The following is a 121,896-nucleotide window of genomic DNA, read 5'->3' as shown; positions in this document are numbered from 1 at the left end:
GATCTCGCTAGCGATCTCGTTATGTGTGACGGGGCCTTAAGGGCTATTTGACCTAGAAGGAGAGTGATGGGGTGCTACGCCAGATGACCTGGCCTCCACAGTCATCAGACCTGAACCCAATCGAGATGGTGTGGGGTTAGCTGGACCGCAGAGTGAAGGCAAAAGGGCCAACAAGTGCTAAGCATCTCTGGGAACTCCTTCAAGATTGTTGGAAGACCATTTCCGGTGACTACCTCTTGAAGCTCATCAAGAGAATGCCAAGAGTGTGCAAAGCAGTCATCAAAGCAAAAGGTGGCTACTTTGAAGAACCTAGAATATAAGACATATTTTCAGTTGTTTCACACTTTTTTGTTAAGTATATAATTCCACATGTGTTAATTCATAGTTTTGAGGCCTTCAGTGTGAATGTACAATTTTCATAGTCATGAAAATACAGAAAAATCTTTAAATGAGAAGGTGTGTCCAAACTTTTGGTCTGTACTGCGTATACACACACATACACAAGTATTTCTATAGCATATTTAGAATACATGGACTTTGTCATATTGGACTTCAACTCCCAGAAGCCACTGCGGCTCACTTCCGGTATGGCGTGTCTTTTGCATCCAGTCAATTCCAGGCATGCATTTCCCAATGTGCTTTGCGCTGGATTCCGTTGTGCTGGCCGGTGGGGGGCGCTGTATCCGGTTTACAATCCACACTTCCCGTTGTTCGGCAGTGGACGAATCCATGGCCGCTGCGGGGGCCGCGTTTCCTCGGCTGGGCCCGGGTAACTGCCGGGTGGAGAATGTACTACATCGGGTCCGGCGGGGACAGCTGACCGGGTGCGGCCTGACCCGGGGATGCCAGGTAGGCGGCCGGCGGGGATGTCGGTGCCCCGTGCTCGCACCTGTCAGCTGGCCACGCTGCATTCTCCGAGGCTCCTACTGATCTCTCCTTTTCCTTTCAATCCCTCCGTGGTTCTGCCGTCCGGTTCCCGTTTCTGTGCCCCCAGACCGCGGCTCTGTCTGATGTTGGAGCATTTGGAGGAATTGTCCAGGATACAGAATAAAACATCACTTCTCTGTGTAATCGCCGCCTTTCCAGTGCTCCCTGCCGGTCTTCATTTTGCCATACACCCATGTGACCGCTGCAGCCAATTGCTGGACTCGATGCTCTTGTTCTGTACCTATAGACATTACAGCTGAGGCCGGTGATTGTCTGCAGTGGTCATTGTGATGTATGGCATGTCAGTAAACAAACCCTGGCAGGAGCTGTGGTGCCTGAGTGGTAGGGGTTAACAATGAATGACAGATGCCTGTGTCTGTCCGGAGCGAGTGCTCGTACCTGTATCCGGACCCCCATCTGACATAAGGGTGTTGCAGGTACTCCCCATTACTCACAGGATGGGGGCTGTAATGCACCTGTGGGTCGCAGTCTAACCCCCAACATGCGGGGTCCGTAGTAACCGGGGCATCTAAGGCGGTACATAGAGGAGGATCACCTTCTCTGCCCATTGGCTCCCTATAACACCGTCCTGTGGTGCAGACGGGTCACCCTGCCAGTCCTGGGCCTGATAGAGGCCTTTCGGTCTGCAGTACAGGCCCATTAGCTGTCAGTCTGATAGGATACTTTACAATATGGCGTATGTCATAGGATCCTGGCTCCAAGTCCTCTGGTGGGACATAAAAGGTAAGTGGTGCCATGATGGTAACCACTCAAAATAAAGATGCCATATTTATGCCACACTGCACAGCACATGGGCACAAATGATTGCGGCTTCCCACCCCTCAAAAAGCTATAACAAATGATCAATGGTATCTAATGGCACCAATAAAAAGTCCACAACGGGCCCATATACGGCTGCATAAATGAAAAAATAATAGTCATCTCAGAATGCCAGCGTTGCCTAGTGCATGGCACTGGTGTTAGCTGAGAAGACACGTCCTCTGCACATAGTCTTTGTCACCAGACGGTGTCCTGTGGGGTTGCCTGGCTGCCCCGTGCTCTGCACGTGTCCTGTGGGGTTGCCTGGCTGCCGCGTGCTCTGCACGTGTCCTGTGGGGTTGCCTGGCTGCCGCGTGCTCTGCACGTGTCCTGTGGGGTTGCCTGGCTGCCCCGTGCTCTGCACGTGTCCTGTGGGGTTGCCTGGCTGCCCCGTGCTCTGCACGTGTCCTGTGGGGTTGCCTGGCTGCCCCGTGCTCTGCACGTGTCCTGTGGGGTTGCCTGGCTGCCCCGTGCTCTGCACGTGTCCTGTGGGGTTGCCTGGCTGCCCCGTGCTCTGCACGTGTCCTGTGGGGTTGCCTGGCTGCCCCGTGCTCTGCACGTGTCCTGTGGGGTTGCCTGGCTGCCCCGTGCTCTGCACGTGTCCTGTGGGGTTGCCTGGCTGCCCCGTGCTCTGCACGTGTCCTGTGGGGTTGCCTGGCTGCCCCGTGCTCTGCACGTGTCCTGTGGGGTTGCCTGGCTGCCCCGTGCTCTGCACGTGTCCTGTGGGGTTGCCTGGCTGCCCCGTGCTCTGCACGTGTCCTGTGGGGTTGCCTGGCTGCCGCGTGCTCTGCACGTGTCCTGTGGGGTTGCCTGGCTGCCGCGTGCTCTGCACGTGTCCTGTGGGGTTGCCTGGCTGCCGCGTGCTCTGCACGTGTCCTGTGGGGCTGCCGCGCGTTGGGCACGTGTCCTGTGGGGCTGCCGCGCGTTGGGCACGTGTCCTGTGGGGCTGCCGCGCGTTGGGCACGTGTCCTGTGGGGTTGCCGCGCGTTGGGCACGTGTCCTGTGGGGTTGCCGCGCGTTGGGCACGTGTCCTGTGGGGTTGCCTGGCTGCCGCGCGTTGGGCACGTGTCCTGTGGGGTTGCCTGGCTGCCGCGCGTTGGGCACGTGTCCTGTGGGGTTGCCTGGCTGCCGCGCGTTGGGCACGTGTCCTGTGGGGTTGCCTGGCTGCCGCGCGTTGGGCACGTGTCCTGTGGGGTTGCCTGGCTGCCGCGCGTTGGGCACGTGTCCTGTGGGGTTGCCTGGCTGCCGCGTGCTCTGCACGTGTCCTGTGGGGTTGCCTGGCTGCCGCGTGCTCTGCACGTGTCCTGTGGGGTTGCCTGGCTGCCGGCTGCTCTGCACGTGTCCTGTGGGGCTGCCGCGCGTTGGGCACGTGTCCTGTGGGGCTGCCGCGCGTTGGGCACGTGTCCTGTGGGGCTGCCGCGCGTTGGGCACGTGTCCTGTGGGGCTGCCGCGCGTTGGGCACGTGTCCTGTGGGGCTGCCGCGCGTTGGGCACGTGTCCTGTGGGGCTGCCGCGCGTTGGGCACGTGTCCTGTGGGGCTGCCGCGCGTTGGGCACGTGTCCTGTGGGGCTGCCGCGCGTTGGGCACGTGTCCTGTGGGGCTGCCGCGCGTTGGGCACGTGTCCTGTGGGGTTGCCTGGCTGCCGCGCGTTGGGCACGTGTCCTGTGGGGCTGCCGCGCGTTGGGCACGTGTCCTGTGGGGCTGCCGCGCGTTGGGCACGTGTCCTGTGGGGCTGCCGCGCGTTGGGCACGTGTCCTGTGGGGCTGCCGCGCGTTGGGCACGTGTCCTGTGGGGTTGCCTGGCTGCCGCGCGTTGGGCACGTGTCCTGTGGGGTTGCCTGGCTGCCGCGCGTTGGGCACGTGTCCTGTGGAGTTGCCTGGCTGCCGCGCGCTGGGCACGTGTCCTGTGGGGCTGCCGCGCGCTGGGCACGTGTCCTGTGGGGCTGCCCGGGCTGCCGCGCGCTCTGCACGTGTCCTGTGGGGCTGCCGCGCGCTCTGCACGTGTCCTGTGGGGTTGCCTGGCTGCTGTGTGTTCTGCATTCTGTTTATTCATCTGTATAGGAAAGCGCAGCAGATTCCACTTTCCTAACAGACGATCACCCCGTGTGGGGTCCTGCAGAGCCCACTTTTCGTGTGGCTATCAGCCAATGGTCACCGATCATCCTGCACAAGCCTTCATCCCATGAATTGCATCACAAGTGTGTAAGCGGGGCCGGATAGTACTTTTACTTGTTCTGCACAATGACCTGACCAAGAATACTGGATTGTATAGGTGGTAGGTCTGTGCAGATTTATCAAGACTAGTACACGGAGAGGTAAAGCAGCTCCCATGGCAGCCAGTCAGATTAGTCATTTATTTTTGTCTTATTGGATATGAACGCAATGACCTGATTTGTTGCTATTGGGAACCTTTTGTATTAAATATCCTACTTGGTGTGATTGTATCCATCATTTAGGCCTCATTAATACGTCCGCGATTTTTCTTATACGCAAAAAAGGTCTGATTTTTCTCACTTTTGGATAAGATTTTCATCAGTGGTTCAGTTGTTAACAGCAGAGTTTCATTAGTGATCGTTCAAGTATGAAAAAAAAATTTAATTGCAAAGTCACTGATTTTTTATAGACCCATAGACTTGTATGAGTAATTTTGAGGTGTGATCAGAAACAGACATGTCTATGTGATTTTCTTGTATTGTTTTGTGGACACTCTCCCATAGGGGCATGTTTGATCTGTGAAAAAAAAAAATGGTCACGTGCTTGAGTTATTTTGAACACTTGAATTATTAATTTTTCTTAGACTATGTGATGGGTGTAAAAACGTCCTGCAATGTCCATTTGGTGGGGGTCAAGAAACCTATACTATTGTGTCTCAGGAGTCAGACCCCCAATATTCTTAAGGGCCCATCACACATGGTTTTTATTTCATTTTGTTTTTTAAAAAGAGTTTGTCAACAGGTTTTTGCTATGTAATCCGAGAGCAGCACCATGTAGGGACTGAGACGCTGATTCCTACGATGTGTCACTTACTAGGCAGTGTGTTGCTGTTTAAATAAAATCCGTGTCTTATCAGCTGGAAATGATCACTACAGGACTAAGTGTCTGGTGCCTCCTAGTCCACTGCTCGGTGTAACCCCGCCCCCCACCACTGATTGGCAGCTGTGTACACGGTGTTTAAAAAAAGCTGCCAATCAGTTGTGTGGGCGGAGTTATACACAGTTCAGTGTTCAGAGCACTGCTAGATCTGCAGCAGAGAAGACTGCGATTGTATCACAGCTGCGGCACCCAGTATACTAATTGATACCTCGTTGGAATCGGGGTCTCTGCCCCTACATCATGCTGGTGTCAAATGAGGTAGCAATAACCTGGTGACAGATTCCCTTTTAGAAGCACTGGCACTCTTTAAGCCACTGAAAAGTTTTCTGTATGTACTGCTTTCACATCTGCGTTGTGGCTTTTGTCTATAATGGAAGCCACAATGATTTGATGGAACTCATGAATGTCGGACCTCATTCGGTGCCTTTATATTACTCCTTTTAGCAGCTTTCGAGCTCTACCCCAAGTTTAATTATTTGAGCAAGTTCTAATAATAGGTAAATCTATGGTAAACAATCCACCGCACAATAGCCGATAACGACCCATGCTAGGGCACAGAAGCCGGTAGAGAACACACTACCTCCCAGTGACTTGGTTGTGTCAGGAAGTCTAGCGCTGCTTGCAGACACCCGGCCATGTCAGCGTCCTGTATTATGGAAGGCTTTAGTTGATGTGTAGATGTGCATACACAAGCCCACAACCAAAGACGTCCAGTTATAATACTTATGGCTCCTGGACAAGATTTCTGTCTGTTCCTTCAGAGTTATTAAGAAGATATACCGGTGTGTTATATATTGTGAATAGGAGAATTGAAACGGAGTGCCATACATTTTTCCTAAATGAGATTTCTAGTGGGTGTGTTTTTTTTGTTGTTGAGGAGGGGTGGGGGTGGGATTACATTTCTTATTCTCCTTTTTTTAAAATTCCAATTAAAATTCCTTATCCTGCGCTGATAGTGAGCTGAACACAAATGTCACAATCACGTGTGTCATTGTGACCTTATTAGTCATAACATGCCCCATTTCTGATACGTTATGGAGAGGTATTTTAGGGCACACTTATAATTATATGTTGGGAGTCAATTTAATTATCCAGAGACTTGTATTCCAGACCACTAGTGCAGCATGGTGGAACCTTTAGGGTTTGTAGACGCAGGTTACTCTGTTTTTTTTTTTTAATGAGTCTTTTGGAGTGGGTTGGCTGAAATGACATGTTGATTCTTCAGGCCAGTCAGAAGCTGCCTGCCATATACTGGCGCTGACACTTCAGGAAAACAGCCGCTAGCATTTTCCTGTAGCGGCTTTGGGAAAACCCGGTGGGTTCTCTGGCGTTTAAAAGACGCAGTGTGTACATGGCTTAAAACCGGTTGAAATACTCCTAAAAAACCGCCTAAGGAAGCCAAAAAACTCCCCAACAAGGAGTCCCTATAGCGATTTCCACTAGAAAACCTATCATTTTTGACTGCGTCAGAAAAAAGGTGTGTACACAATCCCCCAAGGATTTTGACACAGACAGTCAAAACACAGAGTTTTCTAGTGGAAAACACTTCAGAGAATCTCCTTCCCTGGGGAGTTTTTTGAGAGTTTTTTTATTTTATGAAGCGGTTTTGCAGTTTTGTTTCTTGAAACATTTTTTTTGCAGCCTCCTGATTGGACAGTACTGAATTTGGCTTTTTTTCCATCACAAGACGCATCAATCAGGGGACGTGCACTTTTCTTTTCTCTCACTAGGCTGGTCTCCAAACTTGAAGCCGAAGAAAAGCGCTGAAAAGACTGGAACATACAAGTAATAAAGTCTTTCAAGCATTTTTGCTTTTTTTTTCCCTCAGGAGTTTTTCAGAGCGAACCTGCTTCAAAAAAACCCTGTGTGCACATACCCTTATGGTATTTTTTGGACTAGAAGACACACCCCAAATTTAGAGGAGGAAAATAGGAAAAAAAATTTTTATGTGAAAATGGGGGGTCCGTCTTATAGTCTGAATTTAGCTTACCAAGGGGGCAGCGATGGAACGGGGTCACAGGATGCCAGTGGCGGCAGGAGTGGGGGGAATGCTGCAGGCCCTGGGTTGGGAGGTGGAGGTCTCCCGGCGGTGGGCTTCAGGAAAATGTCGGTGGTGCAAGTCTGCCGCCAGGAGATCAGTGGCTCCTGCCTCATACAGCTGGGACACCCACTTCTGTCGCCGCCAGCTTCTTGAAACCTTGACCCTGCCTCCTGTGACCTCACTCCACTGCCGACCCCCACCAGTAAGCTACATAAGATGCTCCATTTTCCTCCCAAATTTTGGGGGGGGGGTGTGGTGTGGTGGAAGGTGCGTCTTATAGTCTGAAAAATACGGTAGGTAGGGGGGCAGACAGAAAGGAGTGATCTCCAGTAGAGGCATTGCTGTCGGTTGGACAGGAAGATGAGCCTGGCTGCTGATTTCGGGTTTGATGCTTTAAAGGTTTTCGCTCCCAGGAGTTTGCCACTGATTTTTAAATCCCAGGATTGTTGGTATCAGTCAAAATACTAAATTCTACAGCCCTGTCCATCTTATGTTTTCGGTAAGGGAAATCTAGTAAGTGGTTTCAGCTTTAACTTTTTAAATGTTAGATTCTTTTTGCCATTTTATTCTGCTTTGTTTTCCCCAGGTTTAGGCGCTAGCTCAGATACATTGTTGGCCGGCACTTCCATGGCTTTAAGAGTCCTTACCTTAACGTGTCATGTGGACATTTGCTCCATGTTACAGGGAACAATATCATAGTAATTGGATGTCCGACAGCAATACAGTCTGTATGTTCCTCCTAGATACATTGATGGAACATCTGTCTTCAGTCAGTATGTGTAAGATCCCAATATTGCTCTACAGTGATGTGCCAGCCACTTGGTGTAACCTTCACGCTTCGTCTTTTACCGTCATTTCTTTGTTGTTTTGAGCCTGCTGTGATTGAATGGATGACTACATCCGAGCACCTAGATCTGTGATGCCAGGGGTTTTCTGCTTTTTGTGTTTTCAAATGGGTGAGAGCTAGAACTAGCATTAAAACAATTTTCCAGAAGGAGCAGATCATGGATCTCACCACAATTGAGATTGATGCCCATCCATTGAAATGAATAGAAGTTATGGAATACTACAGGAGAACATTGCTAGAGGTTTCCATAATTCCAGTTGATTTCACGTTGGTGTTCTAGCTCTATGATCAAATGTTTCCTCCATGTATAGGGTGTGATTCCGATTGAAAAAAAAAAGATATATATATTATGGTAACAGCGTATTAATGCACTCATCATCCGTACCCCAGTGGAAAACAAATATCCTCATGGCGTTCACTATATTATAGTTATACACACGCTTAGGCTATGTGCCCACGATGCAGAAATGCTCAGGATTTTTTCCTGAGCGTTTCTGCATCTCCCTGGCAGAAAAAAACGCATGCGGATTGTACATGCGGATTGTACATGAGTTTTTCTGCCAGGGACATGCGGAAGGCTGTGTGCCCACGATGCGTTTTTTTAAGCGTTTCCGCAGCGGCAAAAACGCTGCAGAAACGCTTAAAAAACACATGGTAGAAGGCCTGCCATGTTCCCCAATGATAATCCGCATGTGCTGTGCACATACTGCGGAAATTTCCACTGCGGATTATCATTGCGGAAAAAAACGCAGCACTACTAATTATTTTGCGGAAGTGCTGCGTTTTCACCGCCATTGACTTGCATTAGATCACATGCATTCCGCTTCACTAGATAAGCACATGCGGAATACACGCGTTCAATGTGCGGATGGTACTCAGGTCTAGAGGACAGGAGACTCTCCTCCAGACCCGAGTACCATAGGAACTGTGAAAAAAAGAATAAAAAATAAAGATTATGCTTACCTTCTGGCAGCCCGCGCTGCGCTCATCCTTTCATGCCGGCAGCTAGCGATGGACTGAAGGACCTGCACTGACGTCATAGTCATGTGATGGGTCACGCGACGCTGACGTTGGCAGGTCCTTCAGTGTACCGCGAGCTGCCGGCAACCAGGACGGAGGGAAGCAAGACTCCGGGGGCCATCAGAGGGTAAGTATATATTATTTATTTTTTATTTTTTACCATTCTTTCGGTCACAGTATATAAATCCATGCCTTTTGCATGGATTTATATAGTGTGACCAAGTTGTCAAGCACTTTTCCAAGTGATGCTAAAATCGCTTGGAAAGTGCTTGACAACCCGCATGCGGAAATGCAATTGAAGAACGCTTCACTTAAGGGGTTTTCCACTTTCTGGAAAGTGTACCCCAAATGCTCCTTTAGAGTATTCTAAGCAGCAGATTCTTTGGCTCGCCGGGTATAGTGCTGTCTATCTCAGTGATTAGCTTCAGCGGTGATGTGTGCTGTCGACGTGACTTTACCTCTGCAGCCAAAACACCGAGATCTGAGCTGCAGTGCGGGGGAGAAAGCGCTGTTCCAGCTCTGTTTATTTGACATGTTTAGGGTCTTAAAGGAAATCTATCTCCAGGTTTATGCTTCCCAATGTGAAGGCAGCTTAAAACTGGGGCGGAGACCCTGATTCCATTGGTGTGTCATGCTTCTTGCTGTAGTTATGATGCTGAAGATCTGCTCGGGCTGTGTGATAAAATAGTATAATCTCACCCCTGCCATTGTTTAGTAGCGTTCTGAATATGTACAGTGTAGACAGAAACCTGTCAATCAGTGGTGAGGGTGAGGATAGACAGAGATCTTGAATGTCAAGGTCTACATATTTTGACCTCCTCATAGAGCGGACTAAAATAGCTGCAGCTGATAATATAGTGATTTTATCACCGGCCAGTAAATGACACATTTATGGAATCCGGGTCTCTGTCCCTACTTTATACTGCTCTCAGATGCAGCGAAAACCTGGTGACAGATTATCTTGAAATGTAATGTATAGAATTTATTTTGTTTAGTGGGTTGTTTTAGTTGTAATAGTCAGTATGGTAATGTGCTGTTCAATATGGATATCTTTTCCTTGAGTATTACCTTGTAATTGTCGTGGAGGTAACCTCCCAATTTTATGTACTCTGCATTCTTTCTAGATTACTGAGGAGTTGCTAAAAGAAAGAGACAAACAGGCTAAATGGAACAGTATTCCTCTATTTCTGCACAAGTTATATGAAGGCAGCCACCCCAACAGTGACCTCTCCCAGTGCCAGGCCATACTAAAGGTACAGACTTTTCTTCTGTGAATGCTTTATGTTGAAGCCTAAAGAATAGAATTTACTATGTATCATCTCTAATAAAGAGCTATATAGTCACCATCATGAAAGCCGATGTCTAATGGATTACTGTACACTACAAAACATGATTCTTCTGTTGCTAATGATTTTATATATACGTACTTTGCAGATTACATAGATTTATCATGTACTCTGACATGACCATCATAATATGGAATCTTGTTCAATAATGATTAATTGCTGTATAGTATTTGGTCTTGGGTTTTAACCCTGTGTCATTGTAAATCTACAGAGCTGGGTTAAAGCTCCTGTAATCCAGGAGCAGGTCTGTTCCCTGGCTGTTTGACACAGCCAGGGACCCTGGGATGAAGACAGATATGGTTTATTACTGCTGCTTTTACTTTGCTGGTTACATAGTGCTCAGTAACTGCTATGCAGCGAACAGAAGCATGGTTATCATGATCCCACCTAGTCTCTGCCAGCATAGCAGAGCTTGAGGGTCCCAGCAGACCCCGATCATCTCTAGCCGGTAAGCCCGGCACAGCAGAGGGCTGCTTTTTCACGTCTTCATGCTCCAGTTATGAGCGGTAAAGAACAAGACAAATTTTGATGTGACACAGCCCTGGAGGGCGATGAAATGGGTACCGGTGGAGATGTTTCACCCTAACCTATTGTGCACTACTTCTGGTTTATTAGTGAAAGTCTTCCTTTTTTTTTCTCTTGCTCTACCGTTTTTTTATTTTTTTTATTTAGTGTATCACAGCTGTATATAAAATATGATGTCCTTTAATTATTCCAGATCTGTTTCATTATAAGTTAAATGACAGAACTCCTCAGTTAGACTCACGTTTTTTTCCAACCTGCAGGAAATTTCTCCTCTACTTTCCAAGGAAGCAATGGCCATTGTGACCGATGAAAAGGTGTCTGGCCCGGAGTTTCCCTTTCCAAACACTTACACCTTTGATTTGTTTGGTGGAGTTGATGTAAGTTCACCTTTTTTTAATTGACATAATTAGATTTTATAGCGTTGTAGGTTACATATGTGCCATGTAAAGTGCTACGTCCTATTGTGCTTATTTTGTTATAACTAGCTGATGTAGAATACAAAATGTAATTGTCATTAAAAGGATTTTCACAAAATAGGCACTAATTGCTTATTAACGGTGCCAGCACGGGAGGGGAGTATAAGCTTTTTTATTTAATCGGGGGTGACAAGGAGTTGTCCAAGTAGTGAACAACCCCTTTAACTTGAGTAGCTTGCTGCAGGCCTCAGACCACCGTTCTAGTGATCAGTTGGACTCCACGTCATAAGATATCACTTTTCTTATGGCAAATTATCATCTCCTAGTTGGGGTGTGTAGTGTGCAAATTACCCAGAGTATACTAGAGTCCGTTTTCGCAGGCTGACTGGCGCCACAATACAAAATCCAATAGGTAAACTTTTACCAATCCGAGGTCGTTTAAATACCTGTTTACACAGGCAGACCAAAGTAAACGATGCGCACGGAGCGATCTATATTAGATCCCTCCTTGCACATAGACTGCCATAGTTCTCGACAGTGGGAGTCTGCACGGTGGACAACGATGATCTTTTATGCTGGAGAAAAGATCACATCACCTGATGACCGAGCGTTTTGCTTGTTCATCAGGTGATCAGCAGCCTGTTTACACTGTAAGATAATCGTGAAACGAGCGTGTTTTAACAACGCTTATTCATGATGATGTTGCAATGTAAATGCCCCTTTTAGGCTATGCACACAGAGCTTCATTTACACGCCGATACAGCCGTCAAGTTTTCCCAGGCCATGCCGCTTTAGGAAAATGCCGGTGGTTGTTTTCCAATTGACATTGTTCTTGAGGCGGCTCCACCGCCGGTGACTTTAACTATACACTGATAAATATAGAGAGAATGAGCAGGTCACTTCTTTTAACCACTTCAGAGTTTCCAAATGCTGAAGCAACATGAGACAGAACATGTGCACAGCAAAGTTGTTTTGGCACTGCTGTGCACTGCACTTATTTTATGAAGCGTTTTTATGGTGGATTTCAGGCAGTAGCCACCTGAAAAAGACGCTGTGTGCACATACCCTTAAGAAGAATATTCTAATATAACTTCTACTCCGGCTAATATTCCAGGGATTAATACTATATAAAATTTCCTAAGTCCTGGTTGTCCCTTGGATTTCAGTGAGACCATGTGTTATGCTCTCTTCGTAAGAATGGAGAGGACTGGAGCATGATACGGTCTTATTTCCAAATTCCCCTAAGTTCCCAGTTACTGAACCAGGAATTCTGTTTTGCAATGCTTGATAAAAGCATTCATGGTATGTGCAATGGAAATAGCATTAAGATCAACATAGAGAAAACACCCTGACTTAATTTCTAAAATGCGTTACCTTTCATAGCATACACTGTGTGCACAATTAGGCAATTGGTATTTTTGATGATTAATTTTATTATTGAACAACTACAGTGCTGTCAATCAGCCAGTTTAATCAGACAGAGAGCGCTGCACTACCGGAAAGGTGCTCGAGTAGGGTCCAAACCCGAACTTGTATGAGAAAAGCCTCGGCACTCAAAAATGGTAACTTAGCAACAAAATTTTAATGCAGTCCAAGGAAACAACAAACGTTTCGGCCAATTTAGGCTTTCATCAGTGTAATCCGACTGCTGGAGAAATCAGGTGTAGTGGGGGAGGAGGGACATAGTGTCCCTAGTGGTAAGGGTCACAGATCTGTATCACTCAAGTACGGGAGCGTGGGGCTAGAACGCAGTGTCCACCACTAGTTCAGATGTCTGCCCTCTGAACTAGCACGGACATCTGAACTAGCGGTGAACACCTCTTTCTCGCCCCACGCATTTGTACTTTGAGTGATACAGATCTGTGACCCTTACCACTAGGGACACTACGTCCCTCCTCCAAAAAGTTCCAACTAGCTCATCTTTAACCGGTTTCCGACCGCCCACTGTAGATAAACGTCGGCGCTTGCTGGGCTCTGTGCAGCGCCGGCGTTTAAAAACGGTGGGTGGTCTCGCAGTGCTCAGGACCCCCAGGGTCCTGCAAGCATTGCGATTCCGGTGCAGAGCGTTAGCTCTGACAGGGTACATCATCGGGACCTGATTAGATCAGGTCCCAGTGATGTTAACCCTTTGCTGTCTTCTATATGCTAGGATCTATAGTGATTGCGGCATATAGGAGACAGCAAGAGGAGAGGGGGTCGTCTTACTTACCTCCGAAGACCTCCGTTTCGTTTGAGGACCTGGGGTTGCTATGGCAGCTGGAGGTCACATGACCGCCTCCAGCTCTGCCATATATGGTGTCCTTCCTGTCTGGCTTCAGCCTGTATGTAGCTGATTCCAGACAGGAGACTGAAACAGTCAGTGAAGATCTCATGTAATGTAATATATGTCTATTACATTACATGAGATCAGTGATCAGAAAAATAAAAATTCATGTCCCATACAGGGACTAAGTAAAAATGTAAAAAAAAGTAAAAAAAAAGTTTTTAAACTATTAAAAAAAAAAAAATCACAAAATAAATAAAAATAAATAAATAAAATAATAAATCCGCATATTATTACAAAACCAAAAAAAGTACACATATTTGGTATCGCCGCGTCCGAAACAACCCGAGCTATAAAACTGTCACACTAATTAACTCCTTCTGTGCACACCGTAATAAAAATAAATAAAAAACGGAGAAAAAAAATATGCTTTTTCATCATATCGCCAAACAAAAAGTGGAAAAAAATGCGATCAAAAAGCAGAATAGAAATAAAAATGGTACCACTGAAAACTTCATCTTGTTCCGCAAAAAAAAGCCGCCATACAGCTCCATCAGCCGAAAAATAAAAGTTATAGCGCTCAGAATAAAGCAATGCAAAAAAAATATTTTTTTTTCTATAAAATTGTTTTATTGTGTAAAAGCGCCAAAACATAAAAAAAATACAGTAAGTGTAGTATCGCTGTAAACGTACTGACCCGAAGAATAACGCTGCCTGATCACTTTTACCACATGCAGAACGGCATAAAAAAAACCTCAAAAAACAATTCCTGAAGTGTTTGTTTTTGTTAACTTTACCTCCCAAAAAACGGAATAGAAAGCGATCAAAAAATGTCACGTACCCAAAAATGGTTCCAATAAAAATGTCAACTCGTCCCGCAAAAAACAAGCCGTCACATGACTCTATCGGCCGAAATATGGAAAAATTATAGCTCTCAAAATATGGTGATGCAAAAACTAGATTTTGCAAAAAAAAGCGTATTTTAGTGTGTGACAGCTGCCAAACATAAAAACCCGATATAAATCTGGTATCTCTGTAATCGCACCGACCCGAAGAATAAAGTAATCTAATCAGTTATATCACACTAGGAACGGCATAAAAAATAAATAAAACAAATATTATTCACCTGCTACTGATTTGTTTATTATGTCTCCCAAAGATCCCAGTAAGGCTCTGCCCACATTTATCCTGCGCTCTGCGCTGAGCACTTACACCAGAGTTTCCGGGTAAATCTCTGAAATACGTGATTCAGCCAGAACCCATGATGGAAGATTCCCTATAATGAGGCAGATATAGGCCACTGTGGACGCCGTCTAGCCTGGGATCCCACGGTGTCATTTGTTTTAGGCGTGCATAAAAGTGCGGTTGGCCACAGTTTTGTGCACTTCTGAAAAAAAGGACACCACTAAACAGAGGCCAGACAGAGTCCAGAGTAACTCTGCTGCCTCATTATAGTGAATGGATCCTGGAGGGGTTTCATCTGAATTACATCACTTGGAAATTTAGATGGAAACTCCGATGTAAGTGCTCAGCCTAGAGCGCCGGATAAATGTTACGTAAAATGTTCCCAATAAAAGCTTCAACTCAGTCCTCAAAAAAAGCTAGTCCCCACTCAGGTCCGTCATCTGTTAAAAATATAAGGGACTTCCAAGTTACTGGTAGCTGAAAGGCTCTGGAAAAGCAAAATGGTCCTTGCCCCCCAAAAGAAATTCAGAAAATTTTGTGCTCCCAAATCCAAATGCCTATTCTACAATAATTTGTTCTCCAATTGTCAAATAGCACTCCGTCCCCCCCAGATCTCGCCATATGGCTGAGCGGTACGATACAGCCACATATGGGGTATTGCCACTTTTAGAAGAAATTGTGTGACACATTTCGGCACCATTTTTACCCATTGCCCTGTGTGAAAATGTAAAATCTGAGGGTAAAACATTTTTTTGTGGTAAAAATATAATTATGCTTTTTTCACTGCCCAATGGTATAAATTTAAAAATTAAAAAATGCTCACTACTTCCCTAGATGAATTCCTTGAGAGGTGTAGTTTACAAAATGGGGTCACTTGTGGGGGTTTCTGCTGTTTCGGCATGTCAGCGACTCTTCAAATGTGACATGGTGTCTGCTGCCTATCCCAGCCAACATAGCGCTTCTTTCTCTTCCGAACCCTGCCGTACACCAAAGCAGTGGTTTTCCCCCACATATGGGGTATCGGCGTACTCAGGAGAAATTGTACAACAAATTTCATGGTGCAATTTCTCCTGTTATCCTTATGATAATGCAAAATTAGGGAATGAAAAACATTTTTTATGGGAAAAATGTGAAAATTTTATTTTTACGGCTCAATATTATAAACTTCTGTGAAGCAGCTGGGGGTGCAAGGTGCTCACCACACATCTAGATAAGTTCCCTAAGGGGTATAGTTTCCAAAATGGTGGCACTTGTGGGGGTTACCACTGTTTAGGCACATTAGGGGTTCCCCAAATGTGACATGGCGTCCGCTAATTATTCAAACAAATTTTACATTCAAAAAGTCAAATGGCGCTCCTTCCCTTTCAAACCCTGCCGTGCGCCCAAACAGTGGTTTGCCTCCACATATGGGGTATCGGCGTGTTCAGGAGAAATTACACAACAAATTTCATGGTGCAATTTATCCTGTTACCCTTATGATAATGCAAAATTAAGGGATGAAAAACGGTTTTGTGGGAAAAATGTGAAAATTTTATTTTTACAGCTCAATATTATAAACTTCTGTGAAGCACCTTGGGGTTCAAGGTGCTCACCACACATCTAGATAAGTTCCCTAAGGGGTCTAGTTTCCAAAATGGTGTCACTTGTGGGGGGTTTCCACTGTTTAGGCACATTAGGAGCTCTCCAAATGCAACATAGCGTCTGCTAATTATTCAGACAAATTTTACATTCAAAAAGTCTAATGGTGCTCCTTCCCTTCCGAACCCTGCCGTGCGCCCAAACAGTGGTTTTCCCTCACATATGGGGTATCAGCACGCTCAAGAGAAATTGCACAAAAAAATTTGGGGTCCATTTTTTCATGTTACCCCTGTAAAAATAAAAAAAATTGGGTCTAAAGTAACATTTTTGTGAAAAAAAGTTAAATGTTAATTTTTTTCTTCCACATTCCAAAAATTCCTGTGAAGCACCTGAAGGGTTAATAAAGTTCTTGAATGTGGTTTTGAGCACATTGAGGGGTGCAGTTTTTAGAATGGTGTCACTTTTGGGTATTTTCTGTCATAAAGACCCCTCAAAGTGACTTCAAATATGATGTGGTCCCTAAAAAAATGTTTTTGTAAATTTTGTTGGAAAAATGAGAAATCGCTGGTCAACTTTTAACCCTTATAGCTCCCTAACAAAAAAAAATTTTGGTTCCAAAATTGTGCTGATGTAAAGTAGACATGTGGGAAATGTTATTTATTAACTCTTTTGTGTGACATATCTCTCTGATTTAAGGGCATGAAAATTCAAAGTTTGAAAATTGCAAAATTTCCCAAATTTTCGCCAAATTTCCGATTTTTTTACAAATAAACACAAGTTATATCGAAGAAATTTTACCACTTTCATGAAGTACAATATGTCACGAAAAAACAGTCTCAGAATCAGGGGAATACGTTGAAGCGTTCCAGAGTAATTACCTCATAAAGTGACAGTGGTCAGAATTGAAAAAATTGGCCCGGTCACGAAGGCAAAAACAGGCTCTGGCGCGAAGTGGTTAATAATGCCAACACATAGCAGTACCCAAACTCCAATCTACTGGCGTCTGAGTCAAAGTGGAGGTCTGTGCCCATTACTGATCCAGCCATGGGCTCCATCTGGTCCTTGAAGAGTTACACATCTCATCAGTCCATAAAGCCTTTGAAAAACCTGTCTTCACATATTTCTTGGCCCAGTCTTGATTTTTCAACTTCTGTGTCTTGTGCAGTGGTGGTCGGGTTTCAGCCTTCTTTACCTCGGCCATGTCTCTGAGCAATGAACACCTTGTACTTCTGGGCTCTGCAGGGAGGTTGCAGATCTGGAATATGACAGCATTGGGGGATAATAGGTTCCTGGTCACTTCACGTTTGATTCTTCTCAAATCTTTTGCAGTTAATGTGTCTTTTTTTCTCAACAGTTTTTGCGACCCTGTTAACTATTTGCAACAAAACTTTTGATGGTCCTGTGATCACCTCAATATCTTGGCAATTTCAAAAGTGCTGCTTCTCTATGTATGACTTTTAACAATTTTGACTATTCAGAGTCAGTTAAATCTTTTTTGGCCCCTTTCGCCTGAGGAAAACAAGCTGCCTAATAATAATTTTGCACACCTTAATAAAGGGTGTTGTATTCTTAGGCCTCATTACACAAATACACATCACCTGATCTGCTTTATCCAATCAGCATTCAAGTTTATACAGCACCAGAGGTGGAAAATCTGCATAAAAATGATGATATGGGGAATATACTCACTTGCCTAATAATTGTGTATGTATTAATATATATGTGCTAGCCTTGCTTATTCACACCCATATCTTTCTCACATTCACTATGAATAACAATATAAAATAAATGTTCTGTAATGCATGTTGTTAATAGATGAGAATTCCTCAGTACATTGGAAAGTGATTCACACCTATGGATTATGAACACCTCCCCTTAAAGGGGTTGTCCGGTCCAAACCAATATGTGTGCAGTCACTCTGTGTGACTGTAGACTTATGAATCCCCCTGGTGCAGGCACTGTGTACTGCAAGGATTCACCGCTTTCTGAGCCAGGACCGGAGGGTATATATGAGTTATACATACTCCCGGGCAAAAGCCATCTACAGGGCGTGACCTCACTCCATACAAGTGTATGCAAGCAAGCCTGCCCACTGGTCGGGAGCATGTATATCTCACACATACCCTTCTGTCCCGGGTCAGAAACCGGCCGAATCCTCGTAGAGCGCAGTGCTTGCGCTGGGGGGGATTCATAAGTCTGCAGTTACACAGAATGACTGCAGACTTATAAATTTGGACCAGACAACCCCTTTAATTCCTTCTTTTTCCTGTGGCAGTGAATTTGAGCCCTTGCATTACCTGTACCTGGTAGTAACGTCTGATCGCTTGGGCTTTTTCTCTACAGCCCATTACCAGCTCCAAACTCTGAGAAGTTGTCCAAGCTTTTCATTGAAGATGTATGTCCCCCCTATGTACCATCTACATTGGGTTCCTGGAAGCAACCCTACAGTCAGTCGTGTAGGAAGATACTACAGCTTCATATAAATAAAGGGGTCTTCTGTTTACCAGTGGTTATGAAGTGCTCATTTGTCAGGTCTTACTGAAAGATGAGAATATGGCAAATATGAACTTAATGCAATTGCCAAGAGTAGAACAGCTCAGTCCCTTTAACCCTGGGGGAATAAAAAGACGCTGGGGCGGTTTTGTGGCCAGGACGCCTCATTGGTACATGGTATGGATATAAAAGGTAAATCCTCAATGTACGGGAAGTTACCTTGTGCCTTCCACACACTCAGTAATCCTGTGTTTCCCTGCAGCTTCTAGTGGAGATACTCATGCGGCCGAGCTTGTTTCCTCAGAAGAAGAAACACAAAAGTGAGTGACTCATCGCCTACAATGTCATGACTTCACACCTCTGTTGATGTATTATGACGGTCCCATTATATTTGGTTTGTGTTATGGGGCTGCCTTGTTTTATGGCTTGTAAAAAAAAACAACTATTTTATTTTTTTTAATATGTTGATTCTAGATCTAGTCCACCCTAAAACTGTAAAAAAAAATAAAAAAATAAATATATATATAAATATAAATAAATAAACTTATGCACAGTTCAATTGGAAAAAAACAAACTATTTACTTGCCCATCCTAGCTCCAATACTTTGTATTTTTTCCTACCCCGGTGTCCTTTGTATGGCTGCAGCATTGACATCACGTCAAAATTGCTGCAATCAATCGCTGTGCGGAGCAGGTCTTGTCATCCACATCACCAGTGATTAGCTGCAGCACTGTCAACATGACATCACCGCTGCAGACACACAATGGAGACTGGGGCAGCAGCAGAGACACTGTCCTGGACCCTGGGCGGGTAAGTAAAGCAGTGCTTGTTTTTTTTTGTTTCTTTTTTTTTTTTTAAATACAATAAACTGTGCATATTGGAAAATCTTTTCTTGAGGGAGACAATCCCCATAACGAATAGAAGGGGATATTTTTTAAGGACCTACGCTCTAGGCATAAGTGTAACTTTTTTTCCCCGTAGTGTTGTTTTAAGACTTGGGTTACATGGTGACACTGGTAGAGATGTGCCACCCTGAAGGCTTAGCCTAAATGGAGAATATATGCAAACCTTGAAATGCTTCATGTAAAAATTGTAATAAAGAACTTGTATCTGTTTTCTATATAGTTGTTACTGCAGCTTTATTATGAGTTGTTTCCCCCCGATATTAGCCTCTTATATTACTTCCATCTTATTGTATCTCACTTATACTATCTTGCTTCCTTTTACAAACCTCTTAGCCATGTGTTCTTATATATATATATTAGTCTGACCAATAATCCGCAGTCTCTTAATATACATCCTTTATTCCAGTTGGCGATGAGTTGATCAAGGACTGCTTGAGCATCCTGTATAACACCTGCATATGTGTAAGAACCATTTCTGACATTTACTGGAAGTTAAGCGTATATGAAGTGCTTATTTTTAAAAGGAACCTGCCAGTAACTTCTACACCCTTGTGTATTGGTTTAAAACATAAGCGCATTGATCATCTTATGATCCTCAGAGCTATGCTCCTTTAGCAGCGAGAAATAGCCTTTAGACGTTCTGTATATACGTGTCTGGAAGAGCATTGGGGCGAGATGATGCACCTCCAGCTCCTCAGCCTCATACTGTATTTCCTGTCTACCAACACTTTCCACTGGTTGATTGAGAGATTGTTTGCTTCGATTCATGGCTGTGAACCCAGCATGAGACTGAAGGGCATTACCACGCCCCATTGCACTTCCAGACACACATATACAGGACTTAAAAATAAGATTTTTTACTGCTAGAGCGTCACTTTGGGGTCATAAAGGGATCAGCTTGCTGGAGTTGAAGATCACTAATCTTATGTGATATATACAGCAGTCTGTGTCTCTTATGCGATGTGTATACTGCAGTGCTTGTGTCGCCTATGTGATGTGTATACAGCAGTCTTGGTGTCTCCTATGTGATGTTTATACAAAACAGTAAATCCACAGGGCACATAATCAGTTAAAGAAATAGGCGATAAAATCGGAAGAATGGCATTAAAGGCCAATAAGCCACTTCAAATAAGATGATTATCATAGAAAGAAGAAAGGATTTTTTTTAAGGCTAAAAACACTTTGAATTTTGTTGAAAAATACATATATAAAATGACATGCAATAATTAAGAATATATGTAAGACGATAAAGAACCAGCACACTGGCAATTAAGCAATATGTACAAGTTGAGATGGGTATATAGAGAGGTATCAAATATCTAGTAATAGACACAGTGGTCAAAGTAAAGAATAGTTTCCTCCCCATAGAATTAGTGGCTTGTAAATGGCAATCAAATGTCTGTGACCATAGAGTATTAAACAAATTGGCCAGTCAGTAGCACCCATTTTATCAAAAGTAGAAACTCTTAAAGAATACGCAAATTCAATATAGAAGTCACCGTGATCAAGAAGATTACAATTCATATATGTATAGCTGAGAAAACACTCTTACCCATCATATAGTGCACCTAGCCAGGTTACTGGAGCTACAAAGAGCCCCAATGCACGTTTCATGTGTGATAGTTTGCTTCTTCAGGGGATATATAATATGTATACAGTAGTCTCGGTATCTCCTGGGTGGGTATATATTATAAAGATTCGTTAGTTCTTTCTGGGAAAGTTGCTCACAGGAACAAAGACTAGGATCAAAGTTAGTCAGCACTTTGCTGCGCTTTGGTCTTTACTGAGATCTGAGCAGAGCGGATTGTATCTCACATGTTAGGATTAGACACACTGTTCAGAGGACACTTTACTGTGATCTGAGCTGAGCAATCCTATCGTTGCGGCACTCGGATCACAGTAATTACCAGTAAGCACTCACCAGGTCTGGGCACCAGCGCAGCAGTAATTGTCCTCTGAGCTGTGTATCGTATGTGATTCTGACTGCTCAGCCATGTATCTAATCCTATCCTGTGAGATACTGTCTGCTGAGTTACAATATAATGGCCCCGGGCTTCATCCTCAGCTGTGAAAGGAGCATCCAAGCTCACAACTGAGGCAGCCACAGTATAGGAGATGGGTGTCGTTGGACATCGACCACTGTCTCCTGTGACCTGGGGCTGCCATATTTTCTATGTGTAGGTGTCGTGCTCTGAAATTTACACACCAGCAAATAAAAAGCAAAAGGAAATTGTGACACATTCCCTTTAAAAGATTCTGCAAATGGGCATAGTTAGGATTATTATGTGAGGAGGTCTTTGCTTATCTGTGGTGGTAGGTATCACGAAAGTTGTACACACACCCTTTTTTTTTTCACTCATCAGCTTTCGTTAGGGTTTGTGTATTTAATATGCGGCCCAAGACAACTCCTCTTCCGGTGTAATCCAGAGACTCCAAAAGGTTGGACCCCTGAGGTTTAGACCTGATTATAACATAGTACCCATTACTGAGCACCATACTGTGCGGCAGGGCACTCACCCCCAGTATACGGTTACTAGCCAGGTCAGGGCTTGGCACGTCCATCTTGCCATATGAACTTGTGCACTTTCTGCAGGCTCTTTAATTAGGCTGCTAACTAAAGCAAGAAACCAGCTCTCACCATGTATGCTGCTGCAGTGTGTGGTCCATCCCTCATCTAGAAAGGTATTCATGAATATCTTGGCGCATCGTTAGAGTAACTTGCACCTTCTCTTTTAGACATGTGACACACCTATTAATTGGTGTCAAGATTGGTGTCTTCTAATTAAGTATTAGTAAAGTGGTTCTTCCTATTGATTGTGAACTTGTCTGCGATCTCAGCTATTTGTGTTGAGGAATCTTCATGATCTGACTTGTTAATCCCTTCTGTTCACTGATAGCTTGACTAGTGAAAAAAGGGTCTCGATCTCCCAAAAAACATGTTATGTAGGAAAGTCTGAAGCATAACTCTACAAAATGACCGCCGTCAATTCCAGGATCTGTCCTCTTACCTAAAAGCTGGTAGTCACTAGTGATCTTCTGAGCTTCTCTAGGTAAATTGGGTTCTGCAGGATTACAGCAAAGCGGTTCCCACCAAGAATTAGTGCCACTGTGACCCACATATAATCATTATCATTCATATACTGTATAATCACTTGAATGCCACTGCTTTACAATACCAGGCTGATAGGAGTACGGTAGTGGATGTAACCATGACCTTTAGAATAGTATATATGCTAGTGTTTGTTTAAAGGGAACTTGACAGCTTCCTCAGACCCCAAAACCACCACCATATATTGATAGCTTTATACACTTTCTGCCTAGCCTTTTCATTTTACATATGGCATAATTTTATATTGCTGTAGTGATATTCTAATTAATGGGTGACTAGTAGTGGGGATGATGCTTACTAATCAACCCGCTAATCAAGTTATCACGCACCTGTGGGTGTGAGTTCCATAATGGTAGCAATAAATCCATGACGGTGGCTCGGAGGCCTGGGGAAGCTGTCAGGTTCATCTTTTAGATTTTTCGTGTGTGTGTTACAGATATACGATGAATATCGGATTGAAAACATATTGGCTGTAAAGTTAAAGGCTGTGTGCCGTTTCTTACACACATTTCACAGTGTGCGGCATTACACTAACTCTTATTGGTGTTGGGGCTTCTATAGACAGAAGGGGTCACCAAGCGTTTGGCAGACCGGAACGACTTTGTGCTTTTCCTGTTCACACTCATGACCAACAAGAAGACCTTCCTGCAAACCGCAACTCTCATAGAGGACATCTTGGGTGTTAAAAAGGTACCGTGGGTGAGGTTATAAGCGGTCTTGTCTCTCCTATATTTACAGCAACCCTTCAGCTCAGGGACAATATTTGATATACGAAGGGGTGTATGGCGGTTTTATTCCTAGGGCACACTTTTTGCACCTCTCTGCCATGATAGATTCCATGTCTATATGTGAGTAACCCATATGGATTCATGAGCTGTGTGAGTTTTGGAATCCAAGTTCTTAAAGGGTTTGTCCACCTTTTGTTTACTTAAAAGCATGTATTGTAGGAAAAAAAAATCATTTTTGCAATTGCATTTCCTTAAAGAAGTTGTCCACTACTTGGACAATCCCTTCTCATCCCCCACGCTTGGCCCTGATGAAATATAAAAAGCTTATACTCAACCCCCGGGCTGGCGCTGTTCCAGTGGTGTCGGCACTTGCTCTCCCCGGGCCTCATGTGCTGTTGTTGTAACATTTGACTCTGGTGCCCATTCAGCGCTGGCGTCACTGTCCCCGCCCCCTGCCAAATTGAACATTAAAGGGGTATTCACATCTCCAAGATCCTATCCCAATATGTAGTAGGTGTAATAATAGTAATATTAGCAAATATCTCCAATTAGAAATGTATATTTTTCTGATTGGCTATCTCTCTTTCCTCATGTGCAGGTATTGCAGGACCTTAGGTATCCACGGTTACGTCCACTGATTAGAGTCGCAGTTAGTTAGTTCCTAGTGGTCATAACCATGGATACCTAAGGTCCTGCAATGGCTGCACATGAGGAAAGAGAGATAGCGAATCACAAATACCATACTACATTTCTAATTATAATAATATTTGCTAATATTATTACACCTATTACATATTGGGATAGGATCTTGGAGATGGGAATACCCCTTTAAGGGGAAGTCAGATCAGCTGCAGCCCGGACTTCCTCTTCGTGTGCGATTTGTCAGAAGGCGGGGACAGTGACGCCAGCGCTGATAGGACACGTGAACTGGTGCCCAAACAAACGCACAAGAGCCCCGGGACCGCGAGTGCCGACACTGCTGGAATGGCACCGGCAGGGTGGTGAGTGTAAGCATTTTTATTTTATCGGGGCCAAGCGTGGGGTATGAGAAGGGGTTGTCCAAGTACTGGTCAACCCCTTTAAAGTTTTCTCCCTTGCTTTTAAATACTTTTTTCCCCTGCACTTTCAACTTCATTGTGGTCTGTGATCATAAATCAGCTGAGAGAAGCTCAGAAAAAGAGATGAGTTACAAACTCCTGTTAAACATCAGAACGCGCTCACTGACAGATTCTCAGTTAACTCATTATGCAGCAAGCAATCTATTGAAATACAGAGGCTATAGAAGGTAAATGGTGCAAAAAAAATTTTTATGAAACCCAATTGCAAAAAATAATTTTTAGCTCTAAATATATGCAAGGAACTAAAGAAAGAAATAAAAGAAAATTGTCCCAAGAGATTCAGAACCCCCTTAATGCATTGAGGCAGTGTGCTGTGGAAAACCATTTTATGCTCGCTGTGCTTGGCCAGTCCAAAACACTTCCCCTGTTCTCAACTTTTCCAGCACTGTTCATGTAATTGAGTCTTAAGACGCCTCTCTGCCTTTTAATGACATCACAGAGGCAACCCAAAAATGCCAGATCCACGGCTGAGGGTCACAAATGGAGGACACCAGTTATAATTTTACTCTTATTCCATCAAATGGCCTGGGCGTATATGGAGAGACCTGTCACTACCTTCTGTGTTGATGGCAGAATAAAGATAGACATCGGTAGCTTTCAGATGCCACCTACATTTGTTTCTCAGGAGATGATCCAGCTGGAAGATATACCTAATCTTGGAAGTCTAGTGTCAAGCTTCGATCAGCAGCAGCTGGCTAACTTCTGTAGGATCCTGTCTGTTACCATATCCGAGCTGGACACCGGCAACGATGATAAATACACCCTGCTCGCTAAAGACGCTCAGCAGAAGAAGACGCAGAGTCCCTCCAGAGCAGAAGTCAACCAAGGTGAGCCGAGTGCTGGGTCTGATCTGTCATTGTAGAGATAGAAACTGAGAATTTCCGTATTGACTCCTTATGCTCTAAACCTTACCTAAGAGTTTTTAGTCCATTTAGACTGAAGTGTGACTTGTTTTCACTGCCCCTTTTTATTTAAGTTCGTCATGGGCTTTTACCTTAGACTGGTTCTGTAAGCTGATATGAGTGGATACAGCATAAGACTAAAGGGAGAGTAACAGGTAGCTCCAGTAGGCAGCCATTGAAGAGGCAAACACGTGCACAGCCACTCCTTTACCAGTATGTTGGGGGAAATACTGTGGATGTGCCAGAAATGTCCAAAAGGGGAATATTTATCTAGTTGTAATTTGCATTACATTGGGATAGTTTTAGCTTTTCACAAGTATCCCCATCTCCTCCTATCTATGTGTGTATATATTTCCTAACTTCATTATACCCTTTACTTGCAGCTACGCTCCTGAACATCCCAGGGTTCATTGAAAGGCTTTGTAAGCTGGCTACACGTAAAGTCTCTGAATCTACAGGCACCACCACCTTCTTGCAGGAGCTGGAGGAATGGTACACGTGGCTGGACAATGCCTTGGTGTTAGATGCTTTGATGCGTGTGGCTCATGAGGAAACGGAGCAGAGTGGAACAGGTAATGCTGCATGTGGGTTACAAATCAGGGGCTATTCCATACTGGACTGGATGGGAGACTATTAGTGTTGAGCGAGTATGTTCTATTAACCCTTTCGCCGAGTATGGTCGGGCCGAGCACCGAGTATTTATAGCTGCTCGATGATATGGTTGAATCGCTCCGGTGTGCATGATTTGCAACTGTTTGACAGCTTTATTACATGTGAGGAATGTCTATTTCTTACACATTCCTCACATGTAATAAAGCTGCCAAACAGTCGCAAATCATGCACACGGGAGCGATTCAACCATATCACCGAACAGCTGAAAAAACTCGGAACAGAACATACTCGCTCAACCCTAGAGACGATGCTTAGTTGTCTTACTGCCTCCTAGAATCGCCTGATGAAAGCGGACTGGCTAATCCTTCCTCCAGGACGCAGCTGCCACAGTCCATGAAGATCATGCATGAGATCATGTACAAAGTGGAGGTTCTGTACGTCCTTTGTGTCCTCCTGATGGGGAGACAGAGAAATCAGGTCTGTGCTTTCTTGGTCTCTTCAGACCTTCTTTTTCTTTGGTTATGCAGCATCATCAGTACATCAGGTTCACCGCGGACTGCAGACGTATTCTTGATGTCCTTACAGAGATGGTCTGGTTTCAGAAAACAGTTTTTAAATAACTGATGTAGAAATATGAGATAATAGAATGGAGTTTCCTCAGGAACAAAGTCTTATTAGCCGGAGCAAAGAGTGTAGGACCCTGAGCTTGCACCCCCAACCAAACAAACATTGATGGCCTATCCTAATGATTGGCTGTCAATATTTAAAGGGGTTGTCCCCTTTTAAGAAAGTCGACCCCAAACGATATTGCATACCTAAATTAACAGAACAGGTACTCGCCCTCACATTTCCAGCAGCAGCTATGACTTCTCAAGTCTGTGTTTGGCTACAGCAGCATTGTCACCTTAATAGCACACAACGCCGCTGTAGCCAACTACTGATCTCACTGGCTTGTACACTGTAGCTGAACCAAGCCACCAAGCTCAGTGATTGCCTGCAGCGGTTATGCGCATGCTCACCACTACAACAAAAGCACCTGAGACCTGATCAGAGATGGGGAGCCAGCGCTGGACCTGAGGAGGGTGAGTACCTGCTTTGTTTGTTATTTTTGATATATGAGTATTTGGGTCCACTTTCCTTAAAGTTGGAAACTCCTTTATGTTCTAGAGAACCTAGTTACAAGTTTGTGGGCAAAGATGGTGACAAAGACTCAAGACGATGGTGCTATATTTAAAGATAAAATAATCTTCAAACTTGTTCAAGAAGTAGAGAGTACAACCTGTAACCATTTAGATTGCATATGATCTTTATTCCCTAGGTTCTCTTATACTGATTTGCTTATTTTACTCTTTTTTTTTTTTTTTTTGTCATTAAGGTCCATAAAATGATAGCAGAGTTTAAATTAATCCCAGGACTTAATAATCTCTTTGACAAGTTAATTTGGAGAAAACATTCGGCCTCCTCCCTTGTCCTCCATGGCCACAACCAGAACTGTGACTGCAGTCCTGTAAGTACGAATATTTCCTACATCCGATTATTATCAAAGCCTTTCCAATTACGCTTTGTATAGTATGCAGTGTACGCCAGCACGACCTGGCAATTTACAAAGGATCTTGGCTAGAAACCATCTTTTATTATGTGTTAGTAGCTGTATAGTAATTTTAATGGGAATATGATCTTACATTTTTTGGGCCCCACTAATGACATTGCTGATAGATATGTATACATTTTTATCTTTTAGGATATATCGCTTAAGATTCAGTTTTTGAGATTGCTCCAGAGTTTTAGTGACCATCACGAGTAAGTGAAAAACGTAACTTTAATTTAAATTGCCATATATGTTATTTGCAATACATCTATTATTTCTTTCACTCCCTTTTATAGCGCCATTAATTCCACAGCGCATTTATTACTGCGGGATTGTGGGGAACCCAATTTGTATGGATGCCAACAGACTTTCCCAGCTTACCTTACAAGCACCAAGGCATAAGAGTATTGCTTTTATTGCTCCTGTTGTATTTCACCAACACAAGTGGCACTAGAGGTTCTACAACCCCTGGCAAAAATTATGGAATCACCAGGCTCAGAGGATGTTCATTCAGTTGTTTAATGTTGTTGAAAAAAAGCAGATCACAGACATGGCACAAAACTAAAGTCATTTCAAATGGCAGCTTTAGGGCTTTAAGAAACACTAAAAGAAATCAAGATAAAAAATGTGGTACTCCGTAAGGGTAATTTTTTTCAGACCAAGCAGAGGGAAAAAATTATGTAATCGCTCAATTCTGAGGAAAAAAATATGGAATCACCCTGTAAATTTTCATTGCCAAAACTAACACCTGCATCAAATTAGATCTGCTCGTTAGTCTGCATCTAAAAAGGAGTGATCACACCTTGGAGAGCTGTTGCATCAAGTGGACTGACATGAATCATGGCTCCAACACGAGAGATGTCAATTGAAACAAAGGAGAGGATTATCAAACTCTTAAAAGAAGGTAAATCATCACGCAATGTTGCAAAAGATGTTGGTTGTTCACAGTCAGCTGTGCCTAAAATCTGGACCAAATACAAACAACATGGGAAGGTTGTTAAAGGCAAACATATTGGTAGACCAAGGAAGACATTAAAGCGTCAAGACCGGAAACTTAAAGCAATATGTCTCCAAAACAGCAAATACACAACAAAACAAATGAGGATTAAATGGGAGGAATCTGGAGTCAATGTCTGTGACCGAACTGTAAAAAGCCACCTAAAGGAAATGGGATTTACATACAGAAAAGCTAAACATAAGCCATCATTAACACCTAAACAGAAAAAAACAAGGTTACAATGGGCTAAGGAAAAGCAATCATGGACTGTAGATGACTGGATGAAAGTCATATTCAGTGATGAATCGCGAATCTGCATTGGGCAAGGTGATGATGCTGGAACTTTTGTTTGGTGCCGTTCCAATGAGATTTATAAAGATGACTGCATGAAGAGAACATGCAAATTTCCACAGTCATTGATGATATGGGGCTGCATGTCAGGTAAAGGCACTAGGGAGATGGCTGTCATTACATCTTCAATAAATGCCCAAGTTTACATTGATATTTTGGACAGTTTTCTTATCCCATCAATTGAAAGGATGTTTGGGGATGGTGACATAATTTTTCAAGATGATAATGCATCCTGCCATAGAGCAAAAACTGTGAAAACATTCCTTGAAAGAAGACACATAAGGTCAATGTCATGGCCTGCAAATAGTCCGGATCTCAATCCAATTGAAAATCTTTGGTGGAAGTTGAAGAAAATGGTCCATGACAAGGCGCCAACCTGCAAAGCTGATCTGGCAACAGCAATCAGAGAGAGTTGGAGCCAGATTGATGAAGAGTACTGTTTGTCACTCATTAAGTCCATGCCTCAGAGACTGCAAGCTGTTATTAAAGCCAGAGGTGGTGCAACAAAATACTAGTGATGTATTGGAGTGTTCTTTTATGTGTTTGTTTTTCATAATTCCATAATTTTTTCTTCAGAATTGAGTGATTCCATAATTTTTTCCCTATGCTTGGTCTGAAAAAAATTGCCCTTACGGAGTACCACATTTTTTTTCTTGATTTCTTTTAGTGTTTCTTAAAGCCCTAAAGTTGCCATTTGAAATGACTTTAGTTTTGTGCCATGTCTGTGATCTGCTTTTTTTCAGCAACATTAAACAACTGAAAGAACATCCTCCGAGCCCGGTGATTCCATAATTTTTGCCAGGGGTTGTAGTAGACCTTCACTCCTCATAACTGGTGCAACTATTGGCAAATGCTTATCTCAAGGCTATGGTTAACTTTAAAGGGATTGTCCATTTAAATGTTTCCTAGATGCAATTCTGTATAACATATTAATGTCCGCCTGTTACTAAAGCTGCACCATCGCCCCAGCATCTCCTCTTCTGACCATGGGCTAGCTTCTCTCTTGAAAAGAGCAGTCAGTCCACCTTATTCACGCCCAGCTCTGGTGATGTACCCGACACGGGAAACAAGACAGGGCCAGAAGTGGGACTGCTGGGACCAAGGGTAGTAAGGGCTCATTGATGAAGCTTTGGTGATAGGAATACTTAAGTAAATTACATGAAGTTATCCCATATGTCACGTGATTGCTTTGTCCAATATAGAGAGAGAGAATATTTTTTTAAACATGGATGCACCTAAAATAAAAATTAGTGGCATATTCGCCTTCCAGCGCCCCCATGGATCCAGTGAAAGCTGCTCTGGAAGCAATGCCTGCTAAATTTGGAAGTCCGGAGTACGACTGCAGCCTGTGACTGGCTGCAGAGGTCAGGTGACTAGAAGAGCGAGTCATAAGATGTTTTCACACAATCACAGGCTGCAGCGGTCCTATGACTTCTGAACGGATCAGTCATTGCTTCTGCAGCCGACGCCGACCTCTTTAGATGCCTGTGCTGGATCCATGAGGGTACTGGAAGGTGAGTGTGCCACCATTATTCTAAGTGTATCAATGCATGGGAAAAACATTTTTCTCTACATTGGACAACCTCTTTATTGTCACTGTTTAGATGGTAGTTTTAAATAGAATATTGTAATATAACCTTATGCATTATTTTTTAGCTATCCATCTAAGTTTCTGACAGTGTGAACTACCAACCTGTCTATTCGCATTCTGTTAGAACTTAATCCATACAATCTGGTTTATATTATTGATTAAAATCATTTCCAATCTTGTGTTTTACCAATTACAGGAACAAATATTTGCTTCTGAACAGCCAAGAATTAAATGAACTGAGTGCCATATCCTTAAAAGCAAATATCCCTGAGGTGGAGGCTGTGATGAATACAGATAGGTAAGAGCTGTGATCCTGGTTGTTGTGTGATGACAAACTGATACTAATTTTAATAAAAAAGAAAAGAAAAAAGGCCAATGAAAAAGTAAAGCAAGCAGTTTGGAATATGCCATCGTCAGCGAGCCATGCTGGATATTTTACGTGACACAGTTGCTACTCTGATCATTGTCCCCACATAACGTTAGATCTTCAGATTCATCAATGTGAGAATATTCAATGTTAGAAGAGAATCTGCAGTGTGAACAGCATTTTTTTCTTTTATTAGGAGCTTAGTGTGTGACGGAAAAAAAGGTTTATTAACCAGATTGCTACAGGTCATGAAGAAGGAGCCGGCAGAGTCTTCATTCAGGTATTTTAGGAATATTGATGATCAGACATCATCCGTTTGTGCAAAATGTATAATTTTTATAACCTCATTCTCCCCCCCCAACACCAGTAAATAAAAGTAAAAGTAAAAATAATTATCACCGTCTTCTGGGCATAACCTTACATTTCTCCAAGTTCTTGTATCTGTGTATGTTGAGCACACTTGTTTTACAAAAGAATTCTGACTACTCTGGTCTATGGACTGTATACTTTTGGTTTTCTTTCTCACCCGACATCTATTCCCTCTGACAAGTTCACTGTAGGGCTGGCCTCTGACAGTGACACTTCTGCCTGTGTAATTAAAAACAAAACAATTTTTCCCCCACTCAACCCCAGAAATCTGTTGTTGGGAAATGGTGGGTCACTTCCCGCCCACCCCCCCAGCGATATTAAGCTGTGGATTTGCCCATCGTGAGTCTAGAATGAATGGTCACCTTTTTTCCGAGAAGCAGTGCACTCTTTTCCATGCTCTGTGTCTAGTATTGTAGGTCAGCACAATTTACTTGGATGTCCTGTGCTTTATTACTAGACATAGTGCTTTGATGGCACTACGCCAGGACAAGAAGTGTAATGACCCATAATACAACCCCTTCCAGGTGAATTAGTTAGTAGGTTTTTGCTATGTATTCTGAAGATAGCATGACATACGGGTCAAAACACTGAATTCAACTGACATTTATCAGGCTGTGTGCTGTTATTTACTTACAGTGATAGTTTTACCACTAGGACATTATCATTGCTAGGACTAGTTGGCACACAGGCACTTGTCTGACCACACACCTTAATGTGATAAGCTGCTCACTGTTAATAGACAATGTACACATAAAGCTGTGGTGTGGTCGGGGTTAGCTTTCTGAGCTCTGCTACATCTACAAACTCTGATTGTATCACAACTGCTGCACCCAGTAAACGAAGTGACACATTGCTGGAATCAGGGTCTCTTTCCCTATATTATGCTGCTCTCAGATTAGGTAGCAAAAACCTGCTGACAGATTCCCTTTAAATAAACTATTGAATCTGTAGCTATGGAAGAACTCCCTCAGGGCATTTCACATTAGGCCAAAGTCCACTAGTGTAATAATTTATGTGTGATCTCATCACTACATGTAGATTTTGGCAAGCCCGAGCAGTTGAAAGCTTCCTTCGTGGTGTGACGTCGTATGCCGACCAGATGTTTCTTTTAAAGAGAGGCCTGTTAGAGGTGAGCGTCATCAAGACTCAGATCCTAAAACACCACTGGGCTCATTCCTGAGTCTAATGGAATGGAAAGATTACAGATGTCCTTACTTTCCAGTGTAATGTCTTAGTTTTGTTTCTTCTTTCTTAGCACATCTTGTACTGCATCGTGGACAGTGAATGCAAATCTCGAGACGTCCTTCAGAGTTACTTTGACCTTCTTGGGGAGTTAATGAAGTTCAACATAGATGCTTTCAAGAGATTTAACAAATATATTAATACTGATGAGAAGGTTTGGAAAATTAACATTTCATGTTTTTCCACCTCATTCCTTGGTTGGGCACTTTTCTGAAGCTGAATAACAGCTGTCTTAAATTAATCGTGTATACCATAATGTCGGGCCTCATGCAAATGACCAAACTATGGCTCCTTACCAAGTTATACAGAGCTCCAATACAGACTCCTATGTCCACTCTGTATTTTTTAAATATCTTTTTTTTTTTCTTAACGGATTTACTTAAAAATCACAACATGTTATTGGATGTGGCATCTTAAAGAATCTCTGCTATAAACATTTCTGCTCCATTATATGTTGTTGCACAGACGCACTGTATGGTTGTATATAAAGTGCCTGTGGCTCCATAATCCAAAACTGCAGCCTGACAGGTACGCGCAAGGTCTTTGACAAAGTAGTAATGCTGTCCATCTTTACCTATTTACCTCCACACAACTACTTATTTTTCTTCTTCAGTTCCAGGTTTTCCTTAACCAGATTAACAGCTCCTTAGTGGACTCTAACATGCTAGTGAGATGCATTGCGTTGTCTCTGGACCGGTTTGAGAGCCAGTCAGATGATGTCAAAGGTAGGGATCAGTATCCGTCTCCTCTCCACCTTGATGATATTGAGATATTAAGTGCATGTATATCTGTGTGCCTGTGTAGTTTTTTTCCCCAAAAAATCTTTGGTTGTATATTTATATTGCCCATATACAATCCTCAACATTGAACTTTCAACAACAAGAAGGAAAAATCGTGGAATTATGAATATCACAGGATCACTAAGACATGTTAGTGAATTGCAAATGATGGCAAAATGGAAGCAAAATTTTCTAAACTTCTCAATTTTTTGTAGTATTAGAAATCCCTGCACGTACCTTGTTATTAATGGTTGTCTGAAGAATGTTCTGTCACGTTGAATGCACTTGAACAAGCAAATTATAAAGATCTGCTTCTGGCATGGCAGCTCCCTTCGCAATTGTCCACCAGTCATGTCCCAGTTGGGCTTGATGAGAGACAAGTGTAGGCGCTGTAGGCCAAGGTAGCATGTTTAGGCCATGCAAGCTGCTCACAGTAGCACAAGCAACATGGGGCCTGGTGTTGTCATTAGAAACTGATCCTAGGATACATTTAGGTTCCCTCGTGAAGGCCTTTTTATGGTGTTGCCCATGTGTTCTCCAAACCAATTTTCAGCTATCATCGCGTCCAAGACAAAAGCTGGACTCATCGCTGAACGGGATAGACTTCCATTGCCGTCTTGCTCTACACCATGATGGCATTTGATCTGGCTCGTAGCCCAATGTTGTGCACACGCCTTATGATGGTTTGTGACATTCACTTTCACTTGCAGTACAGAAAGGATCTCTAAACACTATTCTTCAAATCTAGGGTAACACCATAAAAAGGAATTCACGAATAAACATCACACCGGTCCTATCCTGGGATTATGTGGTGGTGTGGCTAGATGTGCAGTAGCTGGACCCCTCTGGTCTTCATTCCAGATACACTAACAGCCTGGCATTACTTTGATTTGGTGATGGAACCAGTGGTACGGCTTTTTCTCCAAAGTGCCCAGGGATGTTTTTTTCAACAACGACAATGGCAGGCCACATGTTGCTTGTGCTATTAAGAGCAGCTTGCGTGGCCTAAGCGTGCTACCATATCATGCAGCGTCTCTGGACTTGTCTCTCATTGAGCACATCTGGGACATCATTGGTTGGCAATTGCAAAGGCAGCTGCCAGCAGCGGATCTTGACGATTCGCTTGCCAAACAGCATTCACCATACTCTGTACTGTATAACTTGATATGTTTTGAAAATTGTTTCCATTTTTTCATCATTTGCATATTATTACCATATCTATTGAAGCTGTGATTTCCGTATTTCCACAACTTTTCCTTCTTGGTTTTGCAATTTCAATGTTAATGTATTTGTATTAGGACAATAAACATGTATTTTTCAAGATGTCTTTCTTTCCACAGTTGCGGAAGTTCTGTCTGAATGTCGGCTATTGTCCTATATGACACAGGGGTCGGTTCGCATGTCTTTCCTCTTCCGGCTTATTAACATAATACATGTGCAGACATTGACACAGGTAAGTCTATAGTGGCCAGAGGTATAGGACAAACCCTAAAAACCTACTCGCATGTTGTCCCTGCTCCTCCAAACTTTACAGGTAGTAAAATGCAACCAGGCAGGTAACGTTCTCCTGGCATTTGTTAAACCCAGATTTGTCATCATACTGCCATATGGATAAATGTGTCCCGTCACTCCATTGAATACGTTTTCACTGATTCCAGTGCCAGCATGCTTTACACCCCTCTGTCCTATGCGTTGTGCTTGATGCAAGGCTTGCATACAGATGCTCGGTCTTGGAAACCCCCGCCATGAAGCTTACTGCCACAGTTTTTGGTCTGATAAAGCCAGATGAGTTTTGGACTCAGCAGAGCACTGGTGACTTTTAAGAACTATGTGTTTCAGCACTCGGTGGTGACCCTACTCTGCAACTTTACGTGGTCTCCACTTTGTGGACGAGTTGCTGTGGTTTCTATACACTTCCACTTTTCAGTAATACCACTCACAGGTGATGGTGGAATAGTTTGGAAAGAAGAAATTTTACGAACTGGCTTGTTAAAATTGTCTTGTATTACAGGAGCTCGCTACAGTTCAGTGAGCTCTATAGGACGAGCCATTATTTCACAAACATTTGTAATGGCAGACTGCATGGCTGGATTTTAAACACCTCAAACAATGGCACTGAATAAGAAACCTGAATTCATTGATTAAGATGTGTGTCCCTGTGCTTTTTGTCCATATAGTGTAGATAACTTTGCGTTAAACGACGTTATTTTTAATATATGACATTTATTTTCTTTGAGCAGGAGAATGTCAGTTGTTTGAATACAAGTCTAGTAATTTTAATGCTGGCCCGGAGGAAAGGTCGATTACCGTGCTACCTGCAGACGATCCGAGACATGGAGTGTATGGAGAAATACCCAGGGTTCATACTCAACAACTTTCACAATCTCCTGCGATTCTGGCAGCAGCATTACCTCGACAAGGATAAAGATAGCACTTGTTTAGAAAATGTGAGCACTGCCTTTTCTTTCTTCTGGGTGTCCAGAGGGACATATGTGCTATATCTCCTTTCTATTTTATGTGATATATCTAATTTCTATTTTATCTTTCAGAGTTCCTGTATCAATTTCAGCTACTGGAAAGAGACTGTATCTGTATTGTTAAATCCAGACAGGACATCTCCATGTGCCATAGTAAGCTACATAGACGAGGCATATATGGATGTGGACAAAGAATTTCTGGAGGACTAACCAAAGCTGGGAACTTACTGTATGGACAGATACTTCAGGTGGCATTTCAGGAATCCAGCAACGTTCTGCGTGCAGCAATTCTGGGTTATTGATTACACCCCAGAGACAATGTGCCCAGCGGTAATCATTGATGCCACTCTCCAGGGTATATTAAGTCTGTGCAATACATTCAGGGACATCATCAATTAATTAACCTTTTGGTTTGGTTCTATTTCTTTTGGACTAAAGGTTAAATCTTCCTATTTCCTTACTTCTTCACTTCATACATAATGATAAATTTCATCAGTTTAATTTTTCGTTTTTAAAGAGTTGTTCTTACGGAAGCCACAAACATTTGACACTGTAGCCATCAAGGACACTTTTATGTTTTACTTTCTCACTGGCGACTTGTCTTCCCATTCCCACTGCTCTATCAAGAAGCATACTGTGGGAACTCAGCAATAATTTAAATATACAGAAAACGGTAAAACCTTCCAGTCATTGCCTCCATAACCTTATTTATACTCCGATTAAATGTCTAGCTAACAGTGCTGGTTGTTAAATCCATATTTCAATCTCCATATAGCAAAAACGTAAGAAATATAGGGCGACCATGACTCAGTTTACTGCAACTTTTTTGTTAACTTATTTGGAAGTTCTTCTTGCCAGGTCTTTAATGAAATTGCAATGAACTTTACTTGTTTCCCCTAAATTTCCATCTATCATCCCCCACCACCACTTTTCTTTGCCTTTCAATTAGGGTGACACTTTGGAAAGGAGCAAGGAATGTCCTACTGCTGTGTAAACACTCGGGAGCGGTGAGATCGACACTTGGATTTTTTTTGTAACATAATTTTTTTTTGACTATAATTTTTAACTAGCTTTTTTTTTTTTTTTTATTGTAGCAAAAACCTTATGTGACACATTCTATGACTTGCTAAAAGATCTTGATTTTAACACAGAGTGGGTTTTTATCACTTGATATATTGCAGTACAAAGTGTAGAGCTGCGGATCTCTACGTTTTCCTGTTATAAGTAATTTATAACCAGTCATGACGTGATCTGATTGTACACTGTAATGTATTCCTGAGGTCTGCTAATTATCACGCAGGTTTATTTATTTTTTTTTTAATACTGTCATCAAAGGATGCTTTACACAGCCATATCTGAAGTCATTGTTACATATCTTTGCTCTTGTTCTTCCACACTGAAGGAAAGAGAACATTAATTCCTGTCCTCTTCCTCCAGTAATTTTCTCCTAGTGTTGAAATAGATTGGAATGGAGATTTATAACTTCATATGACTGTATAAAGGAATCCTTTGTTAGACATTTTTAATCTCCAGTGTGTTGAAAATCTAAAATCTCTTCAATTTTATTTTTTTCCCCCTCATTTCTGGCCACATACTTAATAAGGCTGGGTACACCTCTGCGTTTATTCCATTGTCCTGCATCTGTCATACCAACAGAATAATGAAAATTAACAGTAGAGCCAGGCACCTGAGGGTACCCATTAAATATAAGGTTATAAGGTGGGTCTACTGGATTTTCATCATGGAGAGCATAATTTTTGTTCTCCTGTTTTTTCTGGTGTGTTTGATCAAATTTACGCCGGCTCCCAACAAAGCCTCTAACACAGACGTGAACAAAGCCTAACCTCCCATAAAGTAATATGTCATTATTTACCCAGAAACAATGTTCCAGTCAGTCAATCTAATCAGTTTTACAAATTCTTAGAAATTGGCAACAAACCTGAGATCATCCCAGGTACTGTACAATGGCAATTGATATTGATGTTTTACGTTCCTACAATGGCGAGCATTGGCTGTCAGTTACTGTGTAATAATTGGTGAACCTTGCAGTTTTCTATTGAGCAGTGTGTGTGTGAGGCCCTTCAGATGACGTATATTAATGTTTTATAAACATTCTGTCTATCTGCCAAGGGTCCGCACATTTCCATTTCACCTTCTCGTCCTCAAGTTTACGTTTTATTTCCAGACCCCAGGTATATTTGTTTGATATATAAATATATATATAAAGATTAATTGTGACTTAGAACTGGTGTAAATAAAGAGATGCTTCTAATTTAAATGTTTATCTGGCTATGTCATCATTTTTGTCATTGTCATTTTATACGTTAATGCAAAGGCGATCAATGTCTTATAGATTCAAATACTATGGCACCTAGTCACAGAGACAAACCAGCACCCGAAGTTAAAATCAGTATGACCGCCCTAGGGAAAAGAAGTAAGATTTTCCTGACACCTTAATGGTAAAACTGCTTAGATATACAGGGATCCACTTCATCTATCTCGCATGTTTCGGCAGTAGTTTGGTGAGCATATTCCATACAATAACAGATGCCAGGCTTTTTTGCCTCAGTAGATTTTATTGGTTGACAAGGGGTGTGGGGTGTGATCAGAGACTTTGAGGATCAGGCACAGCTGTTGCAGCTGTTCTGGAAACCATTGTAGCGTCTGATTTGTTCATTCTTCATGCTGCCGTGGGAAGAGAAAAATGTTTCACTTAGCACAGTGGATATACAGTTTTGTCGCTCAGGTTATGCTTGGATGCCTTAAGTTACACTGTTCATTATTTTCCCAATATTAACAGAAAAAATCTTGCAAAAATAAAACTTCTAGTTACCGTTGACTTAGAGTGGAGACCATAATGTGCATTTCAACACTCTGGGCAGAACTGAGATGATGTGTTATCCTAATATTGTCCTAAGGGATTCTCTTTGTTCTTTAAGTCCCTGTGCCATGATCTGCTTCCTCAAGCTCTTCCCTAACCCAATTTACAGAGCTACTCGCACCAGAAATCTGTCAAAATTTCATACCTTGCACCACATTATGCATGTTTAGACATGTTTTTCACATAGGTGCAAGGCAGGGCTTGGAAAGGAAGGAGTGATGTTTTGGAACGCAGGCTTTAATGAAATGGTGTCATGCTTGGAGAGCCTCTGATGTTCCTAAGCAGTGGAAAACCCCGACAAGTGACCCTATATTGGACTTGATCTAGTGTTTTCCTGGCATGTGAGGTGTGTAGAGTGCATCAGGTTGGCATACGTGAGGTGTGTAGAGTGCATCAGGTTGGCATACGTGAGTTGTGTAGAGTGCATCAGGTTGGCATACGTGAGTTGTGTAGAGGTCATCAAGTCATGTAATAAATAAGAGCAAGTCATAAGTGAATTTAGTACTCCATGGATGTGTGGTACAGTTTGAAGCATTCTTTTATACACAGGCCAGGTTTGTTGGGGCAGGTGTCGCATTGATCAGTGGTGTCCTTTATTATCCCCCTTCTGTAACACACTTTGCACCTTTTTTTGTGACCTCTTTTTTTTGTAGTTTGAGGGACCTCACCTGGGAAATGTTGCCCTGGTACGATACGGGCACCTTTAGTTCCAGAAATACTGGGGCCTGCGTCTTCCTGACTTCCAAATATTAGGACCTTGATCACTACTTACTGGAACTGAACAAATGTGTCGGTCTGGCCTGCACATTGTGATGGCATGTAAGCATTATACAATGCCATCTGTACGATGTGCACGGCCAGTTTTTTGTACCACCCCTTAGCTTTCCGCATGGCACAGTAGGGCTGGAGGAATTGATCAGAGATCAATGCCACCCTGCCCCCCACATGTTCTTAATGTACCCCAGGACAAAGTCTCATTTGTGGACCTGTGTAGAGGTACCTCGTACAGTGGTGGGGGTGCTGCCACCACCATGTATTGTAGTCAAGAAAAAAACATCCCTCTTGACCGCCAGCAGGTTGTCGCTACATTGGGTTCTGCTCTTCTCACCCTTTCTGAGCAGCTGCCCAATTAATGATCTAGGGAATCCTCTCTGATTTTTGCACACAGTATTACATTCTGTGGTAGCTCTGGCAGATAGGGACTTGAAGAGTGGGATGCTGGTATAAAAATTATCTACGTAGAGGTGACAACCCTGATCCAGCAGTAGGTGCACCAAATCCCACAAAATTTCCCCCCTCACGCCCAGGACGGTTGAATCTGGGTGCCCTTCCCTTCATAAACTCTAAACTTGCGAGTGTACCCTGAGGTACTCTTACACAGTTTGTAAAGTTTTATTCCGTACGTGGCCCTTTACTGGGCCTGTATTGCTGGAATGTAAGCCTCCCCTTGAAGTGTATTAGGGACTCATCTACGCAGATGTCCCTTTGGGGATTGTACACCTCAGCTAACTTGTTGCTGAACTGATCAATGAACGGCTGAATTTTGAAAAGTTGGTCAAAATTGGGGTAATCTCGGGGAGGACACTGCATTATCGTTGTAATGCAAAAATTTGTGCATGGGCTCAAAGTATTTACTGGTCATAGCCATGCGGAACACTGGAGTGTTATATAAAACGTCAACACTCCAATATTGTCGAAGTTCTGGCTTCTTCACTAACCCCATGTGAAGGGCAAGGCCCCAAAACGTCATCATTTCTATTGCATCTATGGGAGTCCAGTTAGAAAATGATGAAGTGGGGTTTTGGGCCAAAAATTGTTGGGCATACAAATTTGTCTCAAAGGGGGGGTGAGGTGGGGAAAGAAAAAATGGACAGGAAAAAAAGTCTTGGTCAAAAGCGAGCACAGACAATGATCAGTGATGTGTGTCACTGATGAGTGCTCAGTAGCTGCTGGACGCACGCACAGAGATGGTGCAAAAGAAAAAACTGCCAAAAAACGAGCGCTCAAGTAATGACAAGCGCTCGGTGGCAGAAGGGGGGGTGCGGGCAAGTGGGATTGGGGTGGACTGGAAAAAGCAGGGGACAGGAACAGGTCTAACTTCTTCTGATCTTTCTTCAATCAGCAGCAGAAGTGGAGGCACAGGCTAAAATAGCGTGTGGCACCACAAGTCCCAGCAAAACTGCACGGCTAGAATGAGGCGGTCAATGTGAGGTCAGACCGCGTCTCTGCTCACTGATTGGTGCGATTGGACGTCATCGTCTGATCGCTCCAATCAGTGCCTGGGCTGCTGACATTGCCATTGCCTACCACCAGTCTATGATCGGATCGGTGCTGTTATAGCACCTTGCTTCATACACTTGTACACAATACAAATGTATGGAGCGAGGCTATGCCCACTAGTCGGGTTCTGGCCTGGAGTATGCATAACGCATACATCACCACCTTTCCCAGCTCAGAAACCTGCTAATCCTTGCAGCACACAGTGCCTGCACTGGAGGATTCATAAGTCTACAGTCACACAGAGTGACTGCAGTCTTATAATTTTAGACCAAACAACCCCTTTGAGTTCCTAATCACAGCTAGCAGCAACGTCCAAAAGCCATCCAGAGGCAACAAAGGTGTAATTATTTTTCCCTCTAGTGGACATCTCAAACATCAATTGCAATTTCTGGAAGTGCAGTAAGTATTATAGAAGTGGGATTCACTACATCTATAAGACAAAATGCATAAGAAAAAATTACCTTGGAAGAAGCAGCTTCTCTTGTTCGAGCACGCAGCTTGTTGACTTGTGCCTCGGCTACATCTACACGTTCTTCAGCATCATCCAGTTCATGTTGGACCTTCCTGTACTTTTGTAGGTTGGAGTTGGCCTGGGTCTCCTGTAGCAAGTCGAGAGTAAGATTGTACCTTACTAAGAATGATGGGAACTGATCATTTATTACACAACTTGAATATACTGGTGTTGTTTTGTGCCATTTGCTTAATACGTCTATACCAGAGATGTCAAACTCAAAACACACAGAGGGCCAAAATGAAAAACTTGGACAAAGTAGCGGGCCATCTAGTATACAGTATAATGGGCCCTACAAAGTCCTCCATACAGAATAATGTGCACCACATAGTCCTCCATACAGAATAATGGGCCCCACAGAGTCATGCAAACAGAATAATGGGCCCACATAATCCTCCATACAGTATAATGGGCCCAACATAGTCCTCCATACAGTATAATGGGCCCCACAGAGTCCTCCATACAGTATAATGGGCCCCACAGAGTCCTCCATACAGTATAATGGGCCCCACAGAGTCCTCCATACAGTATAATGGGCCCCACAGAGTCCTCCATACAGAATAATGACCCCACATAGTCCTCCATACAGAATAATGGGCCCTACATAGTCCTCCATACAGCATAATGGGCCCACATAGTCCTCCATACAGAATAATGGGCCCTACATAGTCCTCCATACAGCATAATGGGCCCACATAGTCCTCCATACAGAATAATGGGTCCTACATAGTCCTCCATACAGTCTAATGTGCACCACATAGTCCTCCATACAGAATAATGGGCCCCACATAGTGCTCCATACAGAATAATGAGCTCCACATAGTGCTCCATACAGAATAATGTGCACCACATAGTCCTCCATACAGAATAATGGGCCCCACATAGTGCTCCATACAGAATAATGAGCTCCACATAGTGCTCCATACAGAATAATGGGCCCCACATAGTCCTCCATACAGAATAATGGGCCCCACATAGTCCTCCATACAGTATAATGGGCCCCACATAGTCCTCCATACAGAATAATGGGCCCCACATAGTCCTCCATACAGAATAATGGGCCCCACATAGTCCTCCATACAGAATAATGGGTCCTACATAGTCCTCCATACAGAATAATGGGCCCCACATAGTCCTCCATACAGAATAATGGGTCCTACATAGTCCTCCATACAGAATAATGGGCCCCACATAGTCCTCCATACAGAATAATGGGTCCCACATAGTCCTCCATACAGAATAATGGGTCCTACATAGTCCTCCATGCAGAATAATGGGCCCCACATAGTCCTCCATGCAGTATAATGGGCCCACAGAGTCATGCATACAGAATAATGGGCCCACACATACAGAATAATGGCCCTGCATAGGGGTGGTGGTTCTGGTGTCGTGGGCCAAATAAAACCACCCTCTGGGCCAGACCTCGCCCACGGGCCGGAGTATACACATTCTAGTTACTTACAGCCTCCTCAGATTGCCGCTTATAGCTCTTGACTTTCATTTGCAGTTTATCTATCAGGTCCTGCATTCGGGCCAGGTTTTTCCGATCCTCTTCAGTCTGTAAGAAATAAAACACAATCTCAATGAGTAAATATATAAATGTGTATTCTGCTATTGCATTTATTATATTGTACATTGTATCTGGGCACTTACTGTGGGGGTGATGATTGTGTTTTTTCATGCGCTCAAGCAGTCTTGTTAATTCACATATACGTAGCATAGTATTTAAATAAATTATTCAGGACAACATATTTTACAGATGCTGTAATGTGGAGGAATTACCTGGTAGGTGAGTTCTTTAATTCTCCTCTCATATTTCCTTATTCCTTTTTGAGTTTCAGCATTCTTCTTTTGCTCAATCTCAAGTTCTCCTTCCAACTCTCTCACCTGTTGTCACCAACACATTTAACAGACATATTGTTAGTTTATGTCCGGGTTATCTTCTGTGAATGTGAACTTTGCATATTGTAGAAAAGTGAAAAAACAAAAAACACAATTTGTAGGTGTAGAGTTGCATACAATGGGGTATTCAAGCCACAAGAATTAGTGGATATGACCTAAATCAGTCTTTGTGGACCACTCCTCAAGTACGGGGAAAGGGGAGGTGTCTTCCTTGGTAGGAAAACCCTTCTTGGGACCCCTTTATAAGCAAGAAGGATCCCTAAGTCATCTTTTTAAGATCCTCGTATATAGCACGTGTCAATTGTAGGGAATTGCAAATCTCACAAGACTTGTATTTCCTTCACATAAGGTTCCATATTTAAACTTTGTCTGTTATGTGTAATATAGCTCTGTAACAGAAAATTAGACGCAGAACACCAACAAGCCAGTTTTCCATTTATTGTGTTTTTGTTTTTTTTTACGAAGGGTCTAGTGATCTTAAATGGGTTGTGTGGAATTTAACAATTGATGACCTATCCATAGGATATGAGATCTGTTGGGGTCTGAAACCCCCAGAGATTAGCTGAAATCTGTTCTGACAGCGGCCACATAAAAGCAATGTATGAGGCAGAATACAGCAGCCCGGACATTAAGTGGCTGCTGCTGATGAATTCTGCAGTTTCTCTCATCTAAGACACTGTTTTGTAATTAAAAACAAACAGCAAAAATTATTTCAACCCAAAATTGCTGCCAATGTAAATGTTGATTTCCTGAAACAGGAAGCTAGAGTCTAAGATAGCCCCAGTGTGCAATTTGCAACATTTCTAATATCTAATTTTTAATTGTAATCAGATTGTGATATGTTGAAAAAAAAATTGCTTTTTTTTAAAAAGATATTTAAAACAAAAATTTTGACAGTTGCAACATGTGAACCCTAAGTCCACATGCACACATTCAGTATTTGGTCAGTATTTTACCTCCGTATTTGTAAGCCAAAATTAGGAGTGTAACAATCAGAGGAAAAGTATAATAGAAACACGTCACCACTTCTGCCTTTTTTTACACACTCCTGGTTTTGGCTTACAAATACTGATGTACAAAACTCAGTAAATATTCAAAGTATGCACATGGCCTAAAACAGCTATGTAAAAATTGTCACAACATGTCCATCAACAAGACACGCACCCTTGCTTCAAGTTTTTGAACCTGTTTCTTCCCTCCTTTCAAAGCGATTTGTTCAGCTTCATCAAGACGCATCTGAAGATCTTTGATGGTTTGCTCCATATTCTTCTTCATCCTCTCAAGGTGTGCACTGGTGTCTTGCTCTTTCTTCAGCTCTTCTGCCATCATAGCTGCCTGAGTGGGTGGCATATAGACTGTTAGAACATTCATGTTTGCGTACAGCCCCCAATTGCTATCCCTTTCAGAACCAAATGTCAAGAAAAACTGTGGGCCTAAGCTTTAACAATCTGAGACAAGACAGACTGGTCATTGCTTATCCAAAATATGTTAGTAATATTATCTTATAGTATGCAAAGAGAGGGATGATTCTTACATCAGTGATGGCTTTCTTGGCTTTCTCTTCAGCATTCCGACATTCCTGGACAGCTTCTTCAACTTCAGTGGTCAACTGTGAGATATCTGCATCCAACTTCTTCTTCTGATTAATTAGGCCAGTGTTCTAGTAGGAAATTAGACATATATTACTTTCATAATTTTTGTTTTTATCATAAAAGTTGGATTTATGACACAATCCTTGTGGGTTTCTAAATAATAACATTTATTTTGATTTATATTTACTAACACAAGCATAACATTGACAATTAAATTTTATTCTGAACAATACTACAAAAGCCCTTAAATTTTATCAAACTGTTTTCCATTACAATTTTCACAGCTTTGAAGTCTGCATCTTACGCTTCGACAAACTTTTTTGCACAAGTCTCTTTGGGTATTAATTTCTTGAAATGCATCTCTTATGTAATTTTTCAAATTACTGATGCTTTTTGGTTTTCGACTATAAACTTTGTCCTTGAGTACTCCCCAAAAGAAAAAATCCATTGGGGTCAAGTCTGGTGAACGTGCCGGACAATCAAGTGGGCTTCTTCGGCCAATCCATATATTAGGAAATGTTTCATCAAGATACTCGCGGACTACTCTTGAATAATGTGGAGGGGCCCCATCTTGTTGGAAATAAAGGTCATTTGAATTAGGCTGTTGCTGTAACTGGAGAACAACTTGATTCATTAGAATTTCGAGATACTTATCTCCTGTGACTCTTCCATCAAAAAATATTGGTCCTAAAACACCAAAACTTGAAATACCACCCCAAACATTGACACCAGGCTCATTTAGTTGTTGCTCTAATGTTAAATGCATGTTCTCATTATACCAGTAAATACAATTATGTCTGTTAATATGGCCGGATATTCTGAAAGAAGCTTCATCACTCCACATAACGTTATCTAAAATTACTGGATTTTCTTCAATTTCGTTAAGCATAATCTCACTAAATTGCAGCCGCCTGTCTGGATCATCCTCCAATAAACCATGAATTAGACGTGGACGATAAGCTTTCCACCCAATAGATTTCAGGATTCGCATGATAGAAGCTCGTGAAATTCCCAATTCCAACGAGTCTGTGAGGAATGAAAAGTGGAATCTGATTGGTTGCTAAGGGCAACTGAGCCAGTTTCACTTTACACCATGTTTGATAAATCTCCCCCTTCATAACCTTATTACACTTTCTGTCCACCTACTTTTGGACCACCCTGTATATATTTTTAAATGGATGTCCTTCACCATGCAACACAAATACAGCATTATCTTATAGAATGAAGGTAATAGCAGCACTAAAGTTCTGGATTTTGTGATTGTTTTAAAAATCTTATAATTTTTGTGATGGATTTTGTCATCTGTAAATACAGGATTTGAACATTAAAGGAAAAAGTATAATGAAAATACAATTGAAAAACTCTTGTGTGCTTTGAAACCACTTCTTGTCTTGTTTTACAAATACTGATACAAGTACTGCCATGTCAAAATGTAAAAATTAAGTCACACATTGGGTAAAAAGAACCACTGTTGTAACAGTAACTTTTAGGTTTACAAATGTTGGCCGCACGTTACCTCCTCTCCATTATTTAGCACACCTGTGAATGCAGAAGGTTGACCCTCTCGGTAGCCTCCAGTAGCTCTTGCTCTGCCAGTTTCCTTCCCCTTTCAGCCTGCTCCAGTGCAGCCCGCAATTCCTCTACTTCAGCCATCAGAAGATTATTACGTCTCTCAAGCGCTGCAGATTGTTCTTTTAAGTCATCGTTATGCCGTAGGGTGTCATCCAGCTCAATTTGCAGATCCTGGGAAGAAAATACAAATATTAGACATTTTTCTATATTCTATTGTTTTTCAGACTCCTGATATGTAAATAGCAGCATGCAAGGCTGTCATCAATAATTGAAAGGCAATTTATGAATATAATAAATTATAAATGACTGACCTTCATCTGTGACTGCAAGTGTCGGACCATTTTCAGGGACTCTGCAGCCTGGCGATTGGCATGATTTAGCTGTATCTCCATTTCATTCAGATCCCCTTCCATTTTCTTTTTCAATCGAATGGCCTCATTCCTGGCTTTAGCCTCTGCATCCAGACTTGCCTGCATGGATTCCATAGCACGCTGGTGATTACGTCTACATAAAACCAAGCAAATAATTTAAGCGCATTTCAATGTTTTCTAAACTTGTAATTGCGTAATAAAGAAAGTAAATTATGACTTTTAAGCAGAGATTGTCTAAAGTTAGAAAGTGGGGTATGCCTTTTCCAAGAAACTGGTGTTTCTTCCATTGCACTGTGCCTTGTATTTCACTTGTCCTACATTCAATAAAGGAGTTCACTACTAGGACAACCCTTTCTCACTCTGAATGTTTGCCCCCGATAAAATGAAAACACTTATACTCGCCTTCCATGGCGGCGCTGTTCCAGTAGTGTCAGCACTCGTGTTCCCGTGGCTCACATGAGATTGTTACGTCACACGAGCCCTGCGACCAATCAGCACTGACTTCACTGTCCCACCTTCAGACGTATAAGTAATCAAGAGGAAGTGAGCAGCCAGCCGCAATTCTCGCTTCCTCTTGATTACTTATATGTCCAAAGGAGGAGACAGTGGCGCTAGTGCTGACTGGGCAAAGGGCTCACGTGTCATAACAACCTCACCCGAGCCCCGGGATGGCGACTGACAACTGTTTTTATTTTATCAGGGGCAAACATTCAGTGTGAGAAGGGGTTGTCCTAGTAGTGGACAACCCCTTTTAGAATGGTTTTGCCACAATACCAGACAGGAGTGGTGATGTTTCTAAGAAAAGAAAGCAACTTGTCCTTCAAGAACTATAAAACCTACCTGTTACAGATGTAATGGAAAAGTCTATAAACCCATCTCTTAAGAAGGGACGTGTCACTTTCATATGGAGGATTGAAGCATAGCTTAATTATAGCCTGGGAAAGGAACAAGAGCTAGCACTTCATCTGCTTTATGAACTCCTGCTGTGAACATGTAATTAAAGTGGGTTATCTGATGCAGAGTAGACAAGAAGTCTATATCAGAGGCTGGAAGGTGATAAATCTGTCACCTCAAAATAAAACTGCTCTGGTCTTCAAAGGAATTAGAGCAGACTTTGAGAAGTCGGATTCCATTTATGAATATTGTTTTTTTGTGAGCAGGGTAGGTCCTACAGTTATGGGACACATATTTTAGACGTTGCAACACATTTATTTACATCACTGGGCGGTCACCACATCAGCTACAAATTAATATCGGACAGATCGATAACGATATACTGTATATGCTTTGCTTCCAATCTATGGAAAACTAAAATCATGATAGGAAATATGGCATTAATATCTCCCGCCTGGGACCTTCAGATGGGGAGATCCTGAAAATCAGGTATCCCATAATTTTTTGGAACCTTGCCGCATCCCATTGGTCAACCCCAATCTGAGGTCATCCAGGGGAGGTAATTCAAAATACATATTTTGAATTATAATCATTCTCAGTCACGGAAGACACAGTTCGCTATGGCTTTGTACAATTTTCCTAAAAGGGATGCTTCCCTCCGCTAAGCTCTGTGCCATTTCAGTGACACAGGTTTAGTACTTTTCTTTTGTTATCCCTTTTTATTTTATGTAATTGTATATACTGTATTGTTTTGTCCCCTTTTGTAATATCATTCATATATTTTTTATAAACACTGCCTACTTTTTCGGAAAATACATAAAATTTAATAGCTTCATCCCTGAAGTCATACGCTACCTGTAATGGGTGTCCAATTGGCCTGTATAAATGATTGGTGGTGGCAGCTAGTTTTTTGGGGTTATTGCGGAGCTTAGCAGTGACTGTAGTGACCGTATTGGAGTATGTGTGTGTGTGTGTGTATATATATATATATATATATATATATATATATATATATATATATATTTATATTTATTCCATGCATTGGAATCGGAGGTGTATAAACTATACATTCACTGTGCGTTCCCCAATAACCAGCCTAGTAGCAAAAGCAGCCGTGGCCTCGTCCATCAATCTCCAGTCAATTCTGTAAATGTCCTGACGATTGGAGGCAAGAGTTCTGTTTGTGTAACTCTTATCAATAATATCTCAACCTTAAAAATGGCCTACTTTTACTTTCCCAGACACAAGGGTTACTAAAGCATTGTAAAGGTTATCAGAAATAAAGAAACTTTATAATCTATTTGATGTTCCTTAGCTGTCACACTTGGTGATTCAACAGTCCTTTCAAAGCACAGAGTAGAAAGATTTCCTATCTGTGTTTTCAGCGGTTCAGCCAGCTGCTCTGCAGTGTGCTCTGAATGGTGATTTCATGTCATGATGGGCATGTCCAGTGAATTTCTTCCATTTGCAGAGGGAAGGAAAGCATATTACAGGCTCCTCACAGAACAAGTAATCTTATCAGCTTGTGTGACTTTAGCCAGATGGGATGGTGCTGGGAGTGCCAGATAACATTAGAATAAATTGCTACATTATATGACTAATTGGTCCCCTATAGCAGGGTTCCCCAACTCCAGTCCTCAAGGCCCACCAACAGGTCATGTTTTCAGGATTTCCTTAGTATTGCACAGGTGATAATTCCATCATCAGCACAGGCAATAGTTACATCACCTGTGCAATACTAAGGAAATCCTGAAAACATGACCTGTTGGTGGGCCTTGAGGACTGGAGTTGGGGAACCCTGCCCTATAGTACACCCAACCTGTGTGGTGTCAAAGTGTCTGCATCTGTAACATTACTGAGTGCAGGAGAGTGTCCAGATAGCACATACTAGGAAGTGGGAGGAATGTTAGGAAGGAGAAACTGTCTGCAGTGATTTATCCATCTTGAGATTGTATAAGAGTCTCTAGATGATAGGTGGGCATTGAGCATGGAAGCGTATGAGGTATGAGAAACATACAGCTCTGCCTATTGAGAAATGTAGTCTTTAAGCACAAAGTAAATTCATTATGTAGACAATAAGAAACCACAAGGGTGGCTGAAGTGGAGCTAAAAAAACAAAAAAAAAAAGGTAAGGGGGCTTGGGGACTCATTTCAGATAAAGAGAGATTGTGTGTTTTTTGGTTCTCTTTAAATATTGTTGCTGTCCCCATTAGAAAAATTGAATAACGTATTGTTTTCAATAGGTGAAGTAATGGCCTTATTTCATAGTGAAATCAGTTGTACAAGCCACCTACAGTAGTGAGTCTCACCTGAGATTTTCAATTTCTTCATCTTTTTCTGCCAGTTTCCTGTCCACATCAGCTTTAATCTGAGACAACTCAAGTTGAATGCGCAAAGTCTTACTCTCTTCATGTTCCAGAGCTCCCTGTGGAGTTATATTATCAGGAACCAAAATAAAAACATATTCTAATACATATAATAACTAAAGTAATCGGGCCAACCAAGATTGGCGTTTATTCTTGCATTCACACTCACCTCAGCCTCTTCAAGAGCTGCTTGAATATCGCCTTTCTCACTTTCTAAAGCCTTCTTCACCTTTTCAAGTTCATGAATTGTTTTGCTACTGGAACTGATTTGATCGGTGAGATCAGCAATTTCCTCTGGAGCAGAGAAAGAAATGATTATTACAAGAGTATAATATCAGTGAATATGATAAATTATAAACATCAAAACATTTTTAGCAAACTACAAAGGGGCAGGTCTGTTTAAAGCAGTTGTCTCTTGCCCTAATGTTTTTTTTTGTGCGCCCTGTCTTTCCCTACTAAAGAAGGCATAGACAGATTAGTTTAGGGCCTCTATGAGCCAGAGTACAGAGCTGACTTGAATGGCAGTACTACATTTCCAAGGTTGTGGCCACTCTAAGAAAGATAAGTAACTGCTTGTAACTTTTCTCAGTTGTGAGCCATTGGTCTCTCGGCTCTCTCTGTGATTAGTTGATCTCTTTAAACATGTCCTCGGTGATGAGCGAAAATGCTCGTTACTCGAGTTTGCAATGAGTGCTTAGATATGCACCGAGAATCGCGGGTGCTCAAGTAACATGCTCAAGTCCCTGCCCTGCATGTTTCGCGTCACGGATTGCCCATGTATGGCAGGCAATCCCTGCATGTTTTTTTTGGCTGTCTAATAGCCACAAAACATGTGGGACGGGGACCCGAGCATGTCGCTCAATCACACGAGATACTCGGTGAGTACCCAAGCACACGATGCAAACTCGAGTAGCGTGCACTTTCGCTCATCATTAGTCCTTAACTTTTTGTTTACTTGCCTTGCAGATTTTTGTTCTCTCGTTTCATTGTCTCAAGATTGTCTAGAGATTCTTCATAAGCGTTCTTCAGCTTGAACAGTTCAGTGCTTAGGCTGCGTGACTCCTTCTGTGATGCCTCCAGCTCAGCTTGGGTCTCCTCATATTTCTGCTTCCATTCCGTCAGGATCCGGTCAAAGTTTCTTTGCTTCTTGTCTAATGCTGCAGCAGCAGAGTTTGCTCGTTCCAAGTCAATAACTAAGTCTTCAATTTCAGTCTGGAGACGATGCTTTGTTTTTTCCAATGATGAACACTTGGCATTTGCCGTTTCTATGGCTTCCTCAGCATCCTGAAGCCGTGCTGCCAGTTTCTTCCTGAAGTAGAGTCATTAACATATTTATGTACATGAAGTTTTTAATAAAATTAATTCAAATGAGAATGGATTAAAACATACTTGGCATCTTCCAGCTCTTCTGTCCTCTGAATGGCATCAGTTTCATACTTGTTTCTCCACTGAGCTACCTCCGCATTTGCCTTTGATAGAGACCTTTGCAACTCTGCTTTTGCCTCCTGTTCCTCTTCATATTGCTCGCGCATAAGATCACAGTCATGGCGGGATGCTTGCAGTGCATGTGCTAACGCATTTTTTGACTGAAAAAGGAAGCAAGCTTTTCTTATAGAAATGAAAACTAGCAATGTATGTTTCATTAGTATGGACCAGTAAGGCCCACATTATATCCTTACCTTTGTCTCCTCTTCCAGTTGCCTTTTCAGCTCTTCAATGCTCTGGGTGAAGGAAGCCTTGCCTCTGCTCAGCTGGTTGACAAGAGACTCCTTTTCCTCCAGAAGACGTGTTAATTCTCCTAACAAGCCAGATGGACAGGAGAACTATTAGCTTTCAGATATGTGTGAAATAATTTTTGCGTTCTCATAAGATCATGATGCTTTTCCAGGATTAAAACAAAAAAGGGTTTATTTTTTTTCAAGAAATGGCATCTTCAACTCCATAGTCAAATCTCATACAATTCTTTTGAAATATGTTAAAACGGCATCAGTTTTTTTTTTTTTTTTTAAACATTATATTTTATCCTATTTTTTCAATATTTTTGTATTATTTTACTTGTCAATCATAAGTGAATACTGATTTTTCTTTCTTACAAACAAAATAACACCTTTTTGGGTGGAAAGGAATAATTCTGTAGATTATTAAAATGTATCATCCCATATATATCTATATTATACATATATAGATACTATAAAGTACCATCATTGGTTATACAGTAATACAATAGATTATTACTTTAGTAATTATTTTCCTACCATTCTCTGTCTGTAGCCTCGCCCTGTGCAAGGACATATCGGCTAATTGTCTTTGTAATTCATCTACTTTGCTTTTTGCTTCACTTAGTTGGTCCTCGTATGTCCGGCACAACTTTTCTGCATTCCCCTATAATTCAAAACAATGTTATAAAATGTGTAAATGTCTTCATCAAATTTGGAAAATGATTTCTAAGTTTTAGATCCGATCGGCATAAACTCAAAGAGATCTCTAACCTTGTTTTTCAAAAGTTGTTCAATGTTGGAAGACAAGTCATCCAGTTCCATCTTCATCTCACTCTTCTCCTTCTCCAGTTTCTGCTTAACCCTTTGCAGGCTGTCAATCTGTTCCCCAAGTTCAGCCACAGTATCTGCATGCTTCTTCCGCAGACCAGCAGCAGTGGCTTCATGGTGAAGCGTAGCTTCTTCCAGATCCCTACGTATCTTTAAAAATTCAGCTTCCCTCTTCTTGTTCATCTCAATTTGAACAGAGGTGGCTCCACCAGCTTCTTCAAGACGCTCACTTAATTCCTCGAGCTCCTTGGCTACCTCAGAGCGCTGTTTCTCCACCTTTGCTCGGGTAGCTCTCTCTGCTTCCAATTCTTCTTCAAGTTCTTCAATTCGTGCCTATGTTTTTTTTTAAAAAAATTTTTTGATGTGATTGCATGCATATAAAAAGAGAGTGATATCACATGTGGCGCCACTTTCTGTTGATAATGCCCTGTAGCAAAATCTCAGTATAAATGGCAAACGCACCTTTAACAATAGATAAAATCAGAAAAGTAAAAAAAAAATTACCTGAAGCTCTTTGATTTTCTTCTGTAACTGAGCAGACATCATTTGCTCATCTTCAATCCTGGAATTTAGCTGACTTATCTCAAAATCTTTCCTATAGAACAAGACCAGTAAGTCAACTACAGATTTACTGCCACCAAAGCCTCAAAGTATTCAATAGATCAATTAATTAACAAAAGTAAGATACATTTTAGATTGATATGCCAGTGTTTAACAGTGGATCATATGGGAAGATCAGTGATGGTATAGTTCCTTAAAGGGGTTGGCCGGGACTTTTACATTAACGACACATCCATATGATAGATCATTAATATCTGATTGGTAGGGGTGTGACACCCGGCAACTCCCCTGATCATCTGTTCCCATGCTGGTGGTGGCTAGAAATGCTCAGAAATGCTAATGATTCGAAAAAGGGAAAGATCTGCAGTACCCGGCAGTGGCCGCTATACAATTGACAGAGCTGTGCTCAGCAGCTCCGCAACTGAGCACTTTCAGCCGGTCCCTGGAACAGCTGATCGGTGAGGGCACCAGGTGTCGCACCCCCACTGATGAGATATTTATCACCTATCCTAAGGATAGGCCATCAGTGTAAACGTCTCAGATAACCCTTTAACATGTAATCTCCTATTATGACCATGGATTTTTTACTGACCTTCTGTATTTGAAATTCTAGTTGACAACACTTTTTAATACCCCAGTAAATGTATATTGATGCATACCACCAATAGGGCCCATTTTAAGCTGTAGATATCTTAGGAATATCTACTGGAAACAATTTAAGGTCTGGGGAGTGAACATGGTGTAAACATAGCCTTATTTTCACCATTTACAGTACATAATAGTTAATGTTTACTGGGTATTCTCAACCAATAAAAGATTTAGTCAGCTAAACTGTAATTCTTGTTACACTGGTTACACCATTTGTGATGTCCCTGAACATTTAATGTACAGCTCACTTTTTCAGTTTCTCTTCCAACTGTTGTTTGTCATTCTCTAGATCCATCACGGACTCCTGAGTAAGTTTCAGATCTCCCTCCAGCTTTCGCTTTGCACGCTCTAGATCCATTCGCAGTTTTTTCTCTTGTTCCAAAGACCCTTCAAGCTACAAATGGGTAAAAAAAAATGGATGTTTTATTATTACACATGCCACTTCTGAGCAACGGTGTTGTGTCACGTGATCTATTACTTAAAGCCACTGACATCATCCACTTGTTGTTCTAGCTTAGCCTTGGCCTTGGTGAGTGTGTTGACTTTGTCTTCTTCTCCTTGCAAGTCATCTAGAGCTTGCTGATGAGCTTCCTGGAGAGCCTTCTTCTCTTTGGTAAGCTTCGCGATTATTTCATCCAGAGCCACCATCTCCTCAACAAGGTTCTTCACCTGATCACACGTGGATAGAAATCAGTTACCTAATGAAGTTGTTTTTTCATGTATGTCATAAGAGGTTCATCATAATCTTGCCTTGTTTTCTGTTGCATGTTTTTCCTTCTCTACTTTGGCCAGTGTAATTTCTAGGTCATCAATGTCCTTTTTGAGTTCGGCACACTCGTCTTCAAGCTTTCTTTTCTTGGAAGTCATATCAGAATTCATTTCCTCCTCATCCTCTAGTCTCTCATTTAACTCTTTCACTTTTGCCTCTAACTGAATCTTGGTTTTGATGAGAAGGTCACAACGCTCTTCTGCATCTGCTAGATTGTCTTGCTCCTGTAATAAAACAGGTAGAGGCAATTTAACCCATAAATATATTCCTAACATTAAAATCACATATATTTATTTGTCGGAATGTGGAAATCCTTGCAACTTACTGACATGGACCATAAGTTTCCATAGTTAAAGGGTTCTCCAGACTAAACAAAATTTCTACAGTGCCTGTATCGCACTGCAGATTGCCAAATCATAACAGTGTGCAATATGCACACTGTCATGATTTCTCTCTGTTGCCTACTCAAATGGTTGTCACATGAACGCAAATATGCCATTTGCATATGGACAGTCATGTGCCTACTAACAAATTTTTTTGCTTCTCTCAATGTTCTATTGAGAGATGCAGATGAGAACAAAGTGGAATCCTGACAGTGGGTATATTGCACACTGTCAGAATCTGGCAATCTGCAGTGTGATAGAGGCAAAGAAAAAATGTAGACTTATCCTGGAAACCTGGTTTATGTGTTTTTGCACACACAGTGTTATCAACTTACTGCTTGGAGCTGAAGACCCAGGTCATTCTTCTCTTGGATCAGAGTAACCTGTCTCTCTTCCAACTCTTTCCTTTTGGCTTCAGATTTCTCCAAAGCTTCTTTCAACTTCAGGAATTCTTCCTTCATGTTGGCCATCTCTTTTTCAGTTTGAGCTGATTTCAGCAGAGGCTTAATCTTAAAGAATAACTTCATCCATGACCAGTGCTTAACGGCATTGAAGGCTCTTATGTTCCATTGGATTACTAACAATGCATCCCTGCAGTAACATTAGTTAAAACAATTATAAACATATTCTTTCACGACTTTAAATTACCATCAATGGAACTAGAATCTAAATAATTTTAACAAATTTGCTTGGTTACAAAATAATTTTCAGATCAAGACTTGACATGTACCTTCTTGCAATGATTTTCTGGTACTCAATCCTCATGAGTCTACCCCGGCTTCTTGCCTGCAGCATGGTGATAATCTTAGCCAAACGTTCATCTCGCATCTCTTCTAGTTGACCAAGCAAACCCGCCTTAAAGAAAACCTAAAGAAAAAAAAAATGTGTCTCTCTGTAAGTTATTTATTTGCTGGGGATAGGAATGGTGCCTAACTCCTTGGTGAATGAACAAAATATAAAAAAAAATATTGGAAAAATTGTGAAATTATTATACCACTTAATATAATGCAAAATGTGCATTAATATCACAAACTACAATAGAGAGAACAGGTTTAGCTCCAACCTTATTCAATTAGTAAGGAAATGTTTGCATTCTTATATCCTGAGCAGGAAGAAATTATGTTAATAATTAAGTAAAATATCTGCATGGTCAGTTGTTTTAAAGATTTTCAATATTACATTTTATTAAATATATTTACTAGAAAGGCAGCTAACATAGCTAATTATTTATACAATTATTAAATCAGCCAAAAGCTGAAGTATGACAATAATGAGAGCTATAATATGAAGATTTGAGGTTATGTTGCGCATCGATACATTTGAATATTGCCCAAAATTCTGACATTCTTATGTAATTTACTTTTAACTATTACTAGTTTATCAACTATGTTTGTATGAAGAATTTAGACATTTGTCAGAAATGTGTATTGTTTGCGATCATTCACTAGTGTCACGTTGGGTTGGCTGGTACCTTAGTGTGCCCGAACTTGTACTGTGTGTGGTCAATGTCCAATGAACCCAATAGTTTTTCTGTGGCTTTTCTGCTGTCAACAAATTTGTCATCTGGGATAGCATTAGGATTGAGGATCCGATACCTGTGGATTTACAATGACAAATATTTGTATACCGATGTCAATAATTTATTTAATTATTTCTTGATAACCATTATTTTTTATATTATGTTTCTAGATCTTTAACTCCACACCTCAGGATGGATGTGTTTATCTGAACAAAGTATAAACTCACTGTTATATTCATGACACCGTATTTACAGTCCGGGTGACAGTTTAAAGTGTATGGGGGCATCCTGTCATGATGAGGGGAGGATCCATCCTGCTGAATTTCAGCAGCTGATCCTTGAGTTCTGTCTGGAGATAAGCTGCTAACATAGTAGTCTAGCAATTACTCTCTCATAGAGAACTCAGGAACGCTCAGCAGAACCTTCCACCACATTATTTCTTCCACCACATTAGCTGCAAGTTTTTGCGACAAGTCGACTCCTCAGTCAATTGATTAATACTAATATTATTGAAAGCCCTATCTGAGAGTATTTTGTATACCCTAATTTGAGGTTGTCTTCCCCTCCTCCCAAATACAGTGTCTATGTTCATGTCTCAACACCATGTTCAGCCTATTTGCTGCTGGCACTACGTATAAATAACTTACTAACCTCTGCTTAAATTCAGCATATAGAAGTCTGTTTGGGTAGCCTTTTCTGCAAATTCTAATACCTTCCAAGACTCCATTGCACCTCAGTTGATGAAGGACCATAAATGGATCCATTGCACCTATAGGATAAAAGAGATTTCTAAGGCACATCACAGACAACTGTATTATCTGTAGCATCGGCATCTCTGCCTCCTGCCGGGCAGAGACGCCGTTCCCCTCACCGCCGCAGTCCTGTTCCGGCGTCTTCCTGCTCCCCTGCTGCTGTGGCGCGTACCGCGCGCAGCTTCCCGGGCACTGTGCTTAGGGCGCGTGCAGCTTCCCGGGCACTGTGCTTAGGGCGCGCGCGAGCTCCCTCCCTCTTAAAGGGGCCGCACACGACATCCTAAAAAGTCCCCGGCCAATGGCCGGAGGACTTATCCTACATAAGGCACCTCCTCCAAAATGGAGGTGCCTGTGCAAGGTTGTTGTTCCGTGTGCTAACACTTGCTCCAGCCCTCGGGTCCCGCTGCCTGTCAGTCCTGCCCGCCAGCCTGTCTGTCAGTCCAGCCCGCCAGCCTGTCTAACAGTTCTGTCCTCCAGTCTGTCTACAGTCGTGCCCGCAAGCCTGCTTACCTGGAGCATCAGCCAGTTACCTGCCGTGCCCGCCAGCCAGCCTAGCTGGAGCACCTGCCTGTAACCTGTCGTGCTTGCCAGCCTGTCTTCCCGGAGAATCTGCCAGTTATCTGCCGTGCCCGCCCGCTTGCCTACCCGGAGCACCTGTCTGGCTATCTGCCGTACCAGCCTGCTTATCTACCCAGACCACCCGTCAGCCTTCCTGCCGTGCTCATCCTCTGTACCGGTCAGCTCCTGTCATCTGACCCGTGGGAGTCACCTGCTCTCACACAAGGTCAGTCCCAGAGTGGCACCTGGTCCACCTGCCCGGTCCCTCCCTGGTTCACGGAGCGAGTGACTTGGGTCAGTCCGAGTAGGCACTTAGTTACGCCCCTCTGGTCCCTCCTTGCACCGCAGCACAGAGGTTCCACCACCCGGACCAGTAACATTATCAAGGTAAAGCCTTGTTCACACACTGTGCATTTTTATGTCAAAACCAGGAATGGATCTTTAATAGACAGGTCTGTTCATTTAAAGGCTTTTATGCCAGAAAACTTGCACAGTTGTACAAAAATGTTGCAAATTTTTGACGTGTTCCAATGGTCCATGATCTAAAATGTGGGAGGAACGTGGCCAAAAGCAGACTGTCAGATTCACTCTAATTTACACCAGAAAGTCTCTAAGCTGGTGTAGATTTCCGATTCTACCAAACGACCAGCCCAAAGGTGGGCCAATTCTTTAAGGGGTGTGAGACTCCTAACAAATTTGGTGCATCTTACACTAGTGCAATTTTCTTCAAGATTGGTATAGGAAATGCTATTCTTAATGAATGTACAAAGGCTTATACATCTTCTTTTAAACATTTATGTTTTATAAGGAACCCTATACCTCATATACTAAAAGCTCCATGTGTTTATTTATGTAACTTACATCCTTTTCTGCCACACTTTTTCATAAGTATGGTCAGATCCTGAGTTGCCTGATAGTTTGTATCTTTTGACAACTGGTAGAAAACTCTATTTTTTTTCTGCAGCTCAGATTTTTAGTAGCTTTTGTAATAACTACATGCAATCCGTATGACATGGTGGTGTCTATAGGGTTCACCAGAATTATATAAAGGGGTCAGGTCTTTCCACATTCCAAATCATCCACATTCACGTGAAAACAGGCACAGCCCATATATAAGACAGGCAAAAAAAGTTTGATATACCGTAAGTTGCTTATAAAAATTAGCATATGAACTGGATGTCGCTTTTAACTTCTAGTAATTCACTAACCCATTTGTGCACAACTTGTGTAAGTGTACCAATTTTCTTACCTGGGGTTTTAGTCTCATTAGGGATAATACATCTAACAAAGTGAGGCTGTGTTGATCGGAGATTAGTCATCAGTTTATTCAGATTTTCCTGAATGAAAAGTTACAAAGCTCAGTGAGGACCTATTTAATTACATATTTTTTTCATTTTCTATTTCATCATTTCCATATATACACTCACATGGGAGTACATCGGATTACAGAACTGTATGTAGTTAAACAATGATAATAAAGGAACAATTAGCTTCTAGCCATAAAAATGTATTTAACATAATAAAAAAAATATATATATATATATATATACATATACACACACACAGAACCTTGGCTTGAGAAAGGTTCGGTGAACCGAAACGTCGCCTTTGGGCTCATTAAAGTCCATTTTTTTTCAAAAATTTCTTGGAGTGCTGCCTCTTTATATTTTTTCTATATACACACACACACATATATATATATAAATTTTGAACTATTAAAAAAGAAATGTAATTCATTTGTACTTTATCTTGATTTCAGGTGCACACCACTCTCCTGCCTGGAGGCTTCCTGCTTGCCAGGAGGTGAAGTGCTCCTGATTGATTGACAGTGTGAACCAGAGGCAATGTCAAACCACTGGCCTGAACTGTGTCCTCTCCGATGCTGCAAGCAGATCCAGCCAGCTTCAGAGCAGCATGTACGAGCTCTTTTGAAAGTTTGTAAGTGCTTTACTCCTTGCCTTGGAGGACCAAACAACCTGCTGCTGTAAACAATAAAATTAAAAATCCCACCATTGTTGAGAATGAAGAGAATTTTTAAGTGTATTGCAAAGTTGAACCAACGGAATAAAAAATGATTTTCTGGAACTTCCATCCATAGAATTAATCTTTTTATTGGAAATTACTAAGGGCACAGGGTACGCCAGAAACGTGTAAGGTTTTATCCTCGAAATTAATCCTCCTGTTTTTAAATTAATTTCCAATAGGCAGATTAATTTTATGGATGGAAGTGCCGGAAAATTCTTTTTTTTCTTTGGTTCTACAATAGCTGAGCTTCACCAGCAGGAATTGGCACCCATTCATCAACTTTATGGTACATTCCGATTAGTATTAACATGGTGAGCTTCTTTATTTCTTTTTTGATATTGCAAAGTTGTCTGTTTGTACAAGCACTTTGCAGTTTTAACCATTTTTGGATAATGATAACAACCCTTTAAGGCTTCCCAAAGTGTATTCATTCCAGATTTTAAGTTTCCTACCTTATTTTCCCGTTGGTTTCTCTGTGCTCTGGAGTGGGAGGCAGTACAGACTTAAAGTGATGTTCAAGATATGGATTTAACTAAACATCACTGCAAGTCTTAACTTCCTCACTCTCATAATGATGATTTTCCTAACGTAATCATCACATATCTAAATGCAGTTTTAATTTTTACATAGAAGAATTGCATGTGTGCCATATTAAATCTCTCAATAGACACATATTACATTGAATATGACAAAGTTGGTTGTTTTAGGCTACGATGTGTGTCAATATCTGGTAAATGGGTCCATTAAAGTAAAGAGAACAATAGCTTACATTTCATTTTAATAGTATATAATGTTCATGGACATTGCGACAGATACAGCAGAAATTACCTTGTGAAGTTGGGATACTGTCTGGAATGAAGCTGCTTTCTTGCGTTTTTCTTTTACGCCTGACTTTTGAGGTTCATCTGTGGAATCAACATATATCTGTGACCTCTATATATGTATAGTCACAGTAATTGCCAAGCCTCATTCCAAATACAAGTAAGACCAGCTTATGGAGCATTGGAGAATGGTCTCATAACATAGTTAGCTTAAGTTCACATAATAATAAACATAATAATAATAATAAAAAGATTATTTGTGCAAACCAATGGATATATTCACACATAGTAAACTTGTACATATTACTGCAACTGTTTTATATGTCTGAATGAGTTTTGTATAAACTCATGGACATGCTGCAGAAACAATCCTATTCAGATATATGAAATAGCGCCATTAACCCAATTCAGTATGAACATATACCAATACAATTACTCTGCACTTAAACAAGGGAGCTCCATTTTATTCAGCACAAGATGTTACTCATTCTGTCCATGTATCCATCTTTCCAACAAGTCCCCCTCTTATGTACTGGACTTTTACCTGCATAGGAGCTGACGTATTTTTCGTAAAGACTGGCCAGTAGTTTGTTGGAGGACTTCTGAAATACCCCTACTACAGTTTCGTTCAGAGGATCCTTATTTTTGTCCAACCATCCCATAATGTTGTATGGTACCTGTCCAAGAAACAACTTATCGTCAGTTTGCAAATATTACTGTATAATGATGAGTATTCCTAAGTTAATTCACAAGCATATAATATTGAAAAGGACCAGGAAATATCTCAGCAATCTATACTGAAACAATATGACTGATCAAAAATGTTTTGCTAGAATACATTTAATATAAAAGTTTGGCACTCACCACTCCGGCATAATGAACAAGCTCGAAATGAGGCTCATATCTACGCTTCTTATCTACTTTTGGCCTCTGGAAGTTTGGAGATTTCCCCAAATGGTTGTCGTAAAGCTTTGCTTTGAAGGACATGTCTGATGCTTTAGGGAACATGCATTCTTCTTCCAGGATGGAAAGGATGCCTAAAGGCTAAAAATGAAAAATCACACATTAATATGCCAGTTATATGTATATATAAAACATTTCACAATTGCTGCTGTCTTCTGAACATTTTGATGTATTGTTGTTTGTATACTTTTTGTTTCAGATTGATTGGCAAAATCTTTCGGCCGTAGCTCATTGACTAGCTTAATATGTTAATAAAATTGCTGCCCTATAGGAAACAGATGGCCCTTCTGATGTAGAATGATGTGATTCAGTGGGTCACGGATAAAGTCACATTAAATGTTTGGTAGTTGAATATTCCTTTGACCAGAAAAATAGAACATGCTCTGTTCAACAGGGGTCCATGTCATGGGATATTGCAATGGATAAATGCTCCACTGTTTGCAGTTGTGCATACTGTAGTACCTATAGGGTGATTTCAGATGATTTACACCACTGCAAAATCTCAATGTGTACATGTGATTTTGCAGAGGATTTGATAACATCTGAATATACTTATAAAGCTTTAGCCCAGTTTACCACAAGGTGTTTATACCGACAGCTAACTCTTCCTTACACCCCATACATATGAACAATCGACTAGGCTGAATGTCCATGCGTCCTCTATGGGGAGGGCAGAATAAGCCGCTGCCTGAAGCATAAAAGCATCAGGCATTTGGATTTCAAGCACCAGACCCTTTATAGTGCATAGGGGTCTTAAATTTACAATATGTCGAGATTAATAATACATCACATATATTTTATACCTTCTCTATAAGGTCAATGCAAGCCTGTAAATCAAGTCCAAAATCAATGAAGACCCATTCGATTCCTTCTTTCTTGTACTCTTCTTGCTCCAGGACAAACATATGATGGTTGAAAAACTGTTGCAGTTTCTCATTGGTAAAGTTGATGCAGAGCTGCTCAAAGCTGTTATACTGGAGGGGAAAAATACAGAATCCTGTTAGTAACAATGTGTTTTTTTTTTACCTCCTAGCACAGTAATTTAACTTTTTCTTCTAAAAGAAGCAAAACATTTTTTTATGGTATTGCCTTGCAAATAAAATCTTCCAATTATAGCTAAACTTACTTAAAAGGATAAATTAACCTTTGCAACCACTGTATTATTCCAGTATGTTTAAATTACAAAATGAAGCAACTCTGCTAACAGACTAGCATTGTGTCTACATCCCTAAGCAGACCAGTGTCTCTCCATGTCTACTGCATTCATTCTCCATCCCTCTTTCCCCACTTAACATTTTTCGATACATCCCAGCGACTTGCCGTCTTTTAATATTACTGTAGTTGGACAATTCAATGCTGACATCTAGATTTGTGTATAATGCATTACCTCAAATATTTCAAAGCCAGCAATGTCCAGCACTCCTATGAAGAACTGTCTGGCTAGCTTGGTGTCCAGTGTCCTGTTAATTCGACTAACAAGCCACTTGAACATGCGATCATAGGTAGCTTTTGCCAAAGCACCAACTGCAAATATAACCTGAAAATAAATGTAAAAACAAATATTATTACACTTTAAAATAGTATAGTAAATAATAGGATACATATCAGAGACAGTCCTACTCTCATGATACTGAATGTCGGATCTAAGCATAGTTGGGGATATATGAACACTTTTAAACCATTACGTTTTTTTTTTCTACATTGAAAAATATGACATTTAACAAAGTGTCACATTTCTGAAGCCACTGGTTTCACTTTTTCCTCCACAAGTAAGGGCTCATTCAGATGTCAGGTTTTCTCATACGAGTGCTATCCATATTTGTCACAGATAGCACTCGTACCTTAAAAAAATGGAGACTTGTACGATTTTGATCCAAGAGTCAGATCAAAATCGGCAATGCAAATCTATGGGTCTGTGATAAAATAGGACTGCACTCAAATGTTACAAGGACATTGGATTATATTTATTCAATGGGATCCCCATGTGGTAAAATGAATATGAAAATGACCTAAGTACCTAAATAAATTGCCTTTGCACGTTTTGGCTGCTTTCACAGATTGCAACCACGTTGCATTTTTTTGCTGCAATTGCTGCAAATACATTGTGGCTTTATCACAATTGTTGCAGAAAAAGAACCCACAATGCAGCCTTACATGTATCTATTTATTAATACTTACTTGTTCCACATTCTGACCTTTGGTCACGTATTCATTGCCAACTTTCACTCTGGGATGAAGCAAACCTTTAATAAGATCAGCTGAACTGATTCCCATAAGGTAGGCAGCCTTGTCAGCACCTGTACAAGTCAAAGGATGCACATATATCAGAGGTTTAGCCAGAAAATTATACCACAAGCAAACTAATGACTTCAGGAATAAACAGCTCATGTTTTAAGCTAAGTAATTAAAAGGAGTTATCCAGGACTTTTATTAATTTTGTGTGTGGGGCTAAGAGCTAATAGACAGGTAGTTTCTTACTACCTGTCTGTTCTGCACAGGGACTTCTGCCGACGTCACGTCGGCAGAGCAGCATCTTCTCTTCCGGGAATGATCTCAGCGGGCAATACCCCTGCTTCACTTCACCTCTCAACTAAGCAACTCTTTCTTTTTCGGTCTGTTCTGTCAATCAGGCATCACTACCGATGTCATGTTATGTGACAACCGGTTCCCCGCAGTTAAGCAGCGGGGAGGTGGCTGTCAGTCAGCATGACATCAGCAGAGATGCTCCGTTGACAGAGGAGAGTGGACCAGGAAAAGTTTCTTTGTTGAGAGGTGAAGTGAAGCAGTGGAATTTCCGCCTAAAATTGTCCCCGGAAGAGAAGATGCTGCTCTGCCGACTTGACATCAGCAGAAGAATCGCGGACAGGAGTGGTCTGGCAGAGATCGGCTCTGGGCAGAACAGGCAGGTAGCTAGCAACTAGCTGCCTGTAAGTTCTTAGCCACATGTGCAAAATAAATTAAAATCACAGATAACCCCTTAAAGAGGTTGTCCACTACTATTAACAATGCCCCTATCAATTTAAACTGTGTAAATAAGCATTTTTGTAAATACCTTCTGTTGTGATTGTTGCCTGTGAGTGGCGCTATCGCTGACCACTCACCAGGCATCATGTGACCCCGGCTGCAGCTGACTCCGACATCCTCTGACATTACGTCAAGTTCCGGCTGCAGCCAGGCGTGACACAGTGACGCACACCCCCTGATTGATGGGCTGTGGGCGGTGTTTCACCGCATGTCACAGCCCAGCATCCACCGCGCGCTTTCCCTCTACTCGGTATTCATTGAGAAAGCGTGCGGGGGATGCTGGGCTGTAACGTGCGGTGAAACGCTTCCCACAGCCCATCAATCAGGGGGTGTGCATCACTGGATCACCCCGGGGCCGGGGGTCATGTGATGCCTAGTGAGCGGTCAGCGATAGCGCCGCTCACAGGCAACAATGACCAAGGGAGGTATTTACAAAAAGTCTTATTTCCACAGTTTAAATCGATGGGGGCATTGTTAATAGTAGTGGACAACCTCTTTAAAGATTAAAATGATTTTATTATGCTGTTATTACAGCTGCTTTAGGGTAAGACCACTCCACCGCATGATTTTGTTTCAGAAAAACCTCCTTTGTGGTCTCACAGGTTAAACTACATGTATAACGTAAAAACACAGTTCACCCTTTCAGCTTTACATCTAGGGGAGCATATCTCCACAATATGTGTTACATTGATCATTATTCAGCTGCACTGAGGCTTTACTGATACAAGCAGACAATGCACCCACTTTCAGTGCCATCGGCTTCTGCTTGCTCCTCCCGCTGCTTCTGCTTGAACTTCATGTTCCCAAAATGCATGACAGCACCAACTATTTTATAGCTGCCTGTCTTCTCCTCCTGACTGAAGCCTAAAATATCCATGGCATGCTGTAAGAAGAAGCACAAGCATAGCACATCAAATACTGTGCACATATTTAAAATAAAATACCTGTTATCTCAATGTATATTAATGTTTTCTGTCGCAATCTCTTTTTTTATAGCAAAATAAATAAAAATACAATCAATACAAAGAATAATCACTAAATGCTTCTTTAAAAGAGTTGTCCGGACAAAATAAAACTTTTTCAAGGCAGAGAATATGTCAAAAATAACATACTCTTCTACTGGCACCAACTGTGGTCAGCCTAGAGAAAGGAAGTGGTGGTGCCACTGTTCTACCAGCAACCTGTCACTGGCTGCAATGGTCTGATGACTTGAGTAGCATGTCACTGGATGTTTTATGATCATGTTCTGCTGAAAGTCATCTGACCGCTGCAACCAATCACAAGTCACACCAGTCCAGTGGCTGGTGGAATGGTGACATCACTGCTTCCTGTCTCTGTGTAGACCATGGAGCGACCTGTGCTGGATCCAGGTGAGTGCTAGTAGGTGAGTACAGCTGAGTTTGTTATTTGTTACATATCCCGTCCCCTGGGGCAAAGTTTTGCTATCACTTGACAACCCCTACATGTTTACATGTTCATTCAGTCAAATATCCAGCCCTTAATTGTTTTATATTTCTTTGCAAATGAAAATCACAGCACTGTACCACACACTTCTAGATGTGATAACGTATCAGTAATGTTATCCATTTGCTTTAGGACCCATTAAATAAGGTAAAAAATGTGGTTTATTGGAGCAATCACAATTGTTGTAACATGTATTTGTACAATATACTGTAGATCATTTTACTGAACCAATAAAACACAATATGGACTTTATTTTGTTAATGCAGTCCCTTACATTTTTGTTCAAATTAATCCAAGAATACTTTTATATTTTAATCTACTATCGTATTCTCAATCTATACATATAGATTATTCATTTTACATACATCAGTGGCCATAAGCTCTTCTCCATCATCCAAGTTGTCCACAGTTGTTACACCTTGTGAGCAAAAATGGTAATCGTAGGGGTTGGTGGAAAGCAGTAGCATGTCTATTTAAAAAAACAACACATTACCATCAGAACATATACAGAGGACTAGAACTTATATTTGTAAATATGGAGACATATTCAGACATTTTATAAATAGATATTTTACCTTGAAGCTCTGGCTTCTTCCCAGAAAGGATCTGATAGTAAACATGATAACTTCTCTCCCCAGGCTGCTGGAAAATCACTCTAGATTTTTCCAAAAGATCTTTAAAAAAATAAAAAAATTATTAAACAGTACATAATATTAAGATTCTCAAAAACCCTCTGATGAATATGAGTTCTCATATATCTATGTTGTTCTCTATTCTATTCTATTCTGTTCTGTTCTATTGTATTGTATTGTATTTTATTGTATCCTACCTATATTCGTTGTATAGAAAATGCTGTTACTAACAAAGATAACTAGAGGGAGATTGCCAGGAAATACCAATCACTATGTATTTTATCTAATATCTACTACCACTTTAAAGATAGAAATTATGTCTACTTGGTTGGCTGTCTAAATCTATTTATCTCACTGCTAGTGCATGGCTATATGTACTACTAAAATATAAGATAATATAAAACACAAATCCTCTTTTACATATATATATGTATATATCTGATATATCTGTATATATATATATATATATATATCTGATATATCTGCATATATATATATATGTATATATATATATATATATATATATATATATATATATATATATACAGTTGGGGAAATAAGTATTTGATTCCTTGCTGTTTTTGTAAGTTTGCCCACTGACAAAGACATGAACAGTCTATAATTTTAAGGGTAGGTTAATTTTAACACTGAGAGATACTGTAGAATATCCCCCCAAAAAATCAAGAAAATCACATTGTATAAATTAGATAATTATTTTTGCATTTTGCAGTGAGAAATAAGTATTTGATCCCGCTGGCAAACAACACTTAATACTTGGTGGTAAAACCCTTGTTGCACAGCAGTCAGATGTTTTTTGTAGTTGATGATGAGGTTTGCGCACATGTCAGGAGGAATTTTGGTCCACTCCTCTTTGCAGATCATCTCTAAATCATTCAGATTTTGAGGCTGTCGCTTGCCAACTCGTAGCTTCAACTCCCTCCATAAGTTTTCTATGGGATTAAGGTCTGGAGACTGGCTAGGCCACTCAATGACCTTATTGTGCTTCTTTTTGAGCCACTCCTTTGTTGCCTTGGCTGTATGTTTTGGGTCATTTCTTGCTGGAAGACCCAGCCACGACCCATCTTCAATGCTCTTACTGAGGGAAGGAGGTTGTTGGCGAAAATCTTGCGATACATGACCCCATCCATCTTCTCTTCAGTACAGTGAAATCGACATGTCCCCTTTGCAGAAAAGCACCCCCCAAAGTATAATGATTCCCCCACCATGCTTCACGGTTGGGACAATGTTCTTAGGGTTTTACTCATCCTTCTTCTTTCTTCAAACATGGCGAGTTGAGTTAATGCCAAAAAGCTCAATTTTTGTCTCATCTGACCACAGCACCTTCTCCCAATAACTCACAGAATCATCCAGGTGTTCATTGGCAAACTTCAGATGGGCCTGCACATGTGCCTTCTTGAGCAGGGGGACCTTGCGGGCACGGCAGGATTTTAAACCTTTAAGGCGTAATGTGTTACCAATAGTTTTCTTGGTGACTGTGGTCCCAGCTGCCATGAGATCATTAACAAGTTCCCCTCGTGTAGTTTTAGGCTGATCTCTCACCTTCCTCATGATCAAGGATACCCCACGAGGTGAGATTTTGCATGGTGCCCAGATCGATGTCGATTGACAGTCATTTTGTATTTCTTCCATTTTCTTACTATTGCACCAACAGTTGTCTCCTTCTCACCCAGCAACTTACTTATGGTTTTGTAGCCCATTCCAGCTTTGTGCAGGTCTATGATCTTGTTCCTGGCATCCTTAGAAAGCTCTTTGGTCTTGCCCATGTTGTAGAGGTTAGAGTCTGACTGATTAATTGAGTCTGTGGAAAGGAGTCTTTTATACAGGTGACTATGTAAGACAGCTGTCTTTAATGCAGGTAACGAGTTGATTAAGAGCGTCTAACTGGTCTGTAGGAGCCAGAACTCATAATGGTTTGTAGGGGATCAAATACTTATTTCTCACTGCAAAATGCAAAAAAAAATGATCTAATTTATACAATATGATTTTCTTTTTTTTTTGGGATATTGTATCTCTCAATGTTAAAATTAACCTACCCTTAAATTATAGACTGTTCAGGTCTTTGTCAGTGGGCAAACTTACAAAAACAGCAACAGCAAATACTTATTTCCCTCACTGTATGTATATTTATACACACACACACACACACATGTATGAATACCCAATAGATTCCTACATTCATACTTACAAATATCAATGTCAGCAGAAGCCAGCTTTCCTATTGGTCCAAAATGGATCCGAATAAATTTCCCCTACGGACACAAAGATAACTGAGTTATATAATCTGAAAGCACAGCCATCATTTGCCGGGTACTGCATATCCGCACCTATTGAAATGAATAGAGGTGGCTCTGCAGTATCCCACTACGTCTACTATACAGTTGAGAGAGTTGTGCTGTTCTGCTCCGTAACTGAACACATCCGGCCAACCTCTTCAAACAGAGGCTGGACAGACATCTGTCTGAGATGATTTAGTGAATCCTGCTTTGAGCAGGGGGTTGGACCAGATGACCCAGGAGGTCCCTTCCAACTCTACCATTCTATGAAAGCAGATAGGTGGTGGTTCCATGTGTTCCACTACCACCAATCTGATATTGATGACCTATCCCAAGGATAGGCCATCAGTATAAAAGTACTGGACAGCCCCTTTAAGTGCTCTAATTTTACTCTATACTGTATTTCTACACCATTACTTATTTCACTCATACCTCTAATGCTAGGATTCTGATTACAATAACTACCATAGATTGTTGGGGGACGTGTACTACGTGGCAGGTCCGGACTTTAAGCTACTGAGGTAATGTAATGCAATGACGATATTGCTATGTTCATATGGTGCAATATAATTTATGTAAATAGGGAATATATAGCCATATGACCCATGAGCAGCACATGATTCACTATATATGCACTGTATACTGTTTACATCCATAGCATGTCTATATAATTATATATAAGTCTAGTACCTGCCACTATGTGCACTCTAGTCTTTTTTATTATGTATGTGTCTGATGCACTTTATTCTACCTGTGTGTAATTATGCTATCAATAAAGTTATTATATATTTTTCTATCTAGTGACGACTTAGTATAGCTCATTTCTGACCTTCGTGTCACCCTTCTCCTTCATAGTGTTTAGAGCGGCCGGTCTGTATAATAGTCCACATAGTAGCATAAAGTAATATGGTTATCTCTTACATGACCCTGCTACGTTTTTCTCGAAGTTATCTATTATCATAAATTGATAATAGTATAAAATATCTCAGTATGTACATATGCTGAACTACTGTCCACACTCGTCATATAGTCCATCATATACTTAAAGCGCACCTGTCAGCAGGATTGTGCTCAGTAAACTACATACACTGTCAGGTGTAATACACATTACACTGATTAAAATGATACCTTGGTTGATGAAATCTATCCTGTGGATCTTGTGTAATCTTTACTTTCAGTTTGGAGATAATGATATGCCCGTGCTCCAGGGCTGCCTGTGGTGGGCGCTCTATCTGGTGCTCTGCTTACATATTCATCTGTATGCTCTTATGACAGATCACTGTGACTTCACTGACCTGCCTCCTATTTTACATTATGCATCTAGTACTGCGGGGCTAGGTAAAATAGGAGGCACGTCAGTGAAGACACAGTGAGCTGTCATAAGAGCATACAGATGAATATGTAAGCAGAGCACCAGATAGAGCGCCCCCACAGGCTGCCCCGAAGCATGAGCATATCATTATCTCCAAACTGAAAGTAAAGATTGCACAAGAACCACAGGACAGATTTCATCAAACAAGGTATCAATTCAATCAGTGTAATGTCGCCCACCTGACTGTGTATGTAGATTACTGAGCACAATCCTGCTGACAGGTACATTTTAAAGTGTAACTGTTGTTTCAGGAACATTTGCAGCAGAATGTCTGTGTCTGTCTCTAGCTCTTGTTCCCCTTTCAAGAGCTCTTTATGAGCAATTGACACCTCCTATTTCAGCAATGGGAAAATCTGTCTTCACTGAAGACAGATTTTACCACTGAATACAGAGTTTATGTAGTGAAAGATCAGTCCAAGAGCAGAAATGAGCAGATTTCACTGATAAAATATATTACAAAGTTTCTTATTTTTTATAAATCACTATTGATTTACTGAAAAAAAAAGAAAATTACTGTTACTCTTTGAATAGTCATATATACCCCCAATAGAAAATTCAAGAATATTTGATTTTTTTTTATTTTGCTCAACAAATTGTGTTCAAAATATGTCTGAAACACTAATAACTTACAAAGCGGGAGGAATTGTCATTTCTTAGTGTCTTGGCGTTGCCAAATGACTCCATTGCTGGGTTAGCTTCTATGATTTGGTCTTCAAGAGTGCCCTAAAGAAGAACAGAATTCTGATAAAAAGTTACATATCTATCTATGGGTAAGTCCATTTTTCCATGTATCAAATGGACCAAGCTAGTGTCTGGAATAAAATATCCTTTGTTTCTACTTCTAGATAACCCCTTTAATCCTGCTTCCAAGACCTACAGTAAGTTGGTTTTTTTTGGTCAATGGGACTTTATGAGATTAGAAAAATGTGTCTGCTTTCTCCCATAAACATTTTTGGTGTTAGGTGTAGTCTGTACTTACAATGCAATTATACACTTACCCCGGTTTTGGTGGCAAGAGCTAGCTGAAAAGAAAGTGATCAAACATAGTGAATGTAAAGGAAACATAATAGCAATGGTTAATTACTATAAGTAACACCAAACTGCAATAAAGCTGTCATTTAATTAAGTAATAAGTAGCCACAATGTTATAGTAAGGCAATTTATAAAGCTGCCACAAATAGGAAATAATAAAATCAATAACTGACACATTGCTATATAAAAAAAAAAAAAACAGAAACATTCCTAAAAAGCAAAAAAGAAAATGGAGGGATTAAAGAATAAGCCAAAAACGTATAAGGTAAAGCTAAAAAGTTCACTCTGACCCAAAAATGTGAAGAGTAAAGTTCAATGATTGAATTAAAATTAGACAAAATATGATTAAAAACAGTTAATCCAAAAGGACTGAGAGGGACAAAAGCGGGTGAACACCAAAAAAAAAAAAAAATGGAAGTGGGACTTGCAAAAAGTAGCAAAGAAGAAAAAAAAGAAATGCAGTTACAGATAGTAAGTTGAAAGAATCATTTTAGTGGCTTTGAGAATTAAAAATGTCAAGGGTTGAAGGGAAACAAAGAAAGAGATGAATGGCCTCAGACTTTATATATTTTTTTTTAATTCAGTAATTGGTAGTCTTTGAACTGCTGATATGTTGGTAAGGGCTGGCTCGCTCACGCTGGTGTATAACACGGCCAAGTGCTATCTGATGTTTTATCGGATAGCACTCAGCCCAGTGTTATTCTATGGGACAGGGCAGATCAGCGATTATTTTCTCATGCCGATTTGGCATGAGAAAACATTCACAGCATGCTGCAAGTGCATCTGAGAATCGGATCGCACAAACCCATAAAAGTCTATGGGTGTGTGTGAAACATTGGACAGCACTCAGATGTCATCCGAGTGCAGTTCGATTACAGCGAACAGCGACAATGGAGAAAATGGAGAAATTACTTGCTCTGTCTCCTCCGCACCTGTGCTGCAATCCTCTCATGCAAGAGAATCGGAGCACAGTGAACTGACACTCGGCTCAAACTCTTAAAGAATTTGAGCCAAGTGTCATTTGCATAATCGGCCCCGATTCTCTTGCATGAGAGGATCGACGGCTGTGTGAGCGAGCTCTTAGGCTCATTCAGACGTCCATGAGTTACGTACATGTTCCTTCTCAACCTGTATCTTATAAATACCACTTATGGTTGCTAAATCTGCACCTGCATTAGTCTGCATTCTCACAATGTGACCACATTGCAGTTTGTTTTGCTAGCATTTTCCAAAAATGCTGCAAAAATGCATATTTTTTTGCAACAATATTCTAAAATCACAGTAATACTGCTGTGTTTCTCCAACAATGTTACGGAGATTTCAATCATATTCCAGCAAAAACAATAATGTTTTACTGCAATTGCAAATATTGCGAAAAAATCTACGTGATTTTGTTGCACTTTCAGCAAACCACAGCAAAATCTGCAATGTGATTGCAATATGTGAAAACAATCTTATTATCCGGGATATCACTTCAAGAACTAGGTACCATAATTCTCTCTAAAATACTATCTAAATATAGATACCAGCACTGCCAGTCCTTGAAATTAGGCATGTAACTAGTAGTCCCAAACAAGGAATCGGCACCTCTTTGACTAAGGGTAGTCTCTAGCAGTAAACTCCAATGCCCCAATTCATTGTCCGTGTTACTTTTTTCTGGAGTAAAAATGTTTCTAAGGGCTCGTATTTTCAGTGAAAGTGAAACAGACAGCACTCCGCCCAATGTTATTCAATGGGGCAGTGCAGATGAGTGATTTTTTTTCACTGGCTGAATCTGCGTGTAAAACAAAAATCACAGCATGCATTAGTTTCTTCTGTAAATCGGATAAGACTCACCCGTTCAAGTTTATGGTTGTGTAAAAAAAAAAATTGGACACCATACGGAGACACAGTATAGCATCTGATTTTTATGGACACATTGCAATTCTGTAACATAGGAAACTGTAAATGATTAATAACCGCTGGAAAAAAAACGGATTCCACACAGATGACAAGTGAGAAAAAAATCATCCCACTTTTTTGGATGAATGATTTTGTATATGCTCATGTGAACCTACCCCAGTAGTGACTTTTATGTTTGCCCTTTATTCATTATTTAATAGTACCTCTTTATTTGTTAACTTTACTTGGTTTTATCTGTTTTTTTTGTTTTTGCTTTGCTTTCCAGATGTTTTAGCTTAATTCATCATTTGCAACTTTTCTAAATGTCGGAAAATGTTTGCAAAATTGTACTCCAGCACCGTACCGTACAAAATCTTTTCAAACTTATGTTTGCGCAAGTGAATACTAATGCGCAACATGTCAAGGGATCAGGTGACTTTTTAGTCTAAAAAGGCCCAAAAAATGTAAATGACAAAAAGAAAGAACATAAAAATTCATCAACCCGCATGTGCCATTGTGAAGAATTTGCTGCATGAAACAGCAACGAGTAAAAAGACAAGACGGAGAAAAAAGTCACCTAAAAACGCAAATGCAAACAAGTAGACATTTACCAAGCAGGTAGTAAGATGAAAAATAAAAAAATTATTTGTTCTGCCTAATTTATAATAGCTATGTTTTGGCCTAATAAGTGTTTATCAAGCATTAAGAAACACAAATGATGAATCGGGGCATAAAAGTTTTATTTAGATAGCTTCCATAGCTAGTGTGCAACCTGTGGATTTACAGCTGTTTGGAAACTACAAAAATGATCACACCCTGACAGCTACTTATACAACATACCTGTAATGCAAATTCACTTTATATTTTCACTAAAGCAACACGGGAAGAAAGAGAATATATATATATGTATATATATATATATATATATATATATATATAAAATGGACGTCAGTGATCCTTCAGGACTACTCGGCAATTGAATTGAAGGGGTTATCCCGACTAGTGTACATATCTGCAGTCCCTCTATGAGACTGCCAACTTGTGAATGGTCACAGTGCACGCACTATGAGCTGTGAGGATTCTCTGATGCCAGGAGTGGCAGACGCGTGACCGCAAGTATGCAAAATGCATACATGTGGTCATATGTCGACTAGACATGTACGGCCTCGCTCAATGGAAGGGTATTGAGATAGGCCGGAAACGTCTAGTCGGTATGTGAAAGTATGAAAATAGCAAACTTGCGGTCACATCATGACTGGCACCAGAGAATCCTCAAAAGTGCACATGTTGAGTATTTAAGTTTTTTACCTCAGTATTTGTAAGTCAAAACCAGGAGTGGGTGAAACATTTTCCTTTGATTATTCCACTCCTGGTTTTGGCTTACAAATACTGAGGTAAAAAACTCACCAAATACTGAATATGTGAATGTGGCCTAAGGCTGACCAATCTCTTTAACTCTGAGCTGTATCGATTAGTGGATGATCACAGGACCTCCTGCGTGAGCTAAAATTGTCCTAAACCAGGCCTATTAAACACGTTAGCTAAATATGTTTCATGAAAAGATTGAAAAAGGTACATGGATAGAAAGATGGAAGAAGAAAATGCAAAAGCAAGAAAAAAAGGGAGGAAAATGGCAAGGGAAGCGCTGCCAAAAAACTCAATCTTACGCCTTTTTTCCCGATTGTATCCCCAAGGGCTGCCACAATAGCAAAGTACTGAATTACACGTTTTGTGTTAACAGTTTTGCCTGCACCGGATTCTCCGCTTAGGGTAACAGAAAGATGTGAGATGTTGAGTGAAGGCAGAATGATTTAACGTAAAACTATATAACATGACAATTGGGTGAATCCACAAAATATTAGTGGACAATATATTGCTGTGACCAGTAAGAGGAGCTCTATGTTCAAAAACTCTCTGATCTTACCAAGGAAAAATATAATCAATGAATTATGTATGAAGAAGTGTGTAAAACCATGACAAAATGTGATATTTACAAAATGTTAAAAACAACATAAACCAAAGGAACATAAAAATAACTATATAATATAAAAAAAACAGACAAATTAACAGTACATCAATATGACAGAGATACAGTATATTATTTGTATTGAAATTCTATGATTTCATACCATGATCTGACTAAGGCCTTATTCAGACATGCAGTTTTTTTGTGTTTGAGAAAATCGAACCCATTATTCTGATCAGACTGTGATCAGAGTTTGATCAAAGTTTGATCAGAGTGTGGAACGAGTGTAATCCGATTTTCTCACACGTGCAGAAATTAAAAACATTTTTGTTTCGCCTTTTCCATTCTGACAATCCGTGAAAATCTGACCACACTTGGATGTCATCCAAGTGCAGTCTGATTTTTTCACGGACCCGATGACTTGCATTGCTGATTTTGATCCGACCCTCAGATCAAAATTGAATATGACTCTGATATTTTCCACAGACCACTCGGTCCAAGGAAAAATTTGGACATAGACTATCACAGGTACCAATGCTATCCATGAAAAACCGAACGTCTAAATAAGGCCTAATGCTTTTATATCTTATTTGTTTATAGGCTTTTGTAAGAATCCCTATAGACTCATACAAACAACAAGCCGATTTGTTCAATATGACTATACACTGGGTTGACCATTCTTTACATATAGTATAATTTTCTTTATCTGATATTACATGAACCTGATGAGTGCAGAATAAGAAAATATTCTGTATAATTAGACTGTCATAACAGAGTATATATAAAATCTTCTTGTGAGGATAGAGAACCATGATGAGGCTAGCCCAAAATAATCACACAAAAATATACTTCTATATTGTGTTGCTTAGTTCTCAGTTATTTAAGGTCCATGACTGCAGTATAACTATAACCTGCTATTGCTAGATATATAGCATTGCCTTTTCACGCACATATATAAAAATAAAAGTAATGTCACTTTTATCTAAAGAGAGAAGGGTGTGTGACATAGTGACAGTCCTGTCTGTATAGTGTAGTGTTACTGGAGCTGACAATAAAGATAAACTAATGCTCTATATCTGCAGTAACCAATTGTTCTGGAGTGATTCATTGCTATGAATAGACCTCCTGGCATTATAGTCCCAGATAACAAAGGCTATGGACAATGATAGCAGGATTGCTGCAGAAGGAGAACAGCCAGGCATTTTAATGCCAGATCTCTGGTTTACCTAATTAGGCAATGGCGTAGTACAGAGATGTGATGTGTCTTGTACGATTCTTAATTTAGCTTTTCTATGCCTGTAAACTATGGGCACGTAAATTCACATGGTCTCTATTGTCTGAATGCTACAGTAAATTTAGTTCTTGCAAATTATGTGAGGGGTATCATAGTTTTGTGAAGTGACTGTTTTGCAGATAAAACTAGATATGATACATTTTTCCATTTTACAAAGCAATCTACTCTGGTACATAAAAAATAGTGAATATCTGGATGTTTGAGACACAAAGTAAGAAATTTCTCTATTCCTAGACCGGCAAAATAAGGGGTTGTGATACCTGATTTCATAAAACACATTGGGACACTAGAATTTAGCCCAAACTGTCTTACATGGCTGCAACAGATTTATTACATCTTTTAGACACTTTTTGCATAGTGTTAGACAAGGCTTAGTAATAAGGAGCATGGCTTAAATGTGCCACATTGCACCAAAGTATTATTGTACAATTTGTTTAAAGTAAGACAACTATAAAGTGAAACAGAAGTGTCTAAAATGGTCCGGACATTGTAAACCGCTCTGATAAATTTGGCACATTTAGTCTAATCCTAAACTGTCTGAATGTAAAATATTAATCACAAATGTGCTCCAATCACGTGTGAATTTACAATTTTAGATATTGAATGGCATCTGTCAGGCAGGCTTGAGTCCTGTACCTCGTGAAGAAAGGGGCAAAAATCGTGAGTAAATATGCATTTACATGAGCCGATAATCGGTGTTCGAACATTAGTATAGAAACGCATGTTCCCAATTTTGGGTCCTTGTAAAGATGCTGGCAATTACCCGAGCAAATAACAAAATGCTCATTCTGAGAGTGAACGGCTCATTTATGCCAGCAAGAAAATTGTTATCAGCAGCACATCACTCCGTGTAAACAGGTGTAAACAGGTGATGTGCCGCTAATAACATGATACTATGCAAAGACAGAATGATCATAATAGCGATCATTCTGCCCCCATCATTGATAGTCAACCTGTGTAAACTGACAGTAAATGAAAAACTTTTCATATAGTAGATTGGTGCTCATTAATGATGCATTGACTGGCTGAAATCAGCATAAGTTATATCTATGAGGGATTTTCTCATTTAAAATTTAGTTTTGTGAAAACTAATTTCGAGCGAATCCTGAGCACACATTCGCTGCGTGTGACATTATATAAAACCTCATTGAAAATTATTCATGCTTATACAAAGAATACAAAATTCTTAGTGCCAGATATTCATGAAATGCACACATATTAATGAAATGCACATAATATTTCATGTAAGGTACTTACGTGATTAGCATAGATTGGTTCTCACGATCTAAAAATAAAAGTAAATAACAGGAGATAAAGTTTGACTTCTGTAATATTTGACTTTTTACATTGTTGTACTAGAGCATTCTTTACTTTTGATGCATGATGTGATGTGTACTATTACTATGATCCTTTACATAACTTTTTTTACAGTAATTCTAATAATATCCTTTCTATTTATTATATATTTTTATGATTTTCTGATGATGCAGTACAGTTTGGAGTTATTACCCAATTTGCTCCAGCAGGAAAGCAATTTGGATAAAAAAAAGTATGTCAAACTAATGCAGATTATATATTTTCTTAATATACATTTTGAAGCAGCTTGAAGGTGAAGCTTCCTTCGAGGAATTAATATCCTTGATTCTAAAAATGGCTGCCCCCACTAAGCATAATCAAGGTCATGTGTCCTAAAGATAAGAAAAGGAGATCAAAAGTAATAATACCGCCCATCTGCAATTATTTTTCCATGTTTGATTTGTAAATATTTCCTACAGATATCCATGGGGTAAAAATGATTTACTGCATACTTACTTCGCACCATGTCGTTGTATGCATTATCAGCTATGGAATAAATATGTGGTGGAGCCTCTGTTCGTCTCTTGCCTCTGTAAGCGGCCACAACCGGAGATGTGTAGACAGGAAGCCATTTGTATGGATTCACAGTTACACAGAAGAGCCCGGAGTAGGTCTGAAAAGAGAAAGAAGAAAAAAAAACTTGAACTGTGCAACAGCTGTGCTCATAAACTACAAAGTGGCCATAGATCACTTCCAAGAACCTCAATAGTTCTTTCCATGGTTAATTAAATGAAATATCTACCATGTTAGGATATCATCTGTCAGAAAACAGGTTGAAGCAAGCATTCTTTTTTACACTCTGTTGGTCAGAACTTGGAATATTCATTTAATGTAGTATTTTCTTCTTTTTTAATAGCAAATTCTTCAAGTGGCAAATTTAATATTTAAAAATAAAGTATATATATTAAACTTGAACCTCCTCTGTCCATTACCTTGTACCTCTTAATTTTTCCTTTTCTTCATTGGTATAGTTCATTTTAACAGTGGTGTACTCAGGGTGCAAGCTCAATTAAATTAGCTGTGAACAAATTTTACATGGGAGGCTTCAGCGTTCCCTGACTGATCACTTCTTTACACATTGCCAAATAAGGATTCTGGAATACCTTTACAGTAAATTAAATGACTTATCCTGGCTACCTGAAATTGATATTTTTAGTTATGCAACAGTTATTATTATGTTGTTATATACTGTCACATTTTTTTACCACTAGTTCCTTTTGCTGTGTCTCATAGTGTGTTTTAATTACTTGTATAGTGTTTTATAACATGTAAAGTGTGGTTAAAATTAACTTCATAGTAAATCTACAACTGAGAGCAACTATAGGAATTTATTTAATAGTTTGTACTCATAATAGCCAGACAGACATTACGGATCTCAGATGTTTTTTTTTCTGATGACTCGTCATTCAAAATCAGTCTATAAAGGTTATTGTTGACAATGACAATGCTATTCATTAAAACAAGAAATAATAGATTAATCTCCGCCATGATCTGCGGCCTAGTCTATATATATAGTATATATGTAATCATCATATTATAAGGCACAGTGTATCTACAGTTGCTCATTTTGGCTTTCTGCCCAGTTAATTCTTCTCTTTTCTCTGCTCTATGTAGAAACAGAAAGTCTCTTTTCACTGCATGAGTCATCTCCTTCTTCAACTCCTGACCAAGCTGTTCCCTCCTCCCCCCAGCCAGGGACATTTGCAGTGACTTATGAGTCATACAGGGAAAAGAGATTTCCTATATCAACATAGAGCTTCGAAGGATCCTGCTAGTCAGCTTTTACTCACGTGATGTCATAGACCTAATGGAAAGCGAAGAATTAACTGGGTAGAAAGGCAAAATGGGCAATTGTAAGTACACAGGTCTATATAATATGATGATTGAAATATATTAAGAGGATAAAAGCTTTGATGGGAGTGCTTCTTTACGTATATAGCACATGACAATGACTGAACATCCAACATGGCAGATCAACTTTTTGACAAGTATCTGCCGTTGTTCTGCATAATGTCACAAGAAGTTTCTGATTGTTGTAAAAAATTTACTAAATCTGACCTTTTGGCCAACTAAAATCTTTAGTAGTAGATGACCAACTTTGGCTCATTCTCTGCACTGAATACACTTGTAAGAAGCTTCACAAATGAAAATGTTAAGGCCCTCTTACATAGATCATCCAGTTGGCATAACGACGTCTCAGATTGGAAAGGACTGAAGCCTCATTGAGGTGAGTTAGCATAGCCATGTCTTCAATCATGTCAAATTTTGGAGGATTCATCTGCTGAATGTCATCTTCCTTCACAACCAGAGACTGAAAGGAGACAAGTGTACAAGAGATTTACAATCAAGTCAGTGTCCAACAGTAAATGCAATGAGACTTCTTGACACTGTTACATTATTATTCTCAATGTAATACTTGTGTTCTTCTCCTATTCCTCGTGCATGATCACCGTTACAAAACACATTCTAATGGATTAACAAAACTTTTTAAATAGAAGTAGGTGAATTTGAATAATATGAAAGTCACCATTGTACTAAAAGTAGAAGAACCTCTAAGTTGACCATGTCTTCCTGCCTTGCTGTGATGCCACTAGCGCTCTGTTGATGGTACTTTAACGCACTTGTTTTTTTTTTCCAGAACTAAAAAATAGACTATCTATCCTTGGGTTGAGATTTGTAAGGTTTCAACTCTCATCACCTCCACCAGTCAGCTGACCTGCATCCCCTAGATTTTGTACCAGGCAATGCTCTGCACTTAATAATGGATATACCCAGTATTACAATTAACAACTGCTCAGTCCCATTCAAGGGAATGGAACTAAACTGCAATATCAGTCACTACTAATAATATATTGTCATATCTGGTAAATAATGAAGCACTTGATGGAGTGCTGTGGACCCTTCAATCAGCTAATTGGCAGTTGAACTCTTAAACTAGCCACTATGAAGACAAATTGGAATAAAAAATGAAATGTGTTATATGGGTTGACGATATATGCTGGACATAGACCTCTGACGTGTCTATGTGCTCCCAAGTACCCAGCACATTGCAACAGTAGGATGCATGAAAGCCTTCTGCTGGGAGTATATATCAGGTGAGGCTCAAGAAGTACATCTCTGGCTCAAATGATATGTAACAGAGCAGAAATTAAAAAAAATAACCTATTAGGTAAACTCACCCGTTTGTCTTTTGTTTCCACTGTGACTTTGCCACCAGTGGATTCCTTGATTTCAATTTCAATGTAGGCTTCCTTTTCATCTGGAATCCATGCCTTCTTCTTACCTATAGCATACAAAGGAAATATATAGAGTCATATCAGTTAGGAATTACAAAAATGATATTATCTGTAGGACCCATTTGACACTTGTCATAAACTAGAAACTGAAGGCATACAATGCTTTTCCCTTTCTTTCTGCGTATGCACATCAATGCAAATACCTTTACTTGTAGCAGGAAACGTCGTTGTCCAGTAAATTGTTTTATAGTTATCAATTTATAATAATCATCTTGAATAGGATATGGCTGGAATATCCAGTCCAGACCCTATAAAAGTATAATGGTGTGCAAAATATGCAAAAGCTCCTTCAGCTGAAAGCTTGGCATGCCTAGTGCTGGACCCTTACCGATCATAGGCATTCAAAACATGACTAACACCTTTAATTTTGTAAATTACTAGATTGGGCACAGGCACACAAGATGACATTATCAATACAGTTTACTAAGAAGACATATAACTATTATGTGCATTTACCATCAAATGGAATAGTGTGTAGCTTCATCAATTCATCATCGCTTTTCCGCAGATAGTCTGCGGCTTCCCCAAACTCGGACATATCCAAGAGCGAAGACATGATGAACAAAGACTGAGACGGAATGCAGCAGAAACTGGAATATCAGGGATGCTCCTCACCCCTAGAAAAAAAAGAAGAATATATCAATAAGTCCTACCAGAGAAATATCTCCATAGCCAAGATTCTCAGTGTAAATCTTTCTTTACCCTTACTCTTATTTCACCTTTAAAAAAATTAATAGTTATAAATGAAAAAATGCTCTCTTTATTACCACAAATGCACCAAGTAAGCAAACTTTAATGAAATTTGGCCTCAACACACATGCGTAACACAGTACCATTTTAATTAATAGTGCATTTAAAAGAAAGCAGTGCTGGACATTGAGTCCTTTCGAATGTCTGAATCCCAACTTTCCGGAGTGATGACAACTTTCCAGTTTCTCTTTGCATCTTGCAACATGGCTGTGTGGTTTCAGATCCATTCAGCCACAAGAGCATCAGTGAGGTCAGACATTAGTGCTGAATAAGAAAGTCAGGCTTGTAAGATTTTTAATTCACTGAAATGGTGCATTGTGTGGTTCAATGCTGTGCATGACCAGTCAAGTTGTTACATATCACATTTAAGAAAACCAAGTGTCTCTGGACCTTGTTTTAAGTTGCCTGGGGATACGCTAGAGCTTTTTGCCACATGGTTGAAAGCATACTATCTTAGGATGTCATTGTACGCTGAAGTATAAAGATTTATCTCTGCTGGACCTATGTGGGCCAAACCATGAAATAAAAAAGCTAGAAAAAAAAATTAGCACTTCGCAATACTCATTTTGCCAAACCCAGATTTGTCCACCAGACTGCCAGATTGTCCGGAATGCCAAATCCAATAATGTTATATTTTTCACTACTCTAGCTGACACTTAACACTGCTCAGGGCGATCTCTGCACTGTGCGTAGTTGTCATAGAACCCCCATACATACAACCATTTTTCTGCTGACTTTTTTCTAAAGGCAGATTTTGCTTAAAGTAAATGTTTCAAGCGAGAACAGAAAAATGTTATGTACCAAACAGTGCAAAATTTAGTAGCCACTTCTCCTAGCCAGCAGGTGATCAGACCAGCACTACCAGGAAACATTTTTTTCATGCATAGACATGTTGGATCATAGGCAAATAGCATTAAAATTTGCTGAACTTTTTATATGGACCCTGACCATGAATAGTGACTGGCCAATGGCTGAACCCACTAATTAGGAGTGTCCAGATACTTTTGGCCTTATGTTATAATGATTCTTTATCGTTTCATCTCCAAATGTGGCAGAGAGGTGTCCACTCTAAACTGCTCTTTCCTCCTTCCAAAGGATGACCAAGCTTATAATTCTCACATAAGGGGAAATAAGGAGGAATAAAAGTCCATCTAAAGAACTTCTGGCTAGTAGTTAACTAATATCTATGGCCATCTAACAGGCTGCACAATACTGGGTAACCATGCTAAAGTTCCTTGATGAAACATCTAAAAGTCTGCAGCTGTTGGCACAGAGGTTAAAGGCAACATTGTGTCATGGTAATCCAGCACAACAAAAACATTTTTTTAAACAGTAAGCCACTTGAGGCACATCCATGACCTCAGCCTCTTGACATGGTCCTAGCTGTGTAACATTATCCTATTCTCACCAGGCAAACCAAGAAGTGGCCTAAGGTTAAACTCATTGTTTATGTCCACTACAGCATGTGCCCTGACCTTGATCTCTGTGTGTAAAAAATGTACAATGTGCCCTGTGCCTTTACACAACAGGTGCCGATGAACCCCCATCCTAATTATGTACATTATGGTATAGCACAGCCAAAACATTTTCAGTCAGTTGTCTTCAACGTGAGTTTTTAGTTACAGCCTAATTTACTTAGCCACACATTATTTCTGAGTACACGCAAAGAGCCTTCACATTGCAGACAACTCCAATATAAATGCAAAACTGGGTAGATTTCTGCTCATTGTCTTGGGAAAGTTGTGTGATGACCCTAGTGGGTGCTGTATTGGACACCCTATTGTTTGCTACCTAGTATTACCAACAACAGACACAAAGAAAACAAAAAGAAAACATATTTCTGGATGTTTTAAGGGGAAATATTCTTTGTGTGTGATTGATTTTTTTATTTTTCTGATCACTTGGTATAATATTACTTAGCGCGATCAACCATGTAAGGGATCACGAACATAGCCCATCTACACAACTTTCAAGCTATAGTAGAGCACTCATCTACCTCTATAGGGGCCTGCTGCACCATTTCTCTGAATTGTTAGCACACAAAAGTGAAACAAGAAAAATTGTTGCTCATATTATGGATGTATTCTCCTCTCCATTGTTTTCAGAAAAAAATAACTACCCTAGTAAGATGGTGCCACATAAAGCACCAAAGAGCGACACCAAACAGAGTTCCTACAGTTCCAACAACCTGCTTCTTACATCTCTGCCTTGTGCATGAAACTCAAAATTGTGTATTAGTCAAGGTATACCTGACAAAATATAAATGATTTGCAAGCAGTGATAGCTCTAATAAAAAAAATGTTTTCATATAATTTTGGTGATCAATTAAAAAAAAAAAAAAAAAACATCTTAAAGGAGCTTTTTACGAGTTTTGGCTGATCAATGTTGTTGATTTACTAATGTGGCTGTTTATGTAAGGCTGAACGCAAATCCGCCCCTACGATTATATTTAGTATATTGTATATATAGTATATGACATTTAGACATAGGGCACTGCAAGCTACATGAACTCGTCTTGTAATCTTCCCTAAAATCTCAGTAATTACAAATAAAAATGTATATATTGAAAAAGGTAATATACATTATATTCTTTATGTAAAATAATAAAAGAAAGTATTAAAAATAAAACAATGACTGTATGAATAAAATATTCGGAATAAAGTGGAATTAAGTACTAGATAAGAAGCAGGAAATAAAACTATGTCCCATACAACAAAAATCTATGCAATTAGAACAAAAGTTATAATTTGATTACATGAAGTGCCAGCAATAAATTTCATTATTATGTTGTGCTGGAGAACCCCTCTAAATAATAAAATACATCACACAACAAAAATCTAAAGGGAATAATAACGTTTTCTTATAGAAAGTGTTAAATAAATAGTACAAACTGAACGTATGTCATTATTTTTAGGACCTGTTTACATAACTGTCATGGCTTTCGTAGTTAATATGGAGCCAAGACATGTTTTATGGATGTATTATAAAATGCCAGATATTTATTAATGTTATGATTCACAATTTATGATACACAGGAACTACAGACTATTTTGTCAGAAGTGTCAGTACAAAACATGAATCAATATAAGCCTCAGTCCCATCAAGAAGTATAATAAAAATGGTATACAGTGTTATATTTAGTAATATTGTACTTAATGTGAAATATGGCACAACAACAATTAAAAGTATAAAAATGCAATTACAGTCCAAAATGGGGAAGAAAATGTAAAAAACGTAAACAAATTTCTGGAGTAGAAAAAAAAAATCCATAATCCTATTAATCTTACTGTCATTTTTATACAGTATATGAAAAAAAAAATCAGTTAACCCTATGGCAGGAATATAAAACCAGTAAAATAAATTGTACAATGTAAATTGCCATGTGTGAGGTGGTTGGGCATTAGCCATCGTCGTCACATGGAATGTAATGGTAAGCAGGTTAGTGGATGTGAGTGGCCTGAAGGCCGATCAGAAGGCTAGAAAGACTTTGGAGTTAGTACAGTTCACACACACAAGCACATTGCTACCAACCTTGGCTACAGGACCGAGAGGCTGCGGGAAAGATACACTGAAGCCTCTTTTTATTGTGTGGCTGAAGGTCACAGTAGAGGGCAGATATGTGAGAAATTCCCATGTGTCAGATACATACAGCTCCATTGGCCCCTCCGCTCAGACGGACACAAAAGGCAAACTCCCAACCTTATCACTGCTTAGGGAGGTTATTTTTACCTCACAAATTGTCAGTGGGGGGGAAACTTTACAGCAGCTACAGTACTGAGTGAATGCTTCATGGCTCAGTATTCAATGTACATACACGCTCTCATATATGTGTCATTTTGGGGTCCTGTATATTGTCTGAGATACATTTTATTGATGAAAACAGAGACGATGGTTAACGATTCTTCTGCTTTTTTCTTGCACGTGCCCTTTATATTTTATATCACTCCAATTACCTCAAAAACACAGTCCTGTAGTCACTTAGTGAGAACAACCCCAAGAAATGTGAGGTGCTGATTTTTATGTTTTATCAGTCAGTCAAGGTGTATGTACTCTATAAGTTATTGGCCTTACCTCGCCTAAAAGCTAAGTACAAACGACTGTATTTTCAGTCTGATGGCTGTCCATGAAGAACTGGTAGTACTAGGACCGATATTATTGATTGAGCTGTTCAGATGACCTTTTTTTTTTCAATCCGCGTGAAAAATAATCCCAGCATGCACTAGCCTCTTGCGTCTTTCAGATGAGACTAGCCTATTCAATAGGTGCGCAAAAAAATTGGATCCCATCAACAATATAGCATCCGATTTCTACACTGCAATTTTTTAACAAAGGAAATTATGGTCTTGTAAATTTTAATAACTGACGTTATACAAAAATGGATGCTGTATGGATTGAATACGTATGACAGTATAGATAGAAAAACATTTTTTTTCTGGATGCAAATAGGATAATTTTTTTAAACGCTCATATGATCTTAGCCTAAAGAGGAAATTTCTGGACAGCCCCATGATGGGTCAAACCAAAGTACCAGAGGCTCTGCCCAGGCTTTCACACTTACCAATAGACTCGAGTCTATTTCTAATAGTCGATTCAAATATATTAATATAAAGGAGCTATACCAAGTTTTATTACAAGTTATAACCTATCCACCTGTATCGATTGTCTATGAGACTGCCAAAACAAATTGAGCTGTCTCCGGGAAGTCCTATGGACAATTAATGAAGCACAAGCTTAACAATCGCTCCATTTAAGCAGCGGACTGAATTCAGAGCCACATTTTCTGGACCAGTTGGTGTTCCAGTCATGGGACCCCTAGAAATTAGTAAATTATCACCTATATGGTGAATAGGCAATAACTATGTTATTTGGTGAATGGGCAATCATTGTACCACCTCTCAAAATTGTAAGTGCATATGCCCATTTTCTGTGTGAAGGAAGGATGTGCCCAGAGAAAAGTTTGCGCTGGAAGACCAATGGCATGGATGTTTTAGGAGACCATGCTGGTGGGAGAAGGTGGCTCAAGATCTGCTGCAAAGGGCAGACGGTCTGTAATGGCTGCAGAGGACATGCACATGAAACATTTGTGACACTGTAGTGTCAGTGCAGGGAAAAAGGAGTCCGCAGGACCTAAAAAGCAAATTGTGCAGTGAGTAGCGAGCCAGGATTATTGCAAAACATAGCTAAGAGCCTTGATGTTTGCTGGGTGAGAATATCATGAATGACCACCTGGACAACTAAAGAGACATCTGGACTGTAAGGTGTTCTAAAGTTCACTAAAGGCCGAAAAAGAACAACTTGTAGGCATAGCCATAGGGTCAGTCATTGAGGGAGTTGCTGTTTTAGGAAGTTCTGAATTGGGACACATCTTGTGTGGGATCTCAAGTGCTTTAGTGATTTAAGGAGCTGTGGCCAATGCTAGAAGAACTTACCATAGCAGGTGATTTTTGAGGCTGAAACCAGGCAAGTGGCTGGCCAGAAGGTCAAAATTCTGGGAATGCCTAAGAGACTTGAGACTGTCCTGTGAGACACCAGCTGATATCACCTTTGTGGCCATAAGTCCAATTTTCCATCATTCATGCTGTGATTTTCAAGTAGCACAACCTTGCTATGTAAATATGTTTATGCTTTTGTAACCAACATTTTAAAAGTGCCTGTGCCTATTAAAGTTTCTAATTGCTGCAGGTTAATATATAAAGAAAAAAGTCATAAAAATAAAGCCCCATGTATACTAAAAAAATATACAATTATTTAGTGGAAATATACCTGGTCATTATCAGAGGACAAGACTTCATATTGTTGTAAAAGATAGAAGACACCCAAGGACATCAGCAACGTCTTTCATTTGATAGGAATCACAACTATTTCCTAGTTTTAATTCTTCTCAATATTTTATTGCTACTTCCTACTCAATGTCCTGAGCAATATGTAAGGAAGAGACCTTTAACAATCTAACACTGGGAGTGTGCAGTATATCAACGCTTCAGAAGATCAAGGAGATAAAATGCCATATTGAATATTTAGAATTTATTCTGGTGAGTGTCATCTTGACGAGCAGTTTGAAGTGAACCGCCTGACTTTATTTTGCATACCGGGACGTATAGTATATATGTTGCTTCTAGGAAAATAGGTAATAGGTTTATCTTTCCATTTTGCGTTCATTTTGTTGATGCATTCGCAAATGTTCACAATAACTAACTGCATATAACTGACTCAGGTTGTCACGAAAAAAAAAGAAAAAGAAAGAGTTTCATACAGGAGCCTATGGGGGCCCCAGCAGTTCTTAATTAGAAGTGTAATGTCTACATTCCTTACAGTACTCCTCTATGCTGCCTTTAAGTGTCTTTGAAGAACAGCAAGCAGCACATGTTTAACCCCATCATGACTTCTTGTAATCTCATTGCAACTGTGCACATATGCTTCAGCTCATCAGCTCAGCTGTTGCAGCTCTGTTCAGAGTATATATATATATATATATATATATATATATATATATATATATATATATATATATATACATACAGAACAGACCAAACATTTGGACACACCTTCTCATTTAAAGATTTTTCTGGATTTTCGTGACTTTGAAAATTGTACATTCACACTGAAGGCATCAAAACTATGAATTAACACATGTGGAATTATATACTTAACAAAAAAGTGTGAAACAACTGAAAATATGTCTTATATTCTAGGTTCTTCAAAGTAGCCACCTTTTGCTTTGATGACTGCTTTGCACACTCTTGGCATTCTCTTGATGAGCTTCAAGAGGTAGTCACCGGAAATGGTTTTCACTTCACAGGTGTGCCCTGTCAGGTTTAATAAGTGGGATTTCTTGCCTTATAAATGGGGTTGGGACCATCAGTTGTGATGTGCAGAAGTCAGGTGGATACACAGCTGATAGTCCTACTGAATAGACTGTTAGAATTTGTATTATGGCAAGAAAAAAGCAGCTAAGTAAAGAAAAACGAGTGGCCATCATTACTTTAAGAAATGAAGGTCAGTCAGTCTGAAAAATTGGGCAAACTTTGAAAGTGTCCTCAAGTGCAGTTGTAAAAACCATCAAGCGCTACAAAGAAACTGGCTCACATGAGGACTGCCCCAAGAAAGGAAGACCAAGAGTCACCTCTGATTCTGAGGATAAGTTTATCCGAGTCACCAGCCTCAGAAATCGCAGGTTAACAGCAGCTCAGATTAGAGACCAGGTCAATGCCACACAGAGTTCTAGCAGCAGACACATCTCTACAACAACTGTTAAGAGGAGACTTTGTGCAGCAGGCCTTCATGGTAAAATAGCTGCTAGGAAACCACTGCTAAGGACAGGCAACAAGCAGAAGAGACTTTTTGGGCTAAAGAACACAAGGAATGGACATTAGACCAGTGGAAATCTGTACTTTGGTCTGATGAGTCCAAATTTGAGATCTTTGGTTCCAACCACCGTGTCTTTGTGCGACGCAGAAAAGGTGAATGGATGGATTCTACATGCCTGGTTCCCACCGTGAAGCATGGAGGAGAAGGTGTGATGGTGTGGGGGTGCTTTGCTGGTGACACTGTTGGGGATTAATTCAAAATTGAAGGCATAATGAACCAGTATGGCTACCACAGCATCTTGCAGCGGCATGCAATTCCATCCGGTTTGTGTTTAGTTGGACGATCATTTATTTTTCAACAGGACAATGACCCTAAACACACCTCCAGGCTGTGTAAGGGCTATTTGACCAAGAGGGAGAGTGATGGGGTGCTACGCCAGATGACCTGGCCTCCACAGTCACCAGACCTGAACCCAATCGAGATGGTTTGGGGTGAGCTGGACCGCAGAGTGAAGGCAAAAGGGCCAACAAGTGCTAAGCATCTCTGGGAACTCCTTCAAGATTGTTGGAAGACCATTTCCGGTGACTACCTCTTGAAGCTCATCAAGAGAATGCCAAGAGTGTGCAAAGCAGTCATCAAAGCAAAAGGTGGCTACTTTGAAGAACCTAGAATATAAGACATATTTTCAGTTGTTTCACACTCTTTTGTTAAGTATATAATTCCACATGTGTTAATTCATAGTTTTGATGCCTTCAGTGTGAATGTACAATTTTCATAGTCATGAAAATACAGAATTATCTTTAAATGAAAAGGTGTGTCCAAACTTTTGGTCTGTACTGTATATATATATATATATATATATATATATATATTTATATATATATGTATATTTATTTATTACTGAGCAAGAGTTTTAGGCAGTTGTGGAAAAAATGCTGGAAAGTAAGAAAGCAATGAAAAATAGAAGTGTCAATAGTTTATTTTTTATCGATTACCAAGATGCAAAGTGAATGGACAAAAGATAAAACTAAATCAAATCAATATTTGACGTGACCACCCTTTGCCTTCAAAACAGCATCAAACCGTCAGTTCTTCTAGGTACACAGTTTTAGAAAGAACTCAGCAGTGAGGGTGTTCCAAACATCTTGAAAAACTATCCACAGATCTTCAGTCTCTTCATGTAATCCCAAATTGACTCAGTGATATTGAGATCAGGTCTCTGTGGTGACCATATCATCACTTCTAGAAGTCCTTGATAGTTTTTAATGACATTGGATGTATGTTTGGGGTCGCTGTCCTGCTGCAGAATAACTTTGGAGTCAATCAGACACCTTTCTGATGGTACTGTATCATGGGTAAGTATACGCCTGTATTTCTCAGCATTGAGGACATCATTAATCCGGACCAAATTCCCAACTACATTTGCTAAAATGCAGCCCCAGACTTACAGGGACCCTCCAATGTGATTCACTGTTACCTGCAGACTTTCATTATTGTACCACTCTCCAGCTCTTTAACCCCTTAATAACATCTGACGTACTAATACGCGTCTGTGCCCTGGGACTTAAGAGCCAGACCCGTATTAGTACGTCATCGCGATCGCGCGCGCACACAGGCTGTGCGGGCGCGATCGCCGCCGGGTGTCAGCTGATTGTCACAGCTGACACCCGGTACTATGTGCAGGGAGCGGTCCTGCACCGTTCCCAGCACATTAACCCCCGCGATGCTGCGATCGAAGTCGATCGCGGCATTGCGGGGGCAAGGGGAGGTGATCGGCGATACTCACCTCCTCTTCCGGCTTCCAGCGCAGTCTGCAAAGGCTTCCCGGGTGTTGCCATGACGACCCGATGTCGTCATGACAACATCCGGGTCGCCAGAGAGCAGGAAGATTGCTTGGACATGCGCAGTGCATCTCCAAGCAATCTTCACACTGTGCACTTCTGACAGCCTTCATGGCATAGGGATGGTGCTCCATTCCTGTGCCATGCAGGCGATCAGAAAAAAAAAAGTGAAAGTCCCAGAGTGGGACAAAGTAATAAAGTGTATAAACTGTGTGAAAGTGGGAAAAAAAAAAAAAAAATGTGCAAAAATATTATAAAAAAATAAAAATAATAATACACCAAAAATAAAAATATAATGTACCCATCAATAAATATTATTATAAAAAAAATAAAAAAAAAACAATAAAAGTACACATATTTGGTATCGCCGCGTCCGGAACAACGTGACCTATAAAAATGTCCCACTAGTTAACCCCTTCAGTGAACACGGTAAAAAAAAAAACAAAAAAACGAAGCATAAAACAATGCTTTATCACCATACTGCCAAACAAAAAGTGGAATAACACGCGATCAAAAAGACCCATATAAATAGAAATGATACCGCTGAAAACGTCATCTCGTCCCACAAAAAACAAGCCACCATACAGCTCCATCAGCCGAAAAATAAAAAAGTTATAGCTCTCAGAATAAAGCGATACAAAAAAATATTTTTTTCTATAAAATAGCTTTTATTGTGTATAAGCGCCAAAACATAGAAAAATGATACAAATGTGGTACCGCTGTAAACGTACTGACCCGAAGAATAAAGCTACCTCATAAATTTTACCACACGCGGAACAGAATAAAAAAAATAAAAAAAAACAATTCCTGAATTGTTGTTTTTTGTTTATTCTGCCTCCCAAAAATCGGAATAGAAAGCGATCAAAAAATGTCACGTGCCTGAAAATGGCACCAATAACAACGTCAAGTCATCCCGCAAAAAACGAGCCGTCACATGACTGTCTGCCAAAATCTGGAAAATTATAGCTCTCAAAATATGGCAATGCAAAAACTAGATTTTACAAAAAATGCGTCTTTTAGTGTGTGACAGCTGTCAGTCATAAAAACCCCATATGATTCTGGCATTGCTGTAATCACACCGACCCGAAGAATAAAGTCGTCTAATCACTTATACCGCACAAGGAACGGTGTCAAAAATAAACTCTTGGGTTAGGATTGGGCTAGGGTTAGGGCTGGGTTTGGGGCTAGGGTTGTGCTGGGGCTAGGGTTGTGCTGGGGCTAGGGTTGTGCTAGGGTTAGGGCTGGGGTTGGGATTTTTTTCAAAAGTAAGAAAAAAAGATGACGATATGGCGACTAGTGTTGAGAGCAAGTGCTCGCTACTTGAGTTTGCATCGGGTGCTCTGGTATGCATTGAGTATCGTGGGTATTTGAGTGACATGCTCGAGTCTCTGCCCCATATGCTTCGCAGCCAAAAAACTTTACGGGGATTGCCTGCCATGCACGAGCGATCCCCGCATGTTTTTTTTTGGGTGTCTAATAACCGTGAAACATGCGGAGCAGGGACTCGAGCATGTCACTCGAGCACACGCTGTACATGGTGCATACCTGAGTACCCGATGCAAACTCAAGTAGCGAGCACTTGCGCTCAAGAATAATGACAACTTATTCAATATGATGACCTAATGTAAACAAATTCTGTGCCGTACCTCTGGGTTCAAAATGTTCACTATACACCTTAATAAAATCCTTGAGGGGTATAGTTTCCAAAATGGGGACACTTGTGGGGGAGCTCCACTGTTTAGGCACATCACGGGCTCTCCAAACGCGACATGGTGTCCGCTAACAAATTGAATGGAAAATCGGCTCAAATTGTTAGCGGACGCCATGTTGCTTTTGGAGAGCCCCTGTGTGCCCAAACATTGGAGCTCCCCCACAAGTGACCCCATTTTGGAAACTAGACCCCCCCAAGGCACCTATCTAGATGCATAGTGAGCACTTGGAATCCCCAGGTGCTTCACAAATTGATTCGTAAAAATGAAAAAGTGAAAAAAAAAACACTTTTTCATTTTTATGAATCAATTTGTGAAGCACCTGGGGTTCCAAGTGCTCACTATGAATCTAGATAGGTGCCTTGGGGGGTCTAGTTTCCAAAATGGGGTCACTTGTGGGGGAGCTCCAATGTTTGGGCACGCAGGGACTCTCTAAATGCAACATGGTATGCGCTAACAAATTGAATGGAAAATCGGCTCAAATTGTTAGCGGACACCACATTGCGTTTGGAGAGCCCCTCTGTGCCCAAACTTTGGAGCTCCCCCACAAGTGACCCCATTTTGGAAACTAGACCCCCCAAGGCACCTTTCTAGATGCATAGTGAGCACTTGGAACCCCCAGGTGCTTCACAAATTGATTCGTAATAATGAAAAAGTGAAAAAAAAAACACTTTTTCATTTTTATGAATCAATTTGTGAAGCACCTGGGGTTCCAAGTGCTCACTATGAATCTAGATAGGTGCCTTGGGGGGTCTAGTTTCCAAAATGGGGTCACTTGTTGGGGAGCTCCAATGTTTGGGCACACAGGGACTCTCCAAATGCAACATGATATCCGCTAACAAATTGTCGGCTCAAATTGTTAGCGGATATCATGTTGCATTTGGAGAGTCCCTGTGTGCCCAAACATTGGAGCTCCCCAACAAGTGACCCCATTTTGGAAACTAGACCCCCCAAGGCACCTATCTAGATGAATAGTGAGCACTTGGAACGCCAGGTGCTTCACAAATTGATTCATAAAAATGAAAAAGTGTTTTTTTTCTTCACTTTTTCATTATTACGAATCAATTTGTGAAGCACCTGGGGGTTCCAAGTGCTCACTATGCATCTAGAAAGGTGCCTTGGCGGGTCTAGTTTCCAAAATGGGGTCACTTGTGGGGGAGCTCCAAAGTTTGGGCACAGAGGGGCTCTCCAAACGCAATGTGGTGTCCGCTAACAATTTGAGCCGATTTTCCATTCAATTTGTTAGCGGATACCATGTTGCATTTAGAGAGTCCCTGTGTGCCCAAACATTGGAGCTCCCCCACAAGTGACCCCATTTTGGAAACTAGACCCCCCAAGGCACCTATCTAGATGCATAGTGAGCACTTGGAACCCCTAACAAAAAAAAATTTTGGTTCCAAAATTGTGCTGATGTAAAGTAGACATGTGGGAAATGTTATTTATTAACTCTTTTGTGTGACATATCGCTCTGATTTCAGGGCTTAAAAATTCAAATTTTGAAAATTGCAAAATTTTCCAAATTTTCGCCAAATTTTCGTTTTTTTCACAAATAAACGCAAGTGATATCGAAGAAATTTTTCCACAATCATGAAGTACAATATGTCACGAAAAAACAATATCAGAATCAGGGGGATCCGTTGAAGCGTTCCAGAGTAATTACCTCATAAAGTGACAGTGGTCAGAATTGTAAAAATTGGCCCGGTCATTAAGGTGCAAACCACCCGCGGGGCTTAAGGGGTTAAAATACAAACTGCCTTCTGTTACAGACAAATATTTCCCATTGTCACTTATCTGTCCAGAGCACCTACTGCCTTTTTTCTTCACCTCAGTTCCTATGTTTTCGTGCATAGTTGAGACTCTTGTTCTTGTTTCTATGTTGAAAGTACGGTTTTTGGCCGAAGTTCTTCCATGAAGACTACTTTTGGACAGAGTTCCTTGAAAAGTAGATGGGTGTTGCTGGATTTCACTGGTTGCTGCCAGTTCTGAGCTTATGGCACTGCTGGACATCTTCCACTTTTAAAGGGAAGTAAGTTTCCAACGTTACCCATTTATTGATGTCCTCAATGTTGAGAAATACAGGCAGATACTTATCATTCATGCAATACCATCAGGGAAGCATCTGATTGGCTCCACATTTATTCTGCGATAGGACAACAATGACCCCAAACATATAGCAAAAGGTTATTTCAAACTATACTCAACGTAAAATAGAACAAGCAGTCCTGGAAGTGACCAAATATCGATTTTATATAGATTTTTCTTTTGTTCATTCTCTTCATATCTTATTAATTGATAAAAATAAACACACACACATTTTCCTCAATGTTGTGAGTAATTTTATGATTAATGGTCAATAGCAAGAGCGCACACAGTTTGGAAAAAAAATGCAGTCAAGTCTACTGGTACTGAAATCATTTTTTTGAATCTAAACATTGATTTGTGCATATTTACTTTGGATACATTTACTAAACATATCCCAAATAACAGCAAAAATTAAAAATCAAAATCAAATATTTAACTAAGCTGCCAAACATATATACAAACACTGGCTTACAAACTTCTGAACAAAAATGTTAACTAAGGACCTCGCATATTTTATGTGTATATCCAATGTCGGACTCGTGTGTCACGGGCCCATCAGTAACTTTGCGGGGGCCCATTGTTCAGCTACATGCAAATATTGCAAAAATAGCAATGATGGGGCAGGTGAGAGCAATGATGGGGCTGGAGAGAGCAATGATGGGGATGGGGAGAGCAATGATGGGGTTGGGGAGAGCAATGATGGGACTGGAGTGAGCAATGATGGGGATAGAGAGAGCAATGATGGGGCTGGGGAGAGCAATTATGGGGCTGGGGAGAGCAATGATGGGGCTGGGGAGAGCAATGATGGGGCTGGAGAGGGTAATGATGGGGCTGGGGAGAGCAATGATCGGGCTGGAGAGAGCAATGATCGGGCTGGAGTGAGCAGGGATGGGGAGAGCAATAATGGGGATGGGGAGAGCAATAATGGGATGGGGAGAGCAATGATGGGGCTGGTGAGGGCAATTATGGGGCTGGGGAAAGCAATGATGGGGATGGGGAGAGCAATGATGGGGATGGGGAGAGCAATGATGGGGCTAGAGAGAGCAATGGTGGGGCTGGGGAGAACAATGATGGGGATGGGGAGAGCAATGATGGGGCTGGAGAGAGCAATTGTGGGGCTAGGGAGAACAATGATGGGGCTGGGGAAAGAAATTATGGGGCTGGGGAGAACAATGATGGGGCTGGAGAAAGCAATGATGGGGCTGGGGAGAGCAATGATGGGGCTGGGGAGAGCAATGATGGGGCTGGGGAAAGCAATGATGGGGCTGGAGAGAGCAATGATGGGGCTGCAGTGAGCAATGATGGGGCTGGGGAGAGCAATGATGGGGATGGGGAGATCAATGATGAGGATGGGGAGAGCAATGATGGGGATGGGGAGAGCAATGATGGGGATGGTGGGGATGGGGAGAGCAATGATGAGGATGGGAGAGCAATGATGGGGATGGTGGGGATAGGGAGAGCAATGATGAGAATGGTGGGGATGGGGAGAGCAGTGATGGGACTGGGAAGAGCAAAGACAGGGGTTGCTGGGAGAGAGCAATGATGGGGTGGTGTGGGGAGAGCAATGATGGGGGTGGTGGGAGAACAATGATGGGGGTGCTGGGAGAGCGCAATGATGGGGGTTGCTGGGAGAAAGCAATGACGGGGTGCTGGGAAGGGAGACAGCAATGATGGGGATGCTGGGAAAGAGCAATGTTGGAGGTGCTGGGAGAGAGCAGTGATGGGGTGCTTGGAGAGAGCAATGATGGGGGTGCTGGGAGAGAGCAATGATGGGGGTTTCACTTTGCTTGTACTGTAAAGCCTTGTATATTTTCCGTGTGCACATAGCCTTACAGTTAATTGGGGAGAGTCACAGAGACTGAATAATTTATATTATTGGCCTGTGGAGATTATTGTTAATGGGGGGCACAGTGCTTCTTATCACTTTATATTTTGATTGGTGCGTGCCTAATAGTATATTAATGGGAGGGTATATATCTGTAGTCAGGGGCACAGTGCGGGGGAGACACATGTATGTATACAATATATGTGATCTTGTTATTTTCTAGGCTGGAGATCACCGTGACAAGACAAGTCGTGGCTGGGAGATGTCGACATGAAGGTCTGACCAGATGGAGAAGAAGCAGAAACTGACTCTGATCAGATGAGATGTCAGCGGTAAGTGCCTGGATGTAAATATTATTCTGAATCTGCACTGTGTGAAATGTCCGTGTGCTGCCAGATTTTTTTATCAGATGGTCCACGGACTCGTAGAGTTTTATAGATCCATTCACACATCCATGAAAATCATGGATCTGAGAATGAGATCTGAGAGGGTCAGAGAATGTCCTGTTCTGATCCGATTTTGAGGATTAGAATAGGACATGCTCAATACATCTGTAAAACCGGGCAGCACACCGACACTGCACAAAGATGCAGGAATGTAGCCTTATTATGTATAGAACAGTCCCTTAGTATATAGTGTACTCACTTTTTATGTATAGCGTCGTCCTTAGTTACAGTTTCCTCTTTTATTATGTATAACACCGTCCCTTATTACGTACCATCCTCTCTAGCTATATATGGCTTCCTCTGCTGATATGTACAGTGCTATCCCTTACATAGCGTATTCTTGTTATTTTTGTCAGTCATAGCGCCCTCTTTTATTACATAGTCGTCTCTTGTTAGATATAAAATGACTGCTGGTGGAGCAGCCTGTGACCATAAGACCAGTCCATCAGCTCCTCCATTAGAAAAGAAGCTTTCCCCTGCTTCATCAGCTGTTATTGCATTATATATATAACAAGAGAGGACGGTATGTAATAAAGAACAGGGCGTTATGGATAATCCAATATGTAAGGGACGGTGCTGTACATAACAAGAGAGGGCACTGTGTAATAAGTAACGGCAATATGCATAATAAAAGAGGCTATGTAAGAGGTATATATGTGTGTGGCTATATATACATCTGTAGCTTTGTCGCCATAAAAGGTGGGGGGCCCAGTGCTCCAAGCAGTCAGTGTCCGCCTCTGTGTATAGTGCCAACCATTATTATATAGTGTTCTCTCTTATATATAGTGCCAACCATTATTACATAGTGTCCTCTCTTATGTATAGTGCCAACCATTATTACATAGTCTCCTCTCTTATATATAGCGCCATCCATTATTACATAGTCTCCTCTCTTAAGTATAGCGCCATCCATTATTACATAGTTTCTTCTCTTATGTATAGCACTGTCCCTTATTTCATGCAGTTTATTATCTCAGGCTCCAGCCATTATTACATAATGTAGTCCCTTATAGAGATGAGCGTTGTTCTACTCGAACTGTTCGCCAATCTCAAATTCGAGCTGTTTTGGGCGGTGTTCGAGCCGTTCGGCGAACACGAACAATTTGAGAAAAATTCGGCTGTTCGAGGTTATGTTCGATAACTGTTCGTGCACCAAAATCATAACTGGATTTTTTCTCAGTAATGATGAAAATTAATGTTAATACGCAGTTTGAGTGTACAGCGGGGTGGGGGGAGGGGCAGGGGATGGATCTCTGCAGGAACAATGAAGATCTCCATTTTTTTTTCTCTTTCCCGCATTTACAGTGGGGAGGTGCAATCTGTCAGCCTATCAGCAGCGCACACACGGAGCGAAGTGCTTTTTTTCACACAAGCAAGGGCATGTGTCATTGGCAGTGTATGTCACATGTCCTTGCCCTATAAGACCAAGCCATTTTCCCCGTCGCCACCATTTTCTCACTGCTGCAGCTGCGTGTTAGACGGCACCGCTGTTGCTGTGTGCGCTATACCTTGTTAATTTCAAGCCAATTTTCGCACAAATATACAGATAGCTTGGGAGTAGGGAATAGTTGTGATTGCAGTCCTTTTAAGGACTAGGTTACAGCATTTCCTACGACTTTTATCAGGGAGGTCTGTGCTCTTAAATAGATCGGTTGTGGGAGTAAAGACTAATTGTAATTGCAGTCCTTTTCAGGACTAGGTTACATGAGTTCCTATCAGTTTTTGCCAGGCAGGTCTGTGCCAGTGCTGTGCAAGTTTTTTTCACAGCATTTGGCTGAATCTAGCAAAGCTAATCCTTTTTGGCCTATTGCAGAGTGTGTTAGTCAGTGGAGTAGCCTATCTGTGTTGCAAGATATACCACCTGTGTATAGAATACCAATTTTTTTACTGCACCTAGTGAAGTAAAATCTTTTGGGCATAGCATCATTCTATTAGTCCATCTATACTGACCTCCATCAGGTTGCAAATTAAAACTAATTTTTATCTGCATCTACAGTACCTCTGAAAAAATATTTGGGCTTCTAGCAGTGTGTGGGACTTGTTCTATTAGTCCATCTATACTGACCTCCATCAGGTTGCAAACTGAATATATTTTTTTCTGCATCTACCTCTGAAAAAATATTGGGCTTCTAGCTGTGTGTGGGTCTTGTTCTATTAATCCATCTATACTGACCTCCATCAGGTTGCAAACTGAATATATTTTTTTCTGCATCTACCTCTGAAAAAATATTTGGCCTTCTAGTAGTGTGTCGGACTTTCTCTATTAGTCCATCTATACTGACCTCCATCAGGTTGCAAATTAAAACTAATTTTTATCTGCATCTACAGTACCTCTGAAAAAATATTTGGGCTTCTAGCAGTGTGTGGGACTTGTTCTATTAGTCCATCTATACTGACCTCCATCAGGTTGCAAACTGAATATAGTTTTTTCTGCATCTACCTCTGAAAAAATATTGGGCTTCTAGCTGTGTGTGGGTCTTGTTCTATTAGTCGATCTATACTGACCTCCATCAGGTTGCAAACTGAATATATTTTTTTCTGCATCTACCTCTGAAAAAATATTGGGCTTCTAGCTGTGTGTGGGTCTTGTTCTATTAATCCATCTATACTGACCTCCATCAGGTTGCAAACTGAATATATTTTTTTCTGCATCTACCTCTGAAAAAATATTTGGCCTTCTAGTAGTGTGTCGGACTTTCTCTATTAGTCCATCTATACTGACCTCCATCAGGTTGCAAATTAAAACTAATTTTTATCTGCATCTACAGTACCTCTGAAAAAATATTTGGGCTTCTAGCAGTGTGTGGGACTTGTTCTATTAGTCCATCTATACTGACCTCCATCAGGTTGCAAACTGAATATAGTTTTTTCTGCATCTACCTCTGAAAAAATATTGGGCTTTTAGCTGTGTGTGGGTCTTGTTCTATTAATCCATCTATACTGACCTCCATCAGGTTGCAAACTGAATATATTTTTTTCTGCATCTACCTCTGAAAAAATATTTGGCCTTCTAGTAGTGTGTCGGACTTTCTCTATTAGTCCATCTATACTGACCTCCATCAGGTTGCAAACTGAATATAATTTTTTTCTGCATCTAGCTCTGAAAAAATATTTGGCCTTCTAGTAGTGTGTCGGACTTTCTCTATTAGTCCATCTATACTGACCTCCATCAGGTTGCAAATTAAAACTAATTTTTATCTGCATCTACAGTACCTCTGAAAAAATATTTGGGCTTCTAGCAGTGTGTGGGACTTGTTCTATTAGTCCATCTATACTGACCTCCATCAGGTTGCAAACTGAATATATTTTTTTCTGCATCTACCTCTGAAAAAATATTGGGCTTCTAGCTGTGTGTGGGTCTTGTTCTATTAATCCACCTATACTGACCTCCATCAGGTTGCAAACTGAATATATTTTTTTCTGCATCTACCTCTGAAAAAATATTTGGCCTTCTAGTAGTGTGTCGGACTTTCTCTATTAGTCCATCTATACTGACCTCCATCAGGTTGCAAATTAAAACAAATTTTTATCTGCATCTACAGTACCTCTGAAAAAATATTTGGGCTTCTAGAAGTGTGTGGGACTTGTTCTATTAGTCCATCTATACTGACCTCCATCAGGTTGCAAACTGAATATAATTTTTTCTGCATCTAACTCTGAAAAAATATTGGGCTTCTAGCTGTGTGTGGGTCTTGTTCTATTAATCCATCTATACTGACCTCCATCAGGTTGCAAACTGAATATATTTTTTTCTGCATCTACCTCTGAAAAAATATTTGGCCTTCTAGTAGTGTGTCGGACTTTCTCTATTAGTCCATCTATACTGACCTCCATCAGGTTGCAAATTAAAACTAATTTTTATCTGCATCTACAGTACCTCTGAAAAAATATTTGGGCTTCTAGCAGTGTGTGGGACTTGTTGTATTAGTCCATCTATACTGACCTCCATCAGGTTGCAAACTGAATATATTTTTTTCTGCATCTACCTCTGAAAAAATATTTGGCCTTCTAGTAGTGTGTCGGACTTTCTCTATTAGTCCATCTATACTGACCTCCATCAGGTTGCAAATTAAAACTAATTTTTATCTGCATCTACAGTACCTCTGAAAAAATATTTGGGCTTCTAGCTGTGTGCGGGACGTGTTGTATTAGTCCATCTATACTGACCTCCATCAGGTTGCAAACTGAATATATTTTTTTCTGCATCTACCTCTGAAAAAATATTTGGCCTTCTAGTAGTCTGTCGGACTTTCTCTATTAGTCCATCTATACTGACCTCCATCAGGTTGCAAATTAAAACTAATTTTTATCTGCATCTACAGTACCTCTGAAAAAATATTTGGGCTTCTAGCAGTGTGTGGGACTTGTTCTATTAGTCCATCTATACTGACCTCCATCAGGTTGCAAACTGAATATATTTTTTTCTGCATCTACCTCTGAAAAAATATTGGGCTTCTAGCTGTGTGTGGGTCTTGTTCTATTAATCCATCTATACTGACCTCCATCAGGTTGCAAACTGAATATATTTTTTTCTGCATCTACCTCTGAAAAAATATTTGGCCTTCTAGTAGTGTGTCGGACTTTCTCTATTAGTCCATCTATACTGACCTCCATCAGGTTGCAAATTAAAACTAAATTTTATCTGCATCTACAGTACCTCTGAAAAAATATTTGGGCTTCTAGCAGTGTGTGGGACTTGTTGTATTAGTCCATCTATACTGACCTCCATCAGGTTGCAAACTGAATATATTTTTTTCTGCATCTACCTCTGAAAAAATATTTGGCCTTCTAGTAGTGTGTCGGACTTTCTCTATTAGTCCATCTATACTGACCTCCATCAGGTTGCAAATTAAAACTAATTTTTATCTGCATCTACAGTACCTCTGAAAAAATATTTGGGCTTCTAGCTGTGTGCGGGACGTGTTGTATTAGTCCATCTATACTGACCTCCATCAGGTTGCAAACTGAATATATTTTTTTCTGCATCTACCTCTGAAAAAATATTTGGCCTTCTAGTAGTGTGTCAGACTTTCTCTATTAGTCCATCTATACTGACCTCCATCAGGTTGCAAATTAAAACTAATTTTTATCTGCATCTACAGTACCTCTGAAAAAATATTTGGGCTTCTAGCAGTGTGTGGGACTTGTTCTATTAGTCCATCTATACTGACCTCCATCAGGTTGCAAACTGAATATATTTTTTTCTGCATCTACCTCTGAAAAAATATTGGGCTTCTAGCTGTGTGTGGGTCTTGTTCTATTAATCCATCTATACTGACCTCCATCAGGTTGCAAACTGAATATATTTTTTTCTGCATCTACCTCTGAAAAAATATTTGGCCTTCTAGTAGTGTGTCGGACTTTCTCTATTAGTCCATCTATACTGACCTCCATCAGGTTGCAAATTAAAACTAATTTTTATCTGCATCTACAGTACCTCTGAAAAAATATTTGGGCTTCTAGCAGTGTGTGGGACTTGTTCTATTAGTCCATCTATACTGACCTCCATCAGGTTGCAAACTGAATATAGTTTTTTCTGCATCTACCTCTGAAAAAATATTGGGCTTCTAGCTGTGTGTGGGTCTTGTTCTATTAGTCGATCTATACTGACCTCCATCAGGTTGCAAACTGAATATATTTTTTTCTGCATCTACCTCTGAAAAAATATTGGGCTTCTAGCTGTGTGTGGGTCTTGTTCTATTAATCCATCTATACTGACCTCCATCAGGTTGCAAACTGAATATATTTTTTTCTGCATCTACCTCTGAAAAAATATTTGGCCTTCTAGTAGTGTGTCGGACTTTCTCTATTAGTCCATCTATACTGACCTCCATCAGGTTGCAAATTAAAACTAATTTTTATCTGCATCTACAGTACCTCTGAAAAAATATTTGGGCTTCTAGCAGTGTGTGGGACTTGTTCTATTAGTCCATCTATACTGACCTCCATCAGGTTGCAAACTGAATATAGTTTTTTCTGCATCTACCTCTGAAAAAATATTGGGCTTCTAGCTGTGTGTGGGTCTTGTTCTATTAATCCATCTATACTGACCTCCATCAGGTTGCAAACTGAATATATTTTTTTCTGCATCTACCTCTGAAAAAATATTTGGCCTTCTAGTAGTGTGTCGGACTTTCTCTATTAGTCCATCTATACTGACCTCCATCAGGTTGCAAACTGAATATAATTTTTTTCTGCATCTAGCTCTGAAAAAATATTTGGCCTTCTAGTAGTGTGTCGGACTTTCTCTATTAGTCCATCTATACTGACCTCCATCAGGTTGCAAATTAAAACTAATTTTTATCTGCATCTACAGTACCTCTGAAAAAATATTTGGGCTTCTAGCAGTGTGTGGGACTTGTTCTATTAGTCCATCTATACTGACCTCCATTAGGTTGCAAACTGAATATATTTTTTTCTGCATCTACCTCTGAAAAAATATTGGGCTTCTAGCTGTGTGTGGGTCTTGTTCTATTAATCCATCTATACTGACCTCCATCAGGTTGCAAACTGAATATATTTTTTTCTGCATCTACCTCTGAAAAAATATTTGGCCTTCTAGTAGTGTGTCGGACTTTCTCTATTAGTCCATCTATACTGACCTCCATCAGGTTGCAAATTAAAACAAATTTTTATCTGCATCTACAGTACCTCTGAAAAAATATTTGGGCTTCTAGAAGTGTGTGGGACTTGTTCTATTAGTCCATCTATACTGACCTCCATCAGGTTGCAAACTGAATATATTTTTTTCTGCATCTACCTCTGAAAAAATATTGGGCTTCTAGCTGTGTGTGGGTCTTGTTCTATTAATCCATCTATACTGACCTCCATCAGGTTGCAAACTGAATATATTTTTTTCTGCATCTACCTCTGAAAAAATATTTGGCCTTCTAGTAGTGTGTCGGACTTTCTCTATTAGTCCATCTATACTGACCTCCATCAGGTTGCAAATTAAAACTAATTTTTATCTGCATCTACAGTACCTCTGAAAAAATATTTGGGCTTCTAGCAGTGTGTGGGACTTGTTGTATTAGTCCATCTATACTGACCTCCATCAGGTTGCAAACTGAATATATTTTTTTCTGCATCTACCTCTGAAAAAATATTTGGCCTTCTAGTAGTGTGTCGGACTTTCTCTATTAGTCCATCTATACTGACCTCCATCAGGTTGCAAATTAAAACTAATTTTTATCTGCATCTACAGTACCTCTGAAAAAATATTTGGGCTTCTAGCTGTGTGCGGGACGTGTTGTATTAGTCCATCTATACTGACCTCCATCAGGTTGCAAACTGAATATATTTTTTTCTGCATCTACCTCTGAAAAAATATTTGGCCTTCTAGTAGTCTGTCGGACTTTCTCTATTAGTCCATCTATACTGACCTCCATCAGGTTGCAAATTAAAACTAATTTTTATCTGCATCTACAGTACCTCTGAAAAAATATTTGGGCTTCTAGCAGTGTGTGGGACTTGTTCTATTAGTCCATCTATACTGACCTCCATCAGGTTGCAAACTGAATATATTTTTTTCTGCATCTACCTCTGAAAAAATATTGGGCTTCTAGCTGTGTGTGGGTCTTGTTCTATTAATCCATCTATACTGACCTCCATCAGGTTGCAAACTGAATATATTTTTTTCTGCATCTACCTCTGAAAAAATATTTGGCCTTCTAGTAGTGTGTCGGACTTTCTCTATTAGTCCATCTATACTGACCTCCATCAGGTTGCAAATTAAAACTAATTTTTATCTGCATCTACAGTACCTCTGAAAAAATATTTGGGCTTCTAGCAGTGTGTGGGACTTGTTGTATTAGTCCATCTATACTGACCTCCATCAGGTTGCAAACTGAATATATTTTTTTCTGCATCTACCTCTGAAAAAATATTTGGCCTTCTAGTAGTGTGTCGGACTTTCTCTATTAGTCCATCTATACTGACCTCCATCAGGTTGCAAATTAAAACTAATTTTTATCTGCATCTACAGTACCTCTGAAAAAATATTTGGGCTTCTAGCTGTGTGCGGGACGTGTTGTATTAGTCCATCTATACTGACCTCCATCAGGTTGCAAACTGAATATATTTTTTTCTGCATCTACCTCTGAAAAAATATTTGGCCTTCTAGTAGTGTGTCGGACTTTCTCTATTAGTCCATCTATACTGACCTCCATCAGGTTGCAAATTAAAACTAATTTTTATCTGCATCTACAGTACCTCTGAAAAAATATTTGGGCTTCTAGCAGTGTGTGGGACTTGTTCTATTAGTCCATCTATACTGACCTCCATCAGGTTGCAAACTGAATATATTTTTTTCTGCATCTACCTCTGAAAAAATATTGGGCTTCTAGCTGTGTGTGGGTCTTGTTCTATTAATCCATCTATACTGACCTCCATCAGGTTGCAAACTGAATATATTTTTTTCTGCATCTACCTCTGAAAAAATATTTGGCCTTCTAGTAGTGTGTCGGACTTTCTCTATTAGTCCATCTATACTGACCTCCATCAGGTTGCAAATTAAAACTAATTTTTATCTGCATCTACAGTACCTCTGAAAAAATATTTGGGCTTCTAGCAGTGTGTGGGACTTGTTCTATTAGTCCATCTATACTGACCTCCATCAGGTTGCAAACTGAATATAGTTTTTTCTGCATCTACCTCTGAAAAAATATTGGGCTTCTAGCTGTGTGTGGGTCTTGTTCTATTAATCCATCTATACTGACCTCCATCAGGTTGCAAACTGAATATATTTTTTTCTGCATCTACCTCTGAAAAAATATTTGGCCTTCTAGTAGTGTGTCGGACTTTCTCTATTAGTCCATCTATACTGACCTCCATCAGGTTGCAAATTCAAAATAATTTTTTTCTGCATCTAACCCAGCCAATAGTTTTGGCCTAATACCACAGTTTGGCCACTCAGCTCTGCTCGGTTACCATCCATTGTTTTTTTGTGCAAACAACTCCAGAGTTGTGAATTAGTTAACCACCAAAATGAGTGGAAAAAGGCCTGCTGCTGGTGGAAAGGGGAATAGGCGTGTTGGGAAGGGGAAAAAAGGTTGTGTCCGTGGGGTAGGTGTTAAAGCAACAGTAACATCTGCAGAAGAAAGACCATCTTCCAGCAAAACTAAAATGTCTATGTAGCACCCTGAGGATTCGGCTGCTACAGGGGTATTGCACCTCAACCCAGAGGTGTGATATTCCACTCCCGGGTAAGGATGGAGTGTGGAACTGAGCTAGTAGGCTGCATGCACTACACACATCCCATTTCCGGGGAACAGACCGATGGTACTCCCACTAGAGAAATGTGCAGGTACGACAGTGTCTGTTCCTGGCTGGAGTGGGAGGGGGGTGGAACATCCCAGTAGTGTAGGGGCAGATAGGGGGAGCAGCCTGGGTAAAGCTAGGAGCTCATTGGGTGCTGGTCACCTGAGCTCACACATAGAGGGAGTATATAAGGTGGGAACCATCTTAGATCAGGGTCAGTTTGTGAGACGTCAGTCAGTGGTCAGTCAGTTGTCAGTCTGTCTGAGAGCCTGAGAAGCAGAGCAGAGGAGAAGGAAGAGGGACCCAGAGGCGCAGGAAGAGGGGACCCCAAGAGCCTATAAGAGAGCTAATAGGGTGAAGGGTCGGCAACAGGGTACCGGATCCCAAGCTGGTGGAGGCTACAGCACTAATCCTCAGCCAGAGACCGGAGGTCGTGGGCAGGATCTGCCACGACCACCCACTAAATCCACCCGGAAGGCAGACCAAGAATAGGGTCAGGGAGCCCAGAGGAGGCTTGACCAACAAGAGGCCCGAGGGAGCCGGACTTAGGTGGATCCCTGGTGGGAACGGCCAGAAGAAGGGAGAGTCAGAAAGGAGCTCAGGACCACACTCCGGAGTTGCCTGGGAGTTGACCGAGTCCAGGACCTGGTGGACGCAGCACGGCTCGGGTGGGCACTGCTGTACACAGTGACCCGAGCAACACCAGTAAGTAAAACCCTGGAACTGCATTTTATGCCTCTGAGTCTCCTTGCTGCACCTTCACAATCACCATCCTCCACGGCTGACCCCCTGAGGCTATACCCCTCCCGTTGGGGGTTATACTACCAAAGCTGCACACATACCAACAGCCTCAGCGGACCCTGCTGCAGCGGCGGCCTTTTGACCGCAAATCAACGGGTGGCGTAGTCGACACAAAGAACTCTAATAACATCTGTAGGACTGCCACACACTGAGCTTGACACCCTGGGCACGGACCGGGTCACAGCCACTCGGAGACTACAACCCCCATCTGATCCGGCTCCGGGTATCCCCAACAACACTGGCCCAGGGGGCGCGTCAACTTTGGCGTAGTCGGCAGGATAACGTGACCGCAACAACCGGGTACTGCGTGCCTGAAGAAAAGTTCACCGTTACCTCAAAAAGAAGTCTCCCGCCGGTTCCGGAGGGTCCCCGCCAACGGACCCCATCACAGGTTGTTTCCCGCTGGTTGTCCGCCATTTGCAGCTTTTTCCCGCCATCCATGGAGTTTCCCGCCACTGGGAGACGATTCCCGCCATTTCCGAAGATTTCCCGCCTTGGAAGAGCGGACGCCATTATGGGCGTGCCAGAGGGTGGCAAAAGGCCACCTCCCATCGTGGGCCAGGTCGAAGAATGGCGCCAAAAGCGGAAACCGCGCCCACCAACAGAGACTGTGATGCTGGAAGTGTCCATCAGCGTGAGAGAACTGCCCCTGGAACTGACAATCACTAAGTTGCCCCGGGACCACCCTCGATGTGGGCGGAGACAGAAGAAGAGAACAAAGATGGGTGTCGCCTGGAGCAGTCTGGAGAGAGCGCACCCGGAGACAAGACGTCTGGAAGAGAGTCCAGAGAGAGCCTACCCGGAGATGGAGGGAGAGTCAGGCAGCACCGACCCAGTGGTCAGGAGCCTGCTGCAAGCAACGACCCCACTAGGCTTAGTGGAGGTCCTGGCACAGCTCCCCCGAGACCGGGAGTGTGCACAGACCGCGCTGGAGGGCCTCGCACGGAGGATGGCCCGGGTGCAGCGAGAGACGTTGGCGGAGTGGAGCCGAGAGATGGCCCAGCAGACCGGAATCCGTCAGCGGAGCACGCCACCCGAGACGAGGAGACAGACCGCCTCTGAGGATGGCGCAGGAGGAATGAAGGCAGGAGACGGCGCCGAGAAGGGAGCTGAACGGACGGAGGCAGGTAAAGGGGACGTCTCTACCCCGAGCCGAGAAACCGCGTGCCTACCCCAGCTCCCCGTCGCAGAGCCCGAAGTTCCCCCAGCCGTGCCCGTCGCTGCATCGTCACCGCCGCCGACTAGGCCTCAACCGGAAACCGCGGCCGCGACCCCTGTGACGTCACACGCCTCGACCTCGAGCGCGGCAAAGCAGGAAATACCACCGGCCTGGTCGCAAGGCCTAGTACCTCCGGGCGCCGCAATTCCAACAGCGCCCCCTACCTCCGCGGAGCCACCGGCCTGGTCGCAGAGCCGAATAACCCAGGGCGCCGCCGTTCTTACGGTGCCCTTTGCCTTTAAGGTGCCCCAGGCCTGGTCGCAAGGCCTGGTTAACCCGGGCGCCGCTACCATCAACGCGCCCTCAACATCTAGAGTGCCGCACCTGGGTGAAAATCTATTTGCCCAGCATACGTGCCCGGATGGGCAGCCCTTCATATGGCCCCAGGAGTACATTCAGCTGGAACTCCAGAGAGCAAGACCCCTAGACGAGCCCCTGATTCCGGCTCCGAAGCCTGTAAAGAGGACCTCGCCCTCGCTGGAGGAGGCACAGTTCGAGTGGGACCCCACCGGAGAAGACCTCATGGGGTTCACTCAGGAGACTCGGGCGGCCGCAGCAGAGCGTGCAGAGTGCTGCCGGCAGCAGCTCGAGGTCTTCGAGAGGGAGCGGAGAGAGAGGCGGGTCCGGGAACAGCAAGCGCAGATAAGGAGCGCGGAGCAGAAGAGCCGGACCAGGAGGAATCCCCGTACAGCACATGGTCCCCCTTCCACCGGGACTGTGATAAAATTCAACATGCAGCATGGGTGGGGCTTCATTAGAGACCATCAGACCCCCGGCGACGTCTTTGTAACCCGCAGAGACGTAGAAAGCCATCTGCCGGAGGGACACAGAGGTCGTGACCTGTATGTAGGGGACGAGGTCACCTTCACCCGGCACAAGTGTGCCAAAGGACCCTACGCCCTCCATGTGCATCGCCTGACGGAGGAGGAGCTGCGGTGTGAGGAGGAGCAAGAGGACCCGGACGGGTCTGAAGAATCTAAAGAAGGAGCAGGAGGACGCCGTCGTTGAAGTACGGTAGAGAGAGACTGTACATAGTTACCCGTCAGGGTATAAGAACTGTTCTAGTTAAAATATAGTCCCCGTTGGGACCAGCAAATTGAACTGAAACCCGTGTGTCCCTATTCCCACTGACCGAGGACTGAGAGCGGTCATTCCTTTCCTAATACCTGGCCGAGGACTGAGAGCTGCCATATTCCCCTTGTATATAGTTGCGCTTCCTAAAGCGCCCCCTACCGGTTTTATAGGGAACTGTTTTATTCCAAGAGAGACTGTCGCACTTTACCCGGTCACAAGTTGCACAGTGACCGGAGGAACCAGAAACAAGAATGTTATTTATATGAAAAGTTTATGCTGCTGATAATGTTTATATGTTTTATATGTTTATGTTATGAAAAAAATTGTATGTTTTTGGATGTTTATATTTTACAGCCCGAGGACGTGCTGTGATTTACCAGGGGGGAATGTAGCACCCTGAGGATTCGTCTGCTACAGGGGTATTGCACCTCAACCCAGAGGTGTGATATTCCACTCCCGGGTAAGGATGGAGTGTGGAACTGAGCTAGTAGGCTGCATGCACTACACACATCCCATTTCCGGGGAACAGACCGATGGTACTCCCACTAGAGAAATGTGCAGGTACGACAGTGTCTGTTCCTGGCTGGAGTGGGAGGGGGGTGGAACATCCCAGTAGTGTAGGGGCAGATAGGGGGAGCAGCCTGGGTAAAGCTAGGAGCTCATTGGGTGCTGGTCACCTGAGCTCACACATAGAGGGAGTATATAAGGTAGGAACCATCTTAGATCAGGGTCAGTCTGTGAGACGTCAGTCAGTGGTCAGTCAGTTGTCAGTCTGTCTGAGAGCCTGAGAAGCAGAGCAGAGGAGAAGGAAGAGGGACCCAGAGGCGCAGGAAGAGGGGACCCCAAGAGCCCATAAGAGAGCTAATAGGGTGAAGGGTCGGCAACAGGGTACCGGATCCCAAGCTGGTGGAGGCTACAGCACTAATCCTCAGCCAGAGACCGGAGGTCGTGGGCAGGATCTGCCACGACCACCCACTAAATCCACCCGGAAGGCAGACCAAGAATAGGGTCAGGGAGCCCAGAGGAGGCTTGACCAACAAGAGGCCCGAGGGAGCCGGACTTAGGTGGATCCCTGGTGGGAACGGCCAGAAGAAGGGAGAGTCAGAAAGGAGCTCAGGACCACACTCCGGAGTTGCCTGGGAGTTGACCGAGTCCAGGACCTGGTGGACGCAGCACGGCTCGGGTGGTCACTGCTGTACACAGTGACCCGAGCAACACCAGTAAGTAAAACCCTGGAACTGCATTTTATGCCTCTGAGTCTCCTTGCTGCACCTTCACAATCACCATCCTCCACGGCTGACCCCCTGAGGCTATACCCCTCCCGTTGGGGGTTATACTACCAAAGCTGCACACATACCAACAGCCTCAGCGGACCCTGCTGCAGCGGCGGCCTTTTGACCGCAAATCAACGGGTGGCGTAGTCGACACAAAGAACTCTAATAACATCTGTAGGACTGCCACACACTGAGCTTGACACCCTGGGCACGGACCGGGTCACAGCCACTCGGAGACTACAACCCCCATCTGATCCGGCTCCGGGTATCCCCAACAACACTGGCCCAGGGGGCGCGTCATCTACTTCTTTTAGCGGACAATGTGATAAGATCCCTTTCTTACGGCCACGCCAATCGCTACAAATTCCAGATGAGGCACAAAAACAGCAGGTGCTTCAACGGATATCAAGTGCTCCTTTAAGTGGGCTCTCCTCCACATCAACTTCAACATCACAAATACTCCAGTCCTCAAAGGTGTCACCCAAATCGCACTTGCTTCCTCACAGCTCCCAAATCTCCAGCTGCCCGTCTGAGCATGAGGTAGAACAGATGGTTGAGTCTGCAGAGCTGTTTACTCATACTATAGCCTGGGAATCAGAGGTCGACTCCAGCGCTTCTGTGAATCCAGACGAGGAAATGATCTGCACTGATGCCCAGAATCTTTATGAGTCGGATCCAGGACCAGACGCAGAAGGTTCTGACCATAATGTAGACCCTCATTCCCAAACTGTAACTCCTGTTGGTGGAGACAATGAGGAAGACGATGATAAGACTCAAATACCTGATTGGAGCGACAACTTTAGTTTTTTGTCAGGGCAGGAACAGGTTGGCTCTGAGGACGACGGGTGTGATAACGCACAGGGTGATGATGATGAGGTCGGAGATCCCACTTACTGTCAACCCACAGTCAGCCAAGAGATGAGGTCAGCAGAGGAGGTGGAGGAAGATGCTAGTGACGACGAGGTCAGGTTGCGCCTTCCTGGACAGAGACGTAGTACTGGAAGCACGTCAACAACTGCATCCTCAAACACAACTCTGCCTCTCACCACAAGTCGTGGTGGCTCTTCAGGTCGCATGGGTGCTAAGCCTTGCATAGCCTGGGCATTTTTTCAGATCGATAAAGATGACCCAACTCGTGTTATCTGTAACATTTGTCAGCAAAAGCTAAGTAGAGGCCAAAAAATACATAGTTTGAGTACTTCATGCATGAACCGGCACATGGACATGAAGCATAAGTTGCAGTGGGAAGCTCAGTGTGCTACAATGCGGCCTAGCCGGCCGGGCCAACCACCGTCTGCCATATCTTGTGCATCCGCGGCCTCTTCATCCTCTGTGACTGGGGAGACAGCAGTCACACCTGTTTTGGGGCGCAGACCTGCCACCTCTTTACCCGCAACAGCCAGCGTGATTGGCAGGTCATCATTTTCTTTGGAGGTGGTAACACCAGCTGGTGTTGAGCGCTGTCTGACATCGATAGCACCACCTTTGGATGAAGGCAACCTAACATGTCCGCCTGCATCTTCCTCACAGACCGGCAGTTTGCCGGGGACACCCTTATCAACCCCTTCTAAGCACAATAGCCAGCCCTCGGTCCCTCAGATGTGGACAAGTAAAAGACCATTTCCTCCTAGCCATGAGAAAGCTAAGAGGTTGAATTTCACCATCTGCAAGCTCTTGGCTACAGAAATGCTGCCTTTCCGCCTGGTGGACACAGAGGATTTTCGAGACCTTATGTCCGTCGCAGTGCCCCAGTACCAGATGCCCAGTCGGCACTACTTCTCAAAGAAAGGTGTGCCTGCGCTCCACCAGCATGTCGCACACAACATCACCGCTTCTTTGAGAAACTCTGTGTGTGACAGGGTGCATTTCACCACAGACACTTGGACGAGTAGGCATGGACAGGGGCGTTACATGTCGCTGACTGGGCACTGGGTAACTATGGTGACAGCAGGACAAGGGGCTGCTGTCCAAGTCTTGCCGTCCCCACGAGTTGTGCATCAATCCTCTTTATGTCAAAGTTCCTCCACTGCTTCTGCCTCCTCAACCTCCTCTCGGTCTTCCACCTGCACCCAAAGCCTGTCTGGTCATGCCACAAGCTTTCAAACTGCGCAGAAGGGATCCTGCACACCTCCTTACTATGCTGGCAGTAGGGCTCAACGTCATCAGGCGGTTTTTACATTGAAATGTCTGGGAAATGTGAGTCACACAGCTGAGGAGTTGTGGTCAGCTCTGGAGAACCAATTTCATGAATGGTTGTCTCCACTGGACCTGAAACCAGGGAAGGCCGTGTGCGACAATGCTGCAAACCTGGGTGCGGCCCTTCGCCGGGGCAATGTCACACACGTGCCTTGTATGGCTCACGTGTTGAACCTGGTTGTCCAGCAATTTTTAGCCCACTATCCCAGACTAGATGGCCTTCTGCAGAGGGCACGGTCGCTGTGTGCTCACTTCCGCCGTTCGCATCCCGCAGCTCAGCGACTTACATCTCTACAGAAGTCGTTGGGCCTGCCACTTCACCGGCTAAAATGCGATGTGCCTACCCGGTGGAATTCAACTCTGCACATGTTGCAGCGACTGTGGCAGCACCGACAAGCCCTGGTGCAATACATTCTGACGTATAGCCTGGGCCAACGAGATTCAGAGGTGGGGCAAATCACGCTGGAGGAGTGGTCTCAGATCAGGGACCTATGCACCCTTCTGCACAGTTTTGAAATGGCGACGAAGATGTTTAGTGCTGACGATGCCATTATCAGCATGACTATTCCGGTGATTTACATGCTGGAGCACATGTTAAACAGAATTCGCAGTCAGGTGGTGGCACAAGAGGAGGTGGAGGAAGTAGAGGAGGAGGAGTTGTATGCGGAAGGGCTAACATCTGCAAGGTCCAGAAGGTCGGCAGCACCAAGGCGGCAGGCATGTGAGGGTGGGGGAGATGGTTTTACCAGGGCGCATGGTAGCAGCCAAACTAGTGAGGAAGGTGCAGGAGCCCAGGAAGAAGTGGAGGACGAACTGATGGAAGACTCATCAGATGAGGGAGACCTTGATCACATTTCTGTTGTGCGAGGTTGGGGGGAGAGGACAGAGGAAGGAAGCATGATTGTTACCTCGCCACCAACACAACAGGGACTTGGTGCTCCTGGATGCGCAACACACATGAGTGCCTTCTTGCTGCACTACCTGCAACATGACCCTACTGGGTTGCCACACTGTTAGATCCCCGGTACAAAAGTAAATTTGCAGAAATTATTCCTGCCATAGAAAGGGATGCACGCATGCAGGAGTATCAGCAGAGACTGTTGCAGAATCTTACATGTGCTTTTCCACAAAATACCAGTGGTGCACGTAGTGAATCTCACAGTTCCAACTTGCCAACCGTGGGACCGTCAAGTGTTCAGCACTCAAACCGTAACAGAACCACAGTATCTGCTGGTAACATCAATTTTGCGGAATCATTTCACCACTTTTTTAGCCCATCCTTTGCAAGGCCACAGGAGACAAGAAGGCTGACACATAGTCAACGCCTAGAGACGATGGTACAGGAGTATCCCCAAGTAAACATTGAAGCCACGACTGTGTCACTGGACCCTTGCTCTTTTTGGGCTTCCAATCTGGATAAATGGCCGGAGCTAGCCACTTACGCCTTGGAGATCTTGTCATGCCCCGCAGCCAGCGTTCTGTCTGAACGTGTGTTCAGCGCTGCTGGTGGTGTGCTGACAGATAAGCGCACGCGGCTCTCCACTGATAATGTAGACAGACTCACGTTCATAAAGATGAACAAATCATGGATCCGAAACGACTTTTCTACCCCTGTGTCATCCTGGGGAGAGTAAAAGCTTGATGATTGGTTAAAATCACCCTACCAAACGTTTTAAGCTTTCAAATTACTAATCATGTTTATCTGTATCTTGACTGGAAAATAATTTGGGCTTTGTAGCAGTGTGCAGCACTGATCCTATTAGGCCATCTATAATAAGCTCCACCAGATTTAAAATTAAAAATAATTTTTAGCTGCATCTAGCCCGGAAAATAATTTTGGGGCTCCGAGATGCGCAAGACACATAAGTGCCTTCTTGCTGCACTACCTGCAGCATGACCCTCATATTGTCAGAATCCGAAGTAATCATGACTACTGGGTTGCCACACTCTTAGATCCCCCAAACTTTTCGATCAACCTTTTCATTTTAATAAAGACCAAAAAAATGGTCATTTTTGAAATTATAAGCATTAGCAGGTTGTTAGAAACTGAAATCAAACAGTTTTCAACTCAAAACTTTATTCTAGGTGATGTTACATTTTCACATAGGACCCCTTGTTCGAAAGGAGCTTCTGAACTCTCTCGTCCATTGAATTTGTCAGGTTTTGGATGGTTTCTGCTTCAATTGTTTTGCATGAGGACAGAATACCCTCCCAGAGCTGTTGCTTAGATGTGAACTGCCTCCTGCCATCATAGACACTCCTTTTAATGATGCTCCAAAGGTTCTGAATGGGGTAGAGGTCAGGGGAGCATGGGGGTCACACCATAAGTTTGTCCCCTTTTATGCCCATATCAGCCAGAGATGCAGATGTTTTATGTGCAGCATGAGATGGTGCATTATCATGCAGAAAAATGATCTTGCTGTGAAATACACGGTTCTTCTTCTTGAACCATGGCAGGAAGTGCTGTTTGAGAAAATCCACATACATTATGGAGTTCATCTTTAGCGCCTTCAGGGATCCTAAAGGGGCCGACAATCTCTCTCCCCATGATTCCAGCCCAAAACATTACTCCACCTCCTCCTTGTTGGCGCTGTAGCCGTGTTTGCGTGGGGTGTCCATCAACCAGCCATCCTCCACTCCATCCATCTGGACCATCGAGCGCTGCACGGCACTCATCCGTGAACAAAACAGTTTTGAAATCAGTCTTCATGTAATGTTTGGCCCACTGGAGCCGTTTCTGCTTGTGTGAAGTGGATAGAGGAGGTCAACAGGATGGCGTATGCACAGCTGCAAACCTCTGAAGGACCCTGCATCTTGTTGTTCGGGGGACGTTGGAGGCACAAGCAGCTTCAAAAACTTGTCTGCTGCTATGACAAGGCTTTTTTGCCGCTGCTCTTTCAACCTGACGTAATTGCCTGTAGGAAAGAGTCCTCAATTTGCCCTTATCAGCACGCACACGTGTGTACTGTGAATCAGCTACATACTTCTTGATTGCCAAGACACTTCATCCTGATCATCGCACAATATTGATTGTAGTCATGCCTTGACCTAAACACTCCACAATTTGTTGCTTCTCAGCAGCCGACACATCCTTTTTCTTTCCCATTTTGGCAGAAAATGTACGCTGCTTAATAATGTGAGAGAGCCTTCTTAAGTAGTCTTGCCTTTCATTGGACACACCTGCCAAACTAATTAGCACAGGTGTCTGCAATTGCTTACAGTGATATAAAGAGCCCTGACACACATCACTATCAATGAGTTTAACTGACAAACAAACAAATTCTTCCCTTATCACTCCTAAACACTTTTTGCATAATAATTTGGAACGCGGTGTACATGTGCTTTTCCACAAAACACCAGCGGTTCACGTAGTGAATCTTACAGTTCTAACTTGCCAACCGTGGTCTGTATGGAATTGTTCAATAAAGGGCCCAAAATTAAGATAACATAGATGGGAGAGGTCTCTATGAATAGGAATTCCTAAGTATTTGATACCCTGTGAGGGCCAGGCAAAGGGAAAGTTGGACTGGATGGAATCCTATATGGATTTGGGGAGGGAGACATCGAGGGCCTCAGACTTCGCTGCATTGATTTTAAAATTTGACCATGTAACAAAGTGATCTATTTCAGCCATAACAGCATGGATGGATATATGTGATTGAGTGATATATACTAGGACATCATCAGCAAATAGAGAGCACTTGTACTCGGTGCCTCCCACCTCAATCCACCTAATATTGGGGTTATGGCGAATTGATGAGAGCAGGTGCTCCGTCACTAGGATGTATAAGAGAGGGGACAGAGGACATCCCTGCCTTGTCCCATTGGTGATTGTGAAAGGTGATGAAAATGTTCTGACACACCCCCTGGGCCTTGGGACACCCGGAGCCGGACCCTTTTTGGTGGATGCTGGTGGTTGTAGTCTTCGTGGCGGCGACCCGGTTCCGTGGCTCAGGGCGGTCAAACCAGTGGCGGAACTATTTATGTGGTTTTGATGTTTAAATGTCCGACTACGCCACCCGTGGATTGCGGTCAGAGTGAACCGCCGCTACAGGGCAGACCGCTGAGGCTGGTGTTGTGGGTGCAGCAGAGCGTAGCATAACTCCCCACGGGAGGAGTATAGCCTCAGGGCAGTGTATGCGGAGGATGGGGGTGATGGTGCAGGGCAGCAGCAGTAACGACACGGAGTCAGTGATGCAGTCCAGGGCCTTTACTCACAGTTCTTATTATCCAGACCACGTCTGCAGGTAACGGCTGCCCACGTCGTACTGTGCTCACCAGGTGAGGGGCTCAGACAACTCCCAGATAACTTTGGAGCACTTCACAGGACCCCCTTTGTGTGTCCTTTGTCTGGCCTTTCTTACCAACACTTCTGTCCGGCTGCCTCGGGCCTCCTCTTGGTAAACTTGGCGCCAGTTTCCCTGACCCTATGTGGTGCCTTCCTAGCGGGTGTAGCGAGGGGCTGCGCCACATAAAATGTCAGAGCCTCCGGTTTCTAGCTGAGGGTCGTTTCCTGCCTCCACTAGTTCGGGGACCGGTCTCCCCCTTTGGCCTGACCCCTCCACGCAGGTGGATTCGGGCGTGCGGTGGCGACTCGCCCGTCCGCACCCCTGGGATCCCTTCATTCCTCGTTCCTGGAGCCTTCTCCGCTCCTCTTCCTTCCTTCTCCCTCTTCCAGGCCTGGGCCTCTGTTACTAGGCCCGCCTCCGGAGCAGAGCTCATGCAGAGCCCCTGCTCCCTGCCACTTCTGCTCAGACTTCTCTGCACTGAACTAAGATGGTGCCCACCTTTTATACTCCCTTCTCAATGCACCCAGGAACTGCTTCCTCCCTGCTCCTGCACTACAGGGTTCCCCTTCCTCAGTGTTCCCTCCCCCCACTCCAGCCAGGGACAGGGACTGTCGTGCCCATCTCAGGGGCATATTGGTCGCCCTGCCCCACGGCAATGTGGTGTAATGCATGCAGGTGTCGGGTCCTGATCCACACTCCAACCTTACCTGAGAGTGAGATATCACACCTCTGGGTGAGGTGCAATACGTCTGTAGCAACCGAGCCCTCAGGGTGCTACAGTTCCATTTATCTTCAGCCTAGGTGACGTATTGCGATACAGGGCCGTGATTTTGGCTATAAAAGGGTCCCCTAGACCCCTACCCCAAGCTTTTTAAGAGAATCATATATGGCGTGCCAGGAGACTCTATGGAATGCTTTCTCAGCATCCAACGAGAGTATCTAATTACAAATTTTTAACTGCATCTAGCCCAGGAAATACTTTGTGCCTAGTAGCAGTGTCTGCTAGTCAGCGGATTATCCCGGCTGTTAAGCAAGCTACACCACCTGTAGTTTAGACACTTAATTTTTTCAAAGGAAATGCTTCGGGACCATGGGATACTCAGTGAAGAGCATCAGGAAGCACCCCAAGGCATAGGGGCTGGGACTGGCAGTAGGATGCCTTGCGGTGGACAGCCGAGCTCGATCCTTATAAAAGCTTTTTAACTGCAGCAGCTTTAGTGGACGCTACTGGAGCTGGAATTACGCGGCTGCTGGCATGAGACTTGCCCTCCAATAGATCCTTGTAAATGGATTTAAAGTGTATTCATTCAAATTAGAGAGACAATTTAAATTAAAAAGCTTAGAGCTGCCTCCACCACAGGGGGGCTCGCTCGACCCACCAGCGGACAGGCACCAGTATTGGGAGAGGGGGGCTGGCCATCAGGGTTCACCGCGGCTCTGGCACAAACCCGGCGACACGGAGGTGGCACGGGCAGGAGCGGACTGGCCGTGTCGGCTTCTCACTTTTTGGATTTTAGAAGGGCATGACATGCCTATATCTGTGTCTCCCCCTCCTTTTACTCCTCCACCTCTTTTATTTTCGCATGACTATATGTACTTGTCACTTTTCCATGTGTTAGTTGTGTCTTCTGAGCAGTTTGTCAGCTTTTGGACACCTTTGAAGGTGTTTTCTATGTGTTTCTATGTGTTTTTGTTTGCCTGCCATTGGTTTTAACGGTGTTCGAAGGTGTTCGACGAACAGTTCGACGAACAGTTCGGCGAACACACGGGTGTTCGACGAACCGAACCGAACTCGAACACTACGGGGGTGGCTCAACACTAGTCCCTTATTATAAAAAAAACTGATGCCTCTATATGTGACTTTTTATTACTTTAGGACGTTCTCAGCATGACAATGCATAACTCAAAAAAATTGTGTGGCGCGCCACACATGTCGCTTTCTCTCTGGCTTTTTATTGTTTCTCAAACATGCACCTGAGCAACTGTCTTTTCATCATGCAGTTTGTCATATGCATGACATGTGACCCTTCCTCCATCAGGTGACGAGGGGACCCTCACAGTCTGAACTGCCAGGTGGCCTGGCTACCCTTAATCTGCCCCTGAATATGGTGCAAGTCATGAAAGAGTCTTTTGGAGCAGATGCATCTTGCTAGGCCTATGCATGCAATAATGTTATGACAGATGACAGAGATCATAAACTGTTTTCAGCTGCTGTCATCTGCAAATCGTGCCGCTCAGCTTCAGGGTGTAGTTTTCAGCCACAATGAAGCTGCAATGTGTGACCGCAGCCTAAAACGCCTAGAAATAAAGCTCTATCACATCTAAGTGTCTGACCTCTACCGTAGAGACCACAGGAATCTGGCTCTCAACCAGGGGGTAAGGAAGCGCTTATTGGGCCTCCCTCAGACCCAGCCACGTCACTGGCAATTTAGGGCACATTTTTTAAGCCATACAGCTAAATATCATTGCTCCTAATGAGTGGCAGCTCAGACTTTACTACAGCTACCCAGTGACACCCTGTGATTGGCATTTCTTGACCTGATGTATCTCCCATATTTGACATCTGGTGTTACCATTCTCTCCCATCACTCATGTGGAGAATCAAATCACCTTGTTGCACATTTGTAGCTTATTATTTGCTGCATTCACATAATAAATTGCATTACTGTAAATTGACATTACAGTGTGTTGGGTATATGACTGTAAAGGGCAAGATACTACCTTGCAATAGTACATTGCTGATGGTGTGCAGCAGAGGTACATAACATAATAAAGCATGTGGCATAGCAAACAATAGTCATTTTTATAAGAGGGCGGCAACTCATTTTTAACCTTCTCACAAGCATTTCCCACTGAAACACTAGAAAATGTTGATTGAGGGTAAATGCCCAAAATGTGCACTTGATAAAAATGGTGCAGCACTATACAGCACTTGCTAAGTAGATGACATTTTAAAAATGTCTTTTACAAGTTGTGGAAATCTTCACTGCATATATTGGCCTATGGTGTGGATTTTAAAATACTCCACGTCATTTTTTATGAGAATTTTGGTTGCAGATTTCACCCTTTGCAATGCATAGGTTAAAATCCACAGCAAACCTGTGATCTAGATTTGATGCGGAAAATCTGATGCGCATGTATTTACCATCAGGGCGCGGTCAGACGGCCGTATAACATGTACGATGATCGCATCGCAGCGTTCGGACTGGCCGTCGGCAGCTTGTATTTCTATGCAACTGTCACGCTCGGGTAAGGAGAGCTGATGGCCGGTCTGAGCACTGCAATGCGATCGACGTCCATGTTATATGGCCATCTGACTGGGCACTTACTGATGAATCAAAGTTGAGATCAGGTGCAGATTGATTTATCTGAGGAGAGGAACAAGGAGAAAGTGATATCTAAGTAGAGTCACATGAGCATATTTTCGGCCAAAGTGCTGTTTGCAAAAAACGATAATGCTCAGACTAATACTATTCAAAGGGTCTGTGCAGAGGAGAGTTGTTTTTGTTTTTTTTCTACAGACCGAATCTGCATGTGAAAAATAATCGCAGCATGCACTACTTTCTTCCTTGTGTCGGATGTGACTCACTCATTCAAGTCTATGGGTGCTCCCCAAAATTGGATTCCTTAATGAGCCACAATATAGCATACCATTACTTCTAATACATTGCAGTGGTTTGAAATAGGAAGCTATATTTAGTATTGTAACTAGTGATGTGAGAAATTGCTTGCCACTGCTTGGTACTCGCCTGAGCATCACGGTGCTCGACGAGCTCGGCGAGTATTTCCGGGTTGCTCGGGCGGGAACTCGGGTCCCCTCCCTGCATGTTTGGCGCTCTTTAGAGAGCCAATGAACATGCAGGGATTGCCTGCCACACTCTGTAATGCTGTAGCCATGTTGGTTGTGGGCATTACAGCGATTGGCTGGCCGCACAGCAACATCAGGTGTATATAAGACCGGGCACCACCATGCTCGTCACAGTCTACCCCGGAATCAGGCAGAGTAGGGAGAGCTGCTGCTGCGTCAGGGAGAGATTTGCTTCTTCATAGTTAGTATAGGTATTCCACAACATATATATATATATATATATATATATATATATCCAACTGAACTAACAGTCCTTCTGAAGACTAATCCAACTACATATATTCAGTGGTGATAGCAGGAGTTAGGCAGGCAGGCAGTGTATGTAGCTGAACTACAATATAGACAATTATTAATACATTGTTTTTATTTCTTCATGTATTCAATAAAAATTGACAACAAGACTAAAATTAAAAATAAATCTAAAACATAATTAAAATAAGACTCAAGAGGGGGAAGGGGGATGCTCACAAAAAATATATATAGTCAAATGGGTCTATCACATAGATTTAATTACTAGGTAGATTATTCATCGTCACCATTTCAACAAACATACTCATCTTGATATGGCGGTATAGTGTCAATATATACAAAAAATGTAAAAAATATAAAGTGCCAGTGCAAAGAATATATTAATTATCAATTTATCCAAACTTTAGAAAAATTAAGTAAAAATAGCAGACAATATGTGTTGAATTATTGCTATAAATACCGCCATATATAGAGAAGCACATGAATTAGCCCAAA

General features: G+C 41.9%; 2 protein-coding genes across 4 annotated transcripts; one reads left to right on the top strand and one right to left on the bottom strand.

Moving 5' to 3' along the window:
* The first annotated feature begins 624 nt into the window (after positions 1-624).
* TRPC4AP (transient receptor potential cation channel subfamily C member 4 associated protein) lies at positions 625-37,969 on the top strand. Of its 2 annotated transcripts, none has more exons than XM_073683690.1 (19): positions 625-849; positions 9,870-9,998; positions 10,877-10,993; positions 18,814-18,871; positions 19,864-19,919; positions 23,128-23,265; positions 25,038-25,239; positions 25,698-25,886; positions 26,261-26,403; positions 27,302-27,433; positions 27,668-27,726; positions 30,650-30,751; positions 31,017-31,100; positions 32,228-32,318; positions 32,445-32,585; positions 33,045-33,156; positions 34,551-34,663; positions 35,451-35,657; positions 35,760-37,969. In XM_073683690.1, exons 1-19 carry the CDS (start codon positions 634-636, stop codon positions 35,895-35,897), a joined length of 2,427 nt encoding a protein of 808 aa, XP_073539791.1. In that variant the 5' UTR covers positions 625-633; the 3' UTR covers positions 35,898-37,969. The 2 variants fall into 2 exon arrangements, with proteins under 2 accessions (XP_073539791.1, XP_073539792.1); XM_073683691.1 differs by having other exon boundaries at positions 626-849; positions 23,128-23,256.
* Positions 37,970-38,245: 276 nt separating this feature from the next.
* Positions 38,246-85,631, bottom strand: MYH7B (myosin heavy chain 7B). 2 transcript variants are annotated; one of them, XM_073683688.1, is made up of 43 exons: positions 85,494-85,631; positions 81,669-81,829; positions 81,096-81,199; positions 80,084-80,227; positions 78,373-78,529; positions 77,818-77,845; positions 74,968-75,064; positions 71,386-71,409; positions 71,018-71,110; positions 68,928-68,991; positions 66,665-66,763; positions 66,455-66,558; positions 65,370-65,508; positions 63,780-63,898; positions 62,989-63,138; positions 62,405-62,575; positions 61,503-61,682; positions 61,183-61,315; positions 60,646-60,722; positions 59,042-59,129; positions 57,134-57,251; positions 56,435-56,558; positions 55,694-55,830; positions 55,299-55,554; positions 54,562-54,804; positions 54,304-54,480; positions 54,060-54,205; positions 53,107-53,197; positions 52,546-52,935; positions 52,312-52,438; positions 51,736-51,854; positions 51,446-51,642; positions 51,016-51,365; positions 50,226-50,350; positions 50,000-50,115; positions 46,737-46,929; positions 46,393-46,596; positions 44,796-44,921; positions 44,426-44,596; positions 43,142-43,246; positions 42,822-42,917; positions 41,310-41,447; positions 38,246-38,372 (listed from the first exon to the last, which is right to left on the bottom strand). In XM_073683688.1, exons 2-43 carry the CDS (start codon positions 81,766-81,768, stop codon positions 38,361-38,363), a joined length of 5,832 nt encoding a protein of 1,943 aa, XP_073539789.1. In that variant the 5' UTR covers positions 81,769-81,829; positions 85,494-85,631; the 3' UTR covers positions 38,246-38,360. The 2 variants fall into 2 exon arrangements, with proteins under 2 accessions (XP_073539789.1, XP_073539790.1); XM_073683689.1 differs by lacking the exons at positions 74,968-75,064; positions 80,084-80,227; positions 81,096-81,199; positions 81,669-81,829; positions 85,494-85,631 and having other exon boundaries at positions 78,373-78,458.
* Between the last annotated feature and the right edge of the window lie 36,265 nt (positions 85,632-121,896).

This window comes from Phyllobates terribilis, unplaced genomic scaffold (genome assembly GCF_046119375.1).
Source record: "Phyllobates terribilis strain yellow unplaced genomic scaffold, ASM4611937v1 Scaffold_5__5_contigs__length_657084704, whole genome shotgun sequence".
NCBI lineage: Eukaryota > Metazoa > Chordata > Amphibia > Anura > Dendrobatidae > Phyllobates > Phyllobates terribilis.
This window is presented reverse-complemented; position numbering and strand designations above follow the sequence as displayed.

Excerpts from the sequence above, each read along its gene's own strand:
- TRPC4AP (XM_073683690.1), top strand. The coding sequence starts at position 634 with ATGTGCTTTGCGCTGGATTCCGTTGTGCTGGCCGGTGGGGGGCGCTGT. Across the intron at positions 27,434-27,667 it reads AGAACTGTGACTGCAGTCCT|GATATATCGCTTAAGATTCA; the intron begins GTAAGTACGAAT and ends TTTATCTTTTAG. Across the intron at positions 33,157-34,550 it reads CCAGTCAGATGATGTCAAAG|TTGCGGAAGTTCTGTCTGAA; the intron begins GTAGGGATCAGT and ends TTCTTTCCACAG.
- MYH7B (XM_073683688.1), bottom strand. The coding sequence starts at position 81,768 with ATGTCTTCGCTCTTGGATATGTCCGAGTTTGGGGAAGCCGCAGACTAT. Across the intron at positions 81,200-81,668 it reads ACACACTATTCCATTTGATG|GTAAGAAGAAGGCATGGATT; the intron begins GTAAATGCACAT and ends TGTATGCTATAG. Across the intron at positions 65,509-66,454 it reads AAGAGCTTATGGCCACTGAT|CATGCCATGGATATTTTAGG; the intron begins GTATGTAAAATG and ends TTCTTCTTACAG.